The sequence below is a fragment of the Anolis sagrei genome, chromosome 2 (assembly GCF_037176765.1).
Source record: "Anolis sagrei isolate rAnoSag1 chromosome 2, rAnoSag1.mat, whole genome shotgun sequence".
NCBI classification, from domain to species: domain Eukaryota; kingdom Metazoa; phylum Chordata; class Lepidosauria; order Squamata; family Dactyloidae; genus Anolis; species Anolis sagrei.
The window spans coordinates 268,642,913-268,787,091 of NC_090022.1; the positions used below are offsets into that span (position 1 = coordinate 268,642,913).

General features: G+C 39.0%; 1 protein-coding gene across 2 annotated transcripts; it reads right to left on the reverse strand.

Annotated features, from left to right (window-relative positions):
• Nucleotides 1–7,187: 7,187 nt before the first annotated feature.
• RNF180 (ring finger protein 180) lies at nucleotides 7,188–71,068 on the reverse strand. 2 transcript variants are annotated; one of them, XM_067464584.1, is made up of 7 exons: nucleotides 70,795–71,068; nucleotides 63,423–63,558; nucleotides 59,367–59,462; nucleotides 56,423–57,376; nucleotides 31,434–31,647; nucleotides 26,315–26,440; nucleotides 7,188–12,802 (listed from the first exon to the last, which is right to left on the reverse strand). In XM_067464584.1, exons 2-7 carry the CDS (start codon nucleotides 63,528–63,530, stop codon nucleotides 12,606–12,608), a joined length of 1,695 nt encoding a protein of 564 aa, XP_067320685.1. In that variant the 5' UTR covers nucleotides 63,531–63,558; nucleotides 70,795–71,068; the 3' UTR covers nucleotides 7,188–12,605. The 2 variants fall into 2 exon arrangements, with proteins under 2 accessions (XP_067320685.1, XP_067320686.1); XM_067464585.1 differs by lacking the exon at nucleotides 70,795–71,068 and having other exon boundaries at nucleotides 59,367–59,446; nucleotides 63,423–63,512.
• Nucleotides 71,069–144,179: the final 73,111 nt, after the last annotated feature.

Here is a 144,179-nt window from a genome sequence, read left to right on the forward strand (position 1 = left end):
CACTCCCCCCCCCTTTTCCCTGCTGCCCTTTCTCCCACCTAAAGGGGTCACGAACAGGATGCCAATGCACCCTGTCCTGTACTCATTGTATGATTGGGGAAGGAGGGAGGGCACTCGGGACACCATGAAAGGACCATGTGAAAAGGTCATAAAATATTTTTAAAACACTAATTAAATACCTCAAAATGTTGTAAGAATATATAAATGTTTCAAGTAACACAGAGAACCCCCGGTGGCACAGTGGCTTAAAGCGCTGAGCTGATGAACTTGCTGACCGAAAGGTCACAGGTTTGAATCTGGAGAGCGGCATGAGCTTCCATTGTTAGCCCCTGCTTCTATCAACATAGCAGTTCAAAAACATGCAAATGTGAGTAGATCTCTGGTGGGAAGGTAACAACGCCCCATGCAGTTATGCCAGCCACATGACCTTGGAGGTGTCTGTGGACAATGCTGGCTCCTTGGCTTAGAAATGGAGATGAGCACCAACCCCCAGAGTTGGACACGACTGGACTTAATGTCAGGGAAAAACCTTTACTTTTACCTTTATTTGAAGTAACATACAATAAAGAGAGATTTGGTGTGTAGTCCAGTTCCTATTGAAATCAGTGGTAACATTCCCTGCTGTATTAATAGAACAAGATTGCTGCCAAAGGTGTTTCTTTTAACAAGCATTTCAATTTTAATTATTCTTTAACACATACCAAAAATAAATCAAATGTGATGGTACAAATTAATAGCCACAATTAAATCAAAGCGACATTCATAATGCAGTCTTGCGTTTATTACTGTAATCCCAGCGTTTATAGTCACTCTTACAATTTGAAGAAAACATTACTATGTTATGAAAATGCCGACAGTATTCATGATTAACATGTGCATGGATGTAAACAGAATTTTTGTACAATATTGAAGTCATTGGGTTCAGGTAGACATTAGTCATCCTTTCTACTCCACATTCGGGCTGGGTTAGCACTCAAATGACCCACAGAATACAGCCATATGGAGAAGTAATATAGGATCTGGCACTTCTGTGGATACATTTACCGAAGCATGCCGAAAATTCATGTGAATGTGGGGAATGATAATGTGCATTTCACACAAATTGCCATGGGGGAATTGTATCATCTCTCTGGAGATGGCAGGTCACACATTACTTCTGTGTGACTGTGATTTTCGGATTGCTCAGATCACTCTTTGCTGACTGCTTTGTGAACATTTGGAGTGGCTTTTTGATAATGTGAAAATGCAAAAATTATAAACAGAGTTGGAAGGACCTGCAAGAGCTATCTAGTCCAACCTCATCATAATATAGCCCTTGAATTACTCACTCAATTATAATTAGATTGGTTTTAATGGCTGCTCAGAGTCCATGCAAAGCCCATTTTATTACAGTTTCACAGTTCTACCACTGAAATATATCCCTTTGTATTCATAACTCCCAATGTGCAGTCTCTGTTACCAGGTTTAATAATTATGAATTCATCAACTTTTAAGGATCCATTAAAATTGATTCCATCTCTTTCTACTTCTCTCTTTTACAGCAAGTATCAGTTTCCTTTGAGAGACGCATAAGTTTCTCTCTGACCTTTCATGCATCTGTGAATTGCCGCTTCCCTAGGTGTGTTATACACATCATTTTCCTTTTGCTAGTCCTCCAAAATCACTGTCCTTGCCCTTTGAAACTTCAGTATTTCATGAATTATATTATCATTTGAACAATAATGCAGTCAAGTATGGCAAAACGGTTTTAGCATAAGTTTTATTCAAATCCTTTTACTTTTTGTGAAGAGAATATGCACAAATATCTATTTCTGCGTGTTAAGAAGGCATTTGCAACATACACATTAATAGGGAATAAAGTGTCAGTGTGAAACTGATAGTTTAAAAAAAGCCCAAACTGAATAAAATGGATGTCAAAACATAGCATGGATGTTACTGTAAGTCACAAGAAATTGCAGGCAGAAATATATATATTTCAGAAAGAAATGGTTCGCCGAAATTAAACAAGTCATAGAACAGATAGTCATAAGAAAGCATAATTTGTTCCATAGAAAATTTGAGCTTAAATATTTCAGTTTTTTACTTGTAAAGCAGAGATACTGAATAAAGAGATTTCAACATTAATTTCCATCCCTGCTGCCAAACCTTTTCTCTCTCTCTCCAAATTGGATCTAACATCTCCAATCACCTATTCACTCACATCACTCTGAATCCGAGTCCATCATTTCCATTAACTAATGAAGTCATTTCAACTATTATGATTACAGATGCAATTCTACAGCTTTCTGAACCAGCAAAACAGCCACTATTTATCTGAGCCTGGAGCCAATCATATTCTATTGGTTGGAACTCATAAGGAAAATAAAAGTTAAGCCCCATTTGCGTAACAGCATCACCAGAGGCCTATTCAGAAAGGTTGCACAGTACCTTTGACATGTGCACTGGCTCGAGCTTTCAGAAAAGGGATTTTTGTAAATGAGGAGCAGCTGCAAAGAATGACAGCCCAATTCAGTATCAGCTGACAGTTGGCAGGTCCAACCCTTAGGGCTAGTTTAGACATTCAAGACCATTTCCATGTGATGTATTCTAATGCTCCTGGAGATATATAGGCATAAAGATGTCTATGGACTTTCCTTTGGGTTTTCTAGCCATTAGGATCGCAGAAACCATCACTGAACAGCTGTGTCTTTCTCTCTTTTAATTTATACCCCATCTTCCACCCCTAACGTGATATTTAAAGCAATTCTTTGCATCTCCAATTGCATCCTTCAGGCAGAATCAGGTCACAATGAGTGGAGTCATTCTGAATGTCTGAAGTAGTAACAAAATAGCTGTAGCTATTAGGCTTGTGTGCGGATCTATTTTAGCCATTTTCCTTTAGCCAATCTGGCTCTTTGACTTGGATGGCCGTAACAGCAAGGGTCCAGCCGTCATGGTTTTCCGTCTGTAATGGAACCACGTGGCAGCCAATCATGGCTCTTTCTCTCCTTTTTGGGAGCACACGGTGTGCAAAGAGGCTGCCATGTGCTGCTCACACAGGTTTCCCTGTGAGCCTTGCCTGTTGGGCCAATCAGAATAGAAGAACAATGTGACGTGTCTTATGCAAGGTGTATCTGCTTCCTTAACTCCATTGCAGAAATCCAGGCTCCTTTGAAGGGAAAAAGGAAAGGGTACCAGGAAGGATGCTTCCTTAATCTTGTTGCTGAAACCCAGGCTCCCATGAATGGAAAAAAGGAAAGGGCACCAGGAAGGATGCTTCCTTAAACTTGTTGCTAAAACCCAGGCTCCCTTAAAGGGAAAAAAAGAAAAGGGTACCAGGAAGGTTGCATCCTTAACCTCATTGCTGAAATCCAGGCTCCCTTGAAGGGAAAAAAGAAAAGAGTCCCAGGAAGGATGCTTCCTTAACCTTGTTGCTGAAACCCAGGGTCCCTTGAAGGACAAACCAGAAAGGGTCCCAGGAAGGATGCTCCCTTAACCTCATTGCTGAAACCCAGGTTCTCTTGAAGGGAAGAAAAGAAAGGTTCTAGGAACAGAAAGGGGAGCCTTGTAAGTTCCCCATTGCCGCCAGTGGGCCAGATCTAGTGGTACTTTTTGGCAGCAGATCAAAAATAGCTATCTGGCTACCCCTCTTCGGGAGGCGTGTGAAAACAGATACGGGGATCTACCGGAATCTGGCCAGCAGAAATGGATCAAGATTAAGCCGAAATGCACAAGCCACTTTGGTGAAATTCATGCAGTCTCTCTTCCTGCACATGAGCCTTTAACTCATCTTACTATAGATTTCATAGGCTGACATTGTGGAGTCCTGAGTTCTCCAAGACTATGTATCTGTGTGGGGCAACTCTGTGTATATGGAGCATGTTTCTCCACAGGAGGAAGGAATCCATGCCCTCCCTCACCTCAACAAACTGTACTTTGTTGCTTTTAAGCCACTTTGTACAGTCCAGTATTGTTAGCAGGACAGAGAATGCTTTGAACAACAGAATGTAGTGTGGTACGATGGCAGCTTGAATTTGGGTAAGCTAAGTTTTTCACTTTTTTCTCCATATATTCTTCTTTGTGTAAAGATCAGGTTCTCCATGCTTGTTTGCTGTGTGAATGGAACAAATGTGTTTATTGTATATATTGTTATATGACACATCTGGAGCTTCTTAATGAGATACGTTTGCATTCCTTCCAATGTACTAACACCTGCCTGCCAGTAATGATTAACAGCTTCCACTTCCAAAGTGCTAAAGCTCTCTCTCAATAGGTTTAGCATATTGGATAGATCCTTTAAAATTCAAACTAAACCACCATCCCCATTCTCCACTGTCCAATACAAGAGAAGGAGCTCAGCCCCTTGCTGTGTTCCTTCAAGTCGTTTTTGACTTATGCAGAAAATTATGAGATTTTCTTGGCAAGATTTGTTCAGAGGGGGTTTGCCATTGCAGCGAGAGTGTGACTTGTGCAAGGTTACCCAGTAGGTTAGCATGACCAAGTTGGGGTTTGAACCCTGGTTTCCCAGTTTCCAAGGTCCCATCTTTACTGGGAAATCTTGTTTACTTGGAGCTGAGATCCTTACATTTCGACTAGCCTTGGGAGAGCCTGCCTCACAGCGTCCTTGTGCCTTATAAGATTCCTGACAGGTTTTTAAAATTATTAATTATTTCAAATATTTATATCCTGTCCTTCTCAACCCCCGAGGGGGCCCTCAAGGTGGCTCAGGTTGAGGACAAGTCATTGACAGCCATTGTTTATGTAATTTTGATTGACTTCATCTACTTCTGGTTCATCTACCAGATTTGAAACCAGACATTGGTTCAGAAATTAATTAGGTAGCATGCTGTTGAGTCTTCTTTTCTCTCAAAAAGAGACCATTGTGCATGAGTTGCACTGCTTTACTCTACTACTAATTTCTGTTCCTTAAGTGTGTTTTCTCTCCAAATAGGCACAAAGAAAACTTTCTGATATGGTCACAGTAAGTCAGAGTTGATTTGAAGGCAAATAACAAGCACTATCACCTCTTAGACCTATGTCACTATAAGGAATGGGCGATCATTTGTCATTAAAAAGTGTTGTGAAATTACAGTAAGATCACACAAAGAAATTGGGAGGCAGAGTGGAGGCTAACAAGACACAAGTGGAAACAAGCCATTGACTTAAATCTGAGTCCTACTGATCTAGATAGAGCTCGAAACTTGTAATCAGTTCATAGAGAGATTTGTACCACATTCCCTTTGGAGCTAGTGTGCCAGAATATTAATATATGCCAGTTATGCTGGATCATTTATTATGATTTTGAATAGATCTGGATCTATGTTTAATTTGTTTTTTAATTACATTAATTTTGAAAGAACCACAATAGCATTCTTATATTTGCTTTACATTGTAAAATTCTGTATGTTTTGGAGAGTGATCTTCAAATATCATTATGATCAAAAAAAGCACTTTCTCTGCATTGTTTCTTTATTGCTTTCCATATTTTTAAAAGATTCCAAGTGCAAATATTTTTTGGTTGAAATGACACTTTTTTATTTTGAACAAAGGACAACCGACTCATGTATCTAAAACAAAGAAAGGAAACAAACTAAAGCAAACTTTAGGCAAGAACACAATATTTTTATCTACAAAGAAAATCTCTATGTTCTTATCTTAATTATTATTAATTTTATTCACACTCTGTTTTCCTTTTCCCACCAGGAAATATATATATATATATAAATTACTAGCTGTACCCACCATGCATTGCTGTGGCCAACCTTCCCTCCCCTCTTTCTCTTCTTCCTTTTTCCTGGATGGAAAAATGTGCCATGTTTTGGCACTGCCTAACTGGCTTCCTGTTTTATATTATAAATATAATATATACTTGTTTCATTTTTACATTTGATTCCCAGTAGTGCCCCTTTTGAAGGGCCTGAACACAGCCATAACTGCTCAGCTTTAGTAAAATGCTGCAGCATAAGGCATTCAGTGGGCCTCTGCTTTGCTTTTGAGATAATCTGAGTTAAACCAGTTTAGACAAAGCTAAATACAAGGAAAAGAGCATAAAAGCTTAACGTTATATAAATGGAAATCAGGACAAACAGAATAACTGTAGGAAATGTTTCATAAAAGCAGCACATCTGATGTAATACACAGGAAAATACTGAGATAAAGAGTGAAGCAGGGGCAAACATCTGTAAAATGGACAGTTGTGGCTGGGGGAATGGTTGCTAATCGGTGCTAAAATGTTCAATCTGAAGATCTCTTGGGACTTCTCTGTAGCACTTATGATTCGGCTATAAAAGACAGTAATTAGCTGCCAAGAGTGCAGTTAATTTCCATCTACATGATGATCCCAATAGAGCTAGTCTGGTAAGAATCTCACTTTCATTTTGGCTTTCTTGTTGTGTGCCTTCTGACTTATGCTGAGACTATTATGGCATTTTCTGGGACCGAGAATGTGTGAGTTTTCCCGGTTCACCCAGTGGGCTTCCATGGAATTGAACCTGGGTCACCAGAGTTGTAATCCAATATTCAAATTACTACACCACATTCAATAAAACCTTTTTTCATTTTTGCTAAAACATATCTTACTATTTTTGCCTAATTTTAATGAGAATACCCCCTTTATATTCATTTGTTCATACGGGTGCATCAGTGCAGCATAGTGTTAGACTATGAGTCTGGGAGCCTCAGAGAAAAATACCAGCATCTCCTCTCTGACTAAATCTCACCAAGAAGACCATAGGAGAAAGGGACAGAATAAGTAATATTCAACCCAAGAGTACATAACAAAGAAATAAACAAACAAATAAAAACCCCCAGACATAAGGAGGCACATCAATACCCATCTGCCATCTAATCTCAAACCAATGAGAACAATTGGCTTGAGTGTAGTTGGCCACAGAAAATGGGCTCACCCTATAAGACAGTTGTACTGTAAACTGTAAGGAAAGGGGGGTAGTGGTGTCTGATGAGCACTTAACAATGGTTTTGTAGCTGTGCTGTCTTCTGAGTGGATGCTCTAGTATACAAGGTGTGATAGACCCATTTTCTCAAGCTGATTTCTATTCATCTCCCTTTACAACTGCTCTGTAGGAAGATCTTTGATGAGGGAGAGATGGAATAGGAAGAATGCTAAATCTCAATTTCTCCAAGTCTCAAAAAAATCTTGAAAAAAAATCTAGTGGTGAAGGGGAGGGGATTAAAGAACCCACAACATCTTGATAGAAAAACAGATTACAACTTTATTAGTTACAGTTGCAAAGGCTTAGCCTAGCAAGTGGCATATATCTGATCATCATGAAACTTCCAAGGGTAATTTGGAATGTACGAAATAGGATTCCACATGGACAAAACAGACTCCATGGTTCCGTCATCATGACAGAGAGAGACAAGCTGCTACTGTCTCAGAGCATGGTATGGCCCCATATGCCTGACCCGTAAGAATTCTTTATCGACTTGATCTCCTTCCACTGGAGAGAACCCATGAAAATTGTGGGTTCTTGTGATAAGTTTGGTAGTACTCACCTATCTTCACCTCACACCTCAGTTGGTTCTCAAACCCGTCTGAGGAAAATTTATCCTCTTGGCTAGTTTGTAACCCAATAGAAGTTGAGGGTAGTGATATTATATTGGATGAAGTGGTGGGTAAAAATGGCAGCAATTATACTATTCTTGAAGAAGCAGAAGCTAAACTTGTTAATATCTATAAATTGGTTATCAATAACTTCTTCTTGGTGGACACACACAAATAGGTGGTCATTATCAGAGTGTAGACCAGTGGGGTCCAATCTTTGGTCCTCTAGGTGTTTAGGACTTCTGCTCCTAAAATTCCTGATCATTGGACAAGCTGGCCAGGGTTTCTGGGGTTGAAGTTCTAAACACCTAGAGAACAAAAAGTTGGAAAACCATGATCTAGACCACTCTCAAATGATATTCAGATCTAATGTGGAAAGAGAAACTGCTCTGTAGGAAGATCTTTGATGAGGGAGAGATGGAATAGGAAGAATGCTAAATCTCAATTTCTCCAAGTCTCAAAAAAATCTTGAAACGGTTTACATTTCAAAAAATCTTGAAATGGTTTACATCCTGTAGCTCAAGACATGTGTGTATTTTTCCCACCACAATGACAGGAAACTGTGCCACTTTTCTACAGAAGTTCTTCAGAAGACCACAACTGTCTTTGAGATATGCGGAGAATTGCTCAAACTTCTCTGAAAACTGTGGCTTTTGGGGTTAAAATGTATCTTGCACATCTATGTTTGTGTAAGATACATTTTAATGCAGCACAATAAAACTATATGACTATAGTGCAATACTGCTGATTTTGCACATTTTTGTTTCAAAACTTTTGTTGTGACTGAAGCTTCAGTTGACCTGAGTTTCTTTTCCTGCTGCACAAAATTTGGGTTGCAGAACTTTCAAACTGGCAAAGCCTGCAGCTATGACACTGAACGTATCACTGCATTCTTTGTATACAACTATCGTGAGGAATGCGATTTATTGGGTGTCAACAATATTGCCTTTTGTTACTCCTATTTACCTTTCTCCCTTGACTGCTTCCTTCCTATATGCATCATCCTTGAGCTCTCTATTCCGCTGGTAGCAATTGCTTAGTCAGATGAAAGATTACAGTTTCTATCCCACAATCGTTTTCTTCATTTTTTCTTTGTGAAGTATTGCTTTAGAAATTCAAAGGATTAACCACTGCAACCTCTTAAGAAGAGCCTGATCCAGTAGCGCTGTCAGGAAATTTTAGGAACTAGATGTAAGTTCCTTCCCCTTTAAATTGTCAAGGGCATTATTTCAGTGGTAAAGTACATAATTTACATTTATTTCCTTCCTCTCAGAACATTCAATGCTTTCCGGTCTTAAAGCCTTAAAGAAAAAACAAGTACTGTTTTCCAACACCAATAAAAAGGAAATCCTCTGAGAAGATCATTTTTTGCATTTAAAACCCATTTAAATCCAAGCAACATCATAATTCTAGGAATGAATGGAGTTTCATTCTGCTTCCCTGACACTGGTCGAAAAGGACATTATTTTATTGTAGGAACAGGAAATATCCTTTAAAAGTGAGAGCAACCATCTGTAACAATGTACATGTTTATCCAGTCAACATCAGCTATACATTTAAAAAAAAGAAGAATGAATATTGATGTTAATTATGTCCGCTTTGGTAAGCTCTGGCATGTTCATGCTGACCCAAGTACAATTTAAAGAATAACTCTAAGGTCTAATCCTGCTGCACCCCAGCTGCCAATTATTTTCACATACCACTGATTAACACATATATATGTCTAGGCCAGAGGTTCCCAACCTTTGGTCCTCCAGGTGTTTTGGACTTCAGAGCTGGTAAATTGGTTGGGATTTCTAGGAGTTGAAGTTCAAAACACTTGGAGGACCAAAGGTTGGGAACCACTGATCAAGGCCAGTGGTGTCAAACTTGTGGCCCTCCAGGTATTTTGAACCTTAGCTCCCAAAATTCCTGGCCACTGGACAAGCTAGTTAGGGCTTCAGGGAGTTGGAGGCCCAAACATCTGACACCTCTGGTCTAGGCTGTGATCTTAAGGAAAACTACTAGGGAATAATACCTACTGCATTCAGTTTGGATTTACGTGAACATGCCTTGATTATTTCCTCCTCTTTTGTTCCTTACTTTGATCTTGCTTTTCCTCATTTGTTTATATAGATTGCAATCAGTGGGCAGCATTTAGTTGTTGTTAACTCTGTTTTATAATTTATAGCACCATGTTTTTAGGAACTTGAGAATAAACATAGTGTTGTTGTTATTACTATTATTATTGTTTGCTAAAATCTTCTCATTCAGTCCTTCATAGTCGGAAACAGGAGCCCCCGGTGGTGCAGTGGGTTAAAGCACTGTGCCGGCAGGACTGAAGACCAACAGGTCGCAGGTTCGAATCCGGGGAGAGGCGGATGAGCTCCCTCTATCAGCTCCAGCTCCTCATGCGGGGACATGAGAGAAGCCTCCCACAAGGATGATAAAACATCAAAAAATCATCCGGGCATCCCCTGGGCAATGTCCTTGCAGACAGCCAATTATCTCACAACAGGAGCGGTCGCTCCTGACACGACAAAAAAATAAATAAAAAATAGTCAGAAACAAAGCCTCTACCATTAATTTTAAATATTCCCATTATAAGATCTTTTGCATCAGGATCCTGGCAACCTATCTGTCTTATAGTACTTTCAGGTAGCTATTCAATTGATTTGTTATGTAGTAAGAAACTAATAAAAGTATCCCTACAACACTTTCAGTCTTTTACATTGAAGCATAGTCCATACATAGATTGATTTTTTACCAGTTGATAACACACAGCTGAACAGGACAATCAATGCCACTGAAAATCAAAGCATTAAATCCAGTTGTTAGTTTCAATTATAATTCCCCCAATGAATCAGTGGGACTTGGTAAATCAAAGTTATGGAAGTTAAACTGATTCAGGGAGCTTTCTTCCAATGGGATTTAGACCATTCCATTTAAGGCAGTGGTTCTCAACCTTTTTTTGAACAGGGACTACTTTGACCAGGGACCACTTCCCAACGTTAGTACCAAAAGGGTTAAGAATTAGTTTTTGGTCAACTTTAGATTTGGTTTGGTTATTTGGGTGCTGATTCAGAAAACTGCATTGGAGAGACCACATCAGTTCTAGTTTCTGATACAGAACATAAGCCACCCAGTAGTCACCATCTGCTCTCCCACAGAAAGCCATATTTAGTGATCTAGAGTCGCTGACCTTATTTTAGGTCTTGCAGCCCACAAGTGGACTGTGACCCACAGGTTGGGAACCACTGTTTTAAGGTATTGTGCAGTGAAATTTCTGACTGATGCTGATGGTGTGGTTATAGAACGAATTAATGCTGCATGCATAAGTAAACAAGTATGATAAATGTACTTTGCAAAATGGGCAAATAATACTGCTGTGACATAGGTCTCTTTCCAAAATTATATCACTTTAATAATGCTTTAACTGTCATGGTTTAGACCTATGGTACTCTGGGATTTGTACCTTTTTGAAGTATTTATAATTCAGACAGTTTAGTAAGTGTTTTACCAAACTATAAACTGAAAGATTCCATAGCATGCAGCTATGGCATTTACACTGATATCAATTTGTTATTTCTGTGCAGTGTGCAAAGGACCAGGGTATTAAGAAATGGACAAAGGACTCATTCCTATGTTAATATAACCTCAGTATCTTGCATTTTCAATTGATCTATTTAAACTTTCCGCTTAATGCTTTGATTTTAGTGGCATTGATTCACTTGTTCAGCTGTGTGTCATCAACTGGTAAAAAATCTTACTAGTCAAAACTTTCAATGAGAAATAAGGTATAATGTTATCATGAGTGCTGCCCGCTGTAGAGAACTTTCTGTGAAATTTGGCGCACTTACCTATACCTCCCAGTGACCCAACATGAATTTAGAGGATGTGAGGGGGGGGGGGGGGGAGAGGGCTTTTAAAAACATGTATTGTGGAAACATGTCCCAGTAAACATTCTATAGTGTTTTTCCTTAACTCACACATTCACTGTGCTTGGGCAGACGAATGGCTCCTTCCATACATACAACCAAAGAGAAAAAGAGGAATAGATTGTCTCTGCAAGACTGGCAATTCCAGACAACATACTAACTGCTTTGACAAATACATTTTCTCCACTCTATCCCAAATATTTACTTAGCAGGCAGAATAACATATCATACTCCCACAGAATTACTGACATTGTTTTACATAAGAATTTAACATAAGAATTTAATGTGATAAAAATCTGCCAAATAGTATTCACATATGAATTCAAAACATCACTCTCTAGCCCAATGGTTTAATGCGTAAACAGGTTCTATAAAAAACACAGTGTTCATGATGTGTGTTTCATATATAGCAGCCATCAATGGATACTGAAGCCACTGTTCAAGTAATCTGCTCCAATCTGCTTATAAAGTGCCAGTATAGCACCAAAATGGAAGACAGGGTCAAAAATCCCTGGCAGAGATTGTGCCTTGTGAGATGTAGCCTCATCTCTGTGGCTATGTATCTTTAGGATAGCCTTAAAAATCTACATTTTTAGCAGCACAGCTCTCCTAGCGTAGACAGAGTTATGTGGTAGAGTGGAAAGATGAGTTGAGATGTAACTAGCAATCTTCCTAGCCCTAGCCTGTTGCAACGTCTCCTGCTACAGGAAGAAAGCTGTATGTTTCTTCACTCACCCTCCTCTGCTCTATCAGGATGGAAATGCCTGCCTTTTTTGAGGGAGGAAACTGTGCTGCTGAAAAGGTTGGTTTTGTGGGGATCCTTGGACATTGCGTACACCATAAAAATAAAAGTGAAATGCGATGGTCTAAGGCAGACTTATGAAATCATTATTACACAAGAGGATGCCAGTCCATGTGCTATTTTACCAAGCATTACAATAAATGATCTGACAGTTCTTTTCTATATACAAATGTTCCTTCATTTTAAAGCACAACAAAACAATCAAATTATAAGAAAGCTTTACATTTTTGTTGCTATAGCCTTCTCAGGTTTTGTATTATAAACTGTTGTTCTCCATACCATCTGAATACATTGAGTCAGGGTATGTCTCTCGGCTGAATCAAACCTTTGAGGATACAAGTTCTTAAAAAGGAAAGAAAAAGTAGCAGAGAAAACAAAAGACCACGAATCCGATGACCCAATTGATGGAATAAATGTAGATTATCACCATGTCCATATCAAAGCGCCAGCCCCGGCTATCATCCTCAAAGTCCATATAATCCAACCTGTGAGCAGCGTGAGGGAAATGCCTTCTTGTAAAGGAATCTGTGCCCTGAAAACCTGCAGGCCAAGAAGAATAAGCATATCAGTCACAAATGTATTAAAAAGCAGTGGGTAGGAGACAATTGTGTTTTATAACCTTTGTAATCTCCTTTTGCACAGAAGAGAAAAAGAAAAGGGGAGGTGTATGACAATATGTATCCTAGCCTAGCATATCTATTTGATGCTTCCTGTTTTTTCATCTGGCTCTAGAAGAGTGAAGGATGGTGAAGCAGAGACCGCTCTTTTGATTCTGCTGAAAGACTGCATTCATTTGGCTAGGAATCCTCCAATATTTAGACTCAGATTAGTCAGTATAAAAACTTTATAACTTTAAAATCTGGTTTGTTTTCTTCTTTCTTCCCCAACAATTTTCTCACGTATCACACCTTTTGAAATTGTAGGCCGTGCTTTATTTATTATTGATTGCATGGAAGCTGCTTTTGATTAAGACAGGGAAAAATGCTTTAAACGCATAAATACTGCAGGAGATAAGATTACATACAGAGTGATGGACATAAATGGTGTGAAGTGTACTTTTTTGAGAAGTAATATGGAGTTGGGCATTTTCACTTGGTTTGATGGCCAGTGGATTATGATTACATTGCACCAAGCCTCTACAGTGTCAAAAATGCACCAAATGCCCAATTATAACCTCAGAACTTTGAGAAAAAAGGCCATTTACATGCTATTTTGGTCCTTCATACCCTTATAGTATAGGTGCCAAACATATTTTTGTAGAAACACAAAGTGATTGCTTGATCACTTCCATGGTTTTACAAGACTATTTTCCATTTCAAAATTATTTCAGGGGCCTATGGAGATGCAAATAGAGATATTCCACCAATGGGTCACACGTTGCCTACCACTGTGCAAAAGGATGTGATTGTATGAGAAATTGTGACACAGATCTTTGGAAACAGTTTCTGTGTTTTTGTTGTGTATGGTTGGAAAAAAATAGAAAAGGAAAGACAAACAAATCACCTTCCAATCACCAATGTGTTTTATAGGTTCTTAAGCTTCCTCACTTCATTTCCAGTGGGCCCTGCTGAAAGAGAGACCCAGAAGCCAGAGCATTTGCCACCCACGACTCTGCTGCCTTGCTTGGCTCTGGGCCTACTCACAAGACCTGCAGCCACAGGCCCATTCCAGCCAAGTGACTTAGCAGCCGCCAAGGAGAGAGCATATAAGAACAGTTCATGAGGTCTGGGATAGCTTTGTCCAACTGAAGAAGACACCTAAAAACCAGAGCATTTGCCACCCAACTCTGCTATCTTGTTGTCTGCTTTTGGTCCTTACCAGAAGAAACACAGATAAACTCCTCCTCTATTTTAGTTATGTTTGTGTCAAGTATTTGCATGTAATCAAAACCCTATCAGCTCATTTAAGGTGGATGCTGGCTGCTCTGGGTCTGCTATACCAGCCGACAGTGAGAGTGATAGCTGAAGGACTGGGTAATGGTAAGAGGGCTACTTAGAATCATCTAGTTGTAAGTAAGCCCAGAACAATATAACACTTATAGGTAAGCCATGAACCATACAAGGCAGCCAAACTAACCAACTAATCCGTTCGATCAGCTGAGAACACACTCATTGACTAGTAGGGTGTGTTAAGTGCTAAGTCTTAAGGAAGAGAGCAAGGCTGTATTTGAGAGGGATAAACTCAATAAAGAGGTAAACCCTGAGTGTCAAGGACCTGAGCAGAATTGTTAATAATGAGAGACCTCAAAGAGATTAATAAAAGCAACAAATAATTTAACATGACATACATTACAATATGTGTAACTGTATTTTATTCATATAATGAATTTGTAAAGGCTTGTGACTGAGGTGACACTTTTGCTCCCTTCATATACTGCATATCTTTTTTATGTAGTACATTTTCCAGGGGAATTATAATTAGAGAGTTTTAATGTGATGCTTTTTATTTATTTCCACTCTTATGGCAAACATAAGGCAAATATGCCAATTATTGCACCAAGAACTTTGAATAATTTTGTAATCACTAAAGGATAATTATGCAAACATTTGCTGATATTAACTATGACTAGTTACAGATATAATCATTCATTTATATGTCTGTGTGATTTACATTAAGTAATCTTGCATAATATTTTAGTCTAGATTAGACTTTATAATGTAATCATTCTTCATTCTTGAATCACAGTTTTATTACGGTAACTGTTCTTGCTGTGAAAACCAACAGAAATACAACTCAGACTACATTAGGTACATTTCAGACCCAATTTTCCCACTTGAAACATAAACCTTTTGACATGAAACATAAACCCTTTGACTTCTATAGCTGAAAGTAAAACAACGACAATTCCAATGCATACCTTATGCTCTAAACATTAAAAAAAAAATAGCTTAAATGGCAAGCCTCTTATTAATTCACAGTTGCACCAAAACTATAACAATAAGATCCCAGCTTATATGTTATGTATGCAATAAAGGCATCCTACACTCTCCCAGTTATTTGAATTTAAATGATTCTGTACTAAAATCCAGTTTTAATAAAAGATGGAATACATGACAACAATCCCTGCGCCCCCATTAGAAGGATCATACATTGCCTCCACTCTTCTCCAAATAAATTTCTGCCCTCCCTCTGAATCCATTGCTAGACTGAAAAATGTAGTGTTTTTACACTACATTGATAATCCCATTGACTTGCTTTAAACAAAAAAGAGCATCAGTTGGATAAGCAGCCTAATATATTTTGGGCGGACTAGAAATATAGATTTAGAGCAAGAGAAAAAGGTTCAATTTTGAAGTTTGAGGCATTCTTAATAATGATGCCCAGGAACTCTAGTTCTTGCATGTCTAATACTACAATGCAAGTAACTGCATGCCATCCAGCTTTCAAGCCATTCTTTTTGTCCTTTCAATTTTTATCCTGTTTAATAATAATAATAATAATAATAATAATAATAATAATAATACCACCTGACAGCAACAAAGATTTTCAATAACATACAAATACACAGGTTTTCATGACATGGCTTGTTAATAGCTTCTCTCAAGAACAGTTGCGATATTTCACAAGATAAAAGCTTCTCTTATCAATCACTTTTTCTGGGCCTTCTTCACAAAATATTCTCTTGATGCCGAAATAAAACCACCCTCATAGATTTAGTAATGGGTCACATCATTAGATGTCTCAGGAAAGCAGAAAAGAGAGGAAGAGAGAGTTATATTGTGCTTGTGGAAGTAATAATTTATGTAAAACAAGTCTAGAATGTGGTAGAATAAAAATATCAAGAAACTGTTGCATACAATAGTCAGTGAACATTTTGACTAATTCTGGAAAATGTCACCAGAGGTATTTGAATTGGGGTCTAAAAAACTAATACAGAATTTTTTTATATGTATAAGCTGCTTGCTTAGGTATTATGCTCTCAGAACAAAAAGGCTAAAGTAGACTGTGTTAAGGCTAAAGTAGACTGTTAACTGAATTGCAGACTCTGTTTTGAGAAATGAACTTTCTGTGATTCAATTAACGGTCTGCTCTCATCTTTCTTCTTTCATCTTTTTTTATTCCCTTGGATTGATTTTTGTAGCATTCAAGAAGAACCACATTTCTAAACTGAAAGAAAAACAACTGGCAAAAACTCCATTATGTACTAGTATGTGAAATGATGCAAAAAGCATCTTTTTCATGTTATTATGAACAGAAGGATGGCAAAGAGCAAAATGATGGAAACCATGCTAGATATATTTTTCATCTAAGAAGCGTACTAAGAGAAGCAGTTAAATCAAAAGACAGTTAACATTTTAGCACATTTTAAGCTGAGAAAGTAAAAGCATTTCTCACAGCTCAGGGAATATTTGCCAACTGAGATTTACCCTTGTATGATGATTGTGCAGAACAAGTTATATATAGATGTTAGCACTCTGTGATGCTGAGAAAATCATGTGGAAAACAGTCAATTTCCTTTTAGGCCTCACAGCAGGTGGCTAGCATCTGCTGCTAATGAAGATAACAGATACAATATAGGTTCCTACGTGAGAAAGGCATTTTTCTTTTTTAAAACAACTTGGAAGTTTTCTGCTGAGACTTGAATGTCAACTATCAAACAACTATTTGGAATTTAATTTTTGCATTTACATCACACAGGTATGGCACACAATAAAGGCATTAGGAGCATAGAACACTATTATAAACCAAGCCAAATTGTTTGGCCATGAAGAACAACACATTTTTCCTATCAGCTGCCACCTGATCTTTTAAATGTAAGATGTGATGACTGAACAGGGCAACATCTGTATGTAAAACATCTGATTTATCACAGTGTGGTTGCCTCTTCTACTGAATATGTCCTGATCATCTTATACTTGACTACAAAACTTCCTCTACACATGTTGGGTGCATTTCAAGCCTTTCACCTCTGATAAGAAATCGGCTTCCAAATACTTTCAACTTTCAGATCATGTGAAACTCCTTTTTGTAGCCTTCACTTTCTATCTCCTATACTAGTTCTCCATCCATATTCATCACTAGTGGAGCACTCCACAGACCTTGCCCCTTTGCTTTAACCATCCAATAGCATATTTTGAAATATTTATTTATTTATTTATTTACAGTATTTATATTCTCCCAAATACTTTCAACTTTCAGATCATGTGAAACTCTTTTTTGTAGCCTTCACTTTCTATCTCCTATACTAGTTCTCCATCCATATTCATCACTAGTGGAGCACTCCACAGACCTTGCCCCTTTGCTTTAACCATCCAATAGCATATTTTGAAATATTTATTTATTTATTTACAGTATTTATATTCTGCCCTTCTTACCCCAATGGGGACTCAAGGTGGATCACAATGCATACATACATGGCAAATATTCAATGCCGTTTTTCTAGACACAGATAGAGGTATTTTTGGCATTTCCACTTTGGTGACTGGAGGTTATGCTTGATTTCGGCCATGGGGGGAGTTGTTGCTTCATCCACTATGATGCTGAGTCATTTTGATCATATTTTTTTCTTGCTCTTTGACTGCTGGCATTTTTATGGTGTCATAACATATCTCCCTGCTTTAAGCAGGCCCTAATTTCTCTACTCATAGCTCAGCTGCTTTTGAACTGCTTAGGTGGACAGTAATCTAGGCTTAACAGTTGGGCACTCAATCCGACTCGGGCTTCAAACCTGTCACCTTCTGGTTGGCAGTGATCTATTGCAGCTGGTGATTAACCTGTGCTATAGTCTGGTCCTATGTTTGAGTCTTGTTCCTCCAGCTGTAGTACTCTGAGTGTATAAATACTTTCTAATCTCCAGGTTTTTTATGCCAAAATTGCTCCCTAGAGGACACAAATGGCACCTCCTTCCTTCCTTCCTTCCTTTCTTCCTTCCTTCCTTCCTTCAAACCCTGCTTTGAAACTCACTGTGAAGTCTTAATATCAGTCTGCAAAAACCTTTGGTCAAGAATTTTTATACACATCTCTTCCTCCTTGAGGACAACTGATATGTTTATAGACCAACAATTTTCTGTGATTGGTTTCTGTGCAACGCCTTGAAGATGCCTAAAATAATGTCACTAAAGCTCCAAACATGAGTTTGGGAATCTGAGGTACAGAGATATCTGCAGTGATTTTATGGTGAAGAGACTTCATTCTGGAAGGTTGGCTATTAATTTTGTCTATTTGAAGATACTTGAAAAGGAGAACATATTACATTCTCTATTTAATATTATGTAAACATCCTTAACATACAACCACAAACTGTACTTAGAGGAGCTGTCCATATTGTATTACCAATATAAGAAGGTGTAAGAAATTAACACAGACATACAAGGAAATGTTCTTTAAATACTGGACACATTATGTGCTAAATTATGTAATTTACTTGATGATACTTTTTATCATATAATTTTAAAAGTAACAAAATAATCATTCAATATTAAAGCAATCAACAGAAGTATTTACATAGCGATTTGTTTTTTTAGCAATTAAACAAGCAACAGTTTTCCCTATTTTGAGTATGAGCCAAATTTTGTATGGGTATGTGTGTACATATGTGTGCACATACTTTTGCCAACAACATGAAATAATACAGTATATTTGATTTTCAGTGGCTGAGTAATAAATAGAAACCTTGCTAAACTCAGGAGATGCCAGATATGCCACTGTTATGACATAAAACTAACAAATGGCAAGGAATTACAGGCAGGTCTGTTACTGGAACAGGAAAAGAGCACATTTGTTTCTTTAACCCAAGGTCATACCTCTGTGACAGAACAACTTTATATCAGCTGCAGATCTATTCAATTCCTTCAATTCTATTAACCTGAGTTCGATGGGAATGGAATAAAAAAGAGCTGTCCCTGCACTGATGTTAGCACCACCTATATCTCTGAGAGAGGATAAGGTAAAACATGCACCCAATCATAACATATCACCACAAGTATATATGGTTCACTGCAGTCATCAAAGGAAAAGCACATTCTGACAACCACCCACAATCATTTTTTTGTTTCTGTTGCTCTCCACCAGTTACTAACACAGGATTCATCTAGGACCCCTATTCTTACAGTGACAAGGCTGAAGCCCACTGAAAATAGCATAGCAGTCGCCGCCTGTTTCACCATGATATTTTAACCTCCTTTCCAGGCAGGTTTCTGCATTCTGGCAGGCTCTGGAACAGAGAATGTGAAAGTGTTCCTAACTTGGAGCTGATCCCCAAGAAACTTGTTACCCTGCAGTCACATAAGTCATTGTTCAAGGCTCAGAGGTTGAATAGTTGTCATCTATTTCCACAGGTTTTTCTCTTCGATTATTGCCACTATTCTACGTATTAGTCAAGAAATACCTAGATCACATATACTGCTTTTTTGTTGCTACCGGTGACAGATGGTATAGCTTTCCTCCATCTCAGAAAGATCAATTTAGGAGGTGGACTTGCCAAATTCAGTAGCAATACTATTTCTCCCTGCTTATTTAGGTTTCTTAGATGCTTGGGATGGGTGGTTTTGTGAGTTTGGAGAGAAATGGAGAGAAGCCTTTAGGCTTACTGGGAGCAACTTGAATTCTGCATATCAGGGAGTATTAAGGTCACATGGGCCTTTGGGAGAGAACCAAAAATGCTGCTTGCTTTATGCAGGGACTAGGTTTTTAGTTCATGCAGAACTCCTACTTTTTATTTGAAGCTCTGGGTGCCTCCTTACACTTTTTATATGAGTGGGACCTCCAGCTGTATGCCCAGCTGTGTTTCGAATGTTGTGTTTTCACTAATAAGACCATGAAGATATAAATAAATCTATTTTCCTAATAATGAACAGTTTCCCTTCAAAATATTTGCAAACGCTCTGTAGCAATCTTATGCAAAGGAAGTCTAGAAAGGTGAGAAAAGAAAAAGAATGCATCATGTTTAAAATATGGCCTTTGGGAGCAGTGACCTAAAAGGGTTTAGAGGTAATATAAATATTTTACCAGTCCAAAGAGATACAATTAAGGTGGAAAAAAGATAGCAAGCAATGTCAAGACATAGAAGCAGAATCATGGAGGTGTGCTACTGAGGTGTTTGTTAAAATAAACTAGTTGGGAATAAGGGATTAATCTCTAGATTATACAAATATATTCCAAGAGTCTAATTTAGAGGATAAACGAATAAAGACTGCAATGATTTCAGGGGCTAAAGACTTAGGGAAAAATATTGATTTTGAGAATTAGATACATCTATGGAAAAGAGGATTTACATTTTCAGTAGCTGGATATATCAGAGAAAATATGTATAAAATGTTCTATAGAGGTTATACAATGCCAGAGATGGATAGCTAAAATTGACACATTTCATTGAGGTTAAGATAAGGTTAAGAAAATCCCAGAAATGTATCTTTACATTTAGGGAAAGAATTATTTAGAGTCATTTAGGGAAAGAATTAGTAAAGGGGATGAAGAAATATAGTTTTGTCAATATAGCTTTGTTGGAAAGGTAAAAAAAGTACCATCTAAAAAGGATTGGAGAGAAAGGTTATTAGACTATATTCAAATGGCCAAGCTATCTAATGGTATTCAGGGAGGAAATAATGAAGAGTTTGCAAAAAATGGAGGCTGACATTTGAATATCTGGAAAGAAAGACGAATGTAGATTTTACAGTAGCCACAATGGGAATCTACTAAAAATAGTTATAAGGGTAGGTTTTATTAGATACTAGCTTGGGGACCCGGTTAGTTGAGTGAGGCATTGTTAGTTTTGCGAAGTTTGGTAATATCAGTTTGATAATGTGTTACGGTATTCATTAGAAAAAAGCCAGTCTCCTCTTTTGTTTTTTATGAATGCTCCCATTAGAAAATGTATAAGGATGTGGATGAACTATAATTCCAAGAACCATGGGACAATCCTTCCCAAACCCTGCCATTCTTCAAAGTTGGTCATGTTGGGTCTGTGTGCCAAGTTTGGCTCAGATCCATCATTGGCTGGGTTCAGTGCTCTCTGGATAATGGTGAACTACAACTCCCTGATTCCCAGGGCAGTCACCCCCAAACCCCTTCAGCCTGTTCAATTCTGCTGATCAGTTCCTCTGTGTTTGCTGTGTGCCATAGGAAAGAGTAGGAAAGGGTGAAGGGAGAGGCAGTGGGTAATGCAAATTCTACACAAGGAACTCTAGGATGCCTGTCTATGGTGGAGGAAACACGTCAAATCTAGGATGAAATTCTCCCCGAATGAAAACATTCCTTGGATGGTAAGCTGTGAATCTTACCTATTTGTGTTGTGTTTGGGGAGGACATTGACAGCATTTGGGCTACATGTTCATGGCACTCACTATAACCTGCAATGTCATTTGAGGGAGTGTCTTTGGAGGCTTCTCAACACTTGGAACTACAGCCTGTTTGTGGAGGCGGGAGGCTGTCTGTGTAAGTCAACACCTCTGCCACATACACACATATAGGTAAGATTCACAGTGAGTAGTGATGGAAGTCATAGATAGTGGGTTCACGAGTGAGAGGAAGGAGGGAAAGAATTGGTTAGGACGATTAAATATATCTGTTTTCCTAGTTACTGTAATTCTTGTTTTTGCTTGTCACTTGTATACAATAAAATTTAAATTTGAACACACACAAAATAAGTAAACCAGTTGGGTACAATTATGTTGTGTGCCTTCACGTCATTTCCAGTTTAGGGCAATCTGGAAGAAAACCTATCATGGGGTTCTCTGGAACTGAAAGTGTGGGTTTCCATGGCTGAGTAAAGAACTAAATACTGGCCTCCAGAATCATGGTCCAATGTGCAAACTACTACATCCTGCTGGCTCTGTCTGACACATCTTTGCTTTTTTTTCTATGAAGGCAATTTCTTGGTGAAATTCTTAGCATTTTGCATAACAAAAATAATCTGGGCACTATTTAGATTTTGATTATTTAGGTTGGAAGGAAGAAAGAATACTGCAAGTTCAAATTATAGTTAGTGTCAGCCTTATTCTAATATAATTGTAGTCAGTAACCAAAGGTGAGTGCTAGTCAACTGACAGTAACTGAAGGTGAAGGCAAATTATCAATTGACAATATGACCAAAAGTAATAGCCATAACTTACTGGATTTTTATTACATATCAATTATTTTAATGTATTTATTAATGACTCGATTATATTAAACATTTCTAAAATATGTAAGCATTATAAAATTGGACTGGCAATACTTTGAGGGATGGGATCAACAAATTATCTGTAATTCACAGAAAAACTAGTAGAAATGAGCAGAATGAAATATAACTACATGTGCAAAGTAAGAAGGTAAAGCATAATTAAAATTTGAGAAATATATTGAAAAGAGCAATGCAGAAATGAGCTGGCAATACTAATGATAAGCTGAATATATCAGCACTTTTGTGCTTCATTACAGAAAGCAAATTTCAGATGTTATGGACTGTTATTTCTTAGCAGGCAAGAGACAGATGTATTATTATTGGCATTGCCACACTGTTTTAATGGCATACAACCCTATTTCATTTTTGATCAGTATTTTCAAAAAAGCATTAAGAACCTGGAAAACTTAGGAGTAGCAAAAAAATTCCTAAGAACAGCAACAATAGAATAAGTTAAAAAAATCAGAACTTGTAAGAAAGGGAGATCTTCAAAAGGACTTAGTTAAAAAAAAACAAGTTGTAAAAAATTGAATAGATTAACTAAGCCTATGAAGGATGTTTTTAAACAGGCCATTAAATAGCAGCTTTGATAAGCCAGTGAGTATGAGTGGATTCCATCTTGATACAGAATGATCCTTTATTACCAGAAAAACATTCAAGGATGAAGCTCAGAATTCAGCATCAATTTGTAAATATGTATTTCAGGTATGATCTGTTAGAAGTTTCAAATTCCATTTGAATAGGATTTTGTCTTTTATATAAAAAAATCTTTCAAAAGCAGCTTTAGTATTACAACAAAACATTTTGAGAAGTTACAGATTTTTTCCTTGTAGGCTTTCTATGAAAGAGACCTTTAGCAATGAGATATACTAGTATAAAGTTAAGAAACGGGATAAAAACCTTTTGGTTGCATAATAATTTTATGATATCATTGTAATCTTGTATGAGATCCGACAGTATTTCTTCAGGTAACTTCCTTTTATTAGACATTTAGCTAGATCAACTTTTGAAAGTTACATTCATAGGATATGTCACTTTATATTACATAACTATTCTTTTCAAAGTGACACTCAGGAAACATGAATACTAGGAACAATGTATGTCCTCTGCTGAAGCTAAGTGAATTGTATAACAACAAAAATACTTGCTCAGCACAAGCACAGTAAATCAACATTATTGATTGAAAGAGGAGAAGTGCATGGCCTTTGCTTGTGGTAAAATTTGCCCGGAAGCAGATTTACACACAGAACACAGGCCATAGAAATATTTTCTTTGATGAAGATGGAACTTGAATGAAAGTTAGTGTAAATTATGGGAGATACTTTTGTGTCCAATGGCTTACCAGTCCTGAATATGGGGCTCCAATCTGGACCAAAAGTGTTGGTGTCTCAAAATAGTTTTAAGTATTCAGTACTAGACTCTGGTAGTTATGTTGTTGTTCATTCGTTCAGTCGTCTCCGACTCTTCGTGACCTCATGGACCAGTCCACGCCAGAGCTCCCTGTCGGTCGTCACCACCCCCAGCTCCTTCAAGGTCATTCCAGTCACTTCAAGGATGCCATCCAACCATCTTGTCCTTGGTCGGCCCCTCTTCCTTTTGTCTTCCACTTTCCCCAGCATAATTGTCTTCTCTAGGCTTTGCTGGTAGTTATAATCAGTCACAAAGGATACATCTACACTGTAAAATTAATGTAGTTTGTCACCACTTCAACTACTATGGCTCAATTCTATGGAATCCTGGGATTTGTAGTTTGGTGAGGCATTAGCACTCTCTGGTAGGGAAGGCTAGTAAAAGTACAACTCCCATGATTCCATAGCACTGAACCATGGCAGCTAAAGTGGTACTACATCTGCATAGAGCAGTGGTTCCCAACCTTTGGTCCTCCTGGGGCTTTGTATTTCAATTCCCAGAAATCCCAACCACTTTACCAGCTGTTAACAATTGTGGGAGCTGAAGGCCAAAACACCAAGAGGACCAAAGGTTGGTAACCATTGGCATAGAGGCACCCTAAGTCATGCCATGATGGTTCCAACTAGAGTTCTGCTATGTTTTGAACTAGTATGCGCAAATATGTTTGTTCTTTTTCTGCCCTACTTCCCATCAGTCATGAGGCAGAAAAGATCTCAGCTTCACATATTTACATTCCTAGAGACCATGACGCAACACAGCACTGAATTAGTGAAAGATGTTCTTCATAGTTTGTTGGGACGGCTATTGGTGAAATTGCTCTTTTGGTTTTACTATTATAAAAAGCTATTAAGAAAAGAGCAGATTTCCTGAAAGAAGAACCAGGAAAATAAGATTCTGGCTATAAATAGAAGGTCAGCTGCTGTCCTCACCTTTTTGCCTTGTTTTTTTACTCATGTTCTATTTTGAAATGGTCACATGACTGATCAAATAAATAAATATTATTATTATTATTACTATTATAAAATAAAACTGAACATAAAACAATCCATCCAGAAAAACAAAAATAAAAATAAACCGTAGGCCTTTCATATCTATAAGAAGAAAATACTGTCTATACCAGTGGCTCCCAACCTTTTTTTTGACCAAAGACCACTTGACCTGAGACCATGTTGACCAGGGACCACTCTCCAACATTAGTACCAAAAAAGTTACGAATCAGTTTTTGGTCAACTTTCGATTTGATTTGGATATTTGGAGTGCTGATTCAGAAAATTGCATTGGATAGACCACATCAGCTCTAGTTTCTGATACCAAACATATGCCATCCAGTAGTTGCCATGTATTCACCCACAGAAAACTATATTTAATGAACTTCAGCACTATAAGAGGATTTCGCAAGACTAGCCGTTCTCATTGCAACAGTGTAGTAACTGTGAGGCCGTGGAGCATATCTGAGTTCTTGCGGACCACTGGTGGTCCATGGACCACATGCTGGGAACTACTAGTCTATACTGAGTTAACGTAATATAAGGAAACAGCAAAATGTATGTAATTGAAATGTGCTACATAGTTTGGACTCAGTATGTGGTGCCTTAAGTATTCTTGAATATTAAACAGGTTTTTAAAAGCCGTCTCTCAAAGTAGTGCCCTAGACCTATCCTGATATGCATTCTGTTTCTAGGAACCACTAATGGCGGAGCCCATGAGCCAGCAACAAATGACATAAAACTGGCGACATGTAAGAATGTCAACTGATACATTAGTTGCAAAACAGTAGAAACTGACTGAAATCAATGTATTGTCTTACCTAACCTTGTAATTATTTTCAGTAAAGTAATGATGCATATTTTTTCCTAAATCAACACAGCCTCTTTTGCACAGATGTATGTGGTGAATTAACCCATACAAAGATCCTAAATGTTGGAAAAATTAGGAATACTAAAATAGCAAAGGCCAATGGGAAAATCTCGATAAAATAGTGAAGAACAGAGACATCACACTGGCAACGAAGATCCGCATAGTTAAAACAATGGTATCCCCCTTGGTCATCTACGGATGTGAGAGCTGGACCTTAGGGAAGGCTGGGTGAAGGAAGATAGATGCTTTTGAACTATGGTGTTGCAGGAGAGTTCTGAGAGTGCCTTGGACAGCAAGAAGATCTAACCAGTCCATACTTCAAGAAATAAAGCCTGACTGCTCATTGGAGGGAAGAATAGTAGAGGGCAAGATGAAGTACTTTGGCCACATCATGAGAAGAAAGGAAAGCTTAGAGAAGACAATGATGTTGGGGAAAATGGAAGGAAAAACGAAGAGGGGCCGACCAAGGGCAAGATGGATGGATGGTATCCTTGAAGTGACTTGATTGACCTTGAAGGAGCTGGGGGTGGTGACAGCCGACAGGGAGCTCTGGCGTTGATTGGTCCATGAAGTCACAAATAGTCGGAAATGACTGAACGAATGAACATCAACAATGGGAAAAAGAAAGTGTTCAATGATTTGGGTTCTGTATTGTAGAAAATAAAATAAAACAATTTATTAATTACCTTCAATAACTCTGAATGCTTTCTTGCAGTTGGGGAGAGGCCACTTCGTCAAACTTGATTGTTGAAAATTTTCCTTCAGCTTTGAATATTCCACAGGAAAATGAGTTTTTGTGAAATTGTTTAGTTCTGCAATGGGTAGAGAAGAAAAAAAATCTAAACATACTTTAGAAAAATGGTCTTAGATTTAGGAATCTGAAAGAAATTGCTTCCTAAAGATAAATATATTATTTTCAAAAAACATTTAAGTATATGTCCTAAAGATAATAGATCAGAGAAAGCATGTCATGATGCCACCTAAAACACAGTTTGGATTTGTGATTTTTGAGCAGAGCCCTCCTTGCTCTTGAGAAACTACATCTAAAATATGGAAGACTGCCAAAGGCAGTTCTGTGTACAGAATGGGCTCCTACAATTGCAAGGTTCAGATGGCAATCCTATGCCAAATAGGATCCTATGCTTATTAAACTTGGTGCTAAATATGTATAGGCTCAGACTACAACAAAAGGCATGATGATTACATTTTAGCATTCAGGTAAGCCAAAATTAGTTTTTTAAATTTTCTGCAATTTACTACATTTATGGATTATGAATATTTTAACTTTGACATCTTAGCATTTTAGCTATACAGTTGATTACAGCCTGTGGTGAAAATTTAAGCAACAATTTAAAATTTGCAGTGCTTTATTAATAGAGAAAGGCGTTTAGTACAGGAGCTTTTTTTTTTTTTTTGTAAACTTGATATAGCTGCAGTTTAAGGTTTATTACCTTCTGTAGTCCAAAACAATATCAGACAAAGTGAATAACATATAAGGATTAAATAATCCAATCTCTTCCCCCTATTAAGTAGGTCTAGAGAAAGATATACAGTTTGAATCCTTTCCAAACAACATGGAGTTAATGATCTGCTGTGGTTCTTGACATAGGAAAAGCATATTCTATTTCTACTGGCTTTGTTTCTGGCTTCTTCCTCAGTTTGCTGTTCCAAATTGGTCTCTGAAAAAATTCCCATCAACTTTTCTGTCCATATTTTTAATTGTGTAATTTTTGTATTCCCTTCCCCCCCCCCCCCCCCCCAAAAAAAAAAAAAAAAACCCAGGCCTGACAGAGCCAGATTAGAAAGTTTTTAAAAATCTGAATTAAGATGAGAACACCAATGAACTGGGTTGCTGCTTAGAGGTCAACAGAAGCATTTTTGTGCGTCCTTCGCTATTCAATGCTGTGGGTGACCCTACCACTAGACAACTGTACACAACTGCCTCAGGCAACTGGCTGTGAGTGTTAGGAAAGGTCAGCAACTTGCTTATTACTGCAGTTTTCTTTTACTTCTCCTCTCCCCACCCATCAATTCACCTGTGTATTAGCCTTTGGGCATGCCAAAACACATACAAATCCATTCACCAAGCTACCCACTTGCTTATGTAAGAGCCTGCTCTTTAGAACAATCTGATTTTCAAAAGCATTTGGAATCAATCTCTATTTTCCTCTGCTGTCGCTCTTGTTCTTCTTCTGCCCTTTCCCCTCCAGTCACTTTTGTATCTAAATATTCCTTTTCACACTTCTCTGTAGCTTCTTTTGCTCTGCTCTGACTCACTCTGTGAGCCCACTTTAATTTCTCCATGCATTCTTTATATCTGTTTCACCTTCTATCCATATCCTTGTCTACGCTTCACCCATTGTCTAGCTTTTTTTGGCCCTTGATCTTTTTTTGATACAGGTTTCCACCATTAGATTTCTTATTCCTAGTTTCTATCTTTCTCACCATCTTACTTGCCAAGCTCTGTACTCATCAGTTTACCATAGATCAATTAAGGTTGCGTTTTTGGTGCTGTCCTCTTTTCCACTTCATCTGTTCCATTTTTGACACTGTCTTGCCTGTCTTCTCTCCCCCTGTGCTCATTGCAAAAACAGTTTCTGTTTTTTTTCTAATCCCCTTTGCCTCCAGCTGCATAGAAAAGCAGTAGGGGTTGGAAGGCGAAGTCCAAGGTACAATATATGAGGAAATAATTCCGAAAAAGGAAATTGTAACTTAATGTATTTCTAGCTAAAGAGAATGTCAAGTACAGCAGAGGAATACCAAAAGGAGTCCTGTCTGAAAGTGAAGTGGCCAAGCAAAGCAGTTGGGTGCAGATAACCCTTGAACAATAGTGAATCATGGCAACACTTAAGAAAAATATATATTAAATACAATTTCATGCAAAAACATAGTAATGTGCAGAAAGAATGATATAATTTTAAATAGAAGCATCTATCTTGAACAACATAGATTTCTTTTCTGTAACCAAATGTTTGCAGCAGAAGTCCAAATACTGGTAATAAAATATACAAACATGTTTGTAACATGTTGAAATGATGAGAAAAATCTCATCAAAGACCAGAAAAATCTGCAAATATTATTTGCAACCAAACTACTCAGTCCCTGGAAACAGTGGCATACCCAGGGCTCCATTGTAGGACTGTCTTGGCTCAGCTGTGTTCGAATATTACAGCCACTTATGGTTAGCAAACAGTTCAGTCACATTCCTGTGTGGAGAAGACCAAACCACTGACCACCTGCTGCAATGTAACCTACATGCACAATGGAGGACCTTCTTGCGGCAACACCAGAGGCACTCCAAGTGGCCAGATACTGATCAAAGGACATTTAATCAACTACCAAGCTTGCAAACTTTGTGTTTTGTCTGTCTGTTTGTTTGTTTTGTTAAAATGTGATACAATTGTCTGGTTGCTCCTGACACGATAAATAAATAAATAGTCACATTCCTTCAATGAAGATGGACAAAGTTTCATCCAATCTACTCCTAGTGCAGCAAAAAGCTACCCCAAATCTGAATAAACACAAACCATGACACTATTGAATTTAATAAACTTTGCAGTGAGGAAGTCAGCATGTTGTAGAGAGGCAATGTGGTTTTGTGTTATGTTGGACTGGGGCACCAATGACACTGACCATTTAATGCAGTTTAAAGCTGGCTTCAAACTGTGGTGGCTACACAATGAACTCTCACAAAAGTGCATGAAAAAAGCCCTTAATGTGTGTCGGTGCTCTGTGGTTTTTGTCACCATCTGGGTCTCAAACTGGTTTCAAGATTTGCTCTGTAATTATCTAAACAGTGAAACAACTTTTTAAATACCAGTTGAAACTGACTTAAGTGGTTAGCGTAGATGGGACCAAGGTTTGAACCCTAGCTCAGCTATGGAGTGACTTGAGAAACTGCAAGTTGTTTCTGGTGTGAACAGAATAGGCTGTCTGCAAGGTTGTTGCCCGGGGCCGCCTGGATGTTTTGCCATCCCATGGGAGGCTTCTCTCATGTCCTCACATGAGAAGCTGGAATTGACAGACGGAGCTCACCCCACTCCCTGGATTCGAACCACCGACCTTTCGGTCAGCAGTCCTGCCGCCACTGAGGGCTCCATCTAGTAGGTGATCTTGGGTAAGTCACACTGAGAATGAAAGCATACAGCAAAAAAACCAACATAATTATATAAGCTATACCTTATCCTGAAAAATATTTATTCAGGAATTGAGTGAGTGAAATATTAGTTGTCTTTAGAGAGCTACTCAAGAAATTATCCATGAATGTGTATATAATGGAGAATACAATGAAAAATGAGCTAGATTTTTAGGTTGTATTGAATCACAAATACATATCATCTGGTCATGTAGGGATTCTGAGTACTATTCCCTCTGTAGCTACAGACTGTGAAGCTCAAAACTGTGTAAGAAAAAAGCTCTCTGGTTTGTAGGATCTCTATATGTAACCAGATAAAGTTGATAGTTAAAATAAAAAAGCACATCTAAAGAAAAAGTACAAGCAATTGAATACAGTTATACTGATTTGTATTGTTGTTTCAACCTGTGGCAACCCTATGAAGGGGAGACCTCCAAGCTGCTCTATCTTCAAAAGCCATGCTCAGGTCTTGCAGACTCCAAGTTCTGGTTTTCTTGATAAAGTCTATCCATCTGGAATGTGGTCTTCTGCTTTTCCTACTATATATTCTACCTTACCAAGATTTATAATTTTTTGTATTGAGTCCTGTCTTCTCATAATATGTTTGAATTATGACAGACTCAGTTTAGTCAACTTGGCTTTTGAGGAAAATTCAGGCCTAATTTATTCTAGTATCTATTCAACTGTCTTTTGCGTAGTTCATGGTGTTCTCAGAACTATATCCCAAATGAGTATTGATCTGTATTGCTATAAATGTAAGACTGAAAGAGGATGATATTTAACTCTTCACCACCACTTAAGTTGTGGAATAACTGGTTAGGTTGTAACCACAGATCTTTTTATAACATGTTTCTAGAACTGTTCCATCAGAGAGACTTATGGTATTACGTATGACCGTGCTGAACAAATAAAACAACTACATGAGAATTTAGAGTAAATTCTACTTAACGCTGTCTTTTTAGGCTTCTGCCTCAAAAACATTTACTAATATGATGCACTTGAAGGAAGTCAGGATAAAACTACTAAACACAAAGGCTCAGGCTTGACTAGTAGAAAACAAACACATGTGCTGAATCAAAAGGTATGAACTTGATGAGCTTTACTTCTAAAAGGCATAATCTTGATTGATGGGGGGGGGGGGGGGGTCTACAACATTTGGAGAGCAACACGTTGACCATGTGTTGCTTAGGCCCATATGTATTCCAGTAGTGTGAACTGAAGAAGGTGGGTGTATTTGTGTAAGAAATGTTTTTTACTCAACAGTTCATGAAGTGGTTTTCTCGTAGTACTGTTCATTTCTAAAATCCACGCCCAAATGAACAGAAAAGTTAAGAGAGATCACAGGCTGTGAGGAGACAAACTATGTTGGAAGGGATGATATACCTGCATTGTAGTTTGCTGCTGAAATATTTATTCCAGCTCTCTTTCTGCATAATTGGGATAGATAGGTCTATTATTATATCTATTTTGACCCAGGCTTCTTGGGGCATGATCATTACCAATTAAAATGGTAATCATTACCAATTAAAATGGTGGCCATGTTTTAATTAGCCTTAAACATTAATTAGTTCTGAACATTTACTTTAAAAAGGGCAAACAGTTGTTTACTAATGCATATGAGGCAAGATCAATAATAACGGATAAAATTTATTTTTTTAAAAGCTTTATACCTGATTGGAAAAAAACTTGGGTAATTGCAGTGCGGCACAGAGGACATGGAGTGTTGACTGGGTTATCTTTGGCAAGTGTGCGCAGGCAGGGTTCACAGAAGATGTGTTGGCAGGGATAGCACATGTAAGGGTTAAAGTAGACATCCAGGCACACTGCACAGAGGTAGCTTTCTTTATCTAGCCTGTGTTCATGTTCTTCTTCTGTACTCACAGTCTACAAGAGGAGGAAAAAACAATGCTGTACCAATTATAATTTCAGTCAGTCAAATAAGAGATGCAATACATCAAAATGAATAAAGACAGTGCTGTAGGTTTAATGTGTAATTCTTTCTGTAGGATAATCTTAAAATCAAGTTAGTATTTTGAAGTAGTGAAAAGTTCTAGGGGGTCTAGAATTATAAAAAAAGATCTGATTTCAACAACTAGATAATAATTATATTTACCCGTATTTTGTTGAGGGCAAGCTTTGTTATCCCATTTTATTCTTTACAGGACATATCATGAAAATTATTAAAATAATCTGGGCCTAGAAACCAATATAAATCATCTGAATGTGCAAGTAAATGCACTTTGCTTTTTTGTGCAAAATTATCTTCTCAGAAAGAAATGCCTGCTACAGTATTAGAAGAATTTCACCAAAGGTCTGCCCTGTGTGCTGGCATAGAACAAGCTGGCAGAAAGGATAAAGTGATGTAGCTTTAAATCCTTTCAGCTCACCAAGAAGTGAACTAAGGTAACTTTTACAATAGTGAGCTAAATGTCATATTAGTCATGTGAGGGCAGGAGTTAGGAATAAAACTTTGATAAAGCCAAAAAACCTGATATCTAATGTTATCAGATGAAAGCTATTAAATCAAAGCAAGCACGCATTTTGTATGCTTGAGGTTAATGATGAGCAGAGAGAATGAGTTTTGTTAAAAATTATTTTCCATTTGTTCACAAGTTTCAACATGCCCTAAAGAAGTACTATCTTACAGTATAAATTGGCATTTGTGCATGTATATATACACATACACGCATGCGCATCTCAAAGTTGGGATATTTGAGATTGTTTTGTAAAGAAAAGTAAAGGAAATTTCTTTTGGTCAGTATTTATGGTCTTTAAGAGAGGTCTGTGAAGATGAACAAATCCTGTGAGACTACCAGTGGGGAAAGTATCCTACTCAGGAGTGCAACAGATTGAAGTGACCAAAAATATTCCAACTAGTCTTTTGGCCTTGATTAAGATATTCCAAAAATCAACCTCAGGACCTCATAAGCCAGGGGTCCCCAGACTATGGCCCCGGAAGGAAAACAGGCCTGTCAATATTGTTTTCCTGGTCCCTGCTGTGACCGTCTGTTTCTCTCTCTCTCACACACACACTCCTGATGTGAGTGTATGCATGTGGCAATGGGCCTCCGCTTGAAAGGTTTGTGGACCCCTGCCTTAAGCGAAGTCAATGGTGATTCAGAACAGAGGCTGTGACTATAAAGTGGACTACCTGTTTTACAATACAACCCCCCCCCCCCCAAGTTCTGTTTGGGAAGACCGAGTCCACACCTGCAACTGCTCTGGATCAGGTTTTGCTGATGTTCCAGAGAGAAACCTGGCAGCAATTGCAGCTTACACATCAATTGTATATAGTCAGTACTGATGCTACTCATCATAGAACTCAACTACCTATGGATAATAAATGGATCAATTTTTTGTTAACAGATCTAATGTTAAATAGGGGAAAATAGACATGACAGTGATAGCAGGCCAGTTAGGATAAATTTCTGCAATGCTAGAAATAAAGCTGAACAGTGTAATGCTAGAAAATGCTGACCATTTCCACTCTCTAGGCAACTACCCCTCCACGAAAGTCGACATTGACGCTGAAATACAACACTGTCTGAGCTCTGTGAGTGCAGCAGAGAGTGTTTGAGGATCGGGACATTCGTAGGGATACCAAAATGCTTGTTTATAAATCTATTGTTTTTCCAACTCTATTGTATGCCTGCAAAACACAGACCATCTACAAACTTCGTTCTTGATTTCTGGAAATATTCGATCAAGATTGTTTTTGAAAAATCCTGCAAATCTCTTGGGAAGATAGGTGGACAAACACCAGCATTCTGGAAAAGGCAAAAACCACTAGCATTAAGGTGATTATCTTCTGTCATCAACTTCGCTAGACTGGCCATATTGTCTGAATGCCTAATCACCATTTCCCAAAGCAGTTGCGTATACTCTCAACTCAAGAACGGAAAACCAAATGTTGGTAGACAGGAAAAGAAATTTAAAGATGGACTTAAAGATAACCTTAAAAACGGTGGCATCATCACCGAGAACTGGGAAGCCCTGGCTCTTGAGTGTTCTAACTGGAGATCAGCTGTTACTGACAATGCTCTGGAAGTTGAAGAGGCACAAAAACAGGGTGACAAGAAGAAACGTGCCAAGAGGAAGGTGCGTTAAGCAAACTCTTGTCGTGGCCGCCTTCCATCTGGAAACATATGGATGCCAAATTAAATTAGTCTCCAACAAATAATTTCACATTAGTCTCTCAACTCAGATGAACTAAACTTTTCTATTTCATTTTGATCAATGTGATTTTGGCAAAGCAGATGGTGGCATTTTTGGTGTCCAACAAGCTATACAAATTATTATTAAGTTACGTAAACAACATAATGTATGAGATGACTGCACTTTTTAAATATATGTAGAAAAGATATAATCAAGCTGATATTAGACTATACAAGACTGTATCCCCACAGCTCTTGAATTAGCAATAGTATGTAATTCATTATTATTGAAGTAGATTTCCAAAAGTGTCTCTGAAACACATATTAAAAGTTATTGCCATTGATATTAATATTGGATGATACTGAATCATCCAGATTTCTAACCTGCAATAACTGTTATAAAATGGTTATGTTATGTTAATGTGATCAGGCTTCCAATTCATCACCTATTTCAGTCATTCCTGCCATCGTAATTAAGAGCTGATTCAGTCCCAGGTGAATTCTAAAGTGTGAGATTTTATAAATTGGTAACATAGTTTACATACCAACAAAATTAGAAATTATGCAATACTGTTATTAGATCAATAAAAGTCACAAATGTTTCCAGAACTCTTCATCAGGCAGAGAAAGCTGGGACAATGCTAGGTGGGTTTGGGGTCTACAAAATGCTATTTAGAGTGCATCTAAACTATTGCCTCACTTTCCCCCATTCTAGGCTAGATGGTATAAAATGTAGTGGATGGCAAAAAATAAAAAGTAAAAATTTTGCAAGTTGCAATGGTAACGATTTCTGTATAGTCAAAATAGTGACGTTAGAGTCTTAGTAAAAAGTAGAAAGTATTATTTTCCACTCTGTAACAAAAAACTGGCTGTAACTAATTAATTGCTTTTGTCAAAGCTCACAGGCTTCTGAGCTGGCTTAGTACAGAAGAATGATAAAGATGGAGATGGCGATTTAAAAAAGCCAAGCAAAGTCAAATTGGTCGTGTATCCAAGGATTGGGGAGAGAAGGAACCTTTTGATTTGGTACAGTGCTTTGTTTTTAGATTTCAGAAAATTTATATTCCATTTTATGTTACACAGCCAAACTAAGAGTTAAATGCTTATATACTGAATTTAGTTAACATTTACTTACATTTCCTCCATATTGAACTTTTCATTCAAAATATAAAACATAAGTGAAAGAAAAAACCTTCAAGGAAAACAAAAATGGGTTAAGAAGCTCTTTTGAGTTACAAATTGTAAGAAGTCACATGGCTTTTGTTTTTTGGCTTCAACTTGGGAGGGATAAATTGCTCATAGGGATATAACAAAAACATTTTCAATGCAACATTCACATTTAAAGTGAGCACTGTGTACTTATGGTAGCCAGAATAAATGAGCAATAGATTTTGGGAAGATAAAGGGATAGAATATTACAGTGGTATAAGTGCAGCTACTGGAGACTAAAAGCTTAAAGCACTAAAAAATCTGACCTTGATCATCAACTCAAAATATGACTTTTGCAAACTCTCATTTTGAAAATATGGCCTTTAGCAAACTCCATGATTATAAGACTGAGAAGAGGTATCTGAAATATCCTGAATGCTCTCAAACATATGGTAGGTGGAAAACTGTCAGTGTCTGGAGGGTGTAGCAGTCCCTTTTAAGACTTGCAGGGCTATAGTAGGAATGAAACAGCTGAGCCTCAAAAACAGAAAACTGTTAATACATCCCCAAAGAGTATGAGTGGTCCTTTGGGGATTTTAAAAGAAGTCTACTAGGGTGAACTGTGATGATGTGCACGGCTGCTGGATCTCTAGAACCTGCCTTAGACCTGAACTTTCAAGGGAAACTAACATCCTTCTTGATGGCCTGGAAAATTGCCTGACCCAGGAGTGCTTATTGAACTGCAGTGATCATGTTTCACATTTGGAGCTGGAAACAATTTCCATTGGGAAATGGTATTCAATTAGCAATGCAGCCAGTGCAATTTGAGGTTTCTATGTACTAGGAAGGAATGAAAGCCTTTTGATTGCTATTGCTAGGCTAAGTGGATGATGAAGCTGGGCTCAGTGGGTGAGATCACAGGGGAACTGGGAAGGCTTTTTTTCCTGGGAGATACCCAATAATATACTTGGAAAAGGAAGAGATTACAAAGTCTAATATTTCATATGGGGGCTCGAGAACTATTTAGCATATATTTTTGTAGGAAAAAAAATGAAGTACTTAATTCTGAAGTTGTGAGTGTATTCTATGGACAATGATATGACCTTGTGTGGTGCAATCAGTCATCAATGTATAGTGGAAACATAATGGCATATAATCAAAAGTGTAGATACAATAATGAGTAGGAAGCAAGAAGGGGCAGAGGAGCCTTATAACCAACGTGAAAGTAGAAAGTGCAAAAGCTGGATTACATTTAAACATGAAAAACAACAAAAAATAAACATGAAAAACAAGATCATGGCAACCAGACTGATTGATAACTGGCAAACAGAGGGAGAAAACCTGGAGGTACTGACAGACTTTGTACTTCTAGGCACAAAGAATATTGCAGACACAGACTGCAGCCAGGAAATCAGAAGACATTTACTTCTTGGGAGGAGAGCAATGACCAATCTTGATAAAATAGTTAAGAATAGAGACATCGCACTGCCAACGAAGATCCACATAGTTAAAGCAATGGTATTCCTCGTAGTAACCTATGGATGTGAGAGCTGGACCATAAGGAAGGCTGAGCAAAGGAAGAGATGCTTTTGAACTGTGGTGCTGGAGGAAAATTCTGAGAGTGCCTTGGACCACAAGAAGATTAATCCAGTTCATACTCCAGGAAATAAAGTCCAACTGCTCACTGAAGGGAAGGATATTAGGGGCAAAGGTGATGTACTTTGGGCACATAATGAGAAGAGCATGATGAAAAATGGAAGGAAAAAGGGAGAGGTGCCGACCAAGGGCAAGATGGATAGATGTTATCCTTGAAGTGACTGGCTTGACCTTGAAGGAGTTGGGGGTGGTCACAGTATTTATTTATTTATTTAGAGCTTTTATAACCCGGTCTTCTTGACCTCTGAAGAGGGACTCTGGCCGGTTCACAACAGGATATTCATAGACAATTAGTATAAAAACATAACACATTATAATACATTAAAACATAAAATACATTAAAATACAGGAAGAGACAGGGAGGTCTGGCATGGGCTGGTCCAGGAGATCACGAGGAGTTGGAAACGACTGACTGAATAAACAAGAAAATGTTCTAAAGTCAGTTTCTGGAAACCTCTGGCAAAGTTTATTTTAGATAAGCGTTTGTAGTCTTCACACTACTCATTGTAATGAATGAAAACAAAGCCAGCATCAGCAGTTTGATAACAGTTGATTAAATATTTAGCAGAATTTTTGATGGCATTCAGAATCATCAACATTGTTCAATACCAAATATTTTCAACACCCTCTCATTGCTGCTTGAATAATCCCTACAGATCATTTCATGACTTAATGTGGTTCACGTTTATTAGAATATATATTTAAAGTGGATAATTGACATTACTCATTTCCAGAAAAATACTACTGAAAAGATTACATTTTTCAGACTAAGAGCCTTTGGGGATGCTGCTCTCAATGAAGCTATCCTATGATGTAGTCTTTTTCTTTCCACAAAAGGTTGCAAATCACCACAATGAATTCTACAGTGGCTCCACTAAATAGTCTTTCCAATATATTTAAACACACATGTGTGTTCAGCAATTCCCAAGTGCTAGGTAAGAAAGTACCAGAGTAGGCGAGTGTGTTGCACGAGGGTATTGTAAGTGGTTATTACTGGATAATGTGTGCCAAGGGAGCAAACAGCAACAACTACACAAAGACAAATTTTTAAAATGCAGATTTGGACCAAATGAGAAAGAACCAAGACTTTCAATCTATCTCTTATTCAGCGGGAGAAAGAAAGGAACAAGACGGCAGTTCTACAACTTTAAAAGCTATTTAGCTACAGTAAGAATCTATGCTCCAAGTGACCAGTATGCAGAATGAAAGCAAATATGCCTATAAACAGTTTTTTTTTCAAATTCAAAAATAATAAATTACAATAAACCCAGCCAGAATGAAGTGACCACTGAGTAAATCATACAACAAGGAAGTACTACTGTAATTATATTAATTATATTATACTAATTTGAAATCCAGCAGCAAGCATGGGGTCTTGCATTTAGCAAGAATGAGCACAGATAGCATTTTATTGGATTTGGAATGGCTAGACCTTTTTTAGCTACAGCTTTGGCCCATCGTATGGGCCTAAAGCAATGATTTTGAATTTTTGGACAGCTACAAATTTTATACCACAACTATTACTTTAAGGAAGAAAGCTCCTTTTGTTGCATTGTAAGACAACCCACCAGAAGGGATGAATAGGAGAATGATACAAGGATATATTTAGAAAATCATTTTATCGTCTTTCGAAAAAAGTTGGGATACATGCCAAATCATATTGGAGTAGACCCATCAAAATCAATGTGTCGCAAATTACCAATGAGTAATTTAGAACTCATTGATTTTAATGAATTTTGTTAATACTGCACCTGAATTCAATTAAGAATCTATATATAACAATCATATTTTAGCTCCATTGAATTTCAATCATGAAACATGAGCTCAGCAAGAGAGTAGTTATTTACATTTTAAAAATTTATTTTGTTTCTGGACAAAAATTATACCCTAACTAGGGCGTACCATCTTCAAGCTCCCTTGTTTCCCCCCCACTTCCATCTATTTAGTTCTGTCTCAAACAAGAACACCCATTACATATTTTCTTCCTTGAATAGTTACCATCATCTTCATTACTAATAACCATCTCATATATTTTTTTCTATTTCTAAACGCTCCAAGATTTAGCTGTTCATCTTCCAGTTTGATTGCTTATTTCCCTTTCTCTCAATGCCTTCATTTCTGTTCCTTGCTCCATGTTTTCTACTTACATATATACACATAATCTTGCAGCCACCCCCATTTCAACTTGTCCAATCAAATTTTGACTGTGCAGCCAAACCGGGTTTTTCAGATAGAACCACAGAGCTGGAAGAGAACATAAGGGTCATCCAGTCCAGCTTTGTAGGAACACACAATGAAAGCACTCTTGACAGATGACCATCCATCCCCTGCTTAAAAGCCTCAGAGTGTGAAGATCACACTCTGAGACAGCATATTTCATTGTCAAACAACTCTGTCAGAAGATTGTTTCAAATATTTAGATAGAATGTTTTCTCCTGCAATTTGAATCTATTTCTCCATGTCCTAGAGAACATCTCCACTGACTAGTAAGTGGGCCCAGATCACCTCAGTGGCAGCCAAATGCCACACAGAGCTGATATGGCGTTAATGTGGGGCAAGATGTGTTCATGAAAAGGATTTGGAATATACTTTTACTTCAGGTCAATCTGAATAGTTGGGCTAAATCTTGAGTGGAAATAGGCACAACTGTTAATAATACTTAACAACAACAACACTTTATTTGTAGCCCACCCTATCTCCCAAGGGGCCTCACTGTTTTTGCTTGTTTTCTGTGCTTGGGCATCTCAACCCCAGTTACCCTGTTCGACATCACTGAAGGAGACAGCCGACAAATAGCCATGATGTATCCTCCATGCTGCTGTGTCGTGGAGGATACACAAGGGGATGCTAAGGATGGTCATTCAGAGGTGCTGAATGATGTGGCGAAAAGAGTTCCTGTCTAATCCATTCTGTAATACAGTGTTGTCAGTGTTGATCCATCCCTAGTTTCTAGAGCAGAAAAAAACCAAGCTGCAAATGACACCCTTTCAAATATTTTAAAATGACTATTATGCTCTCTTTCAAGCTCCCCCCCCCCCCCCCCACAAGTTACACATACTCAGCTCACTAAGCTGCTTCTCACAGAGATTGACTTTCAGACTTCGACTATTTTGGTTGCCCTTCTCTGCTTGTTAACATGTTTCTTGAATTGTGATGCTCAGAACTGGACACAGGATTCTAGGTGAGGTCTGACCAAAGCATAATAGAGTGGGACCATTACTTCCCTTGATCTAGACACTATATTCAAATTGATACAGCCTAGAAACACAATGACTTTTTTGTTGCACACCATACTGTTAACTCATGTTCAGTTTATGTTTTTATAAAGACTCCTTGGTTTCCATTTCTTCTTCTTCTAGAGAACTATGATGCTGCTTCCAGCAACTCCTTTTCCATGAAATCCCATCCATTCTTATAGCATTTCGAACCATGAGATTCTACCCAGAATTTCCTCAAGCTTGATAAATTCAAGATTCCTGAAATCCAAAGCTTGCATCTGATGAATCTCTCCCTTGGCTTGTCCTGCAGTCACAAATTCTAGCATTACATGGACAGGTTTCCCTGAAATGCCGACTGCTTTAATCCCAATGGCCAATGACTCCTATTGGCTAGGATCCAAGTCTAGGACTGCTGATCTCCTTGTTCTTTACCTTCTGAAATGTGCAAAGCACACCAGGAATTTGTTGAAAAGCCTATGCTTGGCGGAATTAGTCCCCTGACAGATAGCAGAATAATTGAAGTCTCTCAATAACTGTTTTGGGAATTATGTCAAAAAAAGAAAAAAAATGTTCAGAACATGAACTACCACTTCCACCCCCGAATTTCAAAACATGTTGCTGTAAACAATATGGGGAACTACCATTTTTATTTACGATGTTGTTCCTTTTCTTGTCATTTCCCCGGACACTTTCACACTATAGATTCTCACACCATGGTGGGTGGCAATAGCAGTAGCAAACACAGATGACAACAGCAAGCAGAGAAGGTAGACAGGGAGAGCAGAAACAATAAGCCTACATGGCTGAAATGTTACCTTATGCTACAACAGGTGTGGGAAGAAAGACCCAAGTGTGAAGGAGTAAGAGAGAGAGGGAGTAAAACACAATAATGAGGTAAGAGTCATTTAGAAGAGGAGAGGAGACACAAGAAGAATGGTAGTGGAGACAAAACAATGGATAGATGAGTAATAAAAGAGGTGCCAATGACTTGCAGAGTACAGACTCTGAGGGCACATCTATACTGACCACTTAGTTTGGAAGAAACTCGCTTTGCTGTGCAAATTATTAGACTGACATGTCTGGAACAGGTTTGAGGCCAGGACGTTGATTACATTAATGATGGAAACTGGCCTCAAACTGGATCAGGAATCCGCAGTAACTGTGGCTTGACAGCTGCCAGATAATGCGTTTTCCCCCAATTTCCCAGCAATATACACATCAGCGCTCCAGAGACATGAGAGCAAAAAAAACGGAAAGTGACAGCAGTGGAGGTAACCAATTAACCCCCTGCTGTCCAGCCACCCCCCCCCCCTCAAATTTTAAACCTGCTCCATCATGGGGGGGGGGGGGAGTTTACAATGTGCTTTGCAGTTTGCTGGGCCAATTTCACCATGCAATGTAGTTTACATTTGGGACTCACTGACTCCCCCCCCCCCCCCCAACTTGACTTAAGGGACTTTAAACCCTTTAATTTGTGCTGCGGTGTAATATGGCGGCATGTGTTTTCTAGAGGCTGCAGCTTGAAATCAGTTTGAAGCTGCATTAAATAGTCACCGTAGATGTCCTCTAAGAAGGAAGGAGCTGCAAATTCCTGACAATATGCCTCTTTCTCTGAATCTTCTGACTCCATGAGTTATGACAGTTGCACAAAGTGATTGCGCCACTAGTTCTACAAGCATTGCAATTGCTTGTAGAACCCCACTATTGCAATTGCATTGATTTTCAAGCTACTATCCACGAGTTAGACTTTATCTATGATCTGATGTACACTTAAGATATGTATGGGATAAAAACAACTGATCTATCATTATCTGAGATAGGGATTTATTGCAATTAAATGATGTACTTTCCATATAACTGATATTTGGAGGTAAGCAGTTTTAGTTTGAGATTACCCTTTTCCCTTAGTCGATATTCATTTACATAAAATATTTATTTATTGTCTCATATCTTTAAGATGAGGACAGTATATCCGTGACGGAATGTGCACAGTCTTTCAAGAGGTCAACTGAAAACTCATACCTGCCAAATTAAGCTAAGTTAATAATTTATCAGCTGGTTCCCAACCAGAGTAATCAATACAACAGCTTTTAACTCAGTCAAGGGGGGATATATAGCAATTCTAGAAATAATGAGATTTCAAAAGATTTCAAAATTGTTTTCTTATAAAAGGACATATGAAACAGAGAGCATTTATTACATTTGGAAATAAAATTCATGTTTATATTTAGATAAAGCAGCAAGATCTCCTGACCACTGAAAATAGATGAGGAATGTTTTATCCTTGCAATCTTGGGATAAAGGTTTCTGCAATATAAAAAAAATGCAGAATCCAACTACACTGACCAACAATTATAGCCCACATAATTGTATTTTAACAGGGCACTTGAGCAAATCATTTTTTTTTTACTTTTTTGTTGTAATTGTTTTAAGTATACTTCTTGGTTTACAATTTATTCCATGACCACCCTTGAGTTCCCATAGCAGAAAGGCAGGATGTAATATACCGTATATACTCAAGCAGGCCCATAGCCAGGATTTCGTTTCGGGGGGGGGGTGTGAATTTTTTCAGGGGGGGTTTCGGGGGGGGCTGAGTTTCGTGGGGGGGAGTCTGAGTGAAAGAGGGTCTACCCTACCAAACCTTTTGTATCATTACCCCAATACCCCCATGCATATGGGATATATTGAGTATGGTGATCAGATCATGATATGAATAAACATAACAGTTTAAATAATGCACCAGTAAGGCCTTTTCGCGAACCACCATGAGAATTTCGGGGGGGGGGGGCTGAAGCCCCCCGTGCCCTCCCCCCGGCTACATGTCTGTACTCAAGTATAAGCCCACCCAAATATAAACTGAGGCACCTAATATTACAAAAAAATAAAAATAAAATAACCCTGGGAAAATGTATTGACTCGAGTATATACCAAGGGTGGGAAATGCAGTAGATACTGGTAAATTTCAAAATAAAAATAGATACCAATAAAATTATATTAATTGTGGCCTCAGTGGGTTAAATGTTTTAGAGTAAAATAATGGAAATATAATAATAACAGTAATAATAATAGACTAATAAATATAATAATAATGATAATAAATATAGTAAAATAATAAATGTAATAACAATAATAGAGTAAAATGATAAATTCAATAATAATAGAGTAAAATAATGTAACAACAACAACAACAACAACAACAACAACAATAGAATAAAATAATAAATAACCTTGATTCGAGTATAAGCTGAGGGGGACTTTTTCAACCGAAAAAAGGGATGAAAAACTACATTTATAATCAAGTATATACAGTAATATAATATTGCATTGTAATATAATTAATATATATGTGCCTGTACAAATGTCAAATATTTTTGTAAAACAAAAATTAATATATTGTAATGTCTCTGACCAAAAAAGGCGACAGAACATTCCCATATCATATACTGAAAGAAAATATGTGTATTATACTACCAACATGAAGATTAAATACAGAATTTATTTATAAAAAAATATGTCACGTGTCCAGTAGCCCTGAATGACTGGGTCTTTGCTGTAGTTTTAGGTTTTTTTGGATACTGAACCCTTGAAGCAAGTGTGAATGTTGCAATTAGCAAGCTTGAATAGCACTGAGTAGCCACGAAGCTACAAAATCAATCGGTGAGGATATCTGCACAGAGGGGCTTTGTTGTCTGGAGGCACTCTCTGTTTGGGAGGTGTTAACTGGCACTTGATTGTTTGTTGTCTGGAGTTCTATTTGAGTCTGTGATTGGTTTCTGAGTGGTGTTTTTATTTACTGTCTTGATTCTGTTTTTTTTTTAAAAAAAATAATACTGGTAGACAGATTTGGTTCACAGTGGTCTAGAATTTGGATGTTCTCAAATAATATTCTGTGTTCATGTTGGTTCATCAGGTGTTCTGCTATGGCTGACTTCTCTGGTTGAATTAGTCTGCAGTGCCTTTCATGTTATTTGATTCGTGTCTGGGTGCTACGTTTGTCCCTATGTAGACTTGTCCATGGCTGCATGATATACGGTAGACTCCTGCAGTAGAGGATCCCTCTTATCTTCAGCTAAACATATCTCCAGATATTGCTGACTGCAACTCAGCTAAGTTGTAGCTATCATACCCAATGGCAAGGAATGATAACTACAAGGAGTTGTAGACTAACAATGTCTGCACTGCACAGGTTGCTTATATTTAGTACAAAGAAAAGAACTGCTAATTATTTTTTCTAAAAAGTGGAATTGATAAGAATTTTGGGATGTCCTTATATCTCCAAGCATGATTTTATATGAAGAGAAAAACAGAATGATGAAGAAAATTCTTATTAAATGAGAATTCTATCCAGGTAACCATAATTAGAACTGTGAAATATCATAATGATGCATATAGCCATGTTGCTTCTCTCTCTCTGTGTGTGTGTGTCTCTCTCTCTCTTAATTTTTAAAATTAATAATTATTTTTAATTAAAAATTATTTTTTAAAAATTTAAAAATGAAATTATTTTTTAAATGGAGCTGCAGTGGTGCAATGGGTTAAACTCTTGTGCCAGCTGAACTGCTGACCTGAAGGTGGGCGGTTCGAATCAACGAGATGGGGTGATCTCCATGTCAGACCCAGCTTACTATACAGGGACATGAGAGAAGCCTCCCACAGGATGGTAACACGTCTGGGCACCCCCTAGGCAACATCCTTGCAGACAGCAAATTTTCTCCCAGCAGAAGCGACTTGCAGTATATTCTCAATTCGCTTCTGACACGATAAAAATAAATGAATCAAACCATATCTCTTCTCAAATTAAAATATATATCAAAAATGGGGAAAAAAACAAGTTGGTTGTTTCCCAACTGAGAACCAAACAAAATTTAAATGATGCTTCTTCATAAAAAGCCAGACTTATGCTGGGAGGCAACATCATTGCTGAATGATGAAGAAACCATGAAAATGAACAAAATCTGGCTCCCAGTATTAAAAAACTCAAAAAATTACAACAGCAAAACAACAGAGAGTAAACAATCAGGCACATCAAATCACCTCTCAAAGAAAGATTCCCCCAGGCACTTCCAAGCCATTAAATGCTAATCAAGGTGGTCCGTTGAAACATTCACACCTAGCTTCAGCAGACAAAAGTCCTTTGTCTCACCCTGGTCATTCCACAGATATATAAACCCATTTTCCTAGTTCCAACAGACCTCACTACCTCTGAGGATGCTTGCCATAGATGCAGGCGAAACGTCAGGAGAAAATGCCTCTAGACCATGGCCATATAGCCCGAAAAAACCTACAACAACCCAGTGATTCCGGCCATGAAAGTCTTCGACAATTCATTGCTGAATCTTTCAATCCTACATATGGTATTATTAAATAAATTTCACAGGCACCAGAAGTCCTTTTTGAGTTAAAAAATAGCTGTCTGAGATTACTGTGTTTCACAAGGAGAATCTATACACACATCTCTAGTGACCCTGGAATCAACCAGAAACAGTTATTACAGGCTGCCATGTAAATTTATCCATGTAAGATAATGGTATCGCTAATTGCACTCTAGAGATGCTCCTTGTGTTAGTTTGTGATCTACAAGCTGCACTATCATGCTTGAAAACTCACACACTTCAAGATATTCTGAAGAAGGCTTGCATAAAATATCTGGAGGAGCCAATCTAAAATATCATGAAAAAAGCAACAACTTTCTTGTGTAGTCTACACAAATCAGCCATAATTATTGAGATCCATACAACGGTTGCTTGGGCTGACATTGATGACTGAAATGAAGCCTGAGTGGTACCAGCTTAAATGTGAAATGGACTCAAATCAGTAAATACCTTTGCTCCTCCCACATGAAGATCCCCAATCAGTTATGAATTTGCATAACAATGTGTGATTTGTCAATCTTAAGTTTAGTAAAAACATCAATTTTGGTAAAAATTCAAAACTGCATTTTAAGGAGGTAAATGAAGATGTTGAGGGATTGAGTTCAAAGTTTTATTATAATCTTTCTTTTAGACACTTTTGGATAATACAATTTTACAGCTTTTGAAAAAACACATGCCAAATGAAATCAAGTCACCAAGGTGCCTCTTTCTTTCTCCTTTTTCATACAATAAATTTGGTGACTTTTGGATTTGTGCAGCTTAAGATGAACACTTTAAATACCAGTGTAGATTGCAATCTTTTCTAATTGGTATCCAAACTTCCTGATGATAAAAAAATTCTACATGTTGGTAGGGTTGTTTATAAATGACTCTTTATTAATTAATTTATTTATTTATTTCGTGTACTTCTATCTACCCCGCCCTTCTCAAACCTCTAAGGGGGACTCAGGGCGGCTTCCAACCGGAATGTGTATATTATTTGAAACAAATTACTTTGAATGCAATGAAGGAGAGAGACCGTTGCAGAGGACATTTGGAGAACATAGAGGAATACATTTGTTGGTCATTGCGTTATTTCATATTTCAGATACTGGCTGATTTTCCAAGAACTCCCTCTTTCTGTATATGTAAGATTATGCCATACTGAAAAGCAAAATCCATTTCAGTAAAACCAACAATGTGACAAGAGGTTTTATAGGCTAGAAGCAATGGCATCAGATAAATCTACTGCACTGTTATGTTCTTGCCATCATGTTAAGGACACCACCTTTCAGAAATACTGATTTGGAAGAACTATATTGAACACAGGCAAACACCAGCACACCTGACTTCACTGCCGTCAAACCGGATTACATACTGCTTCCAAGGAACTTCAGAGACAATAGCAGGGTAAGCCTGTACACTACTAGCACAAACCCTCAAAAATCCATTAAGATACTGTCTCTCGAGAATCTTGGAGGGTTGTTAAAATGTTATAATTAAAAAGAGTGCCCTGTGCATATCTAACAAACCAGGGATTATCTTTCAGTCAGCATTACAGTGGTGATATTTAGAGTGCTGGGATCAATACAGAAAACTACATTTGTGTAAAAATCTGAGATATGTTTAAATGATCTTTTCTTTTAAAAATCTTCAGATAATAGATGCATCATAGATTTATCAAACTCTAAAACATAAGGAATAATACAAGGTGAGGCAGCATAACTTCCTTTTTTAAAATGCGCGCCATTCAGTCGGTTGAAGACGTAGCGGAGCGCTTGTGGTCGAGAGACTGGAGTATAAAGTTTTGTCCTGACACAGTTCAGTTGCCATCATGCGTTGGAACAGTGAGGAGCGTGATTTTGCCATTAAGGCCTACTTTTCGAGCGGATTTGGAGTGGCCGGCCCGCCCTCCAGATTTGGCCCCTTGTGATTTTTTTCTATGGGGTTTTTTGAAATCCCGTGTTTATGTGAACCATCCAAGGACCCTACAAGATTTGAAGACCAACATCCAGGAAGAAATTGCCAACATAACACCTGCTATGATGGCAAGAGTCATGACAAATGCCAGAAATCGGTTTACTCAGTGTATGGAGAATGGGGGACGTCAACTACCTAATTTGATCTTCAAAACTACATAAAACAAAACTTTAGGTATGCACCTACATTATAAAAAAAATAAAAAAATCTGATTCATACAATGGGTTTTATTAAGTTTTGAAAAAAGGAAGTTATGCTGCTTCACCCTGTATTTATGGATTTACTCTATTTGTATCTCATCTTTCTCTACCCCGAAATGGACTCAAGGCGGCTTTACATATGGCAACTATTCAATGCTTTTGGATAACAAACAGTTAGAATACATTTAAGTTAAAATTAAATGCACATTAAAACATATAAAACATTGCATTTGCTATTAAAATCACGCCTGGTGAGATTAGGCAAGCCCCTTCCCTAACAGCCTTTAGGAAGAATTTAAAAACTTGGCTCTTCCAGTGTTTTTGGAGAGTGACCACATATTTCTTGTTGTCTTCTCCCTCAAATTGTCTTCATATTGCCCTTCCCCTCACCTTTTTTAAGGCTTGACTCCTCTGTTCCGTCCTCTACGAGCTCCTCCCTTACAAATACATCTTTTTCATTGTTATCTCATCCAGGGTTTTATCATTTTACATTTGGTCCACCCATTGTATGTGTTTGTTACTGTATTTTGCACTGCTTCGTTTTGTTTTTCTGCTCACTTATGTTATTGCCTTATTTTATTGCGTTATTATTTTTGCTGTGTTGTATTCATTATATTGTAATTATATTATCGGGCTTGGCCTCATGTAAGCCGCCCTGAGTCCCCTTTGGGGAGATGGTGGCGAAGTATAAATAAAGATGATGATGATGATGATGATGATGATCCTCAATAATAATAATAATAATGATAATAATAATAATAATAATAATAATAATAATATTGTTTCCCGGCTCTCCTCACAGCTTGAGGCAGAGTACAACAACATAGTTAAAACAAATAGATAAAATATCATACCATTAAAATGCATAAATTAAAATATACAGAACAAAGATTAATACTACACAGAACAAAGAGAATAATACTACTAATGCTTGTGGGAAAATGAGGGGGGGGGGGGGCTTGCACAGTCATCTCATCTAGCTTTCCATTTCTTGTTCCCTTTTAGTTTCCATAAAGGCTTTTATTTCTTAAAACAACTGACAGACCTTCAGAACATCTCTCTACAGAATGTTATAGCACTCTCACCTTAAAAAAATTATACATTCATATAATATACACTCAACAGGAACAATAGTGATTTGCCATTCACAATGCTATTTAAGATGCATAATTTTCAAATAATGTTATGGATGCCTCTCTCTTGCAATATTTATATTTATTCTGTATTGTTCTCAATTGTTTCTCTATGTTGTTTGTTATTTTCCATCACTTGGTCTATTCTCTCTCTCTCTCTCTCTCTCTCTTAGCCCTTTAAAAATGGTTCCTGGCAACCTTGAAATGAAAAAAAAATCTACTGACTGCATTGTCTCCTATGAGGTCGTTGTCTCTGTTGGAAGGCTCTGAGTTGAGTGGAAGCTTGCTTGCTTACTTCTTAGGGTTGTATTGTTTGGTGAATAAAGTCCCAGGTCCTTTGCCTGAGCCACTGGTCTTAGGAAAGTGGGGCATCTGCAGAAAGGAAGTGAGGCTGGATCTACATTGTCATATAATCCAGTATTTGAATCCAAACAATCTGCTTTGAACTGGATTGTGAGTCTGCACTATCATATAATCCACTTCAAAGCAGATAATCTGGATTCAGATACTGGATTATATGGCAGTGTAGATGGGGCCTAAATCAAATACTTGGTTGGGATTGGAGCTAGCAGCTACTAGCTCTCTCTATAGCTACAGCCCCAGTCCCTGGTGAACAAGTGAAGCCAACAGGATGTTTCGTGTGATGGCTACCAGCAGTTAGAAAACACCTATTTCTCAGAAGGCAAGCACGTTAGACTTAAAGGCAATAATCTGTGCCCAAATCAGAATGCAAAGCCACTAAACTACCATTTCCCTCACTTCTCTGTCTTTGCTTAGTATCACTGCCTGAACCCCTGTCAAACATATCAAAGGGCAAAGGCCCATTCTTTCCCTCTCTCTTCCTGTCAGATCCCTTCCCAAATCACACATGCTAAACACATCACAACTAAGCTCTTTTTTTTGTACATTTTTTTCCCCTTCATTTCTACCCCGCCCTTCTCCCACAAGGGGACTCAGGGCGGCTTTACATAAGCATCAGTGATGCTGTCAACATATACATTCAATTAAAAGCAGTAAAACTTGATTAAAACATTTTTAAAATCATCCAAAAAACCATTTAGCATTCAACTAACATGCCGCTAAAACCAAGATCCAGCCAAACAAATCCAATGCCGTAATGTCGTAATGTTCAAGTTACCTTTCCAAGCTGCCATTGTCCTCTGGTCAATGCCTCTAGCTGAATGCCTGGTCCCACAGCCAGGTCTTCAGTTGTCTCCTGAAGGACAGGAGGGAGGTGGCCAGCCTGATGTCCTTAGGGAGGGAGTTCCACAGATGGGGGGCCACTGCTGAGAAGGCCCTGCCTCTCGTTCCCACCAACCGCGTTTGCGAGAATGGCGGGATCGAGAGCAGGGCCTCTCCTGATGATCTTAAGCTGTGAGATGATTCATAGCAGGAGATAAGTTCGGACAGGTAAACTGGGCCAGAACTGTTTAGGGCTTTAAAGGTTACAACCAGTACTTTGAATTGTGCCTGGAAGCTTATTGGCAGCCAGTGAAGCTGGTGCAACAAAGTTGTGGTTCGCTCCCTGTACGCTGCTCCCATTAGCAACCTGGCTGCCGACAGTTGGACTAATTTAAGTTTCTGAGTAGTTTTCAAAGGTAGCCCCAAGTAGAGAGCATTGCAGTAGTCTAATTAGGATGTAACCAGAGCGTGGACCACTGTGGCCAAATCAGACTTCCCAAGGAACGGGTGCAGCTGGCGCACAAGTTTTAATTGTGCAAAAGCTCTCCCAACTACCGCCGAGACCTGGGGTTCCAGGCTCAGCGATGAATCCAGGATCACTCCCAAACTGCGAACCTGCGTCTTCAGGGGAGTGTAACCCCGTCTAACACAGGCTGTAACCCTATCCCCTGTTCAGCCTTTCGACTGACCAAGAGTACCTCTGTCTTGTCTGGGTTGAGTTTCAATCTGTTCGACCTCGTCCAGGCCAACACAGCAGCCAAGCACCAGTTCAGGACCTGCACAGCCTCCTTAGTGACAAGTGGGAAGGAGTGATAGAGCTGATGACATCTGACCCCAAAACTCCCAATATTGGCCATTCATTTATAGACACTCCGTTATCTATTTATACATGCACACTACCAGTCACTCCCCAACTGCATCCTGCCCTCCATAACACATATATGTTGCACTGGAATTTTTCCCCAAACTTACAAAAAAGGCAAAAAAGGATAAGGAATAATATTTTAAATAAAAATCTGTTTTTATAATACAGTAAAACCAAGTTACATTAACTTAAGTTTATCTTTATTTCCTTTTAATTACTGTATTTCAATATTACTATCAAGTTAATAGAGTTGACGGTATGGTATAGTATGGGGTATAGCATTAGGCCTATTTTAATAGCAACTCTCAAGCAACCAGAAACTACAATTATCCAGCATCTACCAATCCCCATCAAGAGCACAGAAGAGTGAGGCTACTATATATAAGACTGTTGATCAGTGGTTGTCAAACTGTGGGTCCCCAGGTGTTTTGGCCCACAACTCCCAGAAATCCCAGACAGTTTACCAGCTGTTAGGATTTCTGGAGTTGAAGGCCAAAGCATCTGTGGGCTCACAGGTTGAGAACCACTGCTGTAGACGAGGGCACCTGCAGAATGAAGGAACTCTAGTCTACATTGAGTGATTAATCCTACTCTCACTAGTAGTCTGATTTGTACTGCTGCTTGAAAAGACTCCTTCAAATATTTTCTTAAATGATACATAAGAAACTCTTTTTAAATTTCTCGTCTCATGGGTTTATGTTGGGAATACAAACATTTTGTAAACATAGTTATATAACAATGATCTATTTTCATTCCTAGGAGCAAAGGCTTGAATCCCAGGATCCCCTGAAATGTCACAATGGCTCAATGTAGCTGCTTCTCTTGGTGACCTTGTACTAGAGCCAATGCTTACTGGCTGCAACTCATCAGTTTCTATGATTTCCAGTAGACATGGAGGTGAATCTTCAAGTTCTTGCAGCCAATTGCTGGGCCATCTCTTTACTTACTTCTTCACACTCAAGGGAGAGGGAAGTGTTGTCCTTCAAGTGAAAAAGTACTGAGCTTGGAACTTGCTGTTCTTCCCACATACTCTTGACTCCATGTCCTTTTGTTCCTTACATTAATTAAGCTGGTTTACCAGGTCCATTTTCCACTTATGACTATTGATTCTGGGCTGCATCCTTATATTTTTGGTTTAGATTACATTCAGAAACTACTTGAAACAGAATATATACACAGTCTTTGGCACTTCAGCCAATAAAACTGAATCTTCACACAGTGGGGAAGACTGCCAAATGTTCTTTTTGACATTTGCAGGCTGTAGTAAGCACACTGACATCTTAGCTTGGATTACTGAGGAATCTGCATGGTTATAAGTAATATTTTGCACACAGGCCTTAGATGTTAATTCATACTTCTGTAGCATTCTGTACTGAATGCATATTTTCATTAAAATATGTTTTTATGCATAGTTGTTCAGAAAATCTGGAAAAATGCATATGGTATCTTAAGAAATAATGGAAAACAGGAAGAATTTTAAGACATCTAGTTCTTATCTCCCGTAAATTTCATGTACTTTCCCAAGGACTTCAACTGCTGGTATTAAAACTGTTGGGTCAGGGTGTCAAATTGGCCGGTGATGCAACAGTGGGGGGCTTATCTCTGAAGGGGATAAGTCTGCTTAATGGGATGGGGTGAATCAGCTACACTCGTGCTGCAGTGACAATAATTCGGTTCTTAACATCAGTAAAGCCAAGAAGTTTATAGTAGTTTGCTGAAAGATTAGATCAGAAATTCAGCTGTTGGTTATAAATGGAGACCAAGTGGACTGGGTGGCCAGTTTTAAGTTCCTGGGTGTCACTGTTAAGGAAGACCTGACCTGGGGCATTCATACTGTGACATTTATTTATTTATTTAGAGCATTTGTATCCTGTCCTTCTCAACCCCTAAAGGGGAACTCAGGACGGCTTACAATTGGCAGTCATTAGATGCCGACAAAGAAACGGAGCACAACAATTAACATGAACAAATCAACAACTATAAAAATACATTAAAAAGGCAATAAAATACATTAAAAATATTGGCCCTTAAAGTATTAACACAACCAAGTCTGAGTCCACAAATCTAAATCATAGTCCAGAGTTCCAGTCCAAGGTCTCTTAATGAATTAATTGGTTAAGAGGGCCCAGCAGAGTTTGAATTATCTGAGACTTTTGAGGAACCAACAATTGAATGAAAAACTGCTAGTGACTTTCTATCACTGAACTATGGAGAGTGTTCTAACCTATGGTAACTGCATATGGTTTGCTAATTGCACAGTAACAGATAGGAAGGTGTTCCAGAAAATTACCACTTACTGCTCAGAGAATTATTAGTTGCCCTCTCCCCTCTTTGGAAGAACTGTATAATTCCCATTGCCTTAAGAAAGCTCAAAATATTCTAAAGGGTCTATCTTGCCCTGGATAGTCTTTTTTTTTTTTTTGGATTGTTTTATCTGGCAGACCTTATAGGGTGATGAAAACCAGGACAAAAGGTTTTCTCTGCCAGTTCTTTTGCCACAACTACAAATTCCAGGATTCCATAGGATGGGGAGTCAAATTGCAATAATTCTGCAGTTTTCACTTCTTGGCATGCACTTAATTTCATTATTCTAATTTCTGGAAAAAGGAGGGCAACCCCATATGCTGCAGAAGTAAGTCTTTCAAAATGCCTTTTAAAAACTCACCAAGTCTTGGCTTCATTATCAACTAGTATGACTTCCTTTCTCTTATCAGTAGCACAGATGCTTATAGATTTCTCATAATGGGTGAGGGAAAATGATACATATTATAGAGTTCCTAAAAAAGCACAAAGGGTTTTTATGTTTCCTATGAAACATAACTAATAACTGTAGTAGGTCCAGGGACCATTTTTATGTCCTGAACTCACGTGAGGGCTGCACAGACTACCAAAAATTAGAACAAAACCTCTAGTATGACCAGAAGTTGTTTTCTGATTCTATAAAATATCATTTTTGGAGTTCAAAAGTACAGAAAAACTTTGCAACCTATTTTAAAGGGAAACTGTTGCATCTGTTTTTTCCCCTGGGGTCTGTATTTACCCCCAACTCCCTTCTTTTATTTTTAAGCCACGTGGACACCCTTTTTTAATAACATGAAATGGGACCCCCACAGTGAGATGGAAGTATGTTCCATGCTACTGAGAACACTGCTTCTTAAACTGTGGGCCTTGGCCTTAAATGTGGTTCCCTTAGCTAGAAAAATATATATATACCTATATACCCAGGGGGACGTAAAGCTATTCTTTATCCAGATGATTCATCTTAATAAAGGCAAGCTGATCAAGGGTACTGCACAAGATCTGGAGAAATTGATGGGCTTAAAGCTGAGTCTGAGGGATGATTGTTTATGTTTCACATCAAATTCCTTTATTTACTGTATAAATCAACAACAGGCTTTGAGGCCAAAATTATGGATTTTGATATGGCCCATGGAAGTCAATAGTCATTCCACAGAGGGGAGAAAGCACCAATACTGCCTCAGGGTTCCAGCCGCCCCTTGACCACCAATGCCATTTCCCTGTTTAGGCATTTAAAACAGCCAGAAGTGGTGCCATAGTGGAGAGAGTAGATATGATTGGTGTTAATTTTCAATTTCCCAGGAGTAGTCTAAACTACATCTTTCAACTAAATGGCAATAATTACAACTGAAATGTACACGTTCACATTTGGTGATGAAATCAAACAAGTATATTTCAAATTGGAAAGTTACTTGATATTCAGGTATGTGCATATTCTTTTATATTATTTATCTGGTACCTGGAAATTAATAAATGGACATTGAAAGTTGAATTTAGATCCTTTTAACTGCTAAAAAAGCAATCCTTCATAAAACAGTGCTTGCAACATTAGAAGGAATGTTATATAGACGATACTTACAAGGAAACTCAGATTTGGACATTGATCAACCTTTATAGAAACTTATGACTACTATTTTCATTTCTTTTGTACTTTCATTTTCCTGCTTTTTTATACTGCAATATTACTTATGTAACTGAGAACCATTTTGAGTATAAATATAAAAGGGAATAATACAACACACTGTGCCATGTCATGTTCATTCATAAAAAATATTTACAGTGCTGCATTATTGTGTAGCTAGAGGAAATCTGGTGCCCCCTTCTGTTAAAAAAGAACCACACTTTTATATTACATGCCTAGTGGGGCATCTCCTTATAATATTAGTTGCAAAAATATATAACTGCAGTTCAGAAATTGCAGACAACTTGAATTCTAGTGTTTTAGTATGTCATACAAAATTTACGGGGGCAGTCTGAGTTAATACTTGGCAATACATCCTTTTGTTTGAGAGAAGAGTATTATAACATTGCATTAATTTTAAACAATACGGAGATACATTTAAAGGGAATGAAAACAACACACACACTAGCAACTGAAATATATTTTAGGATGTGAAGCTCAACAAGAACTAATAAAATGGACTACCTGGGAGGAATGGGAAGACAGAGGCATCCCTGAATCATTATGACACCCCCATCCCATCCCTTTTTCTTTCCCCTGGGATAGCATCAGCTTTTCCATCTGGCTTGTTTGTGTTAAGTGAGTAGAAAAAAGGATTTGAAAAACAAACTTCAAGTTCCAACTTTCAGAACACACATGACTATCAGGTAGAATAAAAAAATGCTACTACAAAGGGTAACTGCCTTGATACTGTTATCTTTCCCTAAACAGCAGATATTGTTTTTCTTTTGTATAAAAGGATGAAATATACTTTAGAAATATATGATGGGTCAGGACAAAAAAGCACCTATACACCTGTGAAACAGAAGCAGTCCAACCCCCTGCCAAGACTAGAATGATGTCTGCTTTGTGTCCCTTTGTTGGTAGGCAAAATCCTTTTTACTCCAACAAGATTTAAAAACAGAAAGGCTTAAAGGAATTGTTTGGATGTTACATGCCTAGTTGAAAAGAATTACACATTTCCACAATTGGAGGACAGAGCAAGAGCACACAGTGTTGTTTATGGAAGGGTATGTTACAGGACGCTGTGATTTCATATTTGAGGATAAAATTATTCTTAGACTACATAATGCAAACTGAAGAGCAAGTATTTCCTGCTTGCTTTATATAAAGAAAAATGAATGAACTGTGACTAAAACTTTGGACAAAGGGATTTTATGCATGGTTTAAATGAGTGATTCTCAATCTTGGACTCTGATGCTTTGAACCAACACTCAGAATCCATGATCATGACCAATCCAGAATTATTCTGACTATCACTTTGGTGAAAATATTTGGAGGTTGCAAAACACTGCTCTGTTTCTTAGGAGAAAAACAATATTTTTTAAAAGCTGCATACTTCTCTGATTTCTGATTAAAATGTCTAGCAAACTTCACAGCAAATTTAAAAGTAAAGGGAAGATTGCAATCTTCGAGCTAATGATTTCACTTAGGCATTGCATCAAAGCTTGCCTAGTTATGGACTGTCATGATGTCCAAACTGGCAAACAATGGTATTCAGTCAACCAAGAAATGGTAATATAAACACAATGGCTTAAGTTTGAAATTCATGCTTGATGCAATATTGGAATGAATGTACAATTGTTCTGTAGAGTCTGCTGTACTACAGAAACAGAAGTGTTGAACATATGGAAAACCAAAGCAGACAAGTAACTCGGGTACCACACTTTGTCTTTATGTTTAGAAGCCTGAACAGCATCTTCAGAAATTATTATGTAGCATATGATTCATTCAAAATCACTTTGAAAATAGCAACTTATGTCTTTATGTAATACAATTTCAAAATATGTACCTGCTTTTGCAACCACCCTTCTTGCCTTCTTTGCTTTTTCCTCAAAATGTTTAATCGATTTCTTTTTCTCTTGTTCAATGTTTGTTCAAAAGTTCTCAACGGCTGAAGAAGGCCAAGAGGTGTGATGTACTCTTCCACAGAATCTTCTTCTGCAGTCCTCTCTGTTTCTGATGAAGACAAGAACAGCTGCTGATCACTGGCAGAGTTTTCATGATAGTTTTTGGAAACTTCTAAATGAGGATTGGATCCAGTCTCCTCTTTTGCTAATACACTATAGGAAGTAACCGAAAAAGTATGTGAACGTTCACCAGTGTCTGATTTAAGTGAGAAAGGAAAATAATTATGTGTAATGCTGGACTTTAATTGTGAACAATCTTTTGAGTTAGACGGCTGAGTTTCATGTTGCCTTGAATATAGAGATTTCTTGGTTGCAGACATCCCACATAAAGCAGGGAGCAAGACAAGTCTCCCTCTAAAGTTCAAGTCCAAACTCTTTGATTTTCTATGAAATGCTTTTACAGGGTATCTGTCATTCACAGCCAGTGAACCTGAATGATTTGTTTTTGGATGAGACACTCTGAAGTGTATTTTTTTGCTATTCATCTCAAAGTTAGTTGCTTTCACTTCTAGGCAAAGTGCTTCCATTAATCTTCCCAGGTTATCATTAGTTTTCACCCTATATGAATGTCCTTGATTTTTAGCTCCAAAAGTTCCACCTTCCATGCTCTGTTGCATTTCCATGTTAAAATCACACTGAACTGTGCAAAGTGACAAGTGCTTCAGTTGTGATATTGGTGATAAAACTGAAGAAATTATCTGGCAATCAGTTCGCCTCTTGCAAAGATGGATATTTGTAAACTGGCCACAGGAGCATTTCATATTATTGATGAAGTTGAAGCTCCCCAGACAGTCCCCACAGAATGGGCAGTTCAATTTTCCTGTTGTCCATTGTGCCTATAGACAATGAGGAGGGAAAAAGCCTTCTTTGTAATGAAGGAAATACGAATCTATAATAGAAATGTTATTTTACCACATTACAGGTAAACCTTAAAGCGTTTTATGACAAAAATAAATAAAAATAAAATTTAGTAGTTTTAAAATTGCTGGAGAATAGGAATTTTTAAAACTATCTGATAATACCTATTAAGCATAAATACTTCAAAATGTTCTTTTATATTGTAAGTACTCTAACTGTAGATTTACATTAACTACCAGATGCTCTAATACAGTGGTTCTCAACCTGGGGTCCCCAGATGTTTTTGGCCTTCAACTCCCAGAAATCCTAACAGCTGGTAAACCATTCCCAGAAGAAAAGGCTAGAACAAGAACTAATAGATTCATATTACAAGAAAAGGGATCCCACCTAAACCTGAATAGAATTTCTTGACTCTTGTAAGAATTATTTAACAGTAGAACAGACTTCCTTGAAGGAAGGATGGTGGAATTTCCTTTGGAAGTTTTTAAGCTGCAGTTTAATTGCCATTTTTCAGGAGAGCTTCAGTTGTATATGAATGCTTGCATGATGCAGGGAGGGTGGACTAGATGGTGTTTGCTGTCCCTTTTAACTTTGATTCTGCAATTCTAAGCCCAGACAGAAATCCAGTGACAAAATATACAGCTGGAACAATATAAGTCTTTTGGAACTCTCATTTCTTTAACATCCGCTTTTGCAATGTCCTATGCTAGTCATTCAAGAATATGATCTCTCTTGTTCTTCTTTAAAGTCAGAGAAACTTCAAATTAAGTTGGGGAATACTGCAGAAGAGATATGGAGCCAAAAGAAGATGCCAAATCGAGTCTCTATGAAAGGAGTTGGAATATACGAATCAAGCAAAGGACACAGGCGGTTAAGACCTTTGAAGTAATTGCTGAATGTAACACAGGAAATAAAAAGCTCAAGAAAGAGACCACAGTGACTGTAAAGAAAAATGAGGGAGATCATATTCTTGAATAGCTAGCACAGGGCTTTACAAAAGCAGATGTTAAAGAAGGGAGAATTCCTAAAGACTATGGGTAACTGAACTAAAAACTTTGGGATCAATTGGAAGAGAAAAGAAAAAAAGTTGGCTTAATAAGAAATCAAGAAGAATGAGATTTTTGAGAACTTGTTGATTTAGAACATGATTATTGTTTTATATATTTTTTAAATATTATGGACAAAGCCCTCATATAAGAAATATTAGTTAATAGAAAGGCTGTGCAGTGAAAAAAGGGGAATTAATGATAATGATATACAGTAAATCTTGAACGCATAACACTAACTTACTAACAAACAGATCTAACTAATAATTTTCTAAGATTACTGTAGTTTGGCAATAAACACAATTAAATAAGAGTTAAAAAGAAACAATTTAGCAGGAACAATCAAGAAAAAACTTTTAAGGAGAAAAAGAAAAGAAGATAAGCAACTTGAAACAAGATCAAATACAAGAAGATGGTTAAAGAAGACAGAATTATTAGGTTTAAAAATAAAAGGCAGTAGAACCCTTCTTTTAAATAGAAAATACATTGACTTTTTACAATTTTAGTAGTTTAAGCAATGGATGTTAAGGTAATAGAGATTAAAAACTTCATGCAATACAATAAAATGTTATATAATGTTTTTCTCTTGCCCTTCAAATCACTCTCCTCTCTCTTGATGATTTATTAGATATTTGTGAAGAGTTATAAATTTGCTAACACTAATCTTAACATTCCTACCCCTTCCCAGGTACCTAAAATACCTTTTGGAAAATATTAATAAAAATATATTCAAAAGATAAACCCATTTCTAACATATTCACTCATTTCTAATCACATAAGCACATCTTCTACATGGTTACTCCATACTCCAAATGGAGCATAAAAGGCATGTTGATTTTATTTCTAAAACATAAGCATCTGAATCTATTTGTAAATTACAGCTACTTTGCTTTTAATTTAAAAACTTTCCTAAACAACCTACCTTTTCTATTATGCAAGTCATCCAGTCTGGAAGAGCTTCTATGTTCATGTGCCAAACATTGCAGGTGTCCTGAGAGGTAGCTGAAGAACAAGGTTGCTGTTCAATTAAAATCCAAACATGTTAATTTTATTCTGACATATTTTAATTGTATGTTTTGCCTTTTTATTATGCACCTATCAAAAGAAAGTAAACAAAATAAGAAAGGTATATTTAATTTTTACAGTTTCTACAACCACAACACAACTGTGAATTATTCTTTGCTTTACAAAATGCACTCTAATGGAAATTTTATGTCTGAACTTGAAATCTCAAGTTTTACACAAAGCCAAAACCCTTGCAGAAGAAGAAAATAAAATTTTACAATGTAGCTTCTGCTAAGTTATACATAGAAATGTAACAAAACATTTTTATATATATTTTAATTAGGCAACACACTTAAATTCTAACATGTTGAGCATGCACATCTATTTCACCATCAAGGTGATTACATATTGATCAAAATAAAAATTCCAATTTTTTAAACTTATTAACAAGTTTGAAAAAGCTAGCTGTTTCTCCTCAAGTCATCAGGTGAAAAATAATACAAAGAAAATAAATGTTGGCTCCTTGAGCATAGGTCTGTCTTAAAGCTAGACACCTGAAACATAGGATGGGTACTAAAGTGTATTGCATGGTTATTTTATTTTAAAAGCAGATTAATTTTAAGATCCAAATGTGGTCTGTAAACTACAGTAACTCACTAGGGGGCAGTCATAGGTTCTTCAGCTCCACGAAAGTAGGGCTTCCTCAAGAGCAGGAAAATGAAGCTTGGTTCAAAAACCCGCCATTAGTTTTGATTGGGACATCAGAAGATCTGGCCATTTTCACTGCTGGAATATTATCATCCCCTGAGTGGTTACTTCTACAGTGGCAAGGAAGCACCAGAGTCACAGTATATGAATCACAGATGAATTTTGTGTTTAGACTAGGCCCCTATCTCTAAGATATCTCATTATTTACCTTTATGCAACACTTGGGGGAGGGAACCAAACTACAACTCCAAATACCAAAAATGTGGGATCCCAAACACTTCTGGTCCCACATATTTTAGATACTCACTCAGCTTGTATTACCTCCCATTCCCACTGATCACTGTGCATTTTCCCCTCTGTATTACATAAAACCTTTCTGTGATATAGAATTTTGAGTTATCAGGACATTTTACTACAAAGGTTTAAAGATCTCATATATATATATATATATATATATATATATATATATATATATATATATATAAAATCTGTGTTTCAGAATGTGCACATGACTACAGCAAATTTGTTAAGACAAAGAAGACTAACAATTAAGAGGGTTTTTTCCCCCACCTCTAGCAATTATCTTCCTTTCTGGAAGACATAGCATTTCACTGTGGATAAAGAAACAGCATGGTGTTTCTTTACTCTTCCCTCATAAAAGATTTCATCAGGAAACAGGTAGAATCTAGTGCCTCATTAACTAATGGTGCAAAATGATAGCGACTGCACAAATGCATTTTTAAAACAAAGAATCAAACTCCATACTTGAAAAATATGACTGATTTTCCAATCAAGAGAGTTATGATACTAAATTCTCTAAATATGAAGCTTTCTTCAACTGATATAGAGTGCATCTACAAATACACTGAAATTCTACGCTTTTTAGAGTATTCTTGTTTCAGACCGGTCTTGAATTTAGTGGAGCAATTACTATGCTCTGTCACTGAGCCATGGCAGCAATGGGAGGAGAGACTAGAAGACAGTTCAACTATGTTGGGAGGCCACACTGGATTATCTCCCTTACCTGAACTGTTGTTCCTTACTACTAGAAAATAACTTGGACGACATGCGAGTGTGGAGAAGAGCAAACTACAGACCATCTGCTGCAATGCAACCTGAGCCCTGCTACATGCACAATGGAGGACCTTCTGATAGTAACACCAGAGGCACTCCAAGTGGCCAGCTACTGGTCAAAGGACATTTAATCAACTATCAAACTTGCAAACTTTGTGTTTTGTTTGTTTGTTTGTTTGTTAAAAATGCAATACAACTATTTGGTTTGCTCCTGGCACAATAAATAAATACTTAGACTGTTATCACTTTTGCAACAAAGGCACCTGTACAACCTCTGAGAAGAAGGAGCTATCACTTTATTGTGCAAGTACAGTACCTTTGTTCATGTCAGTAAATGTGCCCAGTGACAGCCAGGAACTCTACAGAGTTCTCTGCTAGCTGCCACAACAACATAAACAACGTGCTCCAATCCAATTTTCCTTGTGCCACGGAGCACAGGGGAAACGGGGGTGGTAGTACTTGGCCATAAAGACAGTGGACCAGTTCGAATTAGAGCCAGTCCTACTGTGTACACTACTTGAGAGTACAGCACTGACCAAATGAATAAATGTTCATAATTTGATTCATAACAATAGAACAGTTTTTGTGCAATTTTAAACACAGTAAATTAAAATATTTCTATGTTATCTATACATTTTACAGTATAGGCAATCCCCAAATTGCAAACATCTGACTTACAAATGACTCATAGTTAAGAACAGGGGTGAGACAACAGGAAACGAGGGAAATATACTCCTCAAAAGGGAAATTTGGCAAATGACAGACTACCAAAACTGTACCTGTTAGAGCAGACAAAAATCAACACCAGACTTCTTGGCCAGTTCAATTGATAAAATACATTAGGAGTTGTGGACTTCTGATTCTATATCCAAATCTCCTAGAACAGTGGTTCTTAACCTGTGGGCCGCGGACTACCAGTGGGCTCCAAGGACGAAAATCTAATCAGTGAGTCTCCGTCCTCTTTATTTTATTTTATTTCTGCTCCTTTCACACCACCTGCTACTCCTTCCCTGTCACTGACCATGGTATATGTTCTGTATCAAAAAATAGAGATGATGTGATCTATCCAGTGCAATTTTCTGAATCAGCACCCCAAACCAAATCTAAAGTTGACTAAAAACTGATTTGTAACTCTTTTGGTACTAATGTTGGAGAGTGGTCCCTGGTCAAGTGGTCACTGGTCAAAGTGGTCTCTGGTCAAAAACGGTTGGGAACAACTGTCCTAGAAGAACTAGATCCAAAAATTGTTGCACAACGAATACTGGATATAGAACCTCAGAAAGACATTGCTACTCTCAGTAAAGCCAGCTCACTGAAATTACTAAGTCATTTTAAACATACTTTTCAAACGGCCCAATATCTAAAGACATAAATGCCTAAACACCTCAGGAGGGTATTTACCAGAACTAGATTTGAATAACTAGATACAATGGTCAGACACAGAAGATTTAACCAAGTCCCATATAATGAACGATTTTGTATCTGTGGAGCGGCAAAGGTAGAAGGTATCACACATGTACAGCTAAACGGTGTAACTTATATAAGAAAGAGAACAATCAATGCCTCATATCATACATTATACAAAAGACACACTGGGATCCTTATATTAAAACTACATTTTTATTGACTGGCCAGAATGCTAAAATAACATACAAAATTGCCTTTTTTTCTATTTAAGGCAATTTAGTTGAAAACTGCATATTTGGAGTCGTTTGGTGTACATTGTAGGGGTGATGCAGATATTTGATCTGGATCAGGATCTTATTAACAGCTTGCTTATTTTAACTTTGATTGTAATGTGGGCTGTATGCTGTATGTGATAAATGCATTGGTTAAATGTTTTGATACAACCGATGGGCTAATCAATAAAACATATGTGGAAGGGAAATTCATTCCTAAAAGGGTTATCATGGGGAAAAGGTATCTCAACCGAAGCTCTATTGCCAATTCTTGTTTCCACAACAATCCATTTTTTTTTCCAAAATCCAATTATCACAGGGGCACAGACAGCAAAACAAACACCAGAGAGAGAGGGAGGGAGAGGGAGAGGCTGGAGGTACATTTAAAAATGTACCTGTTCCAACTTACAAATTTAACTTAAAAATAAATGTACAGAACCTGTCCTGTTAGTTGCTTGGGGACTGCCTGTAATGGCCTAGAAGGCCACCCTCTTTATTTATTTTTTACTTACTTCAAATAAATGTGCTGTTTTCTGCTCCTTCATAAGACTTTCAAAATTAGCAATATATTTTTGACATTTCCAGCAACGAAGCATGGCAACTTGTCTTTGACTGTTCATCTTAATTCTGGTTTCTTGAACTATGTATCTGTCAGAAACAAAAAAACAACATTTATTTTTTCCTTCTATATTATATTTTTCATTTCTTCTATCACCGAGAAAGAAAGAATCCTGAGGTTATCTCAAATGAAGATGATTTTCCCATTCATCTTAAAAGACAACCTAGGGCCCTTCCACACAGCCCTATACCCCAGAATATCAAGGCAGAAAATCCCACAATATCTGCTTTGAACTGGGTTATCTATACTGCCATATATTCCAGTTCAAAGAATAAAATGTGGGATTTTCTGCCTTGATATTCTGGGATATAGGGCTTTGTGGAAGGGCCCTGGGATACCTGAATCCACACTGCCATATATTCCAGTTCAAAGCAGATAATGTGGGATTTTATTCAGCTGTGTAGATACATGGATTAAACCGTTCACAGCACACATGCTTTCATGGACAAACACATATAACCCCCTGCCCTCAAAGTAAACCTTGATTTTGCCATTTTATATAAGTGACAGCATTTACTGTGCCACTGTATGTAAAGGGATTTGAGCACACACAGATTTTGGTATCCTGTGGATAGAAAGGGCCCGCACAATTTATTTATTTATTTATTTATTTATTTGCCATATGTATTTCCTGCCCTTCTCAACCCTGAAGGGGACTCACGAGTGGCACACATAGATATATGTTCAGAAGAGTTACAGTCAATGTTAGAGACTAGGTTACTAGTACATCTTCAAAAGTCAAGGGGATCGTTCCAGGTTTTGTTATATACTTTTTCATGTAAAAGACCATTTTCCCCTGTACTTGTAAACAGAGTTGCTACTGCATGTTTTAGGCATATATTATTTTTGTAGACAAGTTTTTTAGCAAAAAAATATGTCATGCCATCACAATTCTAAAGATTTTTGAAAGATTGGAAATCATTCTTATACAGAATAAAATTGAGAAGATAACACTTGTGGGTTTTGTGTATTAAGCAATGTTTTCTGAAAAACATTATGAGATATATATTTAAAAATGAAATATGTACACGACAGCAAATTCTGATCTCAAGCTACATTATACATCTAATAAAGGTAATGTGGAAAGGTAAAAGGAACATTTTTTTTATAAAATTGTTTTTATTTAGAATATGTGCTCCTGTGAACGGAGCTGGATAGGAAAGAAGTAGAAAAAGTTAAGATTATATTTTATGATAAAATAAGTCAGTATACATCAAAAGTAGGGAAACAATGTGAAGGAACAATGTTAATAAAGTAAAGTGTTGAAAAACTGATGGGAAAGAATGCGGGGGAGAGGAGACAGGAGGGGGGAAAGGAGAAAAGAGACAAACGTTAAGATAAAAAGAAGAAAGAGAAAAAAATAGAGGAATGGGGGGGAGGGGTAGTAGGGTAGGGAATAAAAAGAACACGTAGATGACCCAAGGGCTGGTCACTACTGGAAAAGTGTGCTTCCAGGATCTCCAGGTCCAAGCTTTCTCTTCTTGCCCGAGACTCGATATATCTCTGTTTTTTCCATTATTGGGGCGATGGTCTTCTTCTTTCTCCTTTTGTTTTTGTTTTTTATTTTGTTTTATTCTATTTTGTTTGTTTTCATTTTGTTTATTTTTTATTGTTCGTATTTTTTTATTGTCCGGTAAAAGGAACAAATTAACAAGGTTAAAAAACAATTTATTCCTACCCTCACCTCACCCTACTGCAGTGGAACACACATTTTAGAGACACATTGTTAATTTAGTAATTCATGGATATTTAATCTGGATCACTGTTTCCAAACACACAACCAATTTTGCAAATAAGTAGCATCACAACCAAAAAGTTGAAAAGATACTATATATATAAAATGTAGTTCTGTGAGCTCTGCAATGAGCTGAAAGGAGGCTCCTATAGAACTACCAGAAAGATTCCTTTTAAAGCGATTAAATATGTTCCTTTGGAACAACTCCTATTTTCCCTTACAACAGCTTGTTCCCTCTGTTATCATAAAGGCATTGCTTTGGGTTGTTTGCCTACAATATGAAATTGGATATTGACAGCTCAATCATCAAGCGTGGCCTCCAATCCCAATTTAGAGCAGATAAATTTTGTTCTTTAGCTCTTAGGACATTGGGAACCCATGGATTAAAAACAGGCAATCTACAATATAATAAATAATCAGAAAGAGTGCATAATTTATTAAGGAACTGGGCTCAAGCCTTCCAGGAAACCCTGACCACAGTACATTGTATCTGCCATGGTTATTTAGTATGGTATTAGGGATGAATAATTTCTCTGTATTCTGTTACTTTGTTATTTCTTAACTTTATGTTCTATGTTCCACTGCTGGACTTCACATGTAGGACAATCTCAAAATGTAATTCTGAAATTAGAACACTGGAAGCTTGCTCCCCCCCCCCCCCAAGCTTTTAGTTCACTTGTACCTTTTTCTCATCTACATTACTAATGCACAAAAGCATATGACTAAAACAATGTTAAAAAAACCCTTTTGATGAAATCATACACTAATCAGGGTTTTTCCTTGTAGTGCTTTCCTGATGCACATATGAGCCTTGGTAAAGATTGCATAAAAAGAGTCATGATAAACTGACACATATGCATATGGAATTAGACACAAATTAAAACTACAAACCCATAATTGGATATAAAATCCAAATATAAAATCAAATAATGAATGAATGCTCAATGAAACAGTTGGAGTAATATGCTCCCAGTGCAGTAGCGGAACCAGACCAAGGACAATCTGAAGTCCTCAATGGTGGAGTAGGCAGATGGCAACATGGTACATATTACTATGATTGTGAAGATGGAAGAAGGCTGCCACTAGTCATTGGGTTAATCATGCCACTGGATGTGCATCTCATTCAGTGAAGACTGTCTGTTGATTGGCTGTACACTGATCTCCACACATAAATCAAATTCACGCACAGGTGTCTTCCAAGAAAAATAAAACAAAACCAACAAAAGTCCCATGGTGATTACTGAGTGACGACGGGGGCAGGACTATGAAATCTGGAAGCCTCTAGTCACAGACTGGAACATGGGCGGTGGATATGGATTTAGTCATTCTACCTCAAGGTCCAAGGTGGCTGAGTAGTTCGGCAGCTGGATCCATGACGGATCAACCCTTTTTAGAATACATTCTGCTTACCCCATACAGAGAGGAAGCTTGAAAGGGTGCCCTAAACATAGTTTGCCTTTCTTATACCTGATTTTACTGCTGCATCCAGAGGGGTCATCACGCTGCAGCCAAAAAAGAAAAATGAACTTTGGAACGTGGAATATACAGACATTGTTGGATAACACAGACAATGAATGCCCTGAACTCAGGACTGCTATTATTACAAGGGAGTTGAGAGATGCTTTAACATAGAAATACAACACTTCAAAAGACCCAGAACAGGAGAGGGACAGATGAAGAAAGAAAAAGGAGGCTACACCTTCTTCTGGAGAGGACTGCCTGAAAAGTGAAGAATACATGGAATCGGCTTTGCTAGCAGAAATGACCTGGTTAGACACCTGTCCAAAGCACCCACTGGCATTAATGAATGACTCTCAACCCTCCAAATTAATCTTGACAAAAACTATCAAGCAACTATCAAGTACCTATATATACAAGATGCTGATGAAGACATCAAAGATTTTTTTTACTGTCAGCTGGACACCATTCTATTGGAGATATCTAAGGAGGATAAAATCATCCTCCTTGGGGGATTTTAATGAATGAGTTGGACGAGACTTTGACCTGTGGCCAGGGACCATAGGAAAAGACAAGGTTGGGAACAGCAACTCAAATGGCATCCTACTTCTCACCAAATGTGAAGAACACAACCTTGTCATCACCAACACGCTCTTCTGTCAGAAAAATAAGCTTAAGACATCATAGAAGCACCCCCAGTCAAAGCACTGGTTCCTCGTAGACGATGTAATTAAACATGCCAGAGACCGCCACAATGTGCTTCTCACAAGAGCCATGGCAGGCGCTGATGACTGGTGGGCAGACAACGGGTTAATTTGATCCATGATGGCCATCAGGATTCCCCCCAAACGCAGATTCCAAGGTGTAAAATGAACACCCAAGCCTTTCAAGAGCCCTCCAGATAAGACTCAAGAATCATCTACCCAGAGAATACCATGAAAATGTTGAGGAACACTGGAATAAACTGAAGGCCTCTATCATCACAGCCTGTGAAGAAACCGTTAGATACCAAACTAAGAAATATCAAGACTGGTTTAATGAAAATTATAACGAGATCCAACAGTTAATTGATAAGAAAAGGAAAGCCTTGTAAATATGATAGACATCAACTGCTCTGCTAAGAAAAAGATCTATGCTAGTACAAAAGTTGAGGTCCAAAGGAGGACTACAGAACTCTAGAACATCTGGTCTTGTTGAAATTATCCAAAAAATTCATTGTATGACAAAAAATACTTTGCCTCAGACACTCACACATCAGAACATATACACCCAATATCTTGTTTACAAAGGCAAGCTGCTAAAATATCCACTGTACAATAAAAATGTATAGGAACATGTTTTCATCTGTGGAGAGAATCTGTACAACAATGCATATGTGGAGCTAGTTTCAATGCCCTGTGCTGAGGTGATTTGCTGTATTTTGATAGTTTTTATCTGTATGTAATATTCTACTCCTAGCCAACAATGTGTTGCCACCTATATCAAATAGAATTGAATCACTGAGCTGCTGAACTTGCTGACTGAAAGGTTGGCGGTTAGAATCTGGAGAGCGGGAGTGAGCTCCTGCTGTTAGCCCCAGCTTCTGACAACCCAACAGTTCGAAAACTTGCAAATGTGAGTATATCAATAGGTATCGTCCCAGTAGGAAGGCAATGGTAGCCATGCTGGCCACTACTTTGGAGGTGTCTTCAGACAACGCCGGCTCTTCAGCTTAGAAATGGAAATGAGCACCACTCCCCAGAGTTGGACACAACTGGAATAATAGAATCATAGATCATGGGCCATCCAGTCCAACCGCCTGCCAAGAAGCAGGAATATTGCATTTAAAGCACCCCTGACAGATGGCCATCTAGCCTCTGTTTAAAAACCTCCAAAGAAGGAGCCTCCACCATACTCTGGGGCAGAGAGTTCCACTGCTGAACGGCTCTCACAATCAGGAAGTTCTTCCTCATATATTGTCGAAGGCCTTCATGGCTGGAATCACTGGGTTGTTGTAGGCTTTTCTGTAGGTTTACCCATTTTTCCTAGTTCCAACAGACCTCACTACCTCTGAGGATGCTTGCCATAGATGCAGGCAAAACGTCAGGAGAAAAATTGCCTCCAGAACATGGCCATATAGCCCGGAAAAACCTACAACAACCCAGTTCTTCCTCATGTTCAGATGGAATCTCCTTTCTTGTAGTTTGAAGCCATTGTTCCACGTCCTAGTCCCCAGGGAAGCAGAAAACAAGCTTGTCCCCTCCTCCCTGTGGCTTCCTCTCACATATTTATACATGGCTATCATATCTCCTCTCAGCCTTCTCTTCTTCAGGCTAAACATGCCCAGCTCCTTAAGCCACTCCTCATAGGGCTTCTTCTCCAGGCCCTTGATCATTTTAGTCGCCCTCCTCTGGACACATTCCAGCTTGTCAACATCTCTCTTCAATTGTGGTGCCCAGAATTGGACACAATATTCCAGGTGTGGTCTAACAAAGGTGGAATAGAGGGTAGCATGACTTCCCTAGATCTAGACACTATGCTCCTATTGATGCAGGCCAAAATCCCATTGGCTTTTTTTGTGATGTGATTCTCATGTGGTGGCATTCATTCTGCACTGGAGGTGCACAACTCGACTTAATGTCAAGGGGAAAACCTTTATCTTTATCTTTAGGTAGAAATAAACAGATATAGACAGAAAGGTAGGTTGAGAGAAATGGACAGGTACGTAGGTAGAGTGATAGAAATAGATAAGACTAGCTGTCCCTGCCACGCATTGCTGTGGCCCAGTATGGTGATCTGGAAAATAAAGTAATGAGAAAGTGTTGGTTTCTAATATATGTAATTTCTTTCTGCTTGTGGGTAAACAGTATTTCTTGCTGTTTTTTTGTCAGTGTTGATGTGGAGAGTGTCTGGTGTGCCCACCCTGGAACATGCAACATATCATTGTCCTTCTTTAAGGGTCCCTTTCAAATCTATGATACTATATTTGTGTGTGTGTGTGTGAATCATATCTATCTAATCTAATCTATCTAATCTAATCTAATCTATCTAATATAATCTATCTATCCTATCTATCTATCCTATCTATCCATCTATATCTATGGCTGGGTGGCTTTTTGTCAGGGGGGCTTTGATTACGTTTTCTTGCCCTGGTGAAGGGAGTTGGACTGGATGGCCTTAAGTATTTTCTGTTGGTCATGGGGGTTCTGTGTGGGAAGTTTGCCCCGATTCTGCTGTTTGTGGGGTTCAGAATGCTCTTTGATTGTAGGTGAACTGTGAATCCCAGTGACTACAACTCCCAAATGTCAAGGTCTATTTCCCCCAAACTCCACCTGTGTTCATATTTGGGCATATTGTTTGTGCCAAGTTTGGTCCAGATCCATCATTGTTCGAGTCCACAGTGGTCTCTGGATGGAGGTGAACTACAACTCCCAAATTCAAGGTCAAAGCCCACCAAACACTTCCAGTATTTTCTGTTGGTCAGGGGAGTTCTGGGTGCCAAGTGTGGCTCAATTCAATCATTGACGGAGTTCAGAATGCTCTTTGATTGTAGGTGAACTATAAATCCCAGCAACTACAACTCCCAAATGACAAAATCCTAATTTTTTGCGTGATGGTCACTCCTTGTGTTGTGAGACATTTTGTTGCCAAATTTGGTGTGATTTCGTTCATTGGTTCTTTTGTTTTTAAAAAGGTACTCATTATGCACAGACCATTTATAGATAGATAGATAGATAGATGGATGGATGGATGGATGGATGGATGGATGGATGGATGGATGGTGTGGGCGGGGCCGCAGAAGAGCAGCACTGCCTCCCTTTCGGATGCGGCTCGAGGGGAAAGCCACGAAACACCTGCCCCATCCTTGCCGCCGCCTTCCTCCCGAGAGACATCGACGTTGTCTTCCTCCCAGGCTCCCCTTGCCCACCCAGGCCGCTGTGTGTGGCTGGTTAACCCCCTCAGGAAGGGCGGAAGAGGCGGCCGCTTCCCGACTAGGCCTCAACGCGAAGGACTGCCGGGCCCGTTGGATGAGGGCGCTCCCTCCCCTCCTTTCCCCCCTCCCTCCCTCCCTCGCACGCGCCGGACCGTTTACCTCTGTGGGCCTCGCGCGCTGCCCCTGCTCTGCCCACCTCCGGCGCCGACTTCAGCAGCGTCAGAATGCCAAAGGCTGGAGAGTGGCTGTGTGGCAGCCAGGAACGGGAAGAGATTGGAGCCAAACGACCTCGGAAAACGCTCCGTTCTGGGCTGGGCGGAGGGGGCTGGTCCTCTTTTCCCCACCACCTCCTTTTCGCCCGCGGAGAGGCAGAAGAGAGGATGTGGCTAGCCCTGCGCGTCTACACCAGAGAAGGCATGCAGTTCGGCCCCGGCTATGGCTCAGTCCTCTGGAATCCTGGGATTTGTAGTTTCTCAAGGACTTTCGACTTCCCCGCCAAAACTGCACCTCCCAGGATCCCTCAGCATTGGGCTATGGCCATTCAAGCGGGATAATAATAATAATAATAATAGAACAAGCCCTATGAGGAGCGGCTTAAGGAGCTGGGCATGTTTAGCCTGCAGAAGAGAAGGCTGAGAGGAGATATGATAGCCATGTATAAATATGTGAGAGGAAGCCACAGGGAGGAGGGAGCAAGCTTGTTTTCTGCTTCCGTGGAGACTAGGACGCGGAACAATGGCTTCAAACTACAAGAGAGGAGATTCCATCTGAACAGGAGGAAGAACTTCCTGACTGTGAGAGCCGTTCAGCAGTGGAACACTCTGCCCCGGAGTGTGGTGGAGGCTCCTTCTTTGGAAGCTTTTAAACAGAGGCTGGATGGCCATCTGTCAGGGGTGATTTGAATGCAACATTCCTGCTTCTTGGCAGGGGGTTGGACTGGATGGCCCATGAGGTCTCTGCCAACTCTTTGATTCTATGATTCTATAATAATAATAATAATAGGGTTGTTGTAGGTTTTTTGGGGCTATATGGCCATGTTCTAGAGGCATTATCTCCTGACGTTTCGCCTGCGTCTATGGCAAGCATCCTCAGAGGTAGTGAGGTCTGTTGGAACTAGGAAAAAAGGGTTTATATATCTTCTGCCAACCTAGCAGTTCGAAAACATGCAAATGTGAGTAGATCAATAGGTACCGCTCTGGCGGGAAGGTAACGGCGCTCCATGCAGTCATGCCGGCCACATGACCTTGGAGGTGTCTATGGACAACGCCGGCTCTTCGGCTTAGAAATGGAGATGAGCACCACACCCCAGAGTCAGACATGACTAGACTTAATGTCAGGGGACAACCTTTACCTTATCTGTGGAATGACCAGGGTGGGACAAAGAACTCTTGTCTGTTGGAGCTAGGTGTGAATGTTTCAACTGACCACCTTGATTAGCATTTGATGGCATGGCAGTTGTTTGGTGTGGCTTGTTAGTGCCTGGGGCAATCTTTTGTTGAGAAGTGATTAGCTGCCCCTGATTATTTCCTCTCTGCTGTTTTGCTGTTTTAATTTTAGAGTTTTTTTTAATACTGCTAGCCAGATTTTGTTCATTTTCATGGCTTCTCTGTGTAGTCTGACAACCACCATGTCAGACTACACAGAGAAGCCATTGAAATCTACAAGCATGTGGAGAATTTCAACAGAAAGGAGGAAACCATGAACATGAATAAAATCTGGCTAGCAGTATTAAAAAAAATTCTAAAATTACAACAGCAAAACAGCAGAGAGGAAATAATCAGGGACATCTAATCACCTCTCAACAAAAGAGGTCCTTATGGAAGGAGGACAGTGTGGGGGCTTGCCTAATCTCTCTGGGGAGGGCATTCCAGAGTCAGGGGGCCACCACCTCTTCCTTGTCCCCACAGCCCTGCTTGTGATGGTGGTGGAAGCTTGAGACGATGGTGGAGGGCCATCCCTGGCAGACCTTGGAGCCCTCACAGTTAGGAAGTTCTTCCTTATGTTCAGGTGGAATCTCCTTTCCTGTAGTTTGAACCCATTGCTCCGTATCCTAGTCATCTCCAGGGCAGCAGAAAACAAGCCTGCCCCTTTCTCCCTATGACTTCCCCTCACATATTTATACATGGCCCTCATCATGTCTCCTCTTAGCCTTCTCTTCTGCAGGCTAAACATGCCCAGCTCTTTAAGTCGCTCGTCATAGGGCTTGTTCTCTTGACCCTTGATAATTTTAGTCGCCCTCCTCTGGACACAATCCAGCTTGTCAACATCTCCCTTCAATTGCGGTGCCCAGAATTGGACACAGTATTCCAGGTGTGGTTTGACCAAGGCAGAACAGAGGGGTAGCATGACTTCCCTGGATCTAGGCATTATATTCCTTTTTAGGCGGGCCAAAATCCCATTGGCCTTTTCTGCTGCCGCATCACATTGTTGGCTCATGTTTAACTTGTTGTCCATGAGGACTGCAAGATCTTTTTCACACGTACTGCTCTCGAGCCAGGCATAGAGTCAGTTTCATAGAACCCCTACATTAAATACATTCTTTGTATCCTTTGATATTCATGCAGGGATTCCGTTTTATTTTTCCTGTTCATTGCTTTGTTGTAATAATTTCTTGTATATCTTTATATTTTAAAATCTTATTTATAAGTTTGGTTTTGTTCTATTGTGTTTTGTTTTGCAAGCACAGCAGCAATATCTTCGGAGTCCTTTTTTGTTCATTTTACTTGTAACTTATGCACATTAATGATGTGTTCAGAGTGGAGTGAAAGGTTCTTCTGTGTGGAGGTTGGATGGCCATCTGACAGGGGTACTTTGATTGTCCTTTTTCTGCATGGCAGGGGCTGGACTAGGTGGCCCCTGTAGTCTCTTCCAACTCTTACAATTCTATGCTGTATACATAACAACAACAGGGCCTCTGACTTCATAGGTGGAATAATTTCAGACAAGGATGGAAGCTCACTTCTGCTCCTCTCTCTGTGTTTTGCCTTGGTGAACTTCTGTTATATATTTTCCAATAGACTCTTTCTTTGGATCTGCACTGCCATAAAATCCAGGTTATCAAATCAGACATTTTAAATGGGTCCTTTGTCTTCTTTCTTTCCAGTGGAAGAAGCCAGAGTCAGCAAGTCATACTGTTACATGAGCACTAAACAATATCTAAAGCTTACTTGAGGCATGACAGTAGAAAAGTCCTTAGTTGAAACTGGCTATATTATATATGTCTGTTTCAGAGAAATATTTAAGTTTATTGCCTGACTTTGAAACGTGCATTACTTGATCTAAAGCGTATTAGAATATCCATCTCAGACCATCTGTGACTTGTTTAACGCTCTAGAATATATTATAGAATCATAAATTTGGAAGAGACCACAAGGGCCATCCCATCCACCTCCATTCTCCAATGCAGGAACACCCAGTCAAAGCACTCCTGACAGATGGCCATCCAGCCTCTGTTTAAAAACCTCCAGGGAAGGAGACTCTACAACACTCTCCCAGATACAGTAGCATATTCTACTGTTGAACCGCTCTGATCATTGGAAAGTTCTTTCAAAAGTTTAGGTGGTATCCATGGATTCAAACATCTCCAGGTTGAAATATTAATATATATATCTCAAAAGCAAAATTTGACTTTGCCATTTTATAGAAGCGACATCATTTTACTACAACCTTATATACCATGGAACTTGAGCATCCATGGGTTTTGATATCCACAGAGGGTTCTGGAAGCAAACCCCAGTACATACTGAGGGCCCACTGTATTTAACTTACACGGTTTGACTTTTATGTACTTGGTACATAGACATGCACTAACTTTTATTGCTGTTGACCTATGCAGCCCAAAAGACAGTTGCATCTGTCAAGTAGGAAATTTAGGTACTGCTTTATGTGGGGAGGCTAATTTAACTAATTTATGACACCATAAAACCTTCCAGCAGTGTGCAGAAGAATGAGGAAGTACTCCATCACAGGACTCGGTGTCACAAATTGACGGTGAAGCGGCAGCTCCTCCTGTGGCCGGAATCGAGCATACCTTCATGAAGCCGGAAAAGTTGGAATGTTAAATTGCCTCTGTGTCTGTTTATATATGTTGTATGTCTAATTGGCATTGAATGTTTGCCATGTATATGTGCATTGTAATCTGTCCTGAGTCCCCTGCAGGGTGAGAAGGGCGGAATATAAATACTGTAAATAAATAAAATAAATAAATATAGGCAGCAGTAATAGTAGAATAGGAATTGGCAATTGGTTTTGACTGGTGATAGTCTTCTCATCCACTCTTACCTCCATGTGTGTAATAGCAAGTACTGTTGTCTGGACTCATAATTACTTTCTAATCAGCATTACATACACCATTGGCACCTGTGCTACAATGTATAATGTACTTGTTCATATGAGCTTTTTGCTGCTGGCTAGTGATATTCTTTTCCAAGATATTCCATCTTCCCCTCCCCAATAAATCACCATTTCACATCCACTGAGCAAGCCTAGTCCTTATGGGGCTGTTCTGAGATCCTATCACCTTCAGGTTGATGGAAAAGCTAGACTTTCCTGGCTTTAGCCCATCGGTTTTAGAATGATTGCTCTTGAGAAAGAGCAAACCCAGCTTCCTGCCACTTCTTCACAAGCTGATGAAAGATATCAGGTCAGTTTATCTGGTGTGGTTCACACCATTAGCTTGCATGGACAGAGATATATCAATAGTGTTAGGTCAAGAGTTATGTTGGGCTGAACATCATCACAATAGAAGTTGACATGGAACTTTTTCCCCCCATGCAGTTTTTGAAAGCTACCCTCTGCTTTTTGCCCCCATCATCGTCATCAGGTGTATATACTTCTGAATAATAAATGTTCTATTTTAGTTTGCTGTTCAACTACTGTCAGGAATTGCCAATTATTCTACAGTCGTACATTGTCAATTATTTGAGGAAACCATGAATGCCATTGTGGAGGTGGCAGCGTTTATTTTTATTGCACAATTATATCTGATGGCAAAAGCTGGAATGAGTCCATGTGTGTCTAATTTAGGATTAAGAAGTTCTTTCTGGATCTTCCACCTCCTCCCCTTCACCTGCTCTACTGAGGGAGGAACTAAGGATGTACCTACAATGTAGAGTTAATGCAGTTTGATACCACTTTAACTGCCATGGCTCAATGGTATTGAATCTTGGGAATTGTAGTTTGGGTTTGCTCATGGCAAATTTGAGTTCAGTTTCATTAATTTCATCTTGAGAGTCAATCAACTTCAATTTTCAGTGGATAACACAACAAAAATGGATGTCATGTATATTGTGATAAGTTAGTATGCCAGATACTTGACTCTTTTTGAAAATGTCTGATTCTCTGAGTAGCCCTTATTTGATGATTATCCTTTTTTGGAATTCTCATAGGGGCATATTATTACATGGGTGGACTACATCCCTTGTTTTAGGTATAGAAAAGTTTTATAAAATATATCTAAATCATTAAAGTTCCTGTAGTTCAACAGAGATACATACTGTGATAACTGCCTGGAAGATGAATTTGTATAATTTTGCCTTCTCAATGCACATAAATCACTAAATTATTCTTTCCCTTCACAAAAGCCATTGCTTTTGTTTAAAAAATGTGGGATCATCAAGGGGCCTTTGTGAGACTAGGGTGATTATTACGTTGGAAAGATGAAGCACTAATTGCTATTTCTTGTAGCTTTACAGCCTCCAATAAAGCACATTGCAGGTGTTGGCAAAAATAATGGAAGCACTTTGGATTTCAGCCTGTTGGATGTGCCTACTGTATCCTAAAGCTGAGAAAGATTGTTTTGATGAGCAATACATCAAAATAAACTTTTTAAAAGACATCTAGCTTCATTAATTTCAGGATATGTAAGTGGAAGAGCAAAACAAGGAGTGGAATAGACAATTAATTCCAAGGGAATTCAGAAATGTGGGAGGGATTTAATGACATTTGGGTTGGATGTAGATGTGAGTGCGGGGGGGGGGGGGGGGGAGAGAAGGATCCCCAAACTGTCGGTCTCAGGAAACATCAAGTCAGAATTTCTATGCATGTGCATATTTACACCCTTGCTTTCTGAAGCTGGGAGAGTGTGACTTGCCCAAAGCCATCTGGTGAGTTTCCATGGCCACATAGGGATTTGATCCCTTGTTTGCTAGTCTTCTCAGGTGATCCCTCGTTGTCCGAGTATGATGGCCTTCCAAGTGTAGTGTCTTGGTGGTAGATATGTAGGTGACTGTGGAGCCCTATTCTTCGCCTGCATGTTTTTCTACAGTGAGGGCATTGGTTTACAGGTGGGAGGTGGTGCCAATCAGGGTTGGTTTAATATGCCTTCCTCTTGACACATTTCTCCCTTTTACCCTCCATTCATGCATCTTCAAATTCCCCAGGATTGCTGGTCACCAGTATCCTAGGCCAACATTCAAACATCTGTACACATTACCTCCATGGAGGAGGTAAGATCATCTAACTCAGTGGTTCTCAACCTGGGGTCCCCAGATGTTTCTGGCCTTCAACTCTCAGAAATCCTGACAGCTGGTAAACTGGCTGGGATTTCTGGGAGTTGTAGGCCAAAAACATCTGGGGACCCCAGGTTGAGAACCACTGATCTAACTGAATGCAGAAAATGAAGATCATTATTTTCCAATGTCAAGGAAGCAAATATTGGAATGCATGTGAAAAAATAAATTTATATTATCGTAACACCATTGCATGACCATCTTGTGCAGGTGATGTGGCTTGCTGGTTTTCCCTCTGCCTGCATATGGTGATAGGCATGGTGTCTAGAAACAGACCTTTATAGGCAGAACTGGTGTATGGATACTCATAGTAATGCAAAACCTGTGGGTGTGGTGATGACCTGAGGCTGGTGAACAAAGTAGAGATGTTGCCCAAAGCCAAGATGAGTAGATATTAACCATATGAATGCTAGAGGGAATTTTTGGCATAGACTGGGATGCTGGCTGATGTGGTGGTGATGGTCTGGGGCTAATATAATAATGCTAGCACATTTTTTGTCTTACCCACCTCTACCCAAGCTCAAAGTGGAGTACAACATGGAGTTAAAATTCAATAGATTAAAACATAAAACTATTTCAAACAATAGAATAGGTCTTCGACAATACAATAGCCTTCGACAATACAATAGAATAGGTCGTCCTGAAGCTGGGTATAAACTACAGTTATAATGTGTGTAGTGTGCCAAGACACTATTGTCTCTGTTCAACTTCCTGTCAATGGACTACAATTTGTGGATGCAATGGGATTTCATCAGAAATCAGATTTTTTTTTTTACATTAAACTAATGTTTTCCTTTCATCAAGGAATCATAAAATAAAGCACACTAAATACAAGGTTAATGTGTGAGGAAAACATACTAAGGCAAGCAGACATCTTTCAATGAGCGAGCATCTCTTTTGAATTTGTAAAGTGGTTAGGTGACATTTGCAAAAGACCTTCAACTTTCTAAGATCAAACGTTTCAGTTGCTGCTTTGTGGAATTGCATTCACCACTTCACTACTCCAGAGACATGAAGCCACCAACCACAAGAGGACCTTTCTTTTTTTTGACTTTGAAAAACATCTTCTCATAGGGATTGGTAAAAAGTTCTTTCTGTTTGAATTTTAATGAAAGTTGATTAATTTTACATTTTCAAACCAAAAAAGCTGTCTAAAAGATACAAAAGTCTATGACAGACTTGACAAATAATACAAAAAAAGTCTGATGAATCATGCCTCTCTGTCCAGAATTGTATAAACAGAGCCTGCATAAAATATACATTTTCATTATGTAATCTGTATTTTCCAAGTTCTATAAACTTTGGAACATATTTACAATACATTCATGGGCCTGTTCAGAGGGTAATCCAATTGAGTTTAGTAAAACCAACTTCCAGATGAATGTGTGCAGGACTGCAACTCAACCGCATTTATTAATGCTGTCCTCTAGCTCTAACATGAAATGCATACTGTTGCTTTGCTGTTCAGATGCCATTAGAATAGAAGGCTATGTAGTGACTTTATTAATTTAGCAAGTGATTATTTTTTTCAATTCAATGTCTAATAATGAGACATCATTTGTGTAGATAAACACTTAACACCCAAAACACAGTATTTGAAGTGACTTTGGTGTGTAACTAATAGCTGAGGTGTCAAACTCATTTTCATGAGGGCCACATCAGCCTTATAATCGCCTTCAAGGGGCTGTTGAATCTATGGACTGAGAATCTGTAGATACAAATAGCTAACTATACATATATTTTGACATAGTGGTTGGTGCTCTTTAGTTTTCATCTAGTTTGCATTCCCAGATATTACTGAATAACTCCCACCATGCAGACCGGGGATAATAGGAATTACAATTCACCAACCCTTGTGGCTCAGAAGTTGGGAAAGGTTAAAGGACACTTTAAAGATAGATGTCATCTCCACAACGCTGGTATTAAAATTGAAACCCCACTATCCTGACTAAATGGAACAAACTCCAGCCTTCTGGATGTTACTGTATCACAACCCCTATCTGCTGTAGCCATGTTGTATAATTATGAGGAACACAAGAGTTGGAGTCTAGTATCTGGAGGTCTACATAAAATTACATTGTAGGCTGAATTTGGCCTGCAGGCCTTGAGTTTGACACATGTGGTTTAGAATGGAAATCTTTTGGAACAAGATAGAAAGATTATTTTCTTTGATTCTTCTTGTGACCAATCCCAACCACTCATATGCATATCCTCTGGAAAATTGGGGAACCTCTGGAACAAAGCAGAGGTTATGTTCATTAAGCTACAAGTGAAAGGGGGGGGGGGGGCAAATTGTCGTCATACACCTATCATTATGACCTTTGATCAGTGTATCTCAGAGTTCAATTATCAACTGAAAAAAGCAAAGACTGATTCTGAAAGAGAAATAATGCTATGGTCTATATTTAAACTCCTAGCCTAAACATTTTTATCTAATGCATGTCCTGTGGATCTTTGTGGTAATTAGCATTCAAGGAAGCATTCATTCAATTTCCAACTTGTGGTTAAGTTATAATGGGAAAACTACTTTTCCTTCATATAAACCCAGTAATGAGAGAGATAAGGAGTGAACAATCCTTACACTTCCACTTCCAGATAAAAATACCATATGTATACTACAGAGACAGCATGCTGTGGCATGGGAACTATGATTAGAATGGATCTGCAGTGATAATGGAAAAACTTAATTTGTACACAATATATATTAATTGATCTTTGCACTTTCAGAATTGAATGTTATCAGCATAGCAATGAACTAGATATAAACATAAGAAACATAAGGATCATAAAGTGACTGCTTTACTTGCAAATATCACATATATTCAGTATGGAAAATCCTGGCTGATGCATAAACCGTATTGACTTGAGTCTCATGTGCCATCTAATATAATGCGTACCTCCATTTTGAAAACTGTGAAACAAAAAAAAAAAGTATTTGCTGACGAATGTCATACTCTTTGTCATTTGCCCATAGCAGTTGCTTCCTGCTTAGAATTTTTAGAAAGTCTTAGAGCACCAAACTTCCAGCAACAGAAAGGAAAACCTTTGCTGTAGAATGAATCTACTTTAAATGTCTTGGTTCAAAGGTATGGAGTCATGGGGGCTGCATTTTACAAGTTTTACAAGATCTTGAGCCTTCTCTGCTAAAGAATGTGAATGCCTCGCTAAACTATAAATACCAAGGTTTGTAATTTATCCAAAAAAGCTGAACATTTGATTTGAATAAATAGGGTAGTTTTGTATCTTATTAAGGCATCACACTATAGGATTATCGTCGAAGGCTTTCATGGCCGGAACCACTCAGTTCTTGTGGGTTTTTTCGGGCTATATGGCCATGTTCTAGAGGCATTTCTCCTGACGTTTCGCCTGCATCTATGGCAGGCATCCTCAGAGGTCTGCTGGAGCTGGGAAAAAAGGGGTTTATATATCTGTGGACTGACCAGGGTGAGACAAAAGGCTTTTGTAAGTTGGGCTAGGTGTGAATCTTTTCAACTGACCACCTTGATTAGCATACAATGGGCTGACTGTGCCTGGAGCAAACTCTTAATGAAAGGTGCTTAGATGTCCCTGCCTGTTTTTCTCTCTGCTGTTTTAATTTTAGAATTTTTTAATACTGGTAGCCAGATTTTGTTCATTTTCATGGTTTCTTCCTTTCTGTTGAAATTGTCCACATGTTTGTGGATTTCAATGGCTTCTCTGTGTAGTCTGACATGGTGGTTGTGAGAGTGGTCCAGCATTTTTGTGTTCTCAAATAAAATGCTGTGTCCAGGTTGGTTCATCAGGTGCTCTGCTATGGCTGATTTCTCTGGTTGGAGTAGTCTGCAGTGCCTTTCATGTTCCTGGATTCTTGTTTGGGCGCTGCGTTTGGTGGTCCCTATGTAGACTTGTCCACAGCTGCATGGTATACGGTAGACTCCTGCAGAGGTGAGAGGATCCCTCTTGTCCTTTGCTGAACGGAGCATTTGTTGGATTTTCTTGGTGGGTTTGTAGATTGTTTGTATATTGTGTTTCCTCATCAGCTTTCCTATGCGATCAGTGGTTCCCTTGATGTATGGCAGGAACACTTTTCCTCTGGGTGGATCTTCATCTTTACTCTTGTGGCTTGTTCTTGGTCTTTCAGCTCTTCTGATGTCTGAGGTGGAATATCCATTGGCCTGGAGAGCCCAGTTGAGGTAGTTCAGTTCATCTTGGAGGAGGTGGGGTTCACAGATTCTTTTTGCACGGTCTGCCAAGGCTTTAATGGTGCTTCTTTTTTGACTTGGGTGATGGTTGGAGTTTTTATGTAGATATCTATCTGTGTGTGTGGGTTTTCTGTAAACGGTGTGACCCAATTGTTGATCTGGTTTACGGATGACTAGGACATCTAGAAAAGGCAATCTTCCTTCCTTTTCTTTTTCCATAGTGAACTGGATGTTAGGGTGGATGCTGTTAAGATGTTCCAGGAACCTGTTGAGTTCTTCCTCTCCATGGCTCCAAATGGTGAAAGTGTCATCCACATATCTGAACCATATAGTGGGCTTTTTGGTTGCTGTTTCAAGAGCTTGTTTTTCAAATTGTTCCATGTAGAAGTTAGCTATGACTGGGCTGAGAGGGCTCCCCATAGCTACTCCATCTTTCTGTTCGTAGAATTCATTGTCCCACTGAAAATAGCTGGTGGTGAGGCAATGGTGAAACAGCGCCGTGATGTCTTCTGGGAACCTCTGGTTGATGAGTGCCATGGTGTCTGCAACTGGGACCATGGTAAATAGAGACACCACATCGAAGCTGATCAGTATGTCATTTGTATTTAGCTTGAGATTGCTGATTTTTTCAATGAAGTGGGCTGAGTCCTTGATGTAGTGTGTTGTGAGCCCAATGTGGCTTTGTAACTGTGCAGCAAGAAATTTGGCTAAGTCATATGTGGGGGACCCAATGGCACTCACGATTGGTCTGAGTGGGGTGGAGTCCTTATGGATTTTGGGGAGTCCATAAAGCCTGGGTGGAAGGGCTTCCGATTTACATAGCTGCTGTCGTATGTCGAAGTTGACTGAGGAGTTTTTAATTAGAGTGTTGGTTTTTCTGGTTATTTTGGAAGTTGGGTCTTGCTTAAGTTTTCTGTATATAGTAGGGTCCAGGAGTTTTCTGATCTTCTCCTTGTATTGCTCTGTATGCATGATGACTGTGGCATTCCCCTTGTCTGCTGGCAGAATGAGGATATCAGGATCTGAATTTAGGTCTCTAATGGCTTCTCTTTCCTTCCTAGTAATGTTTTGCCTTTTTCAGGATCCTTGCTGCTTCCGCTCGTACTTCTTCTGCTTCCTCCTCTGGGAGGCGGTAAATTGCTGATTCGACACACACAGATAGATATCTACATAAAAACTCCAACCATCACCCAAGTCAAAAAAGAAGCACCATTAAAGCCTTGGCAGACCGTGCAAAAAGAATCTGTGAACCCCACCTCCTCCAAGATGAACTGAACTACCTCAACTGGGCTCTCCAGGCCAATGGATATTCCACCTCAGACATCAGAAGAGCTGAAAGACCAAGAACAAGCCACAAGAGTAAAGATGAAGATCCACCCAGAGGAAAAGTGTTCCTGCCATACATCAAGGGAACCACTGATCGCATAGGAAAGCTGATGAGGAAACACAATATACAAACAATCTACAAACCCACCAAGAAAATCCAACAAATGCTCCGTTCAGCAAAGGACAAGAGGGATCCTCTCACCTCTGCAGGAGTCTACCGTATACCATGCAGCTGTGGACAAGTCTACATAGGGACCACCAAACGCAGCGCCCAAACAAGAATCCAGGAACATGAAAGGCACTGCAGACTACTCCAACCAGAGAAATCAGCCATAGCAGAGCACCTGATGAACCAACCTGGACACAGCATTTTATTTGAGAACACAAAAATGCTGGACCACTCTCACAACCACCATGTCAGACTACACAGAGAAGCCATTGAAATCCACAAACATGTGGACAATTTCAACAGAAAGGAAGAAACCATGAAAATGAACAAAATCTGGCTACCAGTATTAAAAAATTCTAAAATTAAAACAGCAGAGAGAAAAACAGGCAGGGACATCTAAGCACCTTTCATTAAGAGTTTGCTCCAGGCACAGTCAGCCCATTGTATGCTAATCAAGGTGGTCAGTTGAAAAGATTCACACCTAGCCCAACTTACAAAAGCCTTTTGTCTCACCCTGGTCAGTCCACAGATATATAAACCCCTTTTTTCCCAGCTCCAGCAGACCTCTGAGGATGCCTGCCATAGATGCAGGTGAAACGTCAGGAGAAATGCCTCTAGAACATGGCCATATAGCCCGAAAAAACCCACAAGAACTGAGTATAGGATTATCACCATCTTAGACAAGCTCCAAGCCAGCATTTTTCATGCTGGTTCTGAGCCATCTCTTGTGCCTGTATAGAACCAACCAAAGGCTGTGTTTATACTATAGAAATAATTGCATTTGAAAGCACTTTGACTGCCATAGCTCAGTGCTATGAAGTCATGGTAGTGGTAGTTTTACAAAGCTTTCTCTGTCATAGAGCTTTGGTGCCTCACAAAACTACAAATCTCGGAAATCTATAGCATTGAGCCATGGAAGTTAAAATTGTGCCAAACTGCATTAATTTAGATGCACTCTCTGTTAGAAGTCCTTTACTGGAAACTGGGCATATGGTCTGTTTTAGCATTCTCAGTGAACTGTCAGGTCAACAGCTAGACTCTTAAAAGATCAGATGGAGACAGGAATGTCTTTGTTCTAGTTTCAGCTGATGCACTTGCAGCATCCCTTCCTGGGAAAGTCAAATCAGAATATAATCATTGAATCATTGAAAGTTTACTCACTTCTTTCAGATTACTTTTTTTTTGTAAACCACTCTTGAATTCTATGTTTTGAGGAAAGGTAAAGTATAGGCAGTCCTCAAGCTACAAACAAGATTGGTTCTGTATGTTTGTTCTTAAGTTGAATTTGTATGTAAGTGGGAACAGATACATTTTTAAGTATAACTCCAGCCAGAAACATTTTTTAAAGCTTTGAATAGCATAGGGAAAGGTTAACACCACCGTGGTGTTTGTTTTGCTGTCTGTGCTCCTGTTCAGAATATTTCACTTCACTTTCTGCCTCTGTGATAATTGGAGACACCTTTACCCCATTAGAATGTTTTCAGGAGTGAATTTCCCTTCCTAGGAGCAGATTTCTCTCACTTCCTGTCTCCTCCCATTCTTAACTATGAGTGGTTTGTAAGTCGGATGCTTGTAACTCGGGAGCTGCCTATATACATTCATTTTATCATCAGTATCATCATCATCATGTATATGAAGCTTGCCTTGAAAATGTCTTGGAAATTATAGCTTTCCTTGGAAGTCTATCTCATTCTGTATCATTTTAACTGCATTTTAAGCAGTGGTGACATTGTTGCTTAACCATAATTTGACAGCTCTTGCACAATAGACTTGCAAGAAAGCAATCCACTACATGCTTTCTCAAGCCGTACAATCCCATGTGGAATGTCCCTGTGCTTGCTTACTGGATACCCAAATTAGCTCTTAGTTCACAGCAATTTGACTTGCTAGACAGTTTCTCAAATTTGAGCCCTCTTGACTCATTGCACACATTATTTCTAGCTACAATGTATCCCACAGAGAAAATACCATGTGTCTCTTTATCATTGGAAGACAGTGGTTCCAGATCACATATTTAGAACCAAATCTGATCTGTCAGGTAAGAAATACTATTACAGAAATAAACTTTGGCCCCTTCCACACAGCTGAATAAAACCCCACATTATCTGCTTTGAATTGGAATATATGGTAATGTGGATTCAAGTAACCTAGATCAAAGCAGATATTATGGGATTTTCTGCCTTGATATTCTGGGTTATATGGGTGTGTGGAAGGTCCCTAACTTTGCACTTCAAGTTTGTCCTTTACACTGCCAAAACAACCTGAATTTAATCACTTTTAAGGAGGCACATCTGTCTGTGTTCCTGCAATACTCTACACTATATGAACATACCAAGCCATGTGTTCAGCACTGGGGACTCTTGTCTTTCCCCCAATAAGAGGTTTAATTTATTTATTTTATTTATTTACTTTATTTGTATACCGCTCTTCTCAGCCATTAGGTGACTCCTTAATTGGAGGGCTTCTTTTGCATTGGGGGATGTGATCATGCCAAACATGATGTCATATGGTGGCATGAAATTATCTTGTTCATTGCATGACCCTCAACTGATATCACACAATGAAGAAGAAAGCTATATCTAAATAAATAAAAATCAAAGTAGGTATCTATGTTTGTATATATTCTCCAACTTGTCTCCCATTTGCAGAGAGCACTGTGACTGCCACCAGTGATACACCTGGATTAAACTTGGCACACATACCCAACATGATCAACTTCGAATAATAATAATAATAATAATAATAATAATAATAATAATCTTTATTTATACCCCCCCCCCCCATTTCCTCGATGGAGACTCAGGGCGGCTTACATGAGGCCAAGCCCAACAACACAATACAATAAATAAAATCCAAACATAAACAACAACATAATCAATTACATAAAACATAAACTATAAGAATACTACAAACAATATAAAATTACAATAAAATAATTCATATCAAACAGTGAGTGGGCCACATGTATAGAATAAAATGGGGAAATTGAAGGTATAAACAGGGGGTGAGATAGCAGTGGAGCAGATTATTTGTGAGGGAGGAACTCTTCCAAAGTGGGATCAAAAAGGGACCTTCGTACAGGGAGGAGGTGTGCACTAAAAAGAAATATTGAGGGTTACTGGCATTATGAGATTATATGGTTAATCTCCAAAAGCGCAGCGGAAGAGCCAGGTTTTCACATTTTTCTTAAAACTTTCTAAAGTGGGGGCTTGCCTAATATCACCAGGCAATGCATTCCATAGACAGGGCCACTGCGGAAAATGCTCTCTCCCTTGTTCCCACAAGGCAGGACTGAGATAATGGTAGGAGTGAAAGGAGAGCCTTCCCCGAGGATTAGAGAGCTTGGGCAGGTTCACAGAGGGAGATGCGGTCACAAAGGTAGGCATGGTTTTGGGGAAACCAAAACCACAATGTTAGGAGCTGTCATTTCTCCACATCCTTATCCATTTTCTAATGGATTCATAACATCCAAAATCAAACAATGTCTATTTCTAATAATTGTCATTACAGAATCCCTAACCTGGGCATTGCTGGTAAATAATAAAAATAATGTTGAGCAACTGCAGCACTAGCATATCTGAATCACAAACTGCTGCAAAACACATGGGAAACCATTACACTAGGGCTTTGGTGATTCATTAAACAGCTTTTCCACATTCACCAGAGGCCAAATTTTCTTGCAAAAATGGGAACCTTATTCTGGGGTAGCAACAGGGAAACTTGTGAGTCATCATGGCTCTTCTGGAAGAGATTGGATTAATATTTTTGCCACTAGAGGGAGTGGTTAGAAAACAACAATATTGAAATATTGTCAACAGATTGATCAAAGGGGTTTGTTTTTAAAAATCGGTACAGAAATAAAGACGAACCTTGGAGGCACACACACAATGCTGCTTACTGTGCCCCAATGTCTTTAATATTGTAAGATGCTTTCTCAATTTTTAAACACAAGAAAAGCAACTGAAATGACTTACAACAAACACTCTCTGAAAATCCCAGAAAATTCTATGACAGCTTTGCATTAGGGCTACCATAAGTTGGAAAGGATTTGAGGGCACACAACAACAACAACAACAACAACAGCAGCAGCAGCAGCAGCAATTCTCACTTGCCTCTTCTTTCAAATCCACTCTAGTTCATCTTATCCCAAAGAACTGGGATTCCTATTCACAGCTTGGGATGGACACTCGTCATGCTTGGTAGAACTATAAAGGAACATTTTTGAGAAAAAAGATAAGCATTTGAAGAGCATTGTTGGTAAAGTGGCTCCCCCACAGAGAGAAGGCAGGAGGAGAAGAGGTATCAAGTGTTCACTTCTGTGTGGGAACCTGGAGAGAAGCAAGCTGTTTTGAGTTTTTGCTGGCCCTTTATTTTGATGAAACAGATATTGTCAAGCTGTATGCTTCCTATGGATTCCTAGCAGAACAAAATGCAACTTTTTTAAAATGAGAAGAGAGTGGAGCACCACAGAGAAGTGAAACAGCAAATACAGACTAATAATTCCTTTCTAATAAGTTTTTCTGATATGGTAGGTTATACAAAAGCAAGGGTAGGAAAACCTGTTGGTTATCTGACTACAGAGAAAAGTCGGGGGAGAAGTTTCATTTTGCTTAATTTTAATTTTTATTGATTCAGCTGTTTGGTTCATTCCAGTTGATTCTCTAATTTCAAGTTTGCTTTTTTCCAATACTTTTAATAAAAAAAGTCAGGTGAACATTTAAATATGTTGTTCAAACGTTTTACACAGAGTTTCCTAATATGCACAGATCTATAAGGACATGTCCTAAATCTGTGCATTTTTGAAGGTTGTGTGTATATGTGCCCTACAATGGCCTAGCTACTTATGGCTACCCCATGAATTTCACAGGGTTTTCTTAGGCAATTGATACGACTTATGATGACTAACAAAAAAATGCACACCCCAATAATGATAATGATAATGATAATAATAATTGGGTTGTTGTAGGTTTTCTGGGCTATATGGCCATGTTCTAGAGGCATTTTCTCCTGACGTTTTACCTGCATCTATGGCAAGCATCCTCAGAGGTAGTGAGGTCTGTTGGAAGTAGGAAAATGGGTTTATATATCTGTGGAAAGACCAGGGTGGGACAAAGGATTTTTGTCTGCTGGAGCTGGTGTGAATGTTTCAACTGACCACCTTGATTAGCATTTAATGGCTTGGAAGTGCCTGGGGGAATCTTTCTTTGAGAGGTGATTGTTTACTCTCTGTTGTTTTGTTTTTGAGATATTATTATTTGAGAACACAGAAATGCTGGACCACTTTCACAACCCCCATGTCAGACTACACAGAGAAGCCATTGAAATCCACAAGCATGTGGACAATTTCAACAGAAAGGAAGAAACCATGAAAATGAACAAAATCTGGCTACCAGTATTAAAAAACTCAAAAATTACAACAGCAAAACAACAGAGAGTAAACAATCAGGCACATCAAATCACCTCTCAAAGAAAGATTCCCCTAGGCACTTCCAAGCCATTAAATGCTAATCAAGGTGGTCCGTTGAAACATTCACACCTAGGTCCAGCAGACAAAAGTCCTTGGTCCCACCCTGGTCTTTCCACAGATATATAAACCCATTTTCCTACTTCCAACAGACCTCACTACCTCTGAGGATGCTTGCCATAGATGCAGGTGAAACGTCAGGAGAAAATGCCTCTAGAACATGGCCATATAGCCCGGAAAACCTACAACAGCCCAGTGATTCCGGCCATGAAAGTCTTCGACAATACATAATAATAATTCATTGTATAATGCTGTGCATTTTTATAGCTTTATAATTGTGTGATTTTCAACATAATTGCTTTCAGTTAGAAACATTGATATCGAATATAATGGCTCAGAAATAAATACTGTGGAAATTTGTATGCTTATCAGGGTCTCCCACTCCTTTGTTTTTTATGTTATAGCCTTCCTCTCTCTCTTTTTTCACTCTACTTATTTTCAAGCAATGATTCAATGAAATTCATTAAATTGTATCTGTGAAAGCAAACACTGCTGAGTAATTAAACCAACCGAAATTTTAATTAGTAGGTTTACATACAATTTGTATTTTCTGTATGTGAGGAATGCTTAAATGCACGAGGGGCAACTGAATGTAATAAATGTCTCATATGCAATGCAAAGTATGCAACCTATCGTATGTGTTTTGAAGGAAAGCTCCTAAGTTTCATTTTTAAAAATACCTTCTTAAGTAATTGTAGATTAAATATTTAGAAATCAAAGAGAATTGTATTGTCCAAGGCTTTTATGGCCAGAATCACTGGGTTGTTGTAGGTTTTTCGGGCTGTATGGTCACAACCTCTGAGGATGCCTGCCATAGATGCAGGTGAAACATCAGGAGAGAATGCTTCTAGAACATGGCCATACAGCCCAAAAACCTACAACAACCCAAAGGGGAATTGTATTGGCAGACTACTACATTTACTGATTGTACGGCTCTCTCTATGTATGCTTTCTTTTCAAAGGACTCAATACAGGATACAATGATAAGAGTTGTCTGTACAGTGAAATTATTCCATTTATGCAGTATTATACTTTCTGTACTCCTTAGGAAATTTATGTTTTGAAGATAGTGCTAATGTACATATATCTATATTTTATGGATTAAAAAATCAGTAGTAAATTATACAAATATTGCATGCTTCACACTTGGAAAAAGTACTATAATAGCCTATGGAAGCAATTCTGGAATTCATTGCCACATGATGTAGCTATGCCTACTATCTTGAATGGCTTTAAAATGGACTTCAATAAACGCATGATAGGGAGCCAGCATGTATAGCAGTCTGTGTGTTGTATAACGTATCTAGAGAATAGGTTTTGAATTCTTGTTTGCCTGTGGAAACTGACTGGTTGCCTTTGAGCAAGCCACACTCTCTCAGCACTAAGTAAGGTAAAGGCAAACCCACCTGTGAACAAATTTTGGGCAGAAAGCTCTGTGATAGGTTTGCCTTAGTATCACCAAAACCTGGAAGTAACTTGAAGGCACAAAGCTGTCAGGTTGGCTCCAATTTCTGGTGGTCCTATCACTGGAGAAAGATTTTGAAATCTGTGGTCAACTGTTCCCTAATATGGAGAATGTAGACTCAGTGGTTCAGTGGTTAGTTTTCTCCATTTGTAGATCCTGAAAAAGATTTTGTCCTGTCTTTATTAATATTTTTGGCTCTACATTTTTATGGCTGTATGGTTGATGACAATGTTTTTAACGTGTTTTTAACTTAACGTTTTATTTACTGTTATAAGCTGTTGCTATTTGTGTTCATATTTGTATTATATTGAGGCTTCGAATTGTGGCCGGTTTGTAAGCTGCCCTGAGTCCCCCCTCGGAGGTTGAGAAGGGCAGGATAGAAATATTGGAAATAAATAAATAAATAAATAAATAAATAATATTTAATTTGCCATTGCATCTAGTACACTACCTTATTTATTTATTTATTTACTATATTTATATACCTTAGATGTAACCTAAATTATTTTTTTTGTACTGCTACTATAAACCACTTCAAAAACCTATATATATAGCCTAAGGCAAAAGGCAGATATCTGTGTTGCTTTTTGTCTCCATTACAATTGTTTTTCCATGTCAGGAGTGACTTGAGAGAATTGGCCATTGACAAGGATGTTGCCCAGGGGATCCCTGGATGTTTTACCATCCTGTGAGAGGCTTCTCTTTTGTCTCCACAGGAGAAGCTGGAGCTGACACCCCACTCCCTGTATTCGAACCACTGTCCTTTTGGTCCACAGTACTGCCAGCACAAGAGTTTAACCCATTGCACCACCAGGGGCTCCTTTACAATGGGCATTGCTAGATGCCACCTGATACCAATCACTGAACCATTGGGCCTGCAGTCTCTATCTTGGGACATAGAGTAACCACAGATGCCATGGGTCAACCATCTAGCCCATTTTATATATAAAAAAACTTCCATGGCCCCTATGACAAACTTTTTAAAAAGTACTTGAAGAGTTCTAATTATTGTTCAATTAAAATTGGGTCTAGTGCAGTTTTATTGAGTACTAGCCATCCCCTGCCACGCGTTGCTGTGTATATGTGTTTTGTGTGTGCATATATATATGTGGTTGTGTTGTAATATAATTTGGTTTTTGGCTTTTTAAGTCCCTTCTGCTGTGTCTTTCAGTGTTTTTATGAGTGATGGTCACTCATTGGCCCGATAGGTGTATTGTGCCCAATTTGGTGTCAATTTGTCCAGTGGTTATTGAGTTATGTTAATCCCACAAATGAACATTACATTTTTATTTATATATATTTTGCTTTCAAATCTCTTCATTAGAGCAATGGTTCTCAAACTTTGATCATCTGGGTGTATTGGGCCTCAGCTCCCAGAAGCTCCTGTCAACAACTGTTACGAATTCTGAGAGATGAAGTCCAAAATACCAGGAAAATCAAAGTTTGTAAATCACTGTGGCCCCATCTACACTGCCATATATAATTAAGATTACCTGCTTTGCACTGGAGTATGTGGCAGTGTAAACTCATATAATCCAGTTTAAAGTAGATAATGTGGATTATTTGCTCTGAAAATCTGGATTATATGCCAGTGTAGATCCAGCCTGTTTTGGAGAAACAACCCAGATCAGTACAACCTAGCAGAACTATGAATGGGTTACCAAACCTATCTTTTGTGCTTATTTGTAGTCTCACTTAGGATTGCAATGCTTTGGTGTCAAATTCAGAAGAGCCAAGATTCTACTTAATAACATTTCCCAGAAATATAAGTTGTTTAAGAAATTGGACATATACTTAACAGACATAAAGCTAAAAGTTCCCTTGTTGTTGAGCTAGGAAACAAACTTTTCAAGACTGAACTACTTACTGACATAAGAAGTCTAGGATCATAAGCAGCAACAATGCAGAAATAATGACATTTTGATGAAAACGTGGAAATACTGCTATGGAAGTAATTTTAAAATCATTGGACTGCGGGGACATTTATTCTCGGTGATTGCTACAAATCAAATATTGATGAAATAAGATTAAGTGTTAATAGGGCAATTTATTTCATCACTGGAACATGTAATTCTTCACATCTATTCATTAGATTGTAGCCTGTAATGCTATGTCTTCTTATAAAAACTTTATTGTTGAGTGTTACATTTTTTTTTTAAAAAATGTGTTCTTTTGGCACCGGGTGGAGAACAGGACATGAATTATTGAGACAGACTGGGAAACAATTTACACAATCAGATTGGCTTGTGGAATAGTCAGTTAATTGTCTGAAAATGCCAGAACACTTTGTATCCCATAATAATTTATTGCGGAGAATTGCAATGTAACAAATCAACAGCAGCACTAGCAGCAATAACAAAAAATGCTGTGCAACTTCTGTACTTGAGTACAAAAACACTGAAAAGGAGGAATTCTGGGTAATGGATAGTTACTTTGATAAGACTCCCATCTTTTTCTTGACAGCAGTGGAAGTTGATGGCTTCTGTTTCAGAGGGGCAGTTAATTCATGCCAAGTTTCAGCTCAGACCTTAAAGAACTGTCCAAAGTTCGAACTTACATAAGTGACTGGGTCCAACACATTGGATAGTTCCTTGGTGTATTTAGAACTAAAACTCGATGCATTTAGAAATCTAATAGTTCAACTTTCTCCGTCATTGTATCTCCATGTTGGGAAATCTGCCAGTGTTGAATTTCTGCATGTAATTCAACCTTTATAGGTTCAAAATCTCCCCCAGGGAAAATACTCTCTGTTCTTCTCTGTCCCTTGGTTGACAAAAAAATAAGTGACCTGTACAAAATCTAGGAATGTGAAAAATGTATCTTGATCTTGTATTGTCAAAGGCTTTCATGGCCAGAATCACTGGGTTGTTGTACGTTTTTCAGGCTGTGTGACCATGATCCAAAAGCATTCTCTCCTGAGGTTTCGCCAAAGATGCAGGTGAAACGTCAGGAGAGAATGCTTCTGGAACATGGCCATACAGCCTGAAAAACTTACAACAATCCAATGACTTGATCTTGTTGCATCCTTTGTTTCATAAGATTGTGAAATTTGTTTTTGTTCCATACATCACAATTTCCCTACATATGTTAGTACGAGAGTGAGGACCTTTTTGGTGGTGGCTCCCCGGCTCTAGAATAACCTCTCTAAAGAAATTAGATTAGCCCCCTCTCTTCAGGCCTTCTGGGTGAGTCTAAAAATATGGCTCTTCAGACAGGCCTTTGATCCTGAGTAATCTATGGCCAATGTGATAAATTATTGATAGTACTGGCCCGTACTTTGATTGATTGTTAGATAGTTGACCTGCAGGTTCTGCTGTGTTTTAGGAATTTTATAATTTTCATATTTTTATAATTTTATCAATGAGATTTTTATGCGTTGCTGATTATACTTATGTCATTGTATTTACTTATGTATTGTTCTCTGCATGTGGCACTTGGAGTGCTTCTGTGAACCACCTCGAGTCCTTTTGGGGAGATGCTGGCAGGGTACAATAATAACCATGATGATGATGATGATGATGATGGTTATTATTATTATGTGTGAGTTTGTTTTGGAAAGGTAAAGGTTTCCCCTTGACATTAAGTCTAGTTGTGTTCAACTCTGGGGGTTGATGCTCATCTTCATTTCTAATCTGAAGAGCCTGCGTTGTCCGTACCATAGATGCCTCTAAGGTCATGTGGCCAGCATGACTGCACAGAGCACTGTCACCTTCCCACCGGAGCAGTACCTATTGATCTTCTCACATTTGCATGTTTTCGCACTACTAGGTTGTTAGAAGCTGAAACTAACAGCAGGAGCTCACCCCGCTCCCCAGATTTGAACTGCCAACCTTTCGGTCAGCAAGTTCAGTGGTTTAATCCTATTTGATATAGATGGCAACACATTGTTGGCTAGGAGTAGAATATTATATACAGATAAAAACTATCAAAATATAACAAATCACCTCAGCACAAGGCATGGAAAATTGCATTTTATAGCAAAAGAACACATATCCACAGCATTTTTTTCAATCCCTGTAAAGTTTATTCAAATGAATTTGGTGCTTTTTGGAAACCAGCTCCACATATGCATTGTTGTACAGATTTTCCCCGCAGATGAAAACATGTTTCTATACATTTTTATTGTACAGTAGATATATTTAGCAGCTTGCCTTTGTTTATATCAGTGATTCTCAACCTGTGGGTTCCCAGATGTTTTGGCCTTTATCTCCCAGAAATCCCAATAGCTGATAAACTGGCTGGGATTTCTGGGAGTTGTAGGCCAAAATACCCGGGGACCCACAAGTTGAGAACCAATGGTTTATATGTAAACAAGATACTGGGTGTATATATTCTGATCAGTGAGTGCCTGAGGCAAGCTATATTTTGCCTTGCAATGAATTTCATGGATAATTTCAACAAGAATCTGAAAATCAGCTTTTCCATCTATAGTTTAAAAAGGCACTATGAGGGGAAGCTGAAATGTTTAATACAGGAACGGGACTAATGCAGCTTTCCAGATGTTCTTATACTACAAGTTCCATCAATCTTTCATAGAACAGACAGTGATGAGGAATACTGGGAAGTGTAGTCTGGGAACATATGTAGGGGTGTAGGATTTCCACTACTGGTTTATCATCTAAATGATTGTTTTTATAACTGTGGGTCCCACCCCCAAATGGGCTCTTTTTATCCTGAAAAATTTGGTAAAAGTAAAACATTTCTGAACATCACCTAGCGGCTGTTTGAGACATTTGCACAATTTTTTTGTGCTTCATAAAAAAGGAAACTCAACCTGTTTAGCAAGCCTTGCAAATGTTGGTTTGTTTTCAGTAAATGTTTGATTTTTTAATGCACACATACATACACATACATACCTGGGGTTCACATTCATTTTTCTCAGATGTAAAGGGGTCACAAGTAAAAAAGTTTATGAAGCTCTGGTCTAAATAACAGAAGCTCAAAATCTGAACAACACCATACTGCCACAATCCAGATCTGTGTTAGACTGAGATGTTGTGATGTTCAGCCTCTCCTCCAGAATGGGACCCAATGCTGTCTTTGGTACTGGCAACGAATGCCTTTCTGCATTAGTACAGATCCTGGGGCAAGTTACAGAGCTGTGTGTATATCAGAAAGAGGAACACACAGTAATTGCATTGGCCCAAATGAAGCTTTAGAATGGTTGACTGAAAACAGGCCAAGTGAGATTAATTTTATGCTTAGTGCAATAATCACGTTATAAAGAGATTAGAGGAGAGAAGGTAGTTGATGAAGTTAATACAACAAGGAATCAGCTTCCTAAAAGGAAAATAACCCCCCAATCCCCTTAGTGGTTCAAAGGAGGGAAGCAGCAGCAATGGATTGAAACCAATTTAATGTCAAAGGTTCATCTTGATCAGAGACACAGTCAGGGACTGGCAATGTACTACTTCTTTGGCTTCCACGGGGCCATTTAGAAATGAACATTGCAAATACAAACATAACACTTTGAACAGTTTGCAAATTGAAACACAGTGTTAATTTAAGATGCAACGATGCAACATATTTAATTCTGACTCCAGCACATATACAGTTTTCTAAAACGCACCAGTGCAAAACTTACTTGTAGTATTCTTACTACTCACTAGTTATTGTAGGAAACCTCAAGGTGCTCAATAAAGAGCAAAACAGATATAAATGTATAATGCAAAATCCACTATAAGAAATTTATAAGTGACAAGGACCTAATTCTTACCCCTGGCGGCCCTACTCATCTCCATTTCTCTCTCTGTGTCTCTTTTCCTGAGCTGAACTACCAGCTTATGGTTTCCTCACTCACTGTGTCACACTAATAATTCATAGGAAGTATAATAGGTCTGACCCCCTTTTCTCGGGTTTTTTTTTATTGTGTCAGAAGTGAATTGGGAATATACTGCAAGTCGCTTCTGGTGTGAAAGAATTGGCTGTCTGCAAGGACGTTGCCCAGGGGATGCCCGGATGTCCGGAGTCGCAATACCGAAAAGAATTGAGGGCACAAATTGAAAAAAAACATTCGGAAAGAAATGAAGCTTTTTTAAAATAAAAAAAGTCATCTTCATGGACATGCTGTGGTCAAAAAACCTTTCTTCTTCTCTTCATTCCTTAAAATAACTTAACCACTACCCCGCTCAATTTCCATCCCGAATGGATCATTCAAATCCTGGTGGGAAATGCTTGTCTGTTATGGACTGAACTACCTGGAGTAGAAAATAGAGGAGCAAACTATGCATCCCTACTTCACGGATTTTCACTTTTTGCTGGTGGTTCTGGAACATAACGCCCACAATAAGTGAGGGAACACTGTACTGCAGTCTTTTAATGAACATTAATATTTTAATGTCTAATGTTTCAACTCATAAAATTGTTGAATTGTTTTTAAAATCTCAGATTTATGTTTGTATTTCTGCTTTTAGTTATTTTTAAATGTGTACTGTTTAGGTTGATTATCTCCTTGAATCTTCTTACTGGGAGAAAAGTGGGATATCAATGAATTAACTACATAATAAAGAATAAATAAATAAAATCCCATTTTTCCAATTGGATTTAAAATGTCCCAGTTTCTCTCTCCTTATCTCACTCTCCCTTTTGTCCTTAGTTTACCTCAGTTACTGCAGACTAAGTTCAATGTGCAAAAGTAGTTTGCACAGAGGTGACTCTGCAGTGGGGAGAAGAGACAAATGGGTAAAATTAATTACTTACTTAGGTGACCCGTCAGTTTCCGAGTATGATGGCCTTCCGGGGGTGGGGGGGGGGGGTGGGGGTGGGGTGGGGGTTGGAAGATGCCTGTGTGAGAGTTTTTTTTAAATGTGTGGAGGTTGGAGCACAGCTGATCAACCCACAGTCTTCACAGAGTGAGGGTCCCAACCAGTGACATGGTTTCTCAATCTGTTGCAGCCTTTTTCCATCTTCATAGCTGCTGTATCATGTACCATGTTATCTTCTGCCTGATCCACTGTTGAGGTCTTAATGCAGTTTGACTGCACTTTAACTGCCATGGCATTATAATATTGCAATGTCTTTAGCTTCTAGTACCTCACCAAACTATAGAAGCCCCCGGCGGTGCAGTGGATTAAACCCTTGAGCTGGCAGGACTGAAGACCTATAGGTCAGAAGTACAATCTGGGAAGAGCGCAGATGTTTTCCCTCTGTCAGCTCCAGTTCCCCATGCAGGGACATGAGAGAAGTCTCCCACAAGGATGATAAGAAATCAAAACATCCAGGCATCCCCTGGGCAAAGTCCTTACAGATGACCAATTCTCTCACACCAGAAGAGACTTGCAGTTCCTCAAGTCACTCCTGACACATACACATACACAAACCAAACTACAACTCCTAGGATTCCATAGCATCGAGTCATGGCAGTTTAAGTGCAGTCAAACTGCATTAATTCTACAGTGTAGATTTACCCACTCCCCTTTAATCTGTGAAATATGCAGGGTTTGAAATATCTGTTGTGCCTGCCAAAGTTTGGGCTTCCCACAATATAATAAAAGGCTCTGTCATTCTAGAAGCCTTCCTTCCAAGTTAAAAAGGCCTCTTTCTGCCACTTACAGTGTGGAAATTAAATGGCATACTAGTAGCCCTACAGATTTCCTGGTGGAATAAACAAACAAGCACACTCAATCCCAAAAACTTTAATGTACCTTCGAAGTAATGGCTAGGGTCATATCTGCAACGTAACGTTTCTTTTAGTTTAAGCCTGAAAACATTTTAGAGGCATCATCACATTTCCAACTATGCCTCCCCCCCCCCCCATGCGCTGAGTTGTTAATTTTTTAAATGTGAACACAAAATTCTGCTGGCAGCTTGCCTTTGGGCAATGTGTAGCTTGTGCTTTTAACTACAAATATCTCTAGCCAGTTTCTCTGTGTGGGTCCAACCGGGGGCATTTATTACTGGCTTGGTTTCCTAATGGCTTTAATATAAAACTATATGGCTGCCAGCAATTGCCCCCTTAAGGCCATGTCACTTGGAATGATACGTTCATTTTCTGTGCCTCTTAAAAGAAAGAATACATCTCCAGCTTATCTGGCTCTGGAACGTCCTCCCCAGGGAGATTAGACAAGCAACCACCCTTATGACATTTAAGAAGGAATTGAAGCTATGGCTGTTTAAACAGGCCTTTTGTCATGACTAGTCAACATTTTAACACGGACAAGGCCTCTGTTTATATAGATATACCTACATTCAGTTAGTAGGCCCCCTTTTAACTCCTATGTATGAGTGTGTTTTTAACTAATGTTTTATAATTTTATTGTTAATTCTGTTTATTGTGTTTTGACCTATCTTGTTTTATATTGATTTAATATGTCATTATTCTTTATTTTATTTTTTTATGTATTTTACTGTATTTATCTATGTTATGAGCCACCCCAAGTCCCTTGGTGAGATGGAACGGGTTAGAAATAAAGTTTTTTTTTAATTATTATTATTATTATTTGATACAAAACAAGATGAGTATACATTAAACAAGATCACTATGCTGGCTTTTGTATTTGATCACACGTTGGACACTTCCCAAAGTGTCTAGGACTGTGTGATGTATCAACAAATAATGTGTGTAGATCCGAATGGGGTGACCTTTTGAAGCTGACAGATGGCAATTTTATTAGTAATGATTGTTTTAAAGTGCAGGCCAAGGTTTTTAGGTACTGCACCCAATGTGCCAATCACCACTGGGACCACCTTTACTGGCTTGTCCCAGAGTCTTTGCAGTTTGATCTTTACATCCTCGTATTGTGTCAGCTTTTCCAGTTGTTTCTCTTCAATCCTGCTGTCGCCTGGGATTGCAACGTTGATGATCCATACTTGTTTTTTTAACACGATCATGAGGTCAGGAGTATTGTGCTCCACAACTCTTGTCTGTCTGAATTCGGAAGTCCCAGAGCAGTTTAATGTGTTCATTTTCTGTAACTTTTTCAGTCCTGTGATCCCACCAGTTCTTTGTCACAGGCAGATGATATTTTTGGCACAAGTTCCAATGAATCATCTGAACAATGGTGTTATGCCTCTGCTTGTAGTCTGTCTGCACAATCTTCTTACAGCAGCTGAGGAAGATTGCGCAGACAGACTACAAGAAATTTTATTATTAATTTTTATTATTAATAAGTACTATTATTAATAAGTATTATTACTAAGCATTATTATTAAATCTTATTAAGTATTATTATAGTGTTATTATTATTATTACTATTATTATTGTTGTTGTGTTAATATTTATGCTATGATTCAATCCTCCCCAAAGGGACCCATGGAATTAGTGTACTATAGAAATCATGTTCAACATTCCCATGGCTCATTGGTGTACCATCTAAGTTGTTGAAAACAAAAGAAATTCCACAGATATATAAACCCCCTTTTTTCCCAGTTCCAGCAGACCTCACCTCTGAGGATGCTTGCCATAGATGCAGGTGAAACGTCAGGAGAAATGCCTCTAGAACATGGCCATATAGCCCGAAAAAACCCACAAGAACTGAGTGATTCCAGCCATGAAAGCCTTCGAAAATACAACAAAAGAAAATTCAATGTGTAGCTGAATTGTTTGAAAACCATCATTTCCAAAGCTCGGGGTTTGTGTGTGTGTGTGGGGGGGTGGGGGGTGGGATGGAGACTACAATTCCTAGTATCCCCAGCCAGTGTGAACACTTACTAGTAGGAATTTTTGGGAGTTGTAGTCAAAAAAGTATTTTCCTCCTCTAAGCTCTGCTTTTTCATCAAGATGTTTACTTGAGATTCAAGGCATTGGCCATTAGGTCTGGGCAACAATGCGGTATTTGTGATGTTATGTCAAAGTTGCAGATTCCATTGCAAAAGGCAATTACAAATCCTTAAGATCAAGTTGCCAGCGAGTCCGACAAACAGCCCCTCCGGCTTGCTAATGACAGCTGGCAGTACTAGATGTTACTGAGTCAATGCCCACGTCAATGTTGGCAGTCGCTGTGCCTGATTATCCGCAGACAGATGGTAGCAGAGAAGTAGCCATACCCAATACAGGGAAAATAAAACCTTTTAAAAGCTTTCAATTGGACTTTGCCGAGGTGCTTGTTTTATGAGAGAGGCTGGTGAATGAAGAACAACCTGTTCTGGGTAATAGTCACATTTTAAACACCTCTGAAATCTGGCTTTCTTTAGGGGATGACTGGCATTAGAATTTAAATGAAAGGCTGAAGGTAGGATCACAGGGCAGTTGGAAGGGTAATGATGAATGTATCAATGCATGTTGTACTAAATAGACAAGTTAAGAGGAGATAGGAAGGAAAACGAAGGGTGCATCAGCACTGTGGATTTTTGTGTGTGTTAGGAGCAACTTGAAAAACTGCAAGTCGCTTCTGGTGTGAGAGAATTGGCTGTCTGCAAGGATGTTGCCCAGGGGATGCCCGGATGTTTGATGTTTTACCATCCTTGTGGGAGGCTTCTCTCATGTCCCCGCATGGGGAGCTGGAGCTGACAGAGGGAGCTCAACCCACTCTCCTGGATTCGAACTGCTGACCTGCCAGCAATCCTGCCAGCACAAGGGTTTAACCCATTGCATCACTTGGGTCTCCTTTGGAGCTAAAGTAGTTTGACACCATTTTAACTGTCATGGTTTGATGCTACATAATAGGTCTTTGGCTCCCTCTGCCATATATTGCTTGTACCTGACCAATGGCTTCAAACTACAAGAGAGGAGATTCCATCTGAACATTAGGAAGAACTTCCTGACTGTGAGAGCCGTTCAGCAGTGGAACTCTCTGCCCCGGAGTGTGGTGGAGGCTCCTTCTTTGGAAGCTTTTAAGCAGAGGCTGGATGGCCATTTGTCAGGGGTGATTTGAATGCAATATTCCTGCTTCTTGGCAGGGGGTTGGACTGGATGGCCCATGAGGTCTCTTCCAACTCTATGATTCTATGATTCTATGATTCTATGATTCTTTGACCAAACTACAACTCCCATTATTCTACAGCCTTGAACCTTGGTAGTTAAAACTGTGTCAAACTGCATAAATTCTGCAACATAGATACTGTTATAGGCTCATATAGGGTTATATGACATTGTGGACTCAGATAATCCAGTTCAAAGGAGATATTGTGGATTATTTGCCTTGTTATTGTGGGTTATATGGAAGGGCTCTTAGTGACCCAAAGGGAAGACACTGATTAACTACCTGGAAGTGACTCAACGCAACAGAGCAGGAAAGACAGAGAAAGCTAGGAGCTCAGGGCACATTTATTTAAATAAAGTCCTTTGGTTTGAATAACTCCTGCTTGAGTTTTATTATCAATTAGTCTTACCTGAAGAGCCCCCAGTGGCACAGCAGGTTAAACCGCTGAGCTTCTGAACTTGCTGACCAAAGGGTCAGTGGTTCAAATTCAGGGAGTGGGGTGAGCTCCCGCTGTTAGTCCCAGCTTCTGCCAACCTAGCAGTTCGAAAGCATGCAAATGTGAGTAGATCAATAGGTACTGCTTCGCAGGAAAGGTAACAATGCTATATGCAGTCATGCCAGCCTATGGAGGTGCCTATGGACAACGCCGGCACTTTGGTTTAGAAATGGAGATGAGCACCATCCCCCAGAGTTGAACATGACTAGACTTAATGTCAAGGGGAAACCTTTACCTTTACTTAACCCTACTTGAACCAACAAAATACTCTTCCCTCTGTATTCTTTGTTCCTCTGGTTGTATGTTGTTATTGTTCATTCGTTCAGTCGTCTCCGACTCTTCGTGACCTCATGGACCAGCCCACGCCAGAGCTCCCTGTCGGCCGTCACCACCCCCACCTCCTTCAAGGTCAGTCTAGTCACTTCAAGGATGCCATCCATTCCTCTTGCCCTTGGTCGGCCCCTCTTCCTTTTACCTTCCACCTTCCCCAGCATAATTGTCTTCTCCAGGCTTTGCTGTCTCCTCATGATGTGGCCAAAGTACTTCAACTTTGTCTGTAGTATCCTTCCCTCCAATGAGCAGTCGGGCTTTATTTCCTGGAGGATGGACTGGTTGGATCTTCTCGCAGTCCAAGGCACTCTCAGCACTTTCCTCTGGTTGTATACTATTACTGAAAAAAAAAAAAGATGTTCAGAGGCTCTTTTTGGCTTTGGTTTTCATTTCCCACTTGGGTCAGTTACATAATAAATGAAATCTGTCCCATCATGTAAGGCATTTTGCCGCTTAAGGGGAAGAACAAGATGTAAATGCCTGCCTCTCCCATGTACAAAAGGTAACTGGATGAGCAATTTAATTGTTCTTCAACAGCATGTTAAAGCAGCAGAGCTGGAATACTACTTTTAACATTATTTTCATCATTACTGGTTACTATTAAAGTGGTCACACACTCAGTTACTTGTTACTAAATCATTACTGCTATTGCAACTGTTTTGTGCTTTTACACAATACTTCAAAATATTTTCTGCTGCGTCTAAGTGGCTAATTTAGATAATGCATCTTGGAAATTCAAAGAAAATATGAAAACACATTAAAAATAATCCTTTCTTTCTGCAGCATGAGGCAGGCAGCAATGCGACCCTCATCCTCCCTCTCTCACATTGTTCATACTGGATTAGTATGTATATACTTCCTGTATTGAGCAAAAGGTATGCCAAACATTCCCATTCTATTGGCGCTCATCTCCATTTCTAAGCTGAAGAGCCAGTGTTGTCCATAGATGCCTCCAAGGTCATGTGGCTGGCATGACTGCATGGAGCGCTGTTACCTTTCCACCAGAGCAATACCTATTTATCTACTTACATTTGCATGTTTTTAAACTGCTGGGTTGGCAGAAGCTGGGGCTAACAGCCGGAGCTCACTCCGCTTCCCAGATTCAAACTGCTGAACTATTAGTCAGCAAGTTCAGCAGGTCAATGGTTTAACCTACTGTGCCACCGGAGGCTCCTTACATACTTGTAACTGCTATGTATTCACAATCTCTACAGAATCCCTATCTTAAAGGCATTACAAGAATCATGAAACTCACCAACACTTACTTATTGGGCAGCAACTGCCATGATGGCTGGGTCCATTTCTTTGTCATTTAGGAAGTAGCTTGCTGCAATTCCCACCCCACCTTCCTCATGTGAGTGATTCCCCACACAAGGTGGAATTATGAGAGGGACCCCGCTTCATACTGGCACAATGGTGATTGCTCACAGGAGGGGATGGGAGTATAATACTAATATAATCATAACTTTATTTTTGATTCCCACCACCATCTCCCTGAAAGGGACTTGGTGTGTCCTACATGGGGACACACCAGTCAAACAGAGTTAAAATATACATAATAAAATGGATATGCAGCAACATAAAAACATAATTAAAACATAATTCATTATACAACAAGTAGTATAATTCAACATAATTCATTATACAACAACTATCAGTCAGTTGCTTTCTGAGGGCCCTTCTACACTGCCATATAATCCAAAATATCAAGGCAGATAATCCACATTATTTGTTTTGGATTATCTCTATCTAAACTGCCACATAATCCAGTTCAAAGCAGATAATCTGGATTTTATACAGCTGTGTGGAAGGGGCCTGAATAACACAGGAACACACTGATTACAGGGACTTCTGTCTGGTAAGTGGGGATGGGGTTCCACTGGAATTCATTATGTACGCATAGCAATGCAACTGTGGTGCTAATCCATACATAAAGACCATATAGAATTCCAGCCTTCATTTCTACGTGATGTCTTTTTGTCAAAAAAATAGCTTTGGTTCTGACTAAAACACAAAATAAGCCCTCTGCTGCATTGATGGAGGGTGTATCTTCTGCCACTCCCTAACAACTGGTTCAAAGAACATCTGAAAAACCAAAGCTCTTTAAGAAAGTAGAAGCATTAGTGAGGCAAAAGCTGGACTGTTCCTTCTTTCTCCAGCCAGAAAGTTCATTAATCAGACAAATGATAAATAAATCATTGAAGATGTACAGCCAAATTTAACACAAGTGGTTCCAGTGATTCAAAATTTCTTTGGGATAAGACCCGTTGGACTCAGTGGGACTTATTTCTGAGTGTTGTGGATTTTGGCTATCAACCCAGCACTTTACAGTATTTAAAATGTCCCTGAGCGCCTGCTCCTTTTGACTAATTACACACCTTACACATTATTACAGAGCCAGTTAAATTAAATTTATGTCTTCAAAGTACCAAGTATATGCAAAGTACTTTTAATCCCTTCAGACTGGGATTCACTTGTCAGTAGACATGCACAGGAAGAAGTTTGGTGCTGCAACTAAGGGTGCACCTACATTGTAAAATCTTGAAAGAGGATGCTGTCAAGGTGATGCATGCCATATGCCAGCATATAAGGAAAACACAGAATGGCCATCAGTTTGGAAAAAATCAACTTATATCCCCATACCAAAAAAAAAAAAAAAAGGGGGGGGGGGAGGCTAAAGAATGTTCAAACTTTTGTACAGTGGCACTCACATGCTAGTAAGGTAATGCTCAACATCCTGCAAGGTAGACTCCAGCAATACACGGAGCAAGAGCTGCCAGATGTACAAACTAGGTTTAGAAAAGGCAGAGGAATGAGATACCAAATTGCCAATATCCACTGGATAATGGAGAAAGGCAGGGAGTTTCAGAAAAAAAACATCTATTTCTGTTTTATAGACTACTCTAAAGCCTTTGACTATGTGGATCATAATAAATTGTGGCAAGTTCTTGGTGGTATGGGCATACCAAGCCACCTTGTCTGTTTCCTGAGTAATCTGTATAATGAACAAGTAGCAGCAGTAAGAACAGACCATGGAACAACAGACTGGTTCAAGATTGGGAAAGGTGTACAGTAAGGCTATATACTCTCATCCGATCTATTCAACTTGATTGCAGAACACATCATGCGACATGCGAGGTTTGACGAATTCAAGGCTGGAGTTAAAATTGCTGGAAGAAACCCTAACAATCTTAGATATGCAGAAAGCACCCTACTAGACCATATTCCTGAGTTGAACTACAGCTGGTAATGCATCTGAGCAATCATTTTTTTCTGCACTTTAAATATTCCTTTTTCTTGTGAAAAGTGCTGAATGAAAAGCACCCTCAATTGGACTATCCACACCCCTTTTGTTCTTTTCGGGACTCAAAATGGTGCAAGAATCCCTGAAGCAAAGGTTGGGGGACATTGCCCTGGGAGAGCTTAGACGCACTCAAATTCACCATGCTCCCCCAGAGTTCTAAATTTACCATACAGGGAGTCATTTAAGAAATGTGAATACCTAAAAAACCTTACAGTGAGTAAATATCACACACTCTTTACAAAGTTGAGATTAAATGTATTTCTGTCAGAGCTGCTAAGAGGCAAACTGCCTGGAATTCCTTACTCCCAAAGACTATGTCCTTGTGGAGGGAATGAAATAGAAACAATAGAACACAATTTATTACAGTGCTGCTATTACCCTGTGCAACATAGCCAACTTTTACATCCAACCCTGTCCTGCATGACCATCCATCCCCTGGAGAGGATTGTTAGATATCTTTTAGAGGACAAGTGCCACAGGGTGACTTTCATAGTGGCAAAATTCCATGCAGTGGCAACAAGGCTGAGAAAGCAGCTAACCTCCAATAGGAGTATTGCTTGAAACCATGTAGATGTATCTTGTACAACAGACTTCTCCTGAGCTGAGAGAATTTATAATGACTGCTGGTTTTACTGATGAGTCTATGGACTGTAATAAAATATTGTTGCTGTTGTTATGAAAAATGGGAAAAGCAAAAAATTACCCTTCTATTAAATGCATAGTTTCACAGGCATCCTAAGATGGATAAATTCCTATCTATCCCAAAAATGGGAGCTCAACCTGCGTAGCCTACAAAAAACAAAACAAAAAACAACAAAAAAAAACCCTGCAATTACTAGGTCATTATTGTTTATCAAGACATACTTGATGAACTGATGAACTCATAAATACCAAGCTGCTATGTAATGCTTCCCTTAAACATCTAAAACATGTGTGTAGGGTGAATGTGAGAGCTAATGCTCCCTCCTTGCTAACTCTTTAAGAAATTTCAAACTCCTACAAGACCTAAGAAGCAATGTGGATAGCTTTTCAAAGAAAGAAAGAAAGAAAGAAAGAAAGAAATCAAGCTTGATAAGGGTGTTACCTAGATTTACTGGGTGGTGGTGGGAGGGGGGAGCTCCTTCAAGGCATTAGCTGCGGTAGAGTTTTGCAGGCTAAAGGTTTTAAAATGTGTTATTAACCAGCATAACTCCAAGAATGGGGAAAATAGATCAAGGGCAAGCTCATTCTGAAGCAAAACTGGTTATTTATTAATTAAGAAAACAGAAAAAGATTGCAGTAGTCTGTGTTCAACAGAAGTTGATTCCAAAAAGAAAACCTGTTTTACTCTCCTTATTCTACCTGCACTGCTGTCCCATTGTATATGCATGTCTTTCAAATAGACTGGCATTTGAAAAAATACTTTCAAAGTAAGAATTAAGACAACTCTTTGTAGTCTTTATGAATTCCTGCAATCAAGAAAAAAAGTCATAAAACTAACTATGGTAGTAAATAATACATTTTTCAAATATCTTTTTCATTTTTTTAATGTTTCAGTGAGCAACTTCCTTTTTTTACTGTCTTTCAGAGGCTCTGCTAAGCAAGTATCTGGTTGCAGGTCAAGAATGTAATAAAAAAGAAGATTCTCAGAACATGCCCTTAGTGACATATTTTCTCTGCAGTTCTTTATAATTTGCTATCTCTCCACTTTGACTTTCCTCCACCCGGTAACTATTTTTAGTTTTACTGCCTCATATTTAAGCTATTATTTTGCTATTCTATTTCCCCCTATTCTGTTCTTGAATCATTGTTGTGAACTGTCCATGGGTTCTTGCAAAATTCTTCTCACTGCCCATTTCTGCATTTCTCTGCAGCCTTCTCTGCAGCCTTCCAAGTTGTTTGTAGGAGTTACTTGTTGACATCTTCCCCATGACTTTAACGAAAGCATGGAGTACTAGTGAGACATACCTTTGAACATTTTGCAGATGAAAACCTAGGCCCCTTCCACACAGCTGAATAAAATCCCACATTTTCTGCTTTGGAATGTGTGGACTCAGGTAACCCAGTTCAAAACAGAAATTGTGGGATTTTCTGCCTTGATATTCTGGGTTATTTGGCTGTTTGGAAGGGCACCTAGATGGATGTGGCTGAATGATATCAGTGTGTGGTCAAGATGGCAAAGGTTTTTAATGAGGATGAACACACAAGTTAGGAGATGCTGCAGTAGTTTGCTTTTGCCAGAGTCTTTCGGGAAGGGCAGGGGATTGGACTGGATGGCCTTGTGGACACTTCCAATTCTACAATTTTATATTGTTGTGGTATTTTAATGGGAATGACAGTCATTTGATTTAGTTTGTTGAAAGAGTTGGAAAGTGAGGGGTAAATAAAAAGTGCTTTGGGGCATGGAGGTTAGGATAAAATAAAGACATAAATCTGAACAGGTGGTAGTTTCCATCCCAACTAAGAGCAAATCCAACTGTGGGATATGAACTTTAGAGGAACTATCCAAGCTGTCGAACCTATTTGGAGGGGGAGGGTCTGTGTTCTGCATCTTGCATAACTCCTATAAGATCAATCTTAAATCCAAAGTGGATTCATCAACTGATATGGTAGCCAGTGCCACTAGCCACCAATGGCTACAGGTGTAGGATAGAAATCAGACTGATTCAGTTGAGATACAGACTACAATGTAGATTAGCAATCCCTAACTTTTGGTCCTCCAGGTTTCTTGGACCACCAGAGCCCTGTGCCAGGTTGGTCAACAGCCAGGAATTCTGGGATCTGAAGTCCAAAACATCTGAAAGACCAAGGTTTGGGGAACACTGATGTTAAATAGAGACCAGAAAGTAGCCTTTCCAAAATTGGTGAGACAATAGAGGGAGGGCAGAGTTTCAGAAAGAATAACAATTTGGAACAGAAAAATCTATGAAAGAGTTACTGCAGCAATGTATTGTTGTAAGTTATCCCTGTTGTACTGTAGAGTATGTTGTTATGTTCTCAGACTTGATGAATAAATCATAAAAAGTACCACACATGTATTCAGAACACTGGTATGGTATTTAGTGTCCTATACCAATATTGAATTCATAGCTGCAGAAGGCTGTGGCCAGAAAAACATATTGGTCCTGAAAGAAGTGGCAGGCAGATGCAGTTGGGTTGCTTCTGACCATTTCAGTGAACAATCAATATATCTGTTGCATAAAGTATCTGAGACCATCAATCAAAAGTTATGTCACAAATGAAAGCATGTGGCAAATTGCAGAGAATTCGGGGAAAAAACAACTACCAGCACTTGAAACATTGATAAATAATAATGCCTAGTATTTATTTGACATAAAATCCAAGGGGAGAACAAAAGTCATTAAAATTGTCACCTTCACTAAAATGACTAAGCTGTGATGAAGTACTAGATTGTCATGTCATCCATTCAGCTTTGACTTGTCACAAAGAGTCCCCCCCCCCCACTCCTTTGGCTGTTGTGCTTCCTCCACTTTTAATTTCCCACTCGGTTCCATTTGATATGTTTGATGAAAATACTCTCTTTAGAACTATCACTCAAATCAGCGCTTTTGATCTTTTCAATTTTCTTTATTTGCCTGCTTCATTTCTCTCTCCCTTGCATTCTGTTGAGCTTTCTTAAAGAGCTTCTGAGATACCGGAATCTGATTCAGGCACTGTATATAAGATTGTCCTAGATATCCAATAGTGAAACAATAAATAAAACAGCAGACATGCAACTCTGAGTTATGAATATAGCTTTTCAAGGGCATGATATCTGGGTAGGCTTTTCTGTTATTTATTTCCAATTTTGTGCAATAAATAAGACTATATTGCTCTGTGTGTGTGTACTTTTAAGTTACCTGCAGACTTATAACAACCCCATAACTTCCATAGGATTTTCTTAGGCAAGAAATACTCAGAGGTGGTTTTTTCCAGTTCCTTCCTCTGAAATATAGTTTACAATACCCGGCTTTTCTTTACAATCTCTCATCCAAATACTAACCAGGGTTGACCTCACAACCTCTGAGGATGCTTGCCACAGATGCAGGCAAAACGTCAGGAGAGAATGCTTCTAGAACATGGCCATACAGCCTGAAAAACCTTCAACAACTCAGTGATTCCAGCCATGAAAGCCTTCAACAATGCAGGGTTGACTGTGCTTAGCTTCAAAATTGATTACAGTATTGCTATGTCTACTCTTTTCCCTAAAGCAAGAAATACTCAGAGGTGGTTTCTTCCAGTTCCTTCCTCTGAAATATAGTTTACAATACCTGGCATTTCTTTACACTCTCTCATCCAAATACTAACCAGGGTTGACTGTGCTTAGCTTCAAAACTGATTTATTTATTTATTTATTTCAAACACTTTTACCCCACCCTTCTCAACCCCGGGGGGGGGGGGGGGGGAGGGACTCAGGGTAGCTTCCAATTGGCAACAATTTGATGCCGCATAATAAAATACAAAACACCAATAATTCTAGTAGTTTATTTTTATTTTTATTTACTTTGTTAAAAATTTAAAACAATATACTTACAGTCTACTGAACTATTACCAGTATTGCTATGTCTGCTCTTTTCCCTAAATTAGCAGTAGGCATTACATATTCTAGTACACGTATGTCAAACTAAAGGCCCATAGGCCAAATTCAACCAGCCATGCCATTTTACGTGACCCTGGACTACAACTCCATTAGATACTGTATCATGACTAGAGTTGATGGGAGTAACAACAGGAAGACTGCAGTTTGATCTGTTTCGTCAGGAGTGTGGGATTTGGATTTAAACAAGGCTTGTGGATAGGATGTCTGACTTTAAAAATGTCCCCAACCTCAGAGTGACAAGGGCTGTTGGGTTGCAATTCCCATAATTCCCATTCCGCATGGCAGATAATCAAAAGTGATAGGATGTATCATTCAATAACATTTGGGGCCTAAAACTGGATAGAAGCTGAAAAGTATTGATCATTGGATAAAAAGATTATATTTGACCCTATCTCTGTGTTTGATTTATATGCATTTTGAGTTTGCATTGTCCTAGGTTCAAACGGCATCAAATTGTTGCTGAATGTTAGCCGCTATAAGTCCCTCAATGAGGGAGAGTTACCCAATTTATGGTGCAATTGCTAGTGTTTCCTTGAGTGTCCCTGCTTCTAGCCTTGTTCAAGACCTTTAGATTTTCCTTCCTGTTGGACAATCAAAGGAAAACATTTTAACCACTTGCTGTATATAGGTGATTGGAAGATAATTGTAGTAGATTTCTTTATTTACTAGTTGCTAGTAAATAAAGTTCTGAAAAGCCTTCAGATAAGTTCTGAAAAGGCATCAGAGAGGTTAGAAATTAGGCCTTATAGCCTAGATAGCCAGCCAATCTACTAAATGCATTTCATTCATTGAATGCTGTTTTCATTCTTTGGCATTGGGTACATAAGGGTCACTATGGCTGGGTCTGCCATATAATCCAGTTTCAGAATGCAGATTAACTGTATGGAACTGGATTATATAAGTCTACACTGCCATATAATCTAGTTCAATGCAGTTTATCTACATTCTGAAACTGGATTATATGGCAGTGTAGATGAGGTCTATCAGTTAACTTGAATGCACATGTACACATGTTTAAGAAAAAGAAGTCAAAATTGCCACTATGCTTGTGAGTACAGTGATATGTTTATAATGCAAGGGTAACCCTGAGTAACCCTGAGTAAAGTATCACTTTATTTTTTCATTTCAGCCTTTAAGAATAAAAACTAAATTCTACATTAATTAATAATAACCGTGTATGTGCCTTCAAGTCTCCTGTTGACTCATGGCAACCCCATGAATATCATAGCCTTTTCTTAGACAACAAATATTCAGATATAGTTTTGCCAGTTGCTTCCTCTGAAACATAGCCTACAGCACTTGGTATTCATTGGCAGACTCACATCCAAGTGTTAATTAGAGCTGACCCTGCTTAGCTTCCAAGGATCTGGTGCCTTGAGGACATTAAGGTTCTATCATAATAACTACAGAATTACAAATGAAGACTATTTTTTTAACAGGGAAACAATTATACTTCTTTATCGTTGGCTGAGAAGGACAAAAGCCCAAATTAAATTGAATCCAAAAATCGTAGTGAAGGAAGGTTCAAGGGTTCAAAACTAATGTAGCGCAAAGTTCAAGACTAATGTAGCGCAAAGTTCGAAGACAGGCATTCCTCCATTAACAAAGCCTCTGGCAACAAAGCTCCTTTTTTAAAAAAGGAAGTCTTTTTATGTGCTCCTCCTCCTTTCATCTTCATGGCCCTCTGTATACCTGGAGGTTTTTTCAATAGCATCAGCAGTGCAATGATGACAAAGAGAGCCAAGGAAATGCAGGCTTTCCTGTGAAGGTTGCAGAAGTATGTCTGCTTTAATCAATGTAATAAATCTTGAGCAGGGAAAGAATGGGAACATACTTTAACTCACTGCTTGTTAAACTGTGGGTCCCAGTTCCATATGGGATCCCCCTAGCTCAGTGGTTCTCAACTTTCCTAATGCTGTGACCCCTTAATACAGTTCCTCATGTTGTGGTGACCCCCAACCATAAAATTATTTTCATTCCTACTTCATAACTGTCATTTTGCTACTGTTATGAATCGTAATGTAAATATCTGATATGCAGGATGTATTTTCATTCACTGGATCAAATTTGGCACAAATACCCAATATGCCCAAATTTGAATACTGGTGGAGTTAGGGGGATTGATTTTGTCATTTGGGAGTTGTAGTTGCTTTATAGTCAACCTACAATCAAAGAGCATTTTGAACTCCACCAGCAATGGAATTGAACCAAACTTGGCACACAGAGCTCCCATGACCAAAAGAAAATACTGGAAGAGTTTGGTGGGTTTGTTGTTGTTCATTCGTTCAGTCGTCTCCGACTCTTCGTGACCTCATGGTCCAGTACTGACCTTGAATTTTAGAGTTGTAGTTTACCTACATCCAGAGATCACTGTGGACTCAAACAATGATGGATCTGGACCAAACTTGGCACGAATACTCGGTATGCCCAAATGTGAACACGGGCGGAGTTTGGGGAAAATAGACCTTGACATTTGGGAGTTGTAGTTGTTGGGATTTATAGTTCACCTATAATCAAAGAGCCCCTTGATAGAATTGTGCCAAACTTCCCACACAGACCCCCCATAACCATTAGAAAATACTGGTGGAATTTGGGTTCCTAAGACCATTAGAAATGTGTGTTTTTGATTGTCTTTTAAACCCCTCTGAAACATGCTTACAAGCCCCCCAGGGGTCCCGACTCCCAGGTTGAGAAACACTGCCCTAGCTCAATGTTGGGCTCACACAAAAAATTGGCAACACTAAAAGGTTTCTGTATGCCATCCTTTTACACAAATGTGTTAACATGCAGTGTTTACAGTGGACTCTGCAGAAAATACTTCGGTTGTACTCTACATTAAGTAAAACCAACTTGTTTAACAAGCATTGCAAATGCTGATTTATTTTCAGTAAATGTTTGATTTTTATAGCTATTTTATAAAATAGAGTCATGTGGGCAGAAAGGATTGTGAGTGGAAAAAGTTTAAGAAGCCCTGCTCTAACGGATCTTACTGTAGCTGTTTGGTCCTACAGCAACTTTCTCCAGAAACTCTTACTGAGGGTGTAGAATTAATGCAGTTCATGCCACTTTAACTACCATGGCTCAATGCTATGGAATTCTGGGTGAGGCCCAGCACTGGCAGAGAAGGCTATAGACTACAACTGCAATGAATTCATAACACTGGGCCAGGGAAAAAAACCTGCTGCAGCCTATGCTAACTTTCTTGTTTTTCCTTAGTAATAGGTTTTGTCCCTTGACCATGTTGTTGAAAAATCAGCCCCCTTTCCCACAAAATGAATTAAAATATTATTTCTATTATAACTTCCACAATTTTATAGATTCAATGGCCTGATCATGTGCAATGGTTCATGTCTGAAACTACTTGGAGCCTGGAAATTCTAAAAAAAAGAAAAGAAAAGAAAAGAAAAGAAAAGAAAAGAAAAGAGGATTAATTCAATCATTTGCCAAGTCCAAAGCCTTGAGGAAGTGGAGGGGAAATGTTCCTCAGACAATAGGCTAATCCAAGATCTCCTCAACTGGATGGTTTCGCCCTAAAGCATTCTGAATTTCTCTTATATCTGGATTTATTGATTAAATATGAACAAGGGGGTAGTTATATATGTGTGTGTAATGGGGACTGGGGTGTGCAGGCAAGGAAAGTCAGAGACATATTCCAGAGCACTCAAAGGGACTTATCATTTTATAGGATATGTGCTTGTGAAACTGTTGCGTTTTATACATCTGGGAAACTGGCCCAGTGACCTGCTGGGAGGGAATCCCCTCTGGGAGGCAAAGCAAATAGGAAAAGATCATTTAAAAGATGAACAGAGACTCTGTATCAGACATTCTTTCAGGCTTGAAAGTAAATTAAAATCTCTGTTTATTGCCTTCAAACCCAGTCTTCAAACCCATTTCTTAATTTGTCTGCTAAGGTAGCACAGCATGCCGGGCGACAGCCTACACTGCTTCTTTAGCAGACAGCTGATTTCAGCTTCAACCACACCCTGATGTTGATTGTCCCCAAGTATCCTAATTTTCACCTGTGACATGCTGGGGGATATGCAGATACTTTTGGACTTCACTATAAATTCCTATGCTCAATATTTTTTCACCTTCTAAGTGTACATTTTCTGCCCCAGGCTCTTTTTGGTGGATCTCAGTTTTGCAAGAAAAATGCAAAATGGATGCCCCAAGTCTGAAGTCCTGACCAAAAGCAGTTCTGTCACAACTCTCTTTAGGAAAGTTTCAGTGCTATAACTCTTTCCATTAATTCAAGTTTACAAGGCTCTTTTGGAACAATAATGCTCTGATGACTTGTCAACGCCATTAAAATGCAATTTTATAGAGACTTGGAAACTAGTTAACATTGGGATGGGAATGGGAAATCCAAGCATTGTGATTTTACTCATGACAGTACTTGTTAGGTTAATTGCTGTTGCTGGAATGGAATGACCCAGGTCACCCAATTTGGATGTAGCCAGAAGGACTGCCATTTTCAGGGTTTTCCAAGATTCTGCAAAACAGAACATTTTAAAAGCAAGAGTTGGTTTTATATGGTTCCATGTAATACTTTTTTTGCCTGCAATCACACCCAGATCCGTTGAGTACAATAACAGCCTGTTATCCATGGATTGCAGTTTTTGATTGAAGTGAAACAAAGGTTCAAAGAGATATTATAGAAAAGATAATGAATATGACCTCATGACTGGCAAGCATGAAATACATATAAATGAAATGAAATATCAAAGAATATAACACGCTTTCATAATCTTTAGAAGACTTTTCATGAAAAATGCATTATTTTCAAGTAGCATTTCAACATTCAAATATGCATTTTCATTTCAACATTCAAATACGCTATACAGCATTACAAATGGTGAGTAAAGAGCAGCATAAATTATCCATCTATAAGTCTCACTGGTATTTATTTATATTGATTTATTTAATAGTCTCAAATTTGGCATTTTATGAATGCTATTGATCTAAGCATATATGATCACTTCTCTGTAACTCTATTAAATATAAAGTCTTGAAATGTGCTGTGGAAGGATGTTCCTGAAACTCCCAAAAGCCTCCAGCCAAATGCTATAGCTCCTAGAATTGGCAATGGCCAAGTTGGCTGAGGATTCTGGGAATAGCAGTCCAAAAGAGTTGCCAGACTTTGACATGAATTATGTGTGCATTTATTTTGGTGACTAGAAAAATGATTTGAACTGCTGTAGAATTTGAAGAGATACAAATGGAGGTCGAAAGGGGGAAAAGTGCCAAGAGGAAGGCACGTCAAGCCAACCTTGACTGGGACCACTTTTTGTCTGGAAATCAATGTCCTCACTGTGGGAGAACATGTGGATCAAGAATAGGGCACCACAGCCACCTATAGACCCACTGCCAAGACACCACATCTGGAAGACAATTATCTTCGAGCTATAAGGGATTGCCTAAGTAAGTAAGTAAGATCTGAACTGAAACCATTTTATTTCCAGAATGAACTGCAATGAAAAATGCTTCTGTCATAGAGTTACATACACACTCATGAGTATTACATATTCATGATTACTAGTGGTGGCGGCGAACCTTTTAGAGACCAAGTGCTGAAACCTCAATCCAAAACCAACTGTAAAGTAATCTGGTGAGCGAGTGATTGGAGACAAGTGAGAAATGGGGTGGAAATGTGGGGAGTGGGGGCAAGTGAGAAGGCAGCAGGAGAGTGGAAGGGAGAGGGGGGGATGGTGCACATGCCAGGAGAGAGGACGCTGTGTGCCCCTTCTGCCGCACATTCCATAGATTCACCATTACTGCCCTAGTAACTATTAAAGTCCTCCAATCTCTACTTACCGGACAGCAGCCACTGCAGCCCTTCCCACTCATGTGAGGGGGAATTGCAACAGGAGTCTTTCTTCTGTCTGTAGTACTAGAGATCACTCATAGGAGAAGGAAACAGCAGTCATTGGCTTTCAACATGGCAAGGGAACAGATCCTCATTGATCCAAAAATTCCTTCCTTTTAAGTCAGGATTGGAGGGGGGCTCAGCACTGTAACTCTGGTGCTTACATATATGTAGCTCCCATACAAGATTCCATCTATTCTCTGTTAATGAATCTTAAATGCTTTTAATTTTACACATTATTGATTTTTAAAGTAACTTTTATATTTATCTAAAGTTATATTTTCTACTTATAGTTTCAATCAGAGTTTAATTTGTACTTTTTTATCAACCTTGTTTTAGATGATAACAATGATGCAATGTATTTACAAAACAGGAATGGATCATGCTCTCTTTTCAATAGGGTCAGAGTGTTTCCAAGCACATGTGATTTAAATGTTTTCTGCACTTTGTGATCCATCAAAACATGCAGCTTAACTGGAGACTAGTGACTGCTATAAATGGTCTCAGTGCCTCTCAAATTTGAAATCTCAAAATTCTGGCCAGAGGGAAGCTACATAAGCAGATACTGAAATGGACTCAGGGAGTTATTTTAGTAGTTTGTGATAAGTTTTTCTGTTGACTTTGGAATAACTTTCCATACTTCTGGGAGGTTTGAGAAAAGATCAAAACTGAGTCAATATGATGTTGTTGACTCTTCCTCCAAAGAGCCAACAGCTGAATTTCAGACAGGCAAGAAGGTCACATCCTGTGAAGTTGGTTAAATGCTATTTTATTTCAGAACAAAAGGTTCCGAAATAGTGTTTCTCAACCTGGGGGTCAGGGCCCCTGGGTTTCAGAGGGGTCACCAAAAACCATCAGAAAACATATATTTATAATGGTCTTAGGAACCCCTTTGCCTGTCCTTCTCTTCCTTTTTGGAAATAGACAGTGTATCCTTCCATCAAAAGCCCTCCTCTGCTGTGATTGGCTGGCCTCTCAGCCAAGGGGAGGTCTGATTCTGAGACTACAAACAGGGAGGGGAGAGCAGGCGTATTCAGCGCATGGCAGTGTGGTGTGCATGTGTGGGTGAGCAAGAGCATGTAAGATGGAGGGAGGCTTGCACCAGTGAGTCCCTTCAAGGCATGGGGGGTATGCGTGGGAAGTTTGTCCCAATTCTAGCACTGGTGGGGTTCAGAATACTCTTTGTTTGTAGTTGAACTATAAATCACAGCAACTACAACTCTAAAATGTCAAAGTCTATTTTCCATCAAACTCCACCAGTGTTCACATATTGAGTGTCCATGCCACGTTTGGTCCACATCTATCATTGTTTGAGTCCACAGTGCTCTCTGGATGTAGGTGAACTACAACTCCAAAACTCAAGGTCAGTGCCCAACAAACCCTTCCAATATTTTCTGTTGGTCATGGGAGTTCAGTGTGGCAAGTTTGGTTCAATTCCATCATTGGTGAAGTTCAGAATGCTCTTTGCTTGTATCCCAGCAATTACAACTCCCAACTGACAAAATCAAACCCCCAATCCCACCAGTATTCAAATTTGGGTGTGTCAGGTATTTATGCCAAATTTGGTCCAGTGAATGAAAATACATCCTGCATATCAGATGTTTTTACATTACAATTCAGCACAGTAGCAAAATTACAGTTATGAAGTAGCAACAAAAATAATTTTATGGTTGGGGGCCACCACAACCTGAGAAGATGTATTAAGGGGTTGTGACATTAGGAAGGTTGAGAAACACTGTACTTAGCACTCTCGGGGTGCTCCTATCAGACAAGAGCACAAGCACCCAGCTATGAAACAGGCATATATAGTTTAAGTCAGACAACCACATAACTAATAAATTAAAAAATAGAAATAAAACCTATGCAAAAACTGCAGAGACAGTTACTTTAAAGAAAAACGAATACAATGACATGATGAAGTCATTTATAATTCAGCAGTGGTTGAAAATGGTCTTGATCCCACAACATCTTCCTACTAGTGCTCAGTTTTGAACCGTTTCAACCTATTGTTATATGCATTCATCTGATAAATAGCTTTCCATGCTCTACTGCTAGCGACTGTAAGAAAACAGAGCAGGTTGTGTGTTTTTATTTTGGATCTGTTAACAACCTTAGTCCCCTGCTACAGAAAAGGCTTGTGTCAAATGATTGAAACATGCAGCAGAGTCAAGGAAATCCATTGAGTAAATCCAGTGCTTTTTCATGCCTCAGTGAAAATAAAAAGCATTTGGCTTTCAGGCAGTGCTGAACAGCTGGGAAAAGAAAAAAACAATTTGCTTAGACATACCATTCAATTTTTAAATGGGTTTTTCATTATGATTTTGATTGGCATCCCTTTCCTTATCTCACGATCACTTCCTTTGGTACAATTAAAGTACCTTTTCTTGAAAGTAACCTTACAAACTCTTTTTACAATTTATATAGCTTTCACTTTTCAGAACTTAACAATTTTCCTTTTTAAAATCTATCACTTCCATTTCCCAGAGAAAACTCCTGCTACTATAGTCCAAAATGGCAACTTTTCTATTCTTTTCATCTTCTCATGATATACCCCATAAAAGTAACAGAACCTATCTAGATGGAGCTAAATTTGTGTGGCTTTTATATATCTTGATGCTAATGTTTTCTTCCAGTCTTTGGGTGAAGGTTAATCTGGAGAGGTGGAAAAAAAGTCTAAAATCCACATGCTGCGGATGTGCCTAAAAGACACTTAGGAGTCTCTTAACAAATTGTTGATAACAGCAGCACAACCATCCAGTTTCAAACTGCATTATATGGCGGTATAGATGGGTCCTATGTGTGGTGTTGGAAAAAGCAAACAGACTGTAACAGAAATTTAGGAATCTTCACACAAGACAGTCTCCTTGAAAGCAATAGATTGAAAAGCTGCAGAGATGACCATAGAAGCATGTATATCTGTGAAAATTGTTCAAATAATGTTTTTAATGGTTGAATGGGGAAACCAATAGATGAGAGAGCAATCTGATAATTTGAAAGGAAAAAGCCAGTTGTGCTAAATGAAATGAATCTGGCAGCCATCACAATAAAAAGTCTGGATCTGGCAAAACTGAGAAACTAGAAAAATCAAGATGGACGGTTCTCTGGATCTAGTGCTCTGATTAGATTTGTTAAGGACTAAACAAATTACTTTAATTTCTGTCACATGCACATTTTGCAAGCATTGATAAATTTGAATAACGAATGAACTGAAATTTTTTTTACGTCCATCCTAACAGTGTGGATGATACCTATTAGTTTCTTTCTCTACCCTGTGTTCAGAATTATTGTAAGTGAAATGAAATTCTCATTCATTCCTAGATCAATTCACAAACTATGATGCCATGTGAGCTGTCAACTTGATGGAGATCATAGGCTGGATCTACACTGTCATATAATACATTTTAAAAGGAGGTGATATATAGATGCACATTCATAAGTAAGTAGGCGATATAGGATTTTGGACAACACTATTATTAAACTTTATATTTCACCCAAGATTTGGACTTGAGGCAGCATATAAACAATGACAACATACTTAAAAACTTACCAGATGTCAACATTGAAATAGAACATTATAGTTGATACTATTTAAAACATACTTTAATTTTTTTTTAAAAAAGCAGTTAAAACAGTACAATATAAAACAATAATGCATTATCTTTCAAATCCTTTTGTTCCTTTCCAACAATAGATTGTTGCTAAGAACAATCTGTGGAGGTTGCTCAAATGAAACACAAATGATCTCCTACCGGAGAGATTAAATGAAGGAAAAAAAGAAAAAGAAAATGGCAGAACTTTGCTTGTTATCACCTCCAGTTTTAGCTGAACTGTGATGCACGCCCATAAGATAATGATATTTCCTACAGACCCCCAGGGCAAAAAGCCTGTTCTTGCTTTGAGATAATGGTATAAATTCATAGACTGAGAACAAGAAACCACATCTCCCCCCCCCCCTATTTTAAAATTAAACAAGCAATCATCCTAGCCAGTCAGCCAGCAAGCAGAGAACAAAAAGCGGGAACAGGGACAGTCGGACACAATCTTGCAGGGCTAAACATAGTGCAGTAATTTTGCAGATGGAGCTAAGTGACACTGAGCCATTTGTCATTTCTTGGGCCTACTGTAGAACTGCAGAAGTCCCCCTCCCCAGTCACACTTTTAAGTGTGAGGCTAGAGATAGCAGAAGCATCTGGCTATGTCCTTGTGACCGAATGGGACGTTTGGCTACTGAGATCTACTGGGTTTTCAGTAGAGCTTTCAGTGGCTTGTTCCATCATTTACCATTTGGCTATGGGGACTTCTCCAATTCCCTAGTCTGCTCTCTCGACCAGTTTGGAATGGCTTTTGTGATTCTACACTAATCCAGGAGCATTTGATTGCTCCAGCGGAAGGGAGAAAATACTAGGCTCTGAAGTAAAGTAGATATACAGTGTTCCCTCGCTACTTCGCGGTTCACTTTTAGCAGACTCCCTGTTTTGTGGGGTTTTGAAAATATTAATAAAATATAAAATATTAAATATTTATGTTCAGTGGAAACCAGGGAGGCCAGGAACCCCAGAAGTGCAGCGGCCTGAGGTACAGCGGGGAAGGCCTGCCTCCCTGGCCTCCACAGACCCCAGAAGTGCGGCAGCCTGAGGCATGGTGGGGAAGGCCTGCCTTCCTGGCCTGCTACCGCCTGCGTGGCTCCGGAGACTCTGCGGAGGCCAGGGAGGCTGGCAGATGCATCTGGGATGGGCCGGGAAGCGTGTAAAGGAGTGCAGGTAAGAAAATAATATATAAAATATATAAAATAATGTAAAAATATTAAAATTAATATGGTGTCCCTACTTTGCAGATTTTCACTTATTGCAGATGGTCCTGAGTCTCCTTCAGGGTGAGAAGGGTGGAATATAAATGTTTCAAATAAATAAATAAATAATCAAAAATAGACATACAGAAGTGTAAAGTTAAGTTATCCCTTCATGCATCACTTGCACAAAGACTTTGAAGACTGTTCAGAAGCTCCAAATGGTCCAATGGGCGGCAGCCAGAGTACTCACTAGAGCAGCGCATAGGGAGCATACAACCCCCTGTTGCATCAGCTCCACTGGCTGCCAATCTGCTACCCAGCACAATTCAAAGTGCTGGCTTTAGCCTATAAAGCTCTAAATGGTTCTGGCCCAGCTTACCTGTCTAAACATATCTCTCCCTATTAAGCATCTTGGAGATTGAGATCATCTGGAGAGGCTCTGCTCTTGGTCCCGCCTCCTTCTCAGGCGCAGTTAGTGGGGATGAAAGACAGGGCTTTTCAGTGATGGCCCCTCGGCTGTGGAGCTCCCTCCCCAGTGATATTAGATCAGCCCCTTCCCTCCTGACTTTCAGAAAAAATGTGAAAACATGGCTTTATGACCAAGCCTTCGGCAACTAATACAGTGCAATAGATGATTTGGATTTATGTGTAACGATTACTGGAATGGCTTGACCTTGATTGTGGATAACATGATTTTATAGTTGTGGTATTGTTTATGTTTTAAATGCTTTTAACCGTGTTCTAGATTTTTTAAAACTGAATGTTTATTTAATTGTTGAGTTGTTTAAAGCACTGAATTTTGCTTCTACTGTATGCCACCTTGAGGTTCCCTTCAGGGTCAAGAAAGGTGGGAAATAAATAAATAAGTAAATAAGTAAGTAAGTAAATAAATAAACATAACTAATAAGCTGCCAATTATAGTGTATGTTTGTGTGACTGTAAACATGATAACATAAGGAATTCGTGTACTAGTGATTAAAACTCCAGGTAAATATACAGGAAATGGTAGGGACACATGGGATCCTTCTACACTGACTGCTAATGTGCACTGGATTCGGTATCTTGAACTGTGCCTGCATGGCATCAAGATAGGAACTGGACTGGGCTGATCCAAGTACACATTGCCCTAAATAGTCAGTGTAGATGGTCAGTTTAGATTAATGTCTGTGCCTAAATCTGATCCCCCCTACATATTTATCACGAAAACACCAATTCCTTACGATATCACTTTTTACAATTCTACCCCAGTCCCATGTTTTTGCCAACTGAGGATTATCATGAAATGAATGTTTTTTTAATGAAATCCATGAAAGTTTCTCACATACTAAATTTTCTAGCTTTGTGGCACTTTCTATACTCTACGAGATGCCACTAGGCACTTTATTGCTTTTTCTACAACAGACTAAAGCCACTATAAAACACTTTGTTATTCAGATAACACAGTAATCCTGCTGCAAGTTACATCACAAGCAGTAGTAACAAGATGCTGTTCTCTACTTGCAAAGCTTTTTGATATTTTATTAGAAAATGCAATTGTAGCCAGGAAAAGGAACTTCCTCAGTCTCTGTTCCTGCTGTAGGAGAGTTGCTGTGAGTCCACACAAAGAGAGCTTCCTCCTGTTCCATTTTATTCTATTACCACCTTGCTTTCTCAGTTAACGTTTTTCTTTATCGTTCACTCTGCAAAAGATCTAACTTTATTGCTTTTTCTGACAGTAATAAAGAATCAAATCCCACAATGATGATCCTTCACTGTGATGATCCTTTGCTGTCTTTAAGAATGAGAAATTTTACCATGTAGACAGAATTTTTCTGGGGTTATTTGTCCATCAGATGATTTACTCCTGGAATTGTTCTAAATCCTGAATTTCAACATTGTCTGACAGCAGACTGCCTTCACCAGCCCAATGTTTTCAAATCTCCTTTGTGGAGAGAGAGAAAAAAAGAAAGATAATAATAATAATAATAATAATAATAATAATAATAATAATTGTACATATTAATGGATGTGTTTGGTTTCAGCTATATTTATACTCCATTCCACCAGTGGCCTTAAGGTAGCAGAAACAGTTCTGATTTTGAGTCTCCTTTGGGAGTGCAGTGGGTTAAACTGCTGAGCTGTGGAATATGCTGACCGAAAAGTCCACGGTTCGAATCCAGGGAGCTGGGTGAGCTGTCGTCATTAGCCCCAGCTTTTGCCAACCTTGCAGTTTGAAAACATGCAAATGTGAGTAGATCAATAGGTACCATTTCAGTGGGAAGGTAATGGCATTCCATGCAGTCATGCCAGCCACATGACCTTGGAGGCATTTATGGACATAGCTGGCTCTTCAGCTTAGAAATAGAGATGAGCACTAACCCCCAGAGTTGGACTCAATTACGTTTAATGTCAAGGGGAAACCTTTACCTTGGGAGAGAAGAAGCAGGATATAAATACTACTTCTTCTTCTACTACTACTACTACTTCTACTACTAATAGGAAGCCCTCAGTGATGCAGTGGGTTAAACCACTGAGCTGCTAAACTTGTTGACCGAAAGATAACAGGTTCAAATCCGGGGAGCGGCGTAAGCTCCCGTTGACAGCCCCAGCTTCTGCCAACCTAGCAGTTCGAAAACATGCAAATGTGAGTAGATCAATAGGTACCACTCGAACAGGAAGATGATGGTGCTTCATGCAGTCAAGCCAGCCACATGACCTTGGAGGTGTCTACAGTCAACGCTGGCTCTTCGGCTTAGAAATGGAGATGAGCATCAACCCCTAGAGTTGGACATGACTGGACTTAATATCAGGGGAAAATCTTTACCTTTACCTTACTACTACTACTACTACTACTACTAATAATAATAATAATAATAATAATAATAATTTTCTGCTTAATTTTTTCATCAGTCTTGTGAATTAGATCAGTCTCAGAGAAAGTGAAGATATTAATCCAACACAATTGACACATTTTTCCTGCAGGTGTTTTTAAATGAAACCCAGAAAAAAGGAAGAGTTTAATAGAAAGCCTCAAGTTTTAATGTGAAAAGTTGTTAAAATTAGAGGATGCTACTTTGTTTGAACTTTTGACATTTAATTGCATTTTGCACTGGCAACTACATTACTAGCTATAATAAGGCAGTGAAGACTGATGTTATAATCATTCATGAAAACCTGTGCTAGGCTCAATGACTCCCAGAACTTGATTCATTTTGATTAAAATGTCAAATTGAAGTTCAGACAATGTGACAATTTCTTTATTTATTTATTCAAAACCATGAAACCTTTTTCTCCTATACTAAAATACAAGGAGCAAATGTGTCAAGTATGACTAGGCTCTTTCCAGAATAATTGGTTTCAAAGACTTGCTTTACAAAAAAGCCTTGCTTCAACTAACTCTACTGGATTTGATGATGAGCTCTAGTCTGCAAATATGAAACGCTGCAATATATTTAATGACTATAAGACTGTGGTCACGAACCTGCTGTACTTCTGGTGAAGAACAAAGCTCCAACGGTATACTTGTGTTGACTTTCCCTTTTCCCTGGCTATGCAACTTATGACATTGGTGTGCAACTATATGAACAGTCGTTGGGGCAGAGAAATATCTATGTACCATCTAGAGCAGTGGTTCTCAACCTATGGGTCCCCAGGTGTTTTGGCCTACAACTCCCAGAAATCCCAGACAGTTTACCAGCTGTTAGGATTTCTGGGAGTTGAAGGCCAAAAACATCTGGGGACCCCAGGTTGAGAACCACTGATCTAGAGGAAAAGAGGGAGGAGAACATGGAAATTGAGGCCTACTACACTGGCTACACTGTCATATACTACACTGGCTATACTGTCATATAGTGCAGTCCGAAGTGTAGATGAGGCCTTAGACATTTTAATGTAACTGAAAAGATGGGATGATTGCAGTAAGATTGGGACCTTCCTTGCCAAAGTGTTGCATTGGATGGTATGTAGACAAGGAAATGAAAGAATTAAATTAACAGAAAGCTGGTATAAAATCTGATTTCTATAAGAAGAATAGTTAGTTTAATGAGTGGTCATTTAACCTAAGCCAGGAGCCCCCGGTGGCACAATGGGTTAAACTCTTGTGCTGGCAGGATTGAAGACTGACAGGTTGGAGGTTCGAATCCAGTGAGACTGGGTTGAGCTCACGCTGTCAGCTCCAGCTCCCCATGTGGGGACATGAGAAAAACCTCCCAAAAGGATGGTAAAACATCAAACATCTGGGTGTCCCCTGGGCAACATCCTTGCAGATGGCCAATTCTCTCACACCGGAAGCAACTTGCAGTTTCTCAATTCGCTCCTGACACGACCCCCCCCCCAAAAAAAACCCCTAAATCATCTTGTGGCCATAATATGGTCTGTGGGCCCTCAAGCAGCATTCTAGCCATATTTCCAACCAGTGATTGAAGAAAATCAATCTCTACTGTCTCCCATGCTGCTGTGAGATTTCTTCAGTACTAGAGGTCTTTAGATCCTAAGGTGATGCAAGCACTGAATAGGAGTTTTTCCAAGTCGTGAACCAGACAAGGATGCATTCATAGTACTCTATAAACCACAATGATGCATCCATAGTACTATATAAACTACTCTTCCCTATCCAGTTGCCCTCTCCATGTGTTGGATGACATCTCCCAGCATTCCTCACTATTTGATATGTTGGCTGAGGGGCAATGTATAGAGGATATCATATTATGGAAAGCTATTGTTAGCTTTAAGGGTGAATTGTGAACCTGTAGCTCATGGTCTAATTTCATGTAGCCACAATATCATCTGGCTCTGTAGACAATGCAAGCCCATTCTTACATTTCGGGCCACTTATTTGGGAGTCACTTTCTCTTTGATTACTTCTGTATGGTATGTGTGTTGGTAATGAAGAATGGGAGGATAGCATACTGATGGAAATAACTATCCAGTCTTGAAAATGTGCTGGGTCAGTCCTCTGCTTGCTGGCCTGCCCTACTGTTAGGCTACCTTGGCAGGCACCTCTCCACAAAAGTCAACATTGACACTGAAATACAACACTGCCTGAGCTCCTCGAGTGCAGCCTTTTTCCAAATGAAGCATAGTGTTTGAGGACCGGGACATGTGTAGGGATACCAAGTTGCTTGTTTATAAAGCTATTATCCTCCCAACCCTGCTATACCCCTGCTAAGCTACAGATATCCCATGCAACTCCTAGAACGATTCAATCAGTGTCACCTCTGCAAATTCCTGTAAATCTCTTGGGAAGATAGGTGGACAAATGTCAGCATGTTGGAAGAAGCAAAGACCACCAGCATTGAAGCGATGGTCCTCCACCATCAACTCCGCTGGACCGGTCATGTTGTCTGAATGCCCGACTATTGTCTCCCAAAGCAGTTGCTCTACTCCGAACTCGAGAATGGAAAATGGAATGTTGGAGGACAGGACAAGAGATTTAAAGATGGGCTCAAAGCCAACCTTAAAAACTCTGGCATAGACACTGAGAACTGGGAAGCCCTGGGCCTTGAGTGCTCCAGCTAGAGGTCAGCTGTGGCCAGCAGTGCTACAGAATTTGAAGAAGCATGAATAGAGGGGAAAAGAGATAAATGTGCCAAGTGGAAGGCACATCAAGCCGACCCTGCCCAGGGCCGCCTTCCACCTGGAAACCAATGCCCTCGCTGCTGGAGAACATGCAGGTCAAGAATAGGGCTCCACAGACACCTATGTACCCACCGCCAGTACACCAATCTTGGAAGACAATTCTATTTGGACAATGAGGGATCGCCTAAGTAAGTAAGTAACTATTAGGAAAAATGAGGTGACTGGAAGGATTATGGAAGGACAGATTTTTTTTGCTGTTAGTTAGGAAGAGAATGATGATTTATATACCAAAATAATATGGCTGGGTTTGTGCATTAGGCATCTTATTTAAAGGGTAGAGTAGCATTTATTGCTCTGTGCCAGACACCAAAATATGTTGAGACTTTGTCAGGTTCTTGCCAATTGGCTTTTTCTTGAGAGCTAATGGCCCTTAACAAAAAAAATTCTCATTTTTACTGTGTGTTCTGTTTTGTAAGTAGGTGTTCGACTATTATTTATTCCTGTTTTTAGGTAGGTAATAATTTGATTTGACATGAGCGAAGTGGAAACAGTGATACTATGGGCTTACTACCAACAGTACTCTTACAGTAGCCACTTCAAGCTAGCATAGCCACCCAGTGTGGCCACTGAGGAATTATAGTCTACAAGATTGTTATTGTGATAAATATACCTATCTCTTCTTCAAATAATCTATTCACTCATCAATTTAATCACTTAGGCTCTAAAGCTTCAACACAAAGAGACACTATATAGTTGCTATGCAAGCACCTACCTCTTATATAAATGTTCTGCACACTTTTGGACAGCTGAAAAAACAACAGCAGCAACCATTTATACTTGAACTTATGTCTCTAATGTGCAAAGCTAATCACTTATTCGCTAATCATACTGCTCCTTCATGAAAAACATTCTCAGCAAAAGTGGAGCCATTGTATATTTGGAAAAAAAACCCTATGTGTCACATTGAATAATGACATTTCTTCTTTTTGTTATGCAATGCCATTAAGATGTTGGAACAGGCCTCCTTATTGATTATAAGGGAAGGCAGCTTCTGCACTGCAGTTGTGACAAAAAAAAAAACAAAAAAAAAAACAACCACAACTGAAAATGGGGATAATTCTAAGTAGTATATGTGTGTTTTTAAAAATTGTATAATAATGCAAATATACTCCCTTATATTTGTACTTTACTGAACCCAGTTAATACCCAAGTGAGGCTCTGCCCAGGGATATTTGAAAAGTCAGGTGTCTGAATTGGGTAATTCACAAGACCCAAGCCACAAGTTGAAATGTGGGTCCCACTGTAGCCCCGGGTTCCTCCAGATTTCCCCAAACTCCCTATTCTTCAAATGGAGAATTGCAACCTCCTTCAGTAATATGGTTCTTCCTTTGAAAGGATTGGGTTACATATTTGGCGGTTCTCTCCATGACTAACTTCTTTATGGGTGGAGCTGAAAATGCTATGGTTAGAAGCCCCTAGATTGTTTACTACTGCTGTAAGCTATTCTCAACTCCCAAAAAGATGAGTGGAATAATTGGAATGATATTCCAATAACAAATTAAAAAATACAGAGCTCAATCCTAGGTTATGGAGAGAGAACATCAAATAAAAGATGGCAAATGTAATACAATCAAGTAATTTGCTGTGATGTTAATTGCTTTCAGGTCAACTTTGACTTATGGTAACCCTATGACTGAGAGATGTCGAAGTCACCCTATCCAAGGACTTTTAACTATAAATGTCGTTATTCATTAAACTTGTTTTATATGGTTTATGCAATATATTTTTGCTTATTGTTTATTTATTTTGGTTGGGGGGGGATGATTCTCTGCACTTGTATCATGCAATTAATTAGGTGGACTGGAGACTACAGCAAAATGTGCTATAACATAAAGACAAAGATTTTGCAGTTTAATAAACTTTTGCCATGTTTTATGTTGTAACCAATTAGGAAATCATATTTACAACCCAGGAACAAAAAATCATAATGTAGAATATTAAATTTATTGTAACTCCAGCTGGCTATGGAGGGAAGGAGCAAAACTCTCTGATGTTGAGCACTGCATTCTGGGAAATATAGTTTAGGGCAGGGCCTTTTGAATTCTCTGCCATAGGCTCTTTGCTTTCCCAAACTAAATTTTCCAGAGTTCTGTGCTTTCCCCAGAAAACTCTTGTTTTCTCCCTCTTTTTCTATCCTCTTCTAATAGCAAGAAGCCATTAGTTTACAGAGGAAAGGCTTTCAGCTTTGCTTCCTTGAACTAAATATAAAACTGACTTTGGAAGCCTTCTGAGATTTACAAAACTAAAACAAAAAAGTATGGGGTAAGTACGATTCTTAATTTTTTGGCATGGGCCATATCAGACAGCAATTCAGAAGCATGAATTTAGCAGATTTTACCTGACTTATGAGAACTAACAGAAGATGGCACACCCCTATTTGCACTTTGTGATATGACCAAAGTTTGACAGTCTCACTTTAATTATCTTGGCTTCTAGGGGGCAATCAAACATCATTTAAATCAATCAATCAATCAATCTACTCCCACTCCTAATCTGCTTTGTCAGTGTAGGCAGAAAAATATTGGAAAGTTGAAAAGGAAGAGAAGGTAATTTTATCTGGAAAATGTAAATTATTTCTGTGGCCTGGGAAGGTTACTGTTTATGCTACAACTCCCAGGATGCCTTAGACAGTGTGGCCAGTGGCCTTGATGGTTAGAAATTCTGGGAGTTGTAGTTTAAAGAATTAAATTTAGCAGTCTGAGAACTACCAAGGCATATAACCATCAAATAACACTTTGTGCTCGATATCTCAGCTAACTTGGACTAATTATCCCATTGAAGAAAATGAGGAAACATGATTAACATTTGGCTAGTGATTTAATATTCTTACATATGTAAGAAATTTCTATTGAAAAAACCTGTTAATTTCTGGAACAGGAGATAAAATACAGTTTAAACATCCCTGGCTTATTAAACATTTCCAGCTACCCTCATTCTGCTTACAGTCAGGACTGTCTTAAGATATTCAAAATCTAAGATGAGGCTCAACACAGTGACACTATGTGTTCCATAAACAGAAGGTGGCAAGACTGGCAGTTCATTTTACTTTAGCATTGGTCACAGTACAGTGTTTTTAGCATCACACTCAAGGGAGATAGATGAGGTCACATGGCACACACATTTGTGTTCTCCAGTAGCTCTGCCTGCTAATGTCAGGAGTCCAACAGAAGCAAGCCCTTGAGTTTCTGCACTTTTGGGGATGAAGGACAGCTTCTCTTGTAGCTAATGGAACTGAACTCTGACCTAGCCAACACAGCAAACGGAACTTGGGTTTTGGAAAAGCAGACAATCTGGTGCAAAATATAATGCCCTTTCTGTGGGAAACACTCAAAGTATAGTAGGGAAGGAGGAGAGCTGAGTCACTGAGGTCTGCTTTTAAATCCTTGGGCATATGTTATGAGAAGCTCTTCTAATATTGTGCTTTAGGAGAGGGATGTGAATTATTTCACTGCTTCTACCTGAAGGAATTTAGGATTCCTTTTCCACATGAACCACTGCAGTTGTTCTCCTGAAGCTATGCAGATTTATTACTAAGGACTATTTCTGTTCTTTTTGTCATTTTCATAACAATTTGCAGGGCTCAAAAAGTTACTTTTAAAATGCAAATTATTTTATTTTTATTTATTTATTGTGTCAGGAACAACCAGACAGTTGTATTACATTTTTAACAAAACAAACAAACAAACAAACAAAACACAAAGTTTGCAAGCTTGGTAGTTGATTGAATGTCTTTTGACCAATATCTGGCCACTTGGAGTGCCTCTGGTGTTGCCACAAGAAGGTCCTCCATTGTGCATGTAGCAGGGCTCAGGTTGCATTGCAGCTGGTGGTCTGTGGTTTGCTCTTCTCCACACTCACATGTTGTGGATTCCACTTTGTAGCCCCATTTGGCTCTGCATCTCGTGGTGCCAGAGCGCAGTCTGTTCAGCGCCTTCCAAGTCGCCCAGTTTTCTGTGTGCCCAGGGGGGAGTCTCTCATTTGGTATCAGCCATTGATTGAGGTTCTGGGTTTGAGCCTGCCACTTTTGGACTCTTGCTTGCTGGGGTGTTCCAGCGAGTGTCTCTGTAGATCTTAGAAAACTATTTCTTGATTTAAATGATTGACATGCTGGCTGATACCCAAACAAGGGATGAGCTGGAGATGTCACTGCCTTGGTCCTTTCACTATTGGATGCTACTTCCCGGCGGATGTTAGGTGGTGCAATACCGGCTAGGCAGTGTAATTTCTCCAGTGGTGTAGGGCGCAGACACCCCTGATAATGTGGCATGTCTCATTAAGAGCCACATCCACTATTTTAGCGTGGTGAGATGTGTTCCACACTGGGCATGCATACTCAGCAGCAGAGTAGCATAGCGTAAGGGCAGATGTCTTCACTGTGTCTGATCCCCAGGTTGTGCCAGTCAGCCTTTGTATGATATTGTTTCTAGCACCCACTTTTTGCTTGATAATCAGGCAGTGCTTCTTGTCGGTCAGAGCACGGTCCAGAGTGACTCCCAGGTATTTGGGTGCGCTGCAATGCTCCAGTGGGATTCCTTCCCAGATGATCCTCAGAGCTCGGGATGCTTGTCTGTTCTTAAGGTGGAAAGCACATGTCTGTGTTTTAGATGGATTAGGGATCAGCTGGTTTTCCCTGTAATAGGCGGCAAGGGCACCTAGAGCTTTGGAGAGCTTCTGTTCTACCATCTCAAAGCTCCCTTAAAACGCAATGCAGTTCTGTTACTTGTGGCAGTATGTAGAAAAACAACCGATTGCCGTGACTGAAAAAAATTGCATCAAATTGCTTGTTGTTCCATTTAGTGTCTTTCTGTTACTTCTGGTGGAGGCTCCTTCTTTGGAAGCTTTTAAACAGATGCTGGATGGCCATCTGTCAGGGGTGATTTGAATGCAATATTCCTGCTTCTTGGCAGGGGGTTGGACTGGATGGCCCATGAGGTCTCTTCCAACTCTTTGATTCTATGATTCTATTGTTGTTGTTCATTCATTCAGTCGTCTCCGACTCTTCGTGACCTCATGGACCAGCCTACGCCAGAGCTCCCTGTCGGCCGTTACCACCCCCAGCTCCCTCAAGGTCAGTCCAGTCACTTCAAGGATGCCATCCATCCATCTTGCCCTTGGTCGGCCCCTCTTCCTTTTGCCTTCCACTTTCCCCAGCATAATTGTCTTCTCTAGGCTTTCCTGTCTCCTCATGATGTGGCCAAAGTACTTCAACTTTGTCTCTAGTATCTTTCCCTCCAGTGAGCAGTCGGGCTTTATTTCCTGGAGGATGGACTGGTTGGATCTTCTCGCAGTCCAAGGCACTCTCAGCACTTTCCTCCAACACCACAGCTCAAAAGCATCGATCTTCCTTCGCTCAGCCTTCCCTAAGGTCCAGCTCTCACATCCGTAGGTTACTACAGGGAATACCATGGCTTTGACTAGGCGGATCTTTGTTGCCAGTCTGATGTCTCTACTCTTCACTATTTTATCGAGACTGGACATTGCTCTCCTCCCAAGAAGTAAGCGTCTTCTGATTTCCTGGCTACAGTCTGCATCTGCAGTAATCTTTGCACCTAGAAATACAAAGTCTGTCACGGCCTCCACGGTTTCTCCCTCTATTTTCCAGTTGTCAATCATTCTTGTTGCCATAATCTTGGTTTTTTTGACGTTTAGCTGCAACCCGGCTTTTGCACTTTCTTCTTTCACCTTGATTAGAAGGTTCCTCAGCTCCTCCTCGCTTTCGGCCATCAGAGTGGTGTCATCTGCATATCTGAGGTTGTTAATGTTTCTTCCAGCAATTTTCACCCCAGCTTTGCATTCATCCAGCCCCGCACATCGCATGATGTGTTCTGCATACAAGTTAAAAAGGTTGGGTGAGAGTATGCAGCCTTGCCGTACGCCTTTCCCAATCTTGAACCAGTCTGTTGTTCCGTGGTCAGTTCTGACTGTTGCTACTTGGTCCTTGTACAGATTCCTCAGGAGAGAGACAAGGTGGCTTGGTATGCCCATCCCGCCAAGAACTTGCCACAATTTATTATGATCCACACAGTCAAAGGCTTTAGAATAGTCAATGAAGCAGAAGTAGATGTTTTTCTGAAACTCCCTGCCTTTCTCCATTATCAAGCGGATATTGGCAATCTGGTCTCTCGTTCCTCTGCCTTTTCTAAACCCAGCTTGAACATCTGGCAACTCTCGCTCCATGTATTGCTGGAGTCTTCTTTGCAGGATCTTGAGCATTACCTTACTGGCATGAGAAATAAGGGCCACTGTGCGGTAGTTTGAGCAGTCTTTCGCATTTCCCTTTTTTGGTATGGGGATATAAGTTGATTTTTTCCAGTCTGATGGCCATTCTTGTGTTTTCCATATTTGCTGGCCAATGGCATGCATCACCTTGACAGCATCATCTTTTAAGATTTTAAACAGTTCAGCTGGGATCCCGTCGTCTCCTGCTGCCTTGTTGTTAGCAATGCTTCTTAAGGCCCATTCAACCTCACTCCTCAGGATGTCTGGTTCTAATTCATTCACCACACCGTCAAAGCTATCCTCGATATTGTTATCCTTCCTATACAGATCTTCTGTATAGTCTCGCCACCTTCTCTTGATCTCTTCAGCTTCTGTTAGGTCCCTGCCATCTTTGTTTCTTATCATACCAATTTTTGCCTGAAATTTACCTCCAATGTTTCTAATTTTCTGGAAGAGGTCTCTTGTCCTTCCTATTCTGTTGTCTTCTTCCACTTCCATGCATTGCTTATTTAAAAATAGTTCCTTATCTCTTCTGGCTAACCTCTGGAATTGCGCATTTAACTGGGCATATCTCCCCTTATCCCTGCTTCCTTTTGCTTTCCTCCTTTCTTGGGCTACTTCCAATACTACTTCTATATATACTTCTATAGTATCTTGCTAAATTTATGTTTGTGTTAAAGCTTAATTAATAAGAGAATGGCATAAAGTTTAAGCAAAATGTTTCTAAAAATGTTCATGAAAATAATAATTGAAAGTAACTGGAAATATTACTCGTTACACCAATAATGTAATTTAACTCTTATTCACCACATTACTTCTTAAGGATTCAAATAATAAAGCCTAATAATTGGGATCACAAGGGTCATCTAGTTGAACCCTGTATCCTGCAGGAATATGCAACTACAGCATTCTTGAAAGAAATGGAATAATTAAATAAATGTTCATCCAGCCTCTCTTTCAAGACCTTCAAAAATGGAGAGTCCATCAGTCTCCAAGTCGGTCTGTTCCATGTCTTAAAAGTTCTTATAGTCAAGAGGTCCTCTCTTGATGGAATCCATTTTCCTTTCATTTGAATCCATAGGTTCTTGTCTTAGGACCTCAGCACGTGCAGGTTTCCCCTATTTCGAGACATTTTAAAATCAGACTCCCATAGAAGCCATCAAATGACAGAAGTCTACTTCTGGCATTGACCTTGGGACTCCAGTTTTAAAGGATCTAGAAATGGGTTTTTTTTTTTGAGTCGGTGCTACCCGTCTCCAGAAGTGGGGGAAGATGGGTACTTTAACTTGTGATGGCAACTGCCTGATGTCTCCATTGTATAGTTTCATGAAGGCAAATTGAGTGGTTATTGCTGTTGAAACAGTACATATGATGGGGAGATAGCAATTCTCCATACACAGAAAGGCATGAAGCGTTATAATACAAGATGGTTTCCCCCGCTTTTTCTCACTTCCCCTCCCTAATGGGATGAGGTGCCTCATCTCTAGAGTAAAATTCTAATCTTGTGTCTTATATTCCATTTTTAAGGACACACTATGGAAGGTTATCACAAGTCCAAAATTCCATCAGGCCATCCATGAACCAAGCCTTCCTGAACCATAGTCTTTATTCATTAGAGATGACTAGCTAGCCTTTTGGCTCCAGGCAGGTTTTTTTTTTGCTTCTCACACTCCAAGATATGCAATGAACATAAGTTCATATTTATACTCTCCTGGTAAGCTAGTAACGCATTCAGATGCAGCACTGGTCTTCATATAGAATCACAGAGTCAAATAATTTGAAGAGCCCACAGTTCAACCCCCTGCTACGTAGGGATAGCGATATGCAATCACAACACTCCCAGCATATAGAAATTCAACCTCTTATTTAAAAATCTACAGATTCAGCCACACTCTGAGGCAGCATATCTTACTACTGAACAGCTCTTACCATCAGAAAATTTCCCCTTATGTTTGAATAGAATTTTTTCTTGTACTTTGAATCTCTGTCTCTGTGTCCTAGTCTGTGAAGCATTAGAAAACAAGCTTGCTTCCCCCTCAATATGGAATCCTTTCAAATATTTAAACATGGTTCTTATGTTTCCTCTTAGTCTTCTAGTCTCCAAGCTAAACATACCCAACTCCTTAAGATGATTTTCATAGGGCTTAACTTCCAGCCTTTTTTGTTCATGCTTCTCAGAACACAATTCACCTCCAACCCATTTTGAATTGTGGTGTTCAGAACTGAACAATTAACCTGACGTATTGCTTTTGAACCGTGGTGCTGGAGGAAAGTTCCGAGAGTGGTTTGGACTGTGAGAAGATCCAACCAGTCCATACTTCAGGAAATAAAGCCTGACTGCTCATTGCAGGGAAGGATATTAGAGGCAAAGATGAAGTACTTTGGCCACATACTGAGAAAAAAGGAAAGCTTAGAGAAGACAGCGATGCTGGGGAAAATGGAAAGAAAAATAAAGAGGGGCTGACCAAAGGCAAGACTGATGGATGGCATCCTTGAAGTTACTGGATTGATCTTGAAGGAGCTGGGGGTGGTGATGGCTGACAGGGAGCTCTGGTGTGGGCTGGTCCATGAGGTCATGAAGAGTTGGAAATGACTGAACGAATTAACAACAACATACTTATCCAAAAAGCAATTGGTCATCAGGAATTACATTGCTTTTAACACATTATTTCAAATCTGAGCAGGTATAATCCTCACCTATGAGGCATCTATACTGATTTCCTCCCATTGTTTCTATATTTTTTAAGTTATTGGCAATTTGTACTGAAAAGGAACCATAATTTTTTGAAAGATATAACACAAAACTCCCTGTAGTTATGTGATTGGTATTTGTCTGTCATAATTTCCTTTTAATGAGCTAACTAAACTCATCCAATTTAATCCATTTCTGACAAAGAGAAAAAGTGTTATATCCATTTTTATGATTTCCTTGATATTCAGTGGGAGACACAAACACCTCATATTTTCAAATCTGATCTTCAGTTTGAGACTCAAATTGAAGCAGACTGGCTCTGAATCATTCTGAGCTGATAAATCACTTTTGATAGCACCAGTTTGAGATCTGAACCAGATCTGGGTCTGTGCACAATCTTAATGGAGAGAAGAGGTGAGAGAAAATGATTACTGTTTTATTGGCTCTCTGAGGCACAACTCAATAAATCCGTACCCAAGAGAATGATCAGTTGGCATTCTTTCATTTTCTTCTACTATTCCCCCAAATAATTCCATTACTTAGTTCACACTATCTGTGATGATGCATTTGTATTGTCTACTGAAATGGGCACTCTTTTCCCTTTGGTTATTATACAGCATCATCTTATGCAGACCACAATTGATTCAAAGATCCTTTCAGTTCCAACTAAGCAAGCTTTTCTCTAAAGCTCTATGCTTGGCACATGGCTGAAGCTTGATAGAAGCTTTATAGCTCAGGGTTTAAAATCTGAACATTTAAAATGAACAGCACCATTTTGGAAGAGTTGAGAGAAATGCATAACCATCTACAGGGTTATTACAAAACAATGCCCCAATTTCAAAAATCCATGGTAAACGTTTTAATAAACTCACATGTATGAAACCTATATCAATATGAAGGGGTATGGTATGGTTTTTTTAATTTATCGTATCAGGAGCAAACCAAGGGTACAGTTGAAATGTATTTTTTTTAAAAAAAACACGAAGTTTAAAATCTTGGCATTATATTAAATGTCTTTTGACCAGTAGCTGGCCATTTGGAGTGCCTCTGCTGTTGCCATTGTGTATGTTGCAGGGCTCAGACTGCATTGTAATAGGTGATCTGTGGTTTGCTCTTCACAGTCACATGTCATGGACTCGACTTTGTTGCCCCATTTCTTAAGGTTGACTCTTCATCTCATGGTGCCAGAGCACATTCTGTTTAACGCCTTCCAAGTCACCCAGGCTTCTTTGTGCCCAGAAGGAAGTCTCTCATTCAGTATCAGCAATGGATTGAGGTTCCAGGTTATAGCCTGCCACCTTTGGACTCCCACTTGCTGAGGTGTTTCTGTGAGTATCTATGTACATCTTAGAAAACTATTTCTTGATTTGAGGCATTGGCATACTGGCGTGCTGCGAGTCAGCTCTCATATGATATTGTTTCTAGAGCCCACCTTTTGCTTGATATTCAAGCAATGCTTCTTATAGATCAGAGAACGGTCCAGGGTAACTCCCAGGTATTTTGGTGGTAAGGTGAATCGGTGCCCTCGACCATGACATGTTGCAATGTGTATGTCAGGAGCTGGACGAATGTTTAGACATGTGCTGCGTGACTGGTGGCAGCTATAGTGAACATTTCTGAGTGTTGAAAAAAACTTGAAGTTTTGATATAGGTTTCTTATGTGTGCATTCACTAAAACGTTTACCATGAATTTCTGAAATTGGGGCATTCTTTTGTAATAGCCCTGTATTATGATTTCTTTGTTAATAATGGCATTTGTTTTCTGTCCAATAAAAGACTCCGAGTGTCTGAAAACAAATAGTGATAAAAACAATTTAAATATGAAAAGAATATAAAAAGCTAAAAAATAAAAATGGCTTAAGTACAAGAATAAAGGATGAAATTGACAATAGCCCTATTGTTAAGGTGCAAAGATTAAAATTGGAAGGTTTGGAGCAAAGGAACTATTTAAAAGGAAGAAAGGAAGTCAGTATAATTAGGAAACTGAACTAAGATTTGTAAGATCCTGTTTTCATACTTCTCTAAAATGTGAATTTCTCTGTTATCTATTCATTGTCGGTCAGTCTGACCTAAAATCCCAGGGTAGTTGTGTGGATAAACTGAAGAGGAGAAGAGCCATGTTTACTACCTTGAGCTTATTGCTTTGAGTGGTCCGATTTGTTCTGACTTGGGTTGAATTTACACAAGCTAAATAATGTAATCTTACCTCAACCCCAGTCCATTGGAACACTTGGTTGTTATTTCTTTCTAGTCTGAAAACATTTCTTTTTGATATCTGAGGGCTTAAGGCAATTGAAAAAAAAACCCAGTTTACTCTGATGTTTAAGGGAAGAACTGGGTTTTAGAAATGGTTTTTAACCCCCCCCCCCCCGGTCCCTAATTTGGGGGTGTAGTGGAATATTGGGAGGGATAGCTAATACTCCAGAAGACAGGAGCAGAATTCAAAACTGGGTTGCTGTAAGTTTTTTTCGGCTGTATGGCCATGTTCCAGAAGCATTCTCTCCTGATGTTTCACCTGCATCTATGACAGGCATCCTCAGAGGTTGTGAGGTCAACAGATCTCACAACCTCTCAAATGCCTGCCATAGATGCAGGCGAAACATCAGGAGAGAATGCTTCTGGAACATGTCCATACAGCCTGAAACAGACCTCACAACTGCTGAGAATGCCTTCTGGAACATAGCCATACAGCCCAAAACACTTACAGCAACCCAGTGATTTTGGCCATAAATGCCTTTGACAATACATAGAATTCAAAACTATCTTAACAGATTGGAGAGATGGCCCAAAATTAACAAAATGAAGTTCAACAGAGACAAAGGTAAGATACTCCACTTAAGCAGAAAAAATGAAATGCAAAGATGCAGAATGGGGAATGCCTGGCTTGATAGCAGTATGTGTGAAAAAGATCTTGGAGTCCACATGGACAACAAGTCAAGCATGAGCCATCAATGTGATGTGGCAGCTAAAAAGCCAATGGGATTTTGGCCTGCATAAATAGGAGTATAGTGTATATCAGTGGTTCCCAACTTTTGGGCCTCCAGGTGTTTTGATTTCAGCTCCCACAGTTCCTAAAAGCTGGTAAACTGGCTGGGATTTCTGGGAGTTGAAGTCTAAACCACCTGGAGGCCCAAAGGTTGGGAACTACTGGCAGGGAAGTCATGCTACCCTTCTATTCTGCCTTGGTCATACCAAATCAGGAGTACTGTGTCCAAATTTGGCCACCGCATTTTAAGGGAGATGTTGACAAGCTGGAATGTGTCCAGAGGAGGGCGACTAAAATGATCAAGGCTCTGGAGGCTCTGGAGAACAAGCCCTGTTAGGAGTGGCTTAAAGAGCTGGACATGTTTAGCCTGAAGAAGAGAAGGCTGAGAGGAGACATGATGAGGGCCATGCATAAATATGTGAGGGAGTCATAGGGAGGAGAGAGCAAGCTTGTTTTCTGCTGTCCTGGAGACACATGAAGCCATGTGGAACAATGGCTTCAAATTACAGGAAAGGAGATTCCATCTGAACATTAGGGAGAACTTCCTAACTGTGGGAGCTGTTCAGCAGTGGAACTCTCTGCCCCAGAGTGTGGTAGAGGCTCATTCTTTGGAGGCTTTTAAACAGAGACTGGATGACCATCTTCTGTTGATGGTGCTTTGAATGCGATTTGCTGCTTCTTGGCAGGGGGTTGGACTGAATGGCCCATGAGGTCTCTTCCAAATCTATGATTCTATTGTGGGATATTGAGGCCGGATTAGAGGTCAGGTGATCATTTAGTTCACCTGATTGTTCTTGTAACAGAATGGAAGCTCCATATTTTTGTAAAGGTACCTAGGAAAGGTGGTGATGTCTTTTGGAAGGGTGAGATTTGATGTTTGTATGCTTTCTCAGATCAGCATTTCTTCTCCTTCTTCTGTATAGACTTCACTTTATGAAAGCTAATGTGAGCTATCAGAATGAAAGGCAACAACAGCTATTTGATTTAGCAAATAAGCAAGTGTGTACATATATCACAGGAATATCATCTTACTATGAACTCATACACACAGTAGAAACACTCCCTTGCACTGCTGTGCCTACATATTTGGAGTCGTGTGTGGTTTTTCAAACTGATTTCAGTTTGGATTAAAATAAATGTGTAAAAAGGTTAAACCAGGGCATGGATAATACTCAGAGTTTCTGCTTGCCTGAAGGAGGCATTTATAAAATCAGATATCTCCATGGTTCCCACCATTATGGGTAATTAGCAGCTGGTTTCTAATATTGCATATTTGAGTAAAAATCTTGCTTCATTTCAGGTCAAGGGTATTCCTGTTGAGATGAATTATATAGCTCTATTTCAAGTCTAGGGTATTCTGGATTATATGAATCATCTAGATCCATTTCAGTCTGATTTCGGATCTGTATATGGGACAGAGATCACTTTGGTCACCTTTGTAGATGACATTTTGCCAGGAGCTAGATAGGGAGCATGTCCATGTTGGTTCTGCTGGACCTCTTAGTGGCTTTTGATACCATCAAATATGGTATCCATCTGCACTAACTTTTTGGAATGGGAATTTAACACTTTTTTACTTCCTGGTTGGGTGGACCCAGAAGATGATTCTGGGGCACTCCTTGACTTTTTGACTCCTTGGCTTTTGGTCTGTAGAGTCCCTCAATGTTCAGTTCTGTTCCCCATGCTATTTTACATATCTATGAAACTGCTGAAAGTGGTAATTTTGGGGCTCAGTGCCATCAATACTCCCTTTCACCACAATCCAAGGAAGCCAGTCATCAATAATGGAATGGATGAGGGAAAAAATTGAAACTTAATCCTGACAAGACAGAGGTGCTCCTGGTCAAAAGGTAGGTCAAGGAACAAAAATTCTGCCAGTGCTGGATGGGCTATACTCTTCCTGAACATACAAAATCACAGTTTGGCTATTCTCCTGGATTGAAGTCTGAACCTGGAAGCTCAGGTTTCAGTGGCAACCAGGAGTGCATTTGCACAGTCAAGGCTTGTGTTCCAGTTGCACCCCTTCCTTGAGATGTTCAATTTGACCATAGTTGTCTGTTATGCATGAGTTGGATTACTGCAATACATCAGGTATGGGGCTGCCTTTGAAGAGTATTTGGAAACTTTGCTTAGTCCAAAGAGCCGCAGCCAGATTGCTAACTGGGGCTAGTTATAAGGAGCACACAACCCCCTTGCTGCAACTGTTCTAATGGCAGTTGGTTTATTTAAAGTGCTGTTTATGAACTACAAAGCCCTATCATCTTAGGTCCAAGTAATTTGAATGGTTTTATTCTTCTTTATAAGCCAGCCTGTGCTTTGAAATATGCTGGGGAGACCCTTCTCTCTCTCTCCAACCACTCTCACTTATGCTTCTGGTGGGAACACTGGAGGGCCTTTTCAGAGGCTGGCCCCAAACTCTGGAACCCCCTTGCCAGAGAGGTTAGACCTGGCATTCTCACTACTCTCTTCCTAGAGCACATGGATTTTTTTTCTGTTCAACAGGCGTTTGAAAAGGGATCCTACAGGGACCCTTCCAACTTAAAAATGTGCTGTGTGTCCTATTTCTTATCTTTGTCATGCTTTTTAATAAAAAAATGGTTTATGTTTCAACTGATTTTTGTAGTTTGTGAATTTTATTTGGTTTTTAAATTTTTGTTGTGAATTGTGTTGGGTCCCAAACTATGAAAAAGGCAAAAAATATAAAATCTGCAATTCTGGAATATGCGGGCATGCAAATTAAAAAAAAGAAAGGGGAGAAAGAAAAAATGCCAGATATGAAGAAAGGTGCTGCTAATGACTGGAGATAAGATTGGATACAAATACAACCAATGATAAAAGAGTCAATATAAAAGGTGTCTGAATGTATCTTTGTAAATACCATGGCATAAAATCTCCTCAAGGACGTAATTTGCAAAGGGAAAAATGTATTTACTCAGTGCGCAAGCAAAGTCGCCTTATTTACAGTTGTGGCACATTTATGAGTCATCCTGAAGAATGAAAAGGCAAAACACAGCAGGGAGATGTAATTGTTGAATAGATGGGTAATGACCAATATTCTTTTTGTACTAGCCGTGACACTTTGTATTATTTTAATTAATAAGCAATATAATAAGCCAAAGACCAACTGCTTCTTGGCTGTTTCTATTTCTAGTGCAATGAACACAAAACAGAAAGCACTGTTATTGTAGCAAATGTAGTTTGATTTAAAAAAAAAATAGAAATACTACAATCTGGTCTGGTTCAAACTGTTACCTCATCAACTTGCAATTAAACATTTGCCTTATCATGCTATATATTGCATTTATATCCAGCTCTTGTGAGGCCTTGTTGCAGTCTCCCATTTCAAGTAATGATCAAGACAGGGTTTACATGAGATACTTCCTGCCCTGGAATAACAAATATCCCATTGCGTGTATTTTGGCACAGGGAAAAGGACATTTGTCAATCATCTATCTCCAGTAGAAAAGCATTAATAACAATTAAAATAACTAACAATGAGTTGTCCTTTCATGACACCCAGATCTCTGGCAGGACTCTAACTACTGGAGGCTGTAAAATGACAGCCCCTTTCTTCCCAGTCAAAATCCTTTCATGTTACAGTAAATTTCACTTTAGTCCATAAATTTGCAGTAACTGAAAACTTCTGACCAAGATCCTGCAATATCAGTGTAGCTGCAACAATTGAGCTCTGCTTTTTGCAGTTATGTGTGTCTACACTGTAGAATTAATGCAGTTTGATACCACTTTAAGTGCCATGGTTTAATGCTATGGAATCATCATACTTGTCATTTTACACCCCCCCCCCCACCACCACAACAAATTATATTCTGCCCCATCTCCCTGAAGGGACTCAGGGTGGCTTACAACAAAGATAAATACAATAAAATATATAGAAAATAAAAATAAATAAAAAATAATAACACGTCAGATCAATATAAGACAAAAGAAAATAAGCCAGGGTTTTTAGTCTTTTTTGTGAAAAGAGTGCTGATGTCTAACTAAATTACAAAACCAAGGATTCCATAGCACTAAGTCATGGCAATTATAGTAGTGTCAAACTTCATTAATTCTACATTGTAAATGTACACTCTGAAACTCCCACAAAACCTGTCTTTGCACCCTGGTAAAACCCATGGCACTGTAGATAAGGGCACTGGAAAATTATGTTTGCCAAATTCTCCATGTCATCATCATCATATGTGGCTGAGTATGATTCTCTTCCAAAAGTAGAGTCTCGGTGGTGGGTTAAAATGACTTAATCCATATCTACTGCCCATGGGCTGGCCCATAGCTAGTGGCTTCCAGATTTCACAGTCCTTCCCCCATTGTCATTTGCCGGCTGCCATAGAACTTTTGTTGATTTTGGTTTGTTTGTTAGATGCCTGTGCATGAATTTGTTTTATGTGAGAGATACAGCGACTGACACACAATCACAAAAGAGGTTTCAGTCCAATGGCATGGATAAAACAATGACTGGTGGCCTCTTATCTCTTGCAGCCTTCGTCCTCCTTCAGAGCAATTACCACCCGCCCATTCTGTGATTATTGACTTCCTTGGATTGTTCTATGCAATACACAGAATACGATGTAGCTGTGTCTTGCTGGCTGCCCTCCTCTCTAGGTCATAATGCCTGATGAGAACAAGTGCTGGAGAAACAAATTGGGGTCTTGCCACAACTGTTTGTTTCAATGTGCCTCATGTCTGGGTGAGTGCTGCATTTGCGGCAACTCAGAAATGCTTTGATCAGAGTGCTGTCAGGCTGTAAAGGTTAGAATTCTGGGGTTGTGTTCAGTTGTTCAGGATTGTAAAACTGACCAAAATATGAACTATCTTGATCAAGTCTGCCCATTTTGAATGCAGCTTCCCCCTTTCCTACTGCCTTCTACCTTACCAAGCATTATTGTCTTGTCTGGTGAGTCATGTCACAGAATTATTCCTCTATGTGTTTTTTTCCTCATAATATGGCCAAAGTACAATAGTCTCTGTTTAGTCTTCTTGGTTTCTTGAGTTGTTTTAGGAAGAATTTCCTTGTCTTTTCAATGGTTCACATTATCTGCAGGACTTTTTTACAGCACATTTCAATTGAGTTTGTTTTTCATTTTCTTTCTTTCCTTTAAATACTATTTTTCTCTCAAAGTGGGATCCATTTCCTATCAGCTTTCTTCACTGCGTAGGAGATTATTGGAGGTATAGAAACATTATTTTGGGGCAATGGCTTCATTGTATTGCATCACCAGCTATAGTTCTGGGTGATTGGCTCACTCTGCCCAAAGGTAGGATTGGTCTTAGATTAGGACTATTCTAGTAGGTACTTGGGAAATCCCATTCTTAAGATTTAAGTGTGGCAATCAATTATTTTCTCTACTTACAGAATAGCTTCCATCACTAGAACGGGAAATTCCCCAAAAGTTCTCTGCACACTCAAAATCTGTTTTGGAAAGTTGGGCCATCCGCCAGAGGGAACATCCTATAGGGTGAATAGTAGTTGGTTGGTGTACTGCTGAATTTTGACTTGAATACAGCATTGGCAAAATTTAGAACGGCTGGTACACAAAGACATTGCCTGAATTGATTTCCTGAATTATAAGTAGAACAACCAAATGTATTGAAATAATAAAAGGAGAGTAAAATCTGGATGAAGAAATGAAGCATGTATCCCACAGTTGATACACATATATTCTCTTTCTTTAAAATATCCCTGTCTGTATTTTCCTGTTGCGGAAGGAGGGCTGCTTTGAAGCAGAAAGAATACCAGTGGGATAATCTTAATTAAGCACTGTTTCTTTCTGCCACTTTTCTGCTCCAAGGTTGCTTTTCAGTTAGAAGAACAAGAGGTTAGCCTTGTTTTTGGAGTGCTCAAAAGGGGTTTTCTCTCCAAATGTTCTCTTCTGTCTCTCTAGCAGTGACAGGTGAAGGTTTATTGGAAATCAGGACATTTGAATTGATATTTTGCCCCCAAGGACTCAATTTCTTGTTTAGACAGGCAATAAACAGTAAGTTAGAGCTCTGCAGAAGAAATGAAATGTTCCTTCATGGATAAATTGGTTGAATTTTCTTTATTTCCTAGGCTTAAAATGTGGGGAAATTTACAATGTTCACTTGCCCTGGGATGGGAACCTGGAACTTTCCAACTGTTTTTATTTCAACCTATCCTGTCAGTCCTGATCAAAATGGGAGTACAGCATCTGGGGGACAACAAGTTTCCCAGCCCTACTGAAGAAATGACATGTTTTGTGGGTAAATATGTTAGCACTCCTATGTTTCCTTGTTTCTCAAGTTTGGAAAAAAAATTATGCTCCAGTACAGGTCAAATGAAAAAGGTCATTGGTTATTATTGTTTTTCTTCCATGCCCTCTTCACATAAATCCTCAATTCTTTTTTTGATCCACTTGTTATGAGCTGGAATTGACTGCAATTCTGGACCTCTCTAAGACTTTGTTTGGTATCAAAAGGTACACACACCACTGCTATGAGATAGAATTTATTGGTGACAATGATGAAACAGGTGCTCTACTGCAGAAGAAAGCCTTTAGTTGATGGGTGCCAGCATCAAATCAAAACAGGTAATAGATTTTATGAACTATTGCATTCATGTTTAGGTGTCTCATTTTAATAGGGATACAGACAAGTTGAA

Bases quoted from the DNA above. Each gene is read 5' to 3' on its own strand.
- RNF180 (XM_067464584.1), bottom strand. From the start codon at position 63,530: ATGAACAGTCAAAGACAAGTTGCCATGCTTCGTTGCTGGAAATGTCAA. The intron at 59,463-63,422 runs GTAAGTAAAAAA...TTAATTGAACAG, and splicing joins AAACAGCACATTTATTTGAA to CAACCTTGTTCTTCAGCTAC. The intron at 57,377-59,366 runs GTAGGTTGTTTA...CATTGTCTATAG, and splicing joins TGACTTGCATAATAGAAAAG to GCACAATGGACAACAGGAAA.